General features: G+C 42.3%; 2 protein-coding genes across 2 annotated transcripts; both read left to right on the top strand.

The window, feature by feature from the left end:
- The first annotated feature begins 54,380 nt into the window (after nucleotides 1-54,380).
- On the top strand, nucleotides 54,381-117,402 carry LOC147604192 (phragmoplastin interacting protein 1-like). Its single transcript, XM_086795157.1, has 4 exons — nucleotides 54,381-54,811; nucleotides 87,976-88,147; nucleotides 116,618-116,664; nucleotides 116,758-117,402. Exons 1-4 carry the CDS (start codon nucleotides 54,426-54,428, stop codon nucleotides 117,104-117,106), a joined length of 954 nt encoding a protein of 317 aa, XP_086651283.1. The 5' UTR covers nucleotides 54,381-54,425; the 3' UTR covers nucleotides 117,107-117,402.
- A 14,114-nt stretch (nucleotides 117,403-131,516) lies between these two features.
- LOC147604191 (xyloglucan 6-xylosyltransferase 2-like) lies at nucleotides 131,517-133,327 on the top strand. Its single transcript, XM_086795195.1, has one exon. The coding sequence runs from the start codon at nucleotides 131,737-131,739 to the stop codon at nucleotides 133,063-133,065; it is 1,329 nt and encodes a 442-aa protein (XP_086651321.1). The 5' UTR covers nucleotides 131,517-131,736; the 3' UTR covers nucleotides 133,066-133,327.
- The last annotated feature ends 10,852 nt before the right edge of the window (nucleotides 133,328-144,179 follow it).

Below are 144,179 nucleotides of genomic sequence, written 5' to 3'. Positions count from 1 at the left end.
GGGCCTTACCGAGGAAGAAGCTTGCTTCCTGTAGATTTCTGTAGTAGTCATGTTTATGTATTGGATTGTGTTTCTTGCTTGTACTGGATTGGATTTATGGCTTTTGGATTAGCGTGTATATACACAATTACATCTTGTCTTGCTTTTTAATCTTTATAAATACACACGACTCCTTTCCTCATGCTAATTGGTAATTTCATCTGTCGTTAAATTTAATTTCTTTTTCTGCTATCTTGGGTGCTTATTTGTAATTATTCATTTAATTTGTTTTTAAATAAATGACCTTAGTAACAACCTTAATAGCGTTACCTTATTTTTAAATGAATAACCTTAGTAGCAACCTTCATAGCCTTAGCTTAACTAAGGTTTTATTATTCAAAAATATGAATAAGCACCCTCAAAAAAATTAATTAATATGCTAAAGTAAATAAGCACCCTCAAAAATAAAGAACCCAAAATGTTGTGGGTGCTTATTTTATTAACGTGGTGTTTACTTTGTTATTCTAAATGTTTTTAATTATTATTATCCATGCTCTTGCTTATTGTCGATGCTTCATGGTGCTTTTATTAAAGTACTCATGATGTATGCGTAAAGAAGAAAGTGAAAAATAAATATTGTCATCGATATGTAAAGAATTTAATACATGCAATAACAGTACAAATGCTGAGAAAATAAATTGTGCTTATTAAGAAACCTCACAGCTGTAAACGGTTTGACCTTTTTACTATGAGCACTAAGGGGGGGAAAAAACCTCAATATAAATGTTGTACATATGCGACTGTACTTCTCAATACAGAACCAAGAAGTAAACACACATAACGTTTTGTGTTGTTTATTTAATACTCAGTATCACACTATAAATGCAGATAAAAGAAATTAACAAACCTCATAAACACAGTGACATTTTTAGTATGAATTATGAGAAATAAAAAAAAACTCGCAATAAACGGTCTGAGGTTTTTATTAAAAAGTAATATGAGCCATGCAGCTCTTTCGATAAGCACCTACAAGAATAATAAAAAATTGACATAGCCATGGGGCTAACGGTCTGAGGTTTTTATTAAAGAGTAATATGAGCCATGCAGCTCTTTCAATAAGCACCTACAAGAATAATAAAAATTAACGTAGCCATGGGGCTCTTGTACAATACAGACAAGAGGGAAAGAAACAAAAAATGGAGATTCACATGTTCATTTTGCATGAAGTTAGCAAACGCTTTACACACAAAATATAAAGATGAATACCACGCCTTCCGAAGGTGTGACAATTTGAGGACAGGGATAGCATTCAGCCCTAGGCACAGTTGATGTAGAAGGTTGGGCTTCATCACAAAGCAATGCTGAAGAAGACGGACCAGGATGTCCATCACAGCCAAGAAATAATGACAAAGATGGGCGGTAATCCAACTTCATGATGTTACTGATATCATGAAGAGGCTTCCTCTTTAGTGGCATGACGAGCAGAGGAAAGTAACAGTTAACGAGATTGAATACAAATGAAGACAAGGACTGCTGCTCATTAAATATTCAACAACCATAATCATGCTCTTAACCCATTCCTAGGGTTAACAAGATCTACCACCATTATCTTACATCAAGGAGTCACGATAGATACACCAAAGGGTCATACATTCAAGATATGAAGCAATAGTGTCCAAAGCTATACAACTTGGACGGGCACCCGTAATGGTGTGACGGAGTATTTATGGCGATTCTCGCTTCAAGAGCGTGTGGTAGCAAGTTAGGATGAAGTCCTAAGTGATGTACTTCATGGATATATTATGAGAGTAGTCATTGTAATAGCATTAGGCCTCTTATGAGCCTAAAGTGCCCGGTCGACCACAGTTTAAGTTAGTGTGAACACTTATGGCAATGTATATAAGTGAATTTCTCTCATAATACAATATACTCTCCTATTGTGCGATTGCATTTCATGACATAAAAGTGGTAGTAGGCATGGAATGGTTAATTTGTAAATTGGTAACCCATGAAATGGTCAGTTCGTGAAATGTTAACCCGTGAAAGGTTAAGTTATGAAATGTTAAGTCGTGAAATGTTAACCCATGAAATATCAGATTCATAAAACAGCTATTCCATGAAATAGCTATTCCGTGAAATAGCTATTCCATGAAATAGCTATTCAGTGAAATAGCAATTTCGTGAACTAGCAGGGTTTATTTCACGACTGAAAGTTTGTGACGTGTGTTAGTGATTTGCACTATTGCATGAGCGATTTATCATTAGTAGGTGGATGTAGGACATTTTTGGCGAGCAATTTCCAACGAGCGAATCTTCCTTTTTGGCGAGCGCTCTTTTCCTCTCTCTCTCTCTCTCTCTCTCTCTCTCTCTCCTCTCTCTCTCTCTCTCTCTACTCTCTTCGTAGTATGTATCTCTCTCACATTCTCTCCTCTCCATACCCAATCCCTACACTCCCTCTCTCTTTATTGTCCCACTCTCTCTCTCTCACTCCCTAATTTACGCTCTCCCTCTCCCCATCTCTCCAACATCTCTCTATACACCACCTCTCTCTCCCCCTCACTTATTCTTCCACACCCTTAGAACAAAATGTTAGTACAATATCCTTGCAAACAAAAAAGTGAACAAATGGACAAATAAATTAGTGAAGAAAGTGTAGCATTCTATTCCATCCATTAATCACACATAATGTTTAAAGTGAATCCCTTTGCATCCATATTGCTCACAAGCTAAGTTCAATATTTTATTGTGGATATTTTTGGTAGAATGGATTCCCTAAATTTCTATAAATTTTAGGAATTTTTTCCTAATTTTTTCAAAATTTTTAATGCATTTTTATGGTTAAAAATATATTTTTAATACATTTTTGCGGGGTTTTCCATGGATATGCGATCAAATTTCTGCTAATTTTCTGCTGAAATGTAGTAGTAGGGGGTAGCATGTTGATGCATGAAATTCTCTCCCATGTGCGTGGGACCCTCTTCGTCTCTCAATTTCGAATTTTCCTTCTATTTTCCTCTCGCGTGTATAAACACCTCTTAAAATAGCACATTTTTTATTAATATTAATCATAATTAGGATTAATTATGATTAAAAGATTAATTAAAAGTTAATCCTTCTCTCTGATTGAGAGAGAAGAGAAGATGGTGAGTTGAGAGGATTGTTGAATGGAGTACAAGGAGAGGAGAGAGGTGTGAGGAGAGAGGACCTCTCCCTCACCTCGTTCGAAACGCGCACGCGGGAGGGGGGGTTGCGCTGCAGCCCGCCGGGCGAAAATCGCCCCCCCACCTCCAAAAAAAAAATTCATAAGCTTTTGAATAAAGCTTATTAAGGTTTTTTTTAATGAGTTTTTTTAATTTACAAAAAAGCTTTTTCAAAAAAGCTTGGAGAAAAAGCCTAAAAAAAGGGAGAAATTTTGAAATCTGAGAAAAGAAAATTCTCTGAAAATTTCTGGAAATTTTTTCTTGGTGCCTTTTGGCCTTTCATCTTCCGGGAAACCTTTTGGCTTTCCGCTTTCCCGAAACCTTTTGGCTTTCCGAATTCCGGAAAATCTTTTGACCTTTCGGATTTCGGAAACTTTTGACCTTTCACATTTTGATTTTTTTTATCTTTTCATTTTTCGGAAACTGTTGGCGTTCCGTATTCCAGAAAAAACATTGGAATTCTGAAATTTTTTGACCGTTCGTATTCAAATGCGTTCGGGGTAAATTAAAAATTTCAAGAAATTCTTGAAAATTAGTGGAAAATTAGACAAAGGTTATTTTAAATTTTTGGAAAATGTGGAGTTGGTTGGCATGTGGTGTGTCCATTCGGGCGCCCATGACCATTCAAATTTCTTTAAAAATATATTTTTTAACCTAGAAAATTAAAAAATCCATTAAAATTGTAAATTTTCATTGGATTTGAGAATTGTTGGGCGGAATTGGAAATTCCGTGAACGATGGGATTCTAAGAAAAAATTAGGAATATTCTAGAAATTATTTTTAGAAATCCTAGAAATTGGTATTTTTTAAAATATCAATCGTATTTTGGCAAATTTAATTGCTAAAAATTTTCTGGAAAAATATAGGTTTGGAATGCCATAAGATAGGTTTGGTGGAATTCAAAATTATCATATTTTGAGGCCCTATAAAATTAAAAAAATTTTGGAAAAAATCATGAGAATTTTTTTTCGCGAGAATTTATTATTTTCGAGGGTTATTTAATGTTGAAGTACGTTTTCTTATGCTGACATTAGATAGATGCGGGTTATTCGCATATTATTAATACGATTGTACCTTGTATTAGTAGATATTTTTGTTTGGATTAATTCTAAACGATGTTTGTATAATTTTTAACCATTGTTTAGCCATTCTTTTTGGACATGTTCCTTAATTTCTTTTGATGGCTATAATTTGCGTTCAAAGTATGTTTCACCTTTGACACTTTTCCATGATAATTTATTTTACACTTGTTTAAGTGTGGTTTATGCTTAATTTTTTAAGCCTAAGACAAATTCTATCATGGGTTAGTTGATCGGTTTGTTTTGGTGGATTTTATTGGATGTTTTCCAAGTTTTATTTGGACTCATCAGGTTCTACCTAGATCACTTGTGTTTAGGGGTTTTTTAATGAGTGTTACACACATGTGTTTCACTTGCTTACTTTGGAGTTTTGCTTGAACGACACCACGTTCATATACTCCAGATTGATGAGTTGGCCACCAATTTTAATGCTTCTTTTGGGCTATGGTTTTCATGGATTCGAGGAGCTTCTATTCTTTTATCCATGGTTTTATAAGGATCTTTTGATCTTTTGAATAATTTCATGTGCTATGAGGGTAGCATTTGCCTTCATTTTTTGCACATAATTTTGGAGTATATTGCTTGTACTCTTGTACATATTCCAACTCGGATACCTAGTTGCTTATATATCTAGGTGAGTTATTTTTCTACCCTAACTTTATTGTGTTTTGGGTAGTTATCATTAGAAAGGCGCCAATAATTCAATTTCTTTTCTAATGATGTACTCGAAAAGAGTTATTCCTTGATGTAGTCTCAGGTATATAGAGACAGGTTTTAGTATGTAAAAGTCTAGGATAAGGCCATCTTATTCCTTTTATACAGGATTTTATTCATATTTCCTAGACGTCATACTAGGGAGTTTCAAAGATAAGGTATGTATGGGTGGTATCATGGTGGTATGGGACGCTAGAGATCCCTCACATATAAAATCCTGTATATAGAGACAGGTTTTAGTATGTAAAAGTCTAGGATAAGGCCATCTTATTCCTTTTATACAAGATTTTATTCATATTTCCTAGACGTCATACTAGGGAGTTTCAAAGATAAGGTATGTATGGGTGGTATCATGGTGGTATGGGACGCTAGAGATCCCTCACATATATTATCTTATGGGATAATTTGGGCTCAAGATTGTTGCTTTGCTTACATCACTTAGCATGTTGACCTCAACATTCAAAGATAATCTCATTTTCTAAATTCACTAAAAGTTATAGTGTGGGCATTCTCTAGATAAACTTCTTTTATCTATAGCCTGCATGTATTGATGATGAGTGTAATCTTGTCGGTATTTTCATTTGTTGAAATCTCTTTCTTTAGAGTTCAATAAGTTTATCTTGTTGTGTTCGGATTAAGGAAATTTGGATTTTTCCTTTGTTGGTATTTATTTCTCTAGTTCCGTACTTTAGGTGATTTATACAGTCAACCTGATGGTTTACGGCTGGACATATATGACTCATCGAGACACTGATGACTCTCTATGTTGATATGGGTAGCTCGGGACGTCAATTATTCCATGTGCAGATGTGGGTATGTCGGGGCGCCGATGAATCCCTGGTTCCTACTGCTATAATGCCATGTTTTCCTACTTTATTCCGAATGGTTTACAACGACGAAATTACTTTGAGTATGAATTCCTTTGATCATCCGCCGCAATCTGATGGGCAAATAGAGCGTATGAATCATATTGTAGAGGATATGCTTCGTGTATATGTCTCTGGAAAAGAATCAAATTGGGAAAAATATCTTCCAATGATGAAATTTGCCTATAACAGTTTTAAACATACAGCTATTGGTTTTAGTCCGTTCATGCTTATGTATGGGTATCAACCCAAGGCACCTATTGATGTCGGTCTCTTAAGGACATCGATCTTAATGCATCGAGGGATTTCTTGCGTGATATGCAAAAAATGCTGACCGAAGCTCGAGATTCTATCAAGAGTGCTCAGGATAGGGCACGGTTCTATGCTGATAGAGGATGCTCAATTTGGTCTTTTGAGCCAGGAGCATTGGTTTATTTAAAAGTTCCTAAAGATTTTCAGACTTTGTCAAAAGGAAAATGCTCAAATTTATCTCCTAGATATTGTGGTCCATTTCGATTTATACATCGGATTGGCACGGTTGCGTATGAACTTAAACTACCTCCACATGTTAGAGTTCATCCAGTCTTTTATATCAATAGATTGAAAGGGAAACTAGGAGGTGAGGATAACACAGTTACTCCTCAAGAACTCGTTAAGTCGAAGATTTATCCTATGTTCCACACATGAACCTGATAAGGTACTTGAATTCAGGCTTTGTCAAAGTGTTGTCCCTCTTCATTGTAAGCAAGAAATCCATTGTACTCTTACTATTGTGACGAGACAGTGATTCTATCTGAGGAACCTCTGTCTGTAAGGGAACTGCATCAACAAACTGTGAGGGACTTTCAAGATCCACAAACACTCGACTACACATGGGTGTATGACATTCTGAAGTGAATGTCACCTCATACAAGAGAGAAAGTGACCCCTCAAGGATATAAAGGTCATTACCCTCCATATCTTGATGTGGAATAAGGCTCACATGCTTTTCCTCATCTTCTCTATGAATAATGTCATCTAAGGACTTGAACTCCTTGGGATAAGATTTTTTAATCAAAAAGTCCTTGCTAACAATACCTTTTCCATTGCATACTGGAACACACATGTCAGCATCAATAAGCTGGGGGAATAGTAGCTTGGCCTCCATGAAGAGAGAGAGAGAGAGAGAGAGAGAGAGGATGGGAGGGCAAGGGAGAGATAATCCAAGAAACTTAAATATTTAAGTTAAAAAATTTAGGGTTAGGTTTAGGTTTAGGTTTAGGGCTATGTTTAGGGTTATGATTAGGGAGTAAAATGTGCTTAAATATATAATTAATAAATTAATTATTAGGTGGCACTAAAAATAATTGCATCATTATATATTTATATAACCTACAATTCTCATCTCATGGCACATCACTTCAATGAAGTATGAATGTAGACACCCATATGTCTTTGTGAGGAAACACATACAAATTAGGAAGGCCTTATTGAACAACAATGGGAAAATTAGGATATTGGTCATCTCTCAGAGTTCTTCCAGTAGATCCATTAGGTGAAACACTCTAGGCCTTTACCTTTGTCTTGAGACATAGCTCCTTCTCCTCTTAAGTGTTTAGCTAGATTGGTCCATTCAAATCTATGTGGACCAATGCTTACACCATCTCTAACATGATCCATTTATTTCTTTCTGTTTATAGATGACTATACAAAGTAACCCAGCCACTTAGGTTATCATTAGAACATACTCCAAGGTTGGATATTGTCTAGCCTTGAATGCATTTGTGAAGCCTTAGGATGATGCTATTTCTTATTTGAAGTTGGAGATGTATATATTGGTATTGTGTACTTTTAACCTAGGGATATTATTCTCTCTAAAAAGATGTATATTCAATGAAAATTTTTATAAATGAAAAAACTTGAAATTGAAAATTCATGGGTTTCAAGAAAGGAGAACTAGTGCTATTGCATAGTGCCAAATATAGGGTCCTTCAACTATTGAAAATCATTTAGATAACTTGATAAGGTTTTATCAATATCAATAATTTCAAAGAGTTCAGGTTCGAAAGCAAATGGATCCTCTTGCCAACTCAGGGCTGCCTCCCAAGCCGCAGAAAAATGGGAAAAATAAGGGAAAAATGCGGGGAATGAGGAAAAATGATAAAACACCTCATAAGCGCGGGCACACCCACAACAAAGGCCCTGGTGTATAAATATAGATAGGAGATGACTTCTAACACCCCCTCTCAGCTCCTGGCTGTGAAACCATCAACAAGGAGCTGGGGTGCCGCCTGAGCAAATCCTGAGAGAGCGACTTCGTGAAGAGGTCCACCGTACTGTCCTCCGTCGAACAGAACTCTAGCAAGATGTCATTAGCAACGATCTGTTCATGAACAAAGTGCCTCTGGATGACCATGGGTTCCTCCAGTGGAAGCCCAAACCTGCAATGCAACCTCTGCATCCTCACCACCTCACAAGCAGCATCACAAATAGCCCGGTACTCTGCCTCTGTTCTCGACAAGGCAAAAGATGACTGTCTCCAACTGCTCCGTAAAACTGCTCCTGGGCTTGAAGTAGATCCCCTCGTGTCTGGATCTCCTCCCCAAACCGAGTCACTCCAACCGTGGAGTCGGACTCCATCCAACAATCCCCCTCCTGTGTACAAGAGTCCCTGATCCTTCGCATGTCGCAGAAACCACAGGAAACGCAATCCTGCCTCCCAAATAGTCATCCGCAACCATGAGCTCAACTGCCTCATCAGGAAGCTCCCGTCCAATCTGGTGTCCATCAACCAAATCAATGAACCATTTCTGAGTCACAGAGACATCACACTGCTCTCATCACAAGGATCAACACCTATTATGGTGCACATACCAGTCCTAGAAACCTGATGAAACCTGTCAACCACCCCCTCTGAATCCGGAACCACAAAGCTTGGAGAAACCACCTCCTTCTGCAAGTAATCACTTGCCACTTGCCTGGCTTTCCGAAAGGTCCCCGTGGAAAGAACATCCTCATCTACTGGAGGTTCTTTGTCCCCGAACACGACGAGACATCAGAGAATAAGTGACTTGTTCAGTTTCCTCTGACTCACGAACACAAGAACTACCAACATCAGTACTGGAAAGTTCCTGCCAACTGTTGCCAACTACTAGCAAGCTATCCACCACCTGGTCTCGGAAAGCCCGCACCTGCAGCGTATCCACACTTAAGTGGCCATTACCAAACTGCCACTCATCACAAACCTGAGGACCTGGGAGAGAGAGTGATGAAAGCTTGTAAACTCCATTCTCCACTCCGCCTTGCAAACCTGATGCACTAACAACAGATGAAAACCAAGTGCCGGAACATACAACACCTGGGAGGAATGCTTCCCCCCTCTGCCATCGGGAACTATCTCCATCCTGCCCTCACTGTGAATTGGGATAGTGGACGTATCCCCAGTAAGAATATGACCAGAAAGCCTGCATAGATCCTATAAACCGGAACGAGAAGGAGTCATGTGCCTGGAAGCACCACTATCGAGAATCCACTCCCGAGTATCCGTGTTGCGGAGAGTCCTCCAATCTCCTCCTTGCCTGAAGAAAATAAAACATCGATATTCATCACCTCCAGGTGCACAAAAGCCGGAGTCTTCATGATTGCTACTACGAATCTTCACCCTTCTCGGTCTTCCGCTTGGGACACTGCCTCCAATAGTGGCCTTTCTCGCCACAATCATTACAGGTCCTCTCTGCCTTCAGTTTCTCGAAGTCAGCGTCAGACTTCTTCTCAGAAAACTTCTCCGATGAAGCCTTCCCTTTGCCCGAGTTACGGCCTTTCGACCGTTGGCCAGTTAAGGCCTCCGAACCTCCACCCTGAGGAGGGTTCGTGAATTGTTCCTCCTCGTCCTCCAGGACCATGGGCACAAGCTCCTCCCACGTGATGGTGCTGAGCCTGCCCATTGGTAATCAAAGAAGAGTAAAATGCTGAGTACGAAGAGGGCAACTGTGACAGCAACGTGATGGCCATGTCCTCTGACGATATCTCCTTCCCAGCCTGAAGAACTTCCTGCTGAAGAGCCTGCAGCTTGTTAATATGCTCCCGCATCGTCGCCAACTTTGCAGGGCTCATAACCCGCATTTGTACTTCCAAGGAAATCCTCTTCATGGGCGATACCCTATTGTAAAGTGAGGCCAAATGCTGCCATATACCTCTGGCCAGCGTCATGTGCTTTACATGATTGATTACCTGTGGTGTGCAGTTGAGAAAGATAAACGAATGGACCCTGGCATTGACACGATCCCACATGTGTGTCTGAGCCTCTCGGTCCTTTCGGGTCGACGGTAACTCCCCTTCCTCAACTTTCGGTCGTGGAACACCAACAATGACAAAATCAGCAAGGTCGTAGGACTCCAAAACAGATTCCATCATAACCTTCCATATGCCGTAGTTGCTCCCGTCCAACTGACGGTCCACCGGGAACGTGGGGAGTGTCGGGATCTTCACATGTCTCTCGGCCATCTCAAACAGATCTGCCATTGCGGGGATATACTCTGAAAAGTGTGGGTCGGTGGGAACAAAGAAGAACTAAAACCTGCAACAAGTGGCTGTCCAGCAAATCAGCCCGCCTTCCTCTTGCTTCTCCTCTTCCCGAACAGTCCAAAACAGTCCACCAATCAGCCACAAAACAGTCCCCCTCTTGCTCACACAAATCCCAAGACCTATCTAGAGCCTAGGGCTCTGATACCATCGTGTCAGAATACGCAGCGGAGATGATGACCAGATCTGGGAACACAATAGCAAAAAACGCAGGCAGAAAATTGAAAAGATGCAGGGGGGAAGAGAGGTTGAGCTCTTGCAAGCACACACACACACTCACAAAACCCTAATAGAGAACACACAAGGTGAGAGGCTGCAAATCTTCTTCTTCTCTAGTCAACACTCAACACCCATATACAAGAATAAGAGTACTCATAATATGAAAGGTACTCAACCAATACATACACGGGTTCTCTATAGTGTGAACCCGACTAAATGAGCTGGCGCTATAACTATGCCAGTCTCTAGAATGGCTGTCACACAGCCTGTCATCCCACTGGCCGCATATCACCCAAGATCTCACCAACCATGCCAGTGGTGTAAGTGTGGGGCCTATCCCCCAGGCGGGTCATCAGTGTCCACCGCCTCACTAGACGAGCTCGATATCTCAACACTCCCCCTCGAGCTCAACTCCATCTCATGTACACCAAAGCGAAGCCCTGAATCTGCGGAGCTTCTTTGTACCCAATGCTTTGGTGAATATGTCAGCTACCTTATCCTCTGTGCTGACATAAACAAGGTCAAGGTCTCCTGCCAAGACCTTCTCTCTGACGAAGTGGTAGTGGACCTCTATGTGCTTCGTACGAGCATGAAAGACTGGGTTCCTGGCCAACTGTATACTGCTAATGTTGTCACAGAAAATGACAACTTGTCTATCCACTGATAGACCCAAAACTGCAAGTAGCTTCCTCAACCAAGCTACCTCACATGCTGCCATAGCAGCTCCTCTGTACTCGGCCTCTGTACTGGATAGAGCAACCGTAGGCTGCTTCTTGCTGCTCCAAGTCACAGCAGCACTCCCCAAAGAAAACATGAAGCCACTGGTAGATCTTCTATCTGAGATACTACCAGCCCAGTCAGCATCTATGTACCCATGTACACATATCTCTGTCCCAGTCTCATAGAATAGTCCACAATGCAAAGTAGACCTCACATACCTCACTATGCGTCTCACTACATCCAAATGCGGTTTCCGTGGAACCTGCATAAACTGACTCACCAACCCAACAGCATAGCTCAAATCTGGTCTGGTGATCGTCATGTAGATCAAACTTCCTACTATGCGCCTATACATAGTAGGATCCTCCAAGATCTCTCCTGAATCTGCACTCAACTTGCCATTCTGATCCAATGGCACAGAAATAGGCTTACAGCCTGTCATACCATACTTGGACAACATGTCCAAGCCATACTGTCTCTGCAGTAATCCAATACCATATGGTGACCTAATCACCTCAATGCCCAAGAAATATCTGAGCTCCCCCAGATCCTTCATCTCGAACTTCTGTCTAAGCAAGATCTTTACATCAAAGATCTCTGCATCATGGTCCCCCGTAATGATCAAGTCATCTACATAGATGACAACAAGCACAACCCCTCTATCACCACGTCGCACATACAGCGACAAATCTGCATTGGCTACATGAAAGCTAATAGTGACAAGATATTCAGAAATCTTGTCAAACCATGCTCTTGGTGCTTGCTTTAAGCCATACAAGGCTTTCTTCAACCTGCAAACATGCTCGGGGTGACCCACATCCTCATAACCAAGTGGCTGCAACATATACACCTCTTCTTGCAAATCCCCATGCAAGAATGCATTCTTTACATCCATCTGATGTAAAGACCATTGCTTTGACGCAGCCAACTGCTATCACAACTCTCACTGTTGCCATCTTGGCAACTGGGCTGAAAGTTTCCTCATAATCAATCCCATATGTCTGCGCATATCCTTTGGCTACCAATCTAGCCTTTTACCTGTTTATGCTTCCATCACTGTTATGTTTAACTTTGTACACCCACTTGCATCCAATGGCTTTCTTGCCTTCAGGCAATTGCACTAAATCCCAAGTCTCATTTCCATATAGTGCATCCATCTCCTCATCCATAGATTTCTCCCAACACACATTTCCAACAGTCTCATCAATGCATGTGGGCTCTACAACCTGCACAACCTTTGCCATATATGCAGAGTGATGTGCCACATACCCATCATATGTAAATCTCTGCACAGGGTTCTTCACTCTCCCTGATCTTCGTAGCTCTTCATTCATGGCTTCCATAGCCTTCTTTACACCAGGTGTTCTCATAGCTGGGATCCCAAGCTCCTCATCAAGGCTCATACCTGAGCCACTAGACTCTCAATCAACATGAGAATGCCCTGCAGAAATGTCAGGCATACCAAGGGGCTCAATCACTTTCTCTTTTCCTTTACGTGATGTACTAATCACATTTGCAGGACTAGTATTATGATGCAGCCTGCCACTCCATGGTCTATCAACAGACCCACTAGATGAGGACTCTCCTGGTCCACTCAAAGACTGTGATTGCTGACCTGCATTCTGTGCAACCACACTTCCACTCACATCAGCCCCCGACAGCTTCTTTTTCAGCAGCATACCAGTTGCTCATCTCATCAAAGACAACATCCCTGCTTACCCTCAACTCACGTGTAGCAGGGTTATAACACCTGTATCCCTTTTGCTCAAGGGAGTATCCAATAAACACACATTTTTCAGCTTTTGGATCCAGCTTAGTTCTCAGCTCATCTGGCACATGCACATATGCAATGCATCCAAAAACTTTCAGATGAGACAAATCTGGTTTTCTGCCAGTAAACCTCTCCTCTGGGGTTACATCATGTATGGCTGTAGTTGGAGTCCTGTTCATGATGTATACTGTTGTAGAAACAACCTCAGCCCAATAGCTATGCGGCATATTTTTTTTCTTCCATCAATGCTCGTGCAATCTCAGCAATGTGCCTGTTTTTCCGCTCAGCAACTCCATTTTGCTGCGGAGTGTATCTGCATGTGAACTGTCTCCGAATACCATTCTTCTTCAAAAATTCAGAGAACTCATTGGAGAAGTACTCTCCCCCTCCATCGGACCTTAGGCACTTTACATATTTCCCTATTTGCTTTTCAACCAAAACTCTGAAATTCTGAAAGTGAGTGAACACCTCACTCTTCTCCTTCATGAAATATACCCACACTTTCCTTGTGTCGTCATCAATGAAAGTCATATAATACCTACAGCCTCCCATAGATATGGTCTTCGTAGGACCCCATACATCTGAATGCACAACATCTAGTGCATTTCTGCTCACATATCTGTTACGTGGAAACACATGCTTTGTTTGCTTCCCAAATTGGCATGCTTCACATATTTTCTGCATACCTTCCACTTTAAATTTTGGCAGCCCTGTCACAATTCCTTTTGTCTGCATAGACTTCAATCTCTGCACATTTACATGTCCAATTCTTTTATGCCATATGTCTGTGTCTGCAACAACTCCTGAACCATTTGCAAACATCGCAGCACTCATTTCAGGCATGTCTACATTCAATGTAAACATTCTGCCCACTCTGTTGCCTTTTGCAACCAACCTGCACTTGTCTTTAAAATCTTCAACATAACACCCATCAGGGTTAAACCGAACGTGCAAACCCTGCTCAATCATCTGGCCAACTGAAACTAGATTCTTTGTTATGTTCGGTACATGAAGTACATCTGCAAGGTACTTCACTTTGCCATCCTGCATAGACAATGGCACATCTCCAACATGGGCAATTGGATGAGCAGTGTCATCCCCTGTTTCCACAAAACCTGGTCTTTCCGGGTTTTTCATCTCCTTGAACCACTCCCCATGACTCGTCATGTGGTTCGAAGCACCTGAATCCACATACCAAACATTATCTTTTTGTGCTGCATCAACATTTTCAGACATAGCATTCATGACATGCTGCATAACAAACAACCTTTCATTATCCTCATTATTTCTGCTTGAGGATGCATAGTTGTTTTGCTGCACTTTCCCATTTTGCATGTCAGCCTGCTTCTTATAACATTCTGCCTGCACATGTCCAGGCTTACCACAATAATAGCATTCACGTGCATCATTATATTGCCTTCGCCAATTTTCACGGTCTCTTTGACTCCCCCTGCCTCTGAATTTGCCTCTTCCACCTGCGTGTTGTTGTTGTTGTTGTTGATTCTGGGACTGTTGTTGTTGCTGCTGCTGCTGGCCATAATTTTGATTACCTGTTCGACCACCTCCTTGACTGCGTCCACGGCCTCCTCTACCTCGTCCTCTTCCTGAACTCGTGTAGAAGGCCTGTTGCTCTGAACTGTTTTTGCTTTGTGAAGACTGTTGGTCTTCACCCAAGCTCTTCTCTTCGATAATCAGCATAGACACCAAATCTGTAAAGTTGGGAATGTTTTCTCGAGTTTGAATAGACGTCTTGAACGCCTTGTATTGTGGCCCGAGACCATGTAGACAGACCTCCACCTTATCATCATCATCTACTGACACACCAATAGATGCAAGGGATTCCACAATACCCTTTATCTTCAGCGCATAGTCATTCACAAACATTCTCTTTTTCTCCACAGTATGAAGTTCATTCTTCAACTGTATCTTGCGTGCCTTGGTATTTGTTTCATAAAGCTTTACCAAGGTGTCCCACGCCTCCTTGGGGGACTTGGCATCCTGATTAAGATTCTAGAAATGGGATTGATCATGGTGAAGGACATAGATTAAGCATAAGATTAAGGTGGATTAAACCACACTAAAAACTCCATGACTAGAGAGAGAGAGAGAGATTGCACACTCAACAATATTCCCTTGTATTGCATATCACAAATGAACCATACAATGATATAGGCTCTCTAGCCTTATCCCACTTTACATGTCATCATCCATGTGGCAACTCCTTTTTCACTCTTTTAGTCAACTCTCACACACCATGCAATATTACATGTGGCATTCCTATCTCACCATAATATCTTGCACCTCTAGGGTGCTTTCCCACATACACACAACACCGCGATTACATCTCTCAACACCCCCTCTTAATCGAGGTGTTCCACAACTCACCCATCATCCATCACCCATATCAATGTAGCATTGCACAAACGCAGTCGCTACCTCTCAACACTCCCCCTCAATGATACATTGGAGTGTCCATCAACCAAACATGTGTACCCGTGTCTACCATCTTAGACACCTAGTCCATTTTGAGCCGACTCATCGCTCACAGCGGAACCACTGAAGTCCGATTTGAACATGGAAGTTCGGGTGGGATCCAACCCATGCGCATGCACCTCACACGTGCATCGCTCTTGCACACATCACGCAACAGCCATTTCGAGCTTCTAGGTGAGCTCGGGCATGGTTACCCTCATACCATGGGTGAATACAAAATTTTTTTTCATTTTGAGCACGCATGCTCGTGGATGATTGTCCATCATCATATTTGGGTGAAAAATAAAATTACAAAGCCTTTTTGGCCAAAGCCGGGCAGCGGACCCAAGTGTGTGTGTACGTCTTCTAAAAAGGTTTTTGTTATGTGTGAATGAGGTTTAATAAGGCAATTTTTTAAAGCCTTATCTTTGAACCTTATCTTGCTCAAGGGCTCACATTTGTTTTAATTATTATTATTTAAAAAAATACTTTGAAATGTCTGCACTGCTGCGCGCTTCTGTGCGCCGATGAGCCCATTTTTGCAGTCCGTCAGATTTCTTGACACACACAAGTTCTCTTCTCCTTCCTCTCGATTGCTTCTTCACACAGTAGCTATGGTGGCGGACTCCTTTCGCTCCTGTTGCTGCGCTTCTCTTACAAGCTCTGTCTCACGACACCCTCAGCCAATGGTTGGAGCCTCCACTTTCTGTCCCTTGGCTGTACTCTCAGCACAGCTCTCTGCTCCATACACTGCATGGCTACTAACTGCATAGCTGCCTTCTCCTTGGCAACTGCAATGCCTTTTACGGTAACGCCAATCACTACCAGCTGTACCAGTCTTCTCCTCCGTGCTTTCTTCATTTCTTCAACTGTTCTAGTGCTACTGCCATTGCGTTTTTGCTGTTTTCTTGCATTCTCTCTACTCTGTCCGCCTTGTGGATGATGGTGTTGATGCAAGCGAGCGTTTCCAGCTAACGGCCAAAGGCCTCCTGCTCAGTTGCACATGGAAGTTGTCCCCTGCTACTACGATGCTTGCACTAGATGTTGCCAAAGCTTCCATAGTAGCAAGCTTCTGCGTCTTCAATTTCTTTGCTAGTTTGCTACCAAAAATTTGCTGCCTCTCTATTGTGCTACTACTTCTTGTAGCTACTTGCTTCAACAATAAACCTTCTTCCATGGGGTTCTTGTAGCCACCACTTTGGCTACTATGAGCTTCATAATGAGCTTCAAGCACGCATGCTCTCCCATTGCTACTTTGCCTCTCCAAGACCTCCAAGTTGAGGTCTTCCATGACCATTGACATAGCCTTCATGGCCTCCAAATCAGCATGCTTTTCCTTCAATGCATGCATCCATTCAAGGGTGCTTCTTCACATGGTCTCTCAAATGAAACCATAGGTGCATAAACATGTGGAAACTGCCAAGGTTTCCATCCCCTTCTTTGCTCTCCTTCATTGAGCAAACATTCACAAGTGCATCCTCTTCTTGATGCACACACATGTGAACTCCATTGAGTTCACTATCTCACTTGCCATTATCTTGACAAGCATGCACCTCCTCCACTCTTTGCTTGGAAGCAAAGAACCTTGGGATTCTTCCATCCCATCAAGCAACCCTTATACATTGAGCATTTTTCCATGCTCAAACACAAAACTTTGAGGCAAAACTTCACAAAACCAACCTTCTTGAGGCATAATCAGCAGCATATCTTCTCTTGGCAGCTTCTCCTTGATGATGATGAAGAGACTCCATAGCCTTCATAATGCTAAAATCTCCATTTTCAGCTTCCTTCATGATGAGCAAGCTCTCCATGTTGCAAAACTCCATTTGCAACTCTTTAGGGCAACTTCTTTGATTTTTGATGAAGACTCCATAGTCTTCATAATGCTGAAATCTTAATTTTCAGCTTCATAGGCAGCTTTGAACTCCTCTCTCAAATGCAAATAGAGAACAATAATAGAATGTGCATAATTTTTTTTTTAATGAACCATAATAACATGCTTAATCAAACAAACACACAAACAAGCTTATATACATAATAATCACCATAACCAAGAGCCCATTTGGCTCTGATACCATGAAAAGATGCAGGGGGGAAGAGAGCTTGAGCTCTTGCAAGCACACACACACACTCACAAAACCCTAATAGAGAACACACAAGGTGAGAGGCTGCAAATCTTCTTCTTCTCTACTCAACACTCAACACCCATATACAAGAATAAGAGTACTCATAATATGAAAGGTACTCAACCAATACATACACGGGTTCTCTATAGTGTGAACCCGACTAGATGAGCTGGCGCTATAACTATGCCAGTCTCTAGAATGGCTGTCACACAGCATGTCATCCCACTGGTCGCATATCACCCAAGATCTCACCAACCATGCCAGTGGTGTAAGTGTGGGGCCTATCCCCCAGGCGGGTAATCAGTGTCCATCGCCTCACTAGATGAGCTCGATATCTCAACAAAAATAGCACAAGAGAGAGATAGATGTAGGCATGTAACTCTGCTCTGATATACACAAGAAGATCCCGATATGATACAAGTGTGGTATGGGGACTGGGGGCCTTTTTATATGCCCCCACATGTGGAGTCGGCCTGCTGAAAAAGGCTCCATGACTACATATGCAGTCGGCCAGCAGCATGCAGCCAATCGGCCCGCTCTGAGGGTCCACGACTGCATCAGGTACAGTCGGCCAACTCCAATACACACATCTGATGTAGTCGGCTAGCAAATGGATCCTCCTAACCAACTCAGGGCTGCCTCCCAAGCCACAGAAAAATGGGAAAAATAAGGGAAAAATGCGGGGAGTGAGGAAAAATGATAAAACACCTCATAAGGGCGGGCACACCCACAACAAAGGCCTTGGTGTATAAATCTAGACAGGAGATGACTTCTAACAGTATATGCTACGTCAGATTGTCGACGGTCGGCAATCTGATGTGGCAATACAAGCTGGGATGGCAGTCTTACATGGAGAGGGCTGTGAGCACAATTGATGTGATAAAATATTCATCTTGCTTCTGCCATGTCAGATTGCCAATGCTCGACAATCTGACGTGGCAACTTATGGCCACGTCAGCATGCATAATAATAGTAATGTTAAGGGTTACACATTAAGGGCTAAAATGTGCAGCAACATGCTTTCTTGTGTAGCCAACGCTATGATATCAGCACCAATGAAATCCCCCTCAAAGCTCACCGACGAGGGGATATTAGTTCTCAATGGGTCGTCGCCTTAGGAGCAAGCCCCTCGTCACTCGCAAGAGACGGTTTGAGGATCAAGCAACTAAAGCATGCAGTTTAATATCTAATTTAAAAAAGCCATGCAATTTAACTATTAATCAAAAAGCAACTCTCTCTCTCACACACACACACCCACACATGCACGAGAGAGAGAGAGAGAGAGAGAGAGAGAGAGAGAGAGAGAGAGTATAAGTCCACAAAGCAATCGTGGAAGTGGAGTCCTCCTAATGATGCCGCCATGCGAGCCATGAGCATGAGAAGCCCGCGAGTGAGTTAGATGATTAGGGTTTTTAATCATTACTGAATTTTATTAATCCTTATTACTTTTACTAATTGAGATTATTATTCTTTATAAATATACAGCAAACCCACTACAAACTACTTCATTCCATTGTAAACTCCTTTCCAAACCCTCCCCCTTGCCAGGTCTCTCTCTCTCTCTCTCTCTCTCTCTCTCTCTCTCTCTCTCTCTCTCTCTCTCTCTCTCTCTCTCTCTCTCTCTCTTCCTTCGTATTTATTTTTTTTATCATCATGGTGTTTTGTCTTTTAAGAGCCTAACAAGTGTTGTTGTGTGTGTTGTGCCTTCAAATTAGCCTTACATAAGGGTAGAAAATGGCTCCTAAAACTCGTTCTAAAAGAAGGCTTATACACAACATGATGTGGTGGATGTCTCTCAACCAAAAGAATCCAAAAGCACCGAAGTGCCTCGTGTGAGTGAGGAAGCCTCTGTAGTAGACACACCCGCAGTGGATAGTCATGTTGGTGGCTCAATGACCCCCTCAAAGCTCTAGGAAAAGGCTAGTTCATAAAGACCCACCAACACAAGATGTGCCTTCTTGCCAGATGAGTTTGGTCGGTTGGTGACTACATAACTATTGCAAGATTGGTTGTCCAAGAATTTTGTGGACAAGGGAGAAAGGCTTCCAGGGGTACCATTGTGTAGGCTTTTGGTGAACCCAGCAATAAGGACCACGAATTGTCATCTAAGAGAGCTCGAGGAGAGTTTTGATCAACATGGGTATGTGCCTACACAGGGTGAATTTATTGTGTCAGAGAGTTTTCTAGGAGAACAACCAGTGGAATTTAATCCTTGAGAAGCAAAACGGGCTAATGGATTTTGGACAAATCAGTCCCATCGTTTCAATGTGGCAATATGCATATCTCCTTATCTTTATTTTATGGTTTTTACACGACGATTGTGTTATGTGTTTCTGTAATTTGTAGACGATTGATTCACAGAGGTGGAAACACCTTCATAACAAGAAACTTATCGTATGGGATGGAAACCACAGGGTGGTTGCATGGACTAATGCAATATTTAAAAGTAAGTAAAACTAATCTCAATGATTTACTCTTTTGTTTCCATTACCTATGCTGGTTTGATCTTGCCTTTGATTGTAGAGTGGGATAAATTCCCCGAAAGATATCCGTTAGTTCATTGTCGTGTCATTGCCTTCACCAAGGAAGAGGAGGCTGAGCTATTAATGTACCTGGAGAACCTAAATAGGTTACTTTGTGAATCCACCTAAATTTATTGCATATATTTTATAGTGTAGCATGTCTTTGACCTTGTATGAGGTACTTTAAGCAGAGTGACATGCGTGCATGTGCCTCAAACGATGGCCCATGATATATTTTTAATGCAAAGGTTTGGGCTTGCCAACCCAACCACCTTACTCGATAAGCTCATAGACGAGGAGCGAAAATGGGTTGAACTCATTACGGCACGTGATAAGCACAAGCCAAGGTCAAGATGGTACAAGGTGCCCATGAGCTTGTTGTGCCAATTTGTATTCCATGTATGCTATTTTTTTCTTGCCTATTTGTAGCAATTGATTTACTTTTAAAACTTCACATCTTAATATATGAAACTTTCATGCTTGAGTGAAATAGGTGGAGTTCAAAACAACATTAAATGTGAGGACACATCAATTACCTAGTGGAGATGATCGCATAGAAGAAGAGAAGAAGGCATACCAAACACATTTGAAGGATGTAGAAAAGGTCTTCACTAAAAGGGGGTATCTCTTGGCGGCATTTCCAATCCTACCACCAATGGAAAGGGATTCTTTGATGTGATTTTCAAATACCAAGATTGGAACGTGAAAGGCCAACAATTGACCATGGACAAGTTACAACTTTTGGGGCACTCAATCTTGCATGAGAGAAAGTAAGTGTCCAATACATAAGGTTGAAAGAACATGCATATATCTCTCTTGCACACAACCCTTATAATTTTATTTTAATTACATCAAGAAGGCAAAGATTGTACAAGCAATTGTGGGTGGAAAACAAGCAATGATAGATGTAGGTTATGGTCATAGTAGTGACCATACATTCCAATCTTGTGTAAATTTGTTTATTGATATTGCTGAAACAAAAAACATTAGAGATATTGCTTGGTATGAGTGTGAGTCTGCAAAGGTTCAAAAAGCTCATGGGGATGCAGTGGATCTTGGAGCTAAACCATTCTTGACTTACCTCAAGGAATGCAAAAATAAGCATTTTACACTTGCGTTTGGATCATGGCTTTCTATTATGAAGCCTTCTTATTTAGCAGATGCTATGCCACACATGATGTCAACCGCATGACGAGTTTTATATAGGTTTGAAACGAACATACATTAGTTTTTTGAATATGTATACATTATATTTATGCTAACATATGTTTGAATAGGTGGTGGCTAACATTTGAAAAGCAAGTTGATGTCCCTTCCCTCCACCATCCAGCCAAAGAATGGGTCACTAGTGAGGTGGAAGAGATAGGCATTTATCCTGAGATTTGGATTGAAGATCTCATAGGGACAGAGGAATGGGAATTGTGCCCATGGTGGCTGGAATATGAAAACAACACATATCCACCCAAAGAGAGATTTGTGGACAAGTATGTGAAGTAGTATTCATTTCTTTACAACAATGCATATTGACATCATATAATAATGACAAGTATTGGCGTAGGGCTTCATGGAAGTAAAATCTCCAAAGATAACTCAAAAGAAGAAGGGGAAAGGCCAATAAGGGGAGTCATGCAATCAAGAAGAGAGAGAGGAGTCTCCATCAAAATTTGGCCCATCAAGAAGGGAGATGAAGTGCACTCCGAATCTAGGCATTCGACAAAAAGATAATCGAGATCTCGAGCATCGCACTCCAATAGGGATACAGCTAGTTCTGTTGGTCCTCCACCTAGTAAGTCGTTCTATACCATTGGTGGGCCTTCCCTTATAGGGTCAGAGAAAAAGCATGTATCATGGGTACATCGTTCATCGGACCACATGTTTCACAAGTTGACTCAAAGGTCTCTATGTGCTAGATCGGGTTCCCATCTCTTGAGAACTTTTGCACAAGCTTTGAAATGATGCGTGGCTTCATCTGAGATGGTCTGGATTCAAGGGTAGTGCCTAGCTCCCTAACCATGCCTCTACCCATTTCTGCAGCCATATTTAACAGATCCACCCTTGTGACTTATGATCGCATTTAGATCTGCGTTGGGATCCACAATTGGCCTTCAAGGAGCTACCCCTCCCTACCTAGACCTCGTCCTCTTCCTACATAGGTTCTTCTATTCAATTCAGGTATATGGTTGGGTATGAGCACATCCTCATCACCTGGCTCATCATTAACGGCCTGAGCTTGCCTTTGTTGTTGTGAAGAAGTTCCATGCTCTACAAGAATGTGGGATCATTGATCATTTCATGTATATCCTCTCTCGTGTAGAGCCAATCCTCTCCTCTCCTGCAAATGCCCTAGGTAGATTGTCCACTTCTTCTTGCATTTCAAGGGCTTCCTCAGCCTTGGGTTCCCTGTTTATGGGTTTTAAGGCTAGTATTCCTCCTTCTATCATTCCCATCCACATGTTATCAGTGGCATTTCTAAATGTTTCTGGTTCCTTGCCACGTGGTCAAAACAGATTCAAATTATTAAATTCTCTCTATTCCGCCATTACTCTTTGCGTATCGAGCTCTTACCTTTTTAAGCCCAGTAATCAAAATTGGCGCTTAGCTTCTTCAGTCAGTTTCATGTCAATGTCCACTTCCTTCAATGTGGGAAAGAAGATTTGATCTGTCTTGGCAGCATTTTCCTTGTCCCTCATAACCCTAGGAGTCATTCCACTAATCCTCATTGTGTTAGCATTCCTGGGGCCAGAAGTTAAGGTTGTTTGGGTTGGTAAGTCCGATCTTAGACCTTGTCCCACGCTTGTTGATGGGCCCATACCTACAAATTGCACTTCATCTTCTGTGCCGTGCTGGAGACCAAAAAATCCCCTAGCCATATCAAAGAATCCATTGGACTTCATAGGAGAAGCTAGTTTTTCTTTTCTAAAGCCAGAGAATCTTAGCCCTTCTTTCATGGATTCTTCATTGGTTTCTATGGTAGTTAGATTTCTCCAAGCTGTAACACTCATTTGAGTTCTCGCCAAGCGTCCTGAACCAATATTTATTTGGTAGGAAGAACCTGGGTGATTTGATGCACTGTTGTCGCTCGGGACGACCAAGGTTGTTTCCAATGAGTTTCCCTAACCTCAAGTGCATGAGAATATGATTCAACGGGCTAAATCACTACTCCAACCATTACGCTTGGTTTTCTATCGAACAGACTCTTCTCGTCGTGAAATAATAGACTATGTTTCACGTTGTGAAATGGCAATCTGTATCTCATGTCGTAAACTTGTGTTTCACGCTTCAAAATTTCAGTTTAGAATTGCATTAATCCGAGTCATGGAGACTCCTATAGTGCAAATATGACCCTCTCTTAACTGTAGTCTGACAATCCTTAATCCGTGAACTAGCAAGTGTCTCCATGAGATAGTAGACTGTGTTTCACACCATGAACTATTTCACTGCTCCTTCACGAGATAAGATTTTTTGTTTGTTTGTGTCAGACGTGTCAGGATAAAACGCCCTAAATTTAGTAAGGCAATCTTGAAAGCTCTAACACTAATGGCAAATAGTGTTTCACGTCGTGACCTGTGTTTCATACCATGAAACGCATTCTTGCACTTTCACATGTTTAACAATCGAGTAAGCATAATGATGTTTTGATTGAATTAGAGTGTGATTTCTCTGCCCAATAGATCCAAAAAAGTTGTGCCTAGCAATTGGAATGCAATGCAAGTTACCAACACAACCAATGACTCCTTGTTTTTTGTCATTTTTATGATTTTTGGGGAAAAATAGAACAAAGTGTGTCACCTCTGCTAGCTCATGGTAGCAAAATTGGTGTGACAAAAATAGAAAAATTGAAAGGAAATCCCAATGTAGCTTTCCTCTAGGCAATACCAAGTACTCACCCACACTTCCAAACACACAATTTTCCTCAACTACTCTAATTTCTTCTCTTTCACACAAACCTTATCTACACAATTCTTCATAATGCACCTTTAGAATGAAAAGGCAATAGTGAATCTTGCTAATGGGAGCTGGAGCTCTAAGAAGATGGAAGAAACAATGATCATTTCCCCGATAGAGCGGCACCAAAAATGTTATGGGCTATCACACCTCCCAAGAGGAAACTCCACACATCCATAGTCAAAAGAAGCAATAGACAACAACTATTGTTGGGTACTTACCAATACTTCAAGCTCATGTCCCTTGAGGCTCCAAGCTCACAAGCTCCACTCCTCCAATCTCCACCTCGGCGCTATCACCGCCGCGAAGTCGCTAAGACCACAATGCAAGGCAATCTTCCTCTCACTCTCCCACATGCATCCATAGAAGAGAAACATGCACTAGCGTACTCTCTCTCTCTCTCTCTCTCTCTCTCTCTCTCTCTCTCTCTCTCTCGCTCTCTCTCTCTCTCTCGACAAAGTGTGTTTCCATTATGAGAAATTGCCTTATATACAACCGCCCCTTATTCATACTTGGGTACCTAAAACTTAATAACTAAAGCCTTGGCTGGCCAATATCTCATAATGTACAACCTTTATAGTGCCTTTACATAACACTTATTAATGTCCTCAAATGGAGGAGCATCTTTGTTAATCCAAACTGGGATTAACAATAAGCAATGCGTCCATACACTTTCAAGTGTGACAAATCTAGTTTTCTACCAATATACTTCTCCTCTAGAGTCACACCACCATGTATTGCTACCCGCCGTTGTGGGGTCCTATTTATAATGTAAACTACAGTCACAAAATTTCTTCAACCTAATAATAGTGAGGCATTCTCTTCTCAGCCCCATCAATGCATGAGCAACCTCTACAATGTGCCTATTCTCCCTCTCAGCAACATCATTTTGCTATGGAGTGTCCTCCATGTGAATTACCTTTGATTTTTATGCTTTCTCAAGTACTCATTGACCACATTAGAGAAGTACTATTCCCATCCATCTAACCTTAGGTACTTAACCTGCAAACCTGTTTGCTTTTCAGCCAACATTATGAAATTCTAAAAGTGAGTAAACACTTCACTTTTCTCTTTCATGAAATAGTTCCACACCTTCCTCATGTGTCATCAATGAAAGATATATAGTAATGACATCCTCCCATTGATGATGTCCTCATGACGCCTTTGTTCCCCCATACATCTGAGTGCACCACATCAAGTGCTCTTTTACTTACATTCCTGTCATGATTCACATACTTTATCCATTCCATCCACCTTTAAATTTGGCAAGTCTGTAACAATTTCCAAATTCTACATAAACTTCAATCGTCGCTGCTCATTCACATGACTAAATACATTTGTGTTAGATATCTATATCGACCACAACACCTGTACCTTATGCAAACATAGCAACTTTCACCTCAGGCATGCTTACATCCAAAGTAAACATTCTGTTCACTCTTTTTTCCTTTGTAGCCAAACGATATTTATTGTTGAAGTCTTTAACATAGAAGCCCTTAGGGTTAAAGCATACATGTAAACCCTTCTCAACCATCTACCCAACAAATAGCAAATTATTTGTTATGTTAGGCAGATGAAGTCCATCAAGCAAGTACCTCATCTTGCCATCCTACATAGTGTTAACCCATTCTTAGGGTTAACAAGAGCTACTACACTTATCTTATATCAAGGAGTCAAGGTGGTAGATACACCAAAAGGTCATACATTCAAGATATGAAGCAATGGTGTCCAAATCTACAACTTGGACGGGTAATGGTCCTATTATGGAATACTAGTGATTTCTGCTTCAAGAGCGTGTGGTAGTAAGTTAGGATGAAGCCCCAAGTGATGTACTTCATGTCTATATATTATGAAAGTAGTCATTGTAATAGCATTGGGCCTCTTATGAGCCTAAAGTGCCCGGCCAACCATAGTTTAAGTGAGTGTGAACACTTATGGCCATGTATATAAGTGAATATCTCTCATAATACAAGGACTCTCCCATTGTGCAATAGAGTCTTGCTCTTGCTAATCCTCTTGCTAATCTCTCTCTCTAATGCATGCTAGTGAGTGTGTGTGAATAATGTAAGGTGAGAGGAGGGACGAGTACACGTAGTGCAACGTGACAATGTGACCACGCTTGAAGGGGAGACATGGTGGAATTGCTTCTCAAGAAGTTGTAGAGCTTGGAGACCTCGAGGTTTACAATCTCAACCATTGGAAAGATTCTCACGATAGTTGTAGTTCACCAGGTAATCTCTCGTTGGATGTGTTTCAAGGAGGGTTAGGGTGAACCATAACACATAGCCAATGGCACATTCTCAATGTGAGCAATAGGGTGAGCTATATAATTCCCTGTCTCTACATAACCTGGTTTTTTTAAAATTTTGACATCTCTAAGCCACTCAACATAATAAGTCATGTGGTTAAACCCTCTCAAATCCACATACGATACATACTCACCATTTGTGGATACATCTACACTCAATGAATTCAACATGTGCTACACAACAAACAGCTCCTCACATCTATCTTCCTACTGCTTACTTGAAGATGCATAATTATTTTGATGCAACTTGTCATTTTTTATCATTGCCTTTGTATTTGTCGTTGTATTTTTTATCACTACCTTGTATTTGTGTAGAATATCTTCACCAAGTTTTGCCATGCAACCACTAGAGTGTTGGCATCCTGTATATATCCTATCATATTGTCTATCACACTAATTAAAATCCAATACATGACTTTCCTTGCACCTTGGTTCCATTCTTTAAACGCCTTTATCTCTACTGGTGGAGTTGCATTCTCTTCAGGTAATTCCGGAGGCTCCTCATTATCTCCTTCAACATAGTCCCAAAATCCTTTTCCCATCGTGAAATTGGTCATTCTAAACTTCCATGCATGGAAGTTATTTTTGTCAAGCTTCTCATCACTCACAATTTGGTTGATGTTATCACAGACATCTTCAGTTACAACAATTAGAAATCTACAAACAAAAAATTTCTATATACAACATGAAACATAACAGTATCTACCTATAACTCTTGTAGTAGTACTTTTGCACAATATGTATGCCACAACACATGACTAGAATACATGTATATACATCCACAATTAGCAATACATGTGCAATCATTGTATGGACACCCAAAATGCACTACTGCACTAAAATAACCAGAGTTCAGACAGAAACAATTCCAAATCGAAACTTTCTAAAAGTGCCCAAAACACCTTGCAATGGTTGAAAGGAGGTCAAAACATGGCCAAAAGCAAATCAAGCCCCAAAATGGTAGTGCAAATTACTACACACCGTACATGCACCTACAAAGACACCTCCTCAATCAGAGATGTGTAGCTCCCAGAGCTACCCAGGGGGTGTCGTACCAAAACAAGAAGGAGAAGAGATGATGATGCTCATACCCATGTATTGCTTCCTTTGCCTTCGTAGCTTTCTTTCCTTGCCGCTCATCTCCTTAGTATAAACCACACTTTATGATACCGTGAAAAGATTGGGAGAGGAGAGAGAGCTTGAGCTCTTGCAGGCACACATACACTCACACAATAATGGATAAGATACAAACAAAGATGGAAGACTAAAATCTTATTCACCTTGTTGCTCTCAAAAGAGGTCTACAAAAGATAAGTGAAAACCAACATAAGTACTGTGCAAGCAGTCCATCATGTGAGAATACACTAAATAGGTGAGTTAGCAAGATAAGTATGCCACAACTCGATTGGACTAGGTAGGTGTAGTCCAACTATAGAATCACTAAAAATGATCCATCATGTCAGCTACCAAATGTGCTAGTGGTTTTAAGGTGGAACGAACGATCACCCAACGATGTCATGAGTGCCAGTTCGTGTTGAGCTTGACATCTCAACAACATGTACCAAAGTTTAAATCAATATAGAAAGAAAATTAGACAAGATAGAATGTCACAGATGATAGAAAGAGGGATGCTTTCAAAACAATTTTCAATGACACACTGATAGAATGTCTCTCATAGTATGAAGAGGATCATTTTGAAACCTATGCCAACTTGAAAGAAGCATTCTTGAAGAGTTTTTAAAAAGTATTGTATGATAAGATGAAGAATTTACAACAAAAAAAAAGCTTCCAATGGTGAAAGACTATGATGCAAGATTTTGTACTCTCCGAATAGATGAGTGAGGATGACAAGCCTTTTCAAGTAATGATCGGTGAATGTGAGAGAAGCTAGGTTCATGAAAAGGGCTAAAATAGGAAGTTGAAACCTACAATAGTAGCAGTGAATGTGGGAGAAGATAGGTTTGATGGGATGGCGGAAGCAGCCAAAAGGGCAGAAAACACTCTTAACTCATAAAACAAGAAGAAAGTAGCCAAAAAGGTAGAAAATACTCTTAACTTAGAAAAGAAGAAGCCTAAGAAGAAGAAGAAGACAATGCATAACTCTTTTGATAGTGAGTCCGAAGGCAATGACACAAAGGAAGACAACTCAGAAAAGAGTCAGATGATGAGGAAAAGAAGCATAAGAGTGGTAAGAAATTTTGGAAAGTAGACAAGGTGGTGAGAAGGCAAAATAAAAAAGTATTGAAAGAGGATGAGCTAACAGATGTAAACCTCGAAAGTGAGGAGTCCCCCAATGTGGTGAGAGTGTAGCCAAGCTAGATAAGGAGATCAAATACATTTTCAAAGAATTTCTAAAGGCATACAAGGATGTATTTGCATGGAGCTATAAGGATACGGAGGGGATATATTTTTTACCAACAGGACAACATATCAATTTAAAGGAGGATAAAATTTTGATCCAATAGCAAAGGTATAGAATGAATCCAAACTACATGAAGCAAGTAAAAGAGAAGATAGATAAGCTATTAGCTGTTGGATTCATCTATCCGTTTGAGAAAGCCAGCTAGTTATCACCTATTGTAATTGTGCCCAAGAAGAACGAGAAGATCAAGGTATGTTTATACAATTGAAAACTAAATGCACCCATAATATCAAATTTGTTCCCATTAGCCTTCACATACAACATGCTGGATGCAGTTTACGGGACACAAAATGTACTCCTTTCTGGATACAATCAGGTCCTAATGCCATCGAAGGATAGGGAAAAACAACATTCATTACAAAATGGGGTGCTTTTGTATCCAGTGTCATGACTTTTGGCTTGGAGAATTCCCCACTACCTTCCAAACGATGTTATAAGGTCTTTTCTATGAGTATCTAAAAACTTTTAGGAGAGCATTTGTAGATGACTTCAATGAAGTTGGGAAAAAGTCAAAACAACACTTATTGTTAGGTCTCAAGAGGTGTGCAGATAGACTAGGTTGAATCTAGTTAAATGTGACTTTGCAATAACTAGCAGAATGCTACTCGGACATGTCGTGACTCAAGAAGGATTAAAAGTAGATCCAAGGAAAATCATGGTAAGGTAATTCCACCAAGAAATCTAAAGGAGCTTTGAAAATTTTAGGTCAAATAAAATGGCACAACAGATCTGTATCTAGCTCATGTGGCCATTTATATAAGGCAATTTCTCTCATAATGCAAGAACACTCTCCAAGTGTGCCCCTCTTGCTAAAGCTCTCTTTAATCTTCTCTCTAATGAATTCTATTGAGTGTGTGTGAGTGATTTGATGTGAGAGGAGAGAGTAGTGCATGTAGTGCAATGCGACTATGTGACAATGTTCACGGGAGAAGACGAATGAATGGTAAGCTACCCATGGCAGTGTTGAGCTTGGAGACCTCAAGGGTTATGAGTTTGACCACCATTAAAAATATCCCCACCATGACATGTTTAGGAGAGTAGAGGTGAAAAATAATGTGGGGTATAACACCTATGATGTAGTGAAAAATAATGTGTTTTGTTCTATTTCTGCCACAATTTGGCGGTACAAGATTGCCACGCTAATTGGGTCATATGTGGTGGGCCTATAGGGTAGCTCTTAAAACCTTATAGGTATCCCTCATGTTGGCTAAGCCCTCTTCATGGATCCATGTCTTCACATGGTCCAATATTATGGCATCATTCACATGGCAACAACAGGCTCTGCAAATTGGTCTACATTTAAAATGATCTACTCTGCATCATCCTATGACATGTTGAGGAGAGTAGAAGTGGTTCCCTCTTTGCTACCTCTCAGTCTCATAACAAGCACATACAAGTGAGCTCTAAATGCAATCTTTATACTACTATTAAGCTATAGCTAGGAGGGCTACTAAGAGCCCCAGTTGAATGAAATAAACTTATGTAAGAGTGAAAAGAACACATGCTGCAAAACTTGAGTTATCGAAATGTATACTATGCTTAGTGAACGTAGGGAATCTACTCCTCAACTTGATATGGCTACTCTTGGAACCACATCTTAGCTCATTATGATATTCTTTGCCCAAGGATCATAGACCTAATATGCCTTTGACTCGATGCTATAACACAAGAAGATGCATTTTTAGCTTTTAGCATCTAATTTTGTCATGTGAGCATCTGGAACATGTACATAACCTTCACACTAAAAAACTCTTTGTATGTAGTAGAAGGTTTTATTTAAGTAGACTTATAGTGAAGTTGTTCCTTTACACTCTTGTTGATAATGTTAACATTTGTGTCGATTGCCTCAAGCCAAAATATTTAGGAATATTTTTGTCATCAAGCATTCTCCTTGACAATAACACAATTCTTGTAGCATTCTCCTTGACAATTGTGTTGTTGTCAAGCATTCTCCTTGACAATAGCAACATTCTTATATGTGATAACACCATTTTGTTACGAAGTATTGGTGGCAATAGTGAGCTATGGCATATTGCCTTTTCCCTTGCAAAAAAAAAAAGTTGTTGTTAGACATGAATTATCCTCCTTGATATGCCTTGAGTTGCTTCAATTTTGTTGAGTTATTAGACATGAATTATCCTCCTTGATATGCCTTGAGTTGCTTCAATCTAGTTCTTAGCTTAGATTTTAACATTTGCTAGTCATTCCTTGAACTTTCTAAATGCTTGAGACTTTTCCTTAAGAAAATACACCCAAATTTTTATATTGTGTTCATCAATCATAGTGAAAAAAAAAAGAAGAACCTCCAAGTATAGTTGTAATCATCTTTCCTTAAATATCATGAGCCCTAAATTTAGCCTTTGTAAAAAGGATTTCTTCTAATGTTTTTTACCTATCATAAAATCTATACATATATCTAAATTGTTAGAAATTAGTAGAAAATACTCAATTATCTTACCTTTGTGCAAGAGTTTACATATATATATATCTCTTATGCTACAAATTATTAGAAATTGGTAGCAAATGCTAAACTAGCTTACCTTTCTGTAAGAGTCTGCATATATCTCTTATGCTAAAGTCTATTGCTACCCAAAAAGCTTGAACTATCAGTTCCATTCTTGTCAAAGTTAAACTTTAGGCCACGAGCCACGATCCATGATGGAAGAGACAAAAAGGAAGTTCCACTTCACATTTAGGACCTAAAGAAAATTTAAAAGACTTTTCACAAAACATTATTCAAAGATGTGTCTAAATACTTCATATACCTTTGATTGGGGAAGTTATGTCATTATTCATGCCATCATAATGTCATATCTTATAGGTTTAAAGTGAGAAATATCGTTCCTTGTGATTCTTGTGACTCATCATATACCTAAAAGCCCCATTGTTGATGATCCAAGCATTATCTTGTGACTCGTCTCCTAAAAGCCCCATCTTTTATGATCCAAGCATTATCATGTGTGCTATTATGTTAGATGTTTCACTATTGAGTAATGAGCTGAACTCCTCAAAGGTGGGAGGACACTCAAAGATATAACAAAAATATCATAACAATAAGGAAGATCTAGAGACAAACATTTATGTTAATTGTTTGTTGCAATTTGTTCTTAAAGATCTTTGATTCACCTCCATCGCTTGAGCTTCTCCTATTAAAGCTAATTTGAATCCTTAAGGAATGTGTGATCTTATATCAACCTAGTAGCATAGCCCACACTTTTGTAATGTGGAGACATGATAGATCATGGGTGACACATTATCTTCCCCACCAATGACAGTGGCATAAAGAGCATCTCCATCCCTTTGTTTTCAACCTTGCACAAGTTTAGCAACATAGATAGTACATGGTTTTCTTCTATGTATCCCTTGCGCAACGATTCTAGTAATTTACCAAAATAGGGTTTCATCTAAACCCATTAAAACTGGCTTCGATAGTTTCACATTATTTAGCAATGTTAGGTCAAATATGCCCATACATTTTATGGATATCATGTAAGGTCCAATCCACCTCAACTTGAGCTTCCCAGATGTGGACCCATTCTAAAATTAAATAATAAAACTAAATCGCACACATCAAAAATCTTGAACTTTGTATTTCAATCCACAAAGAGCTTCTAATGCCTCTGGATGACATCAACATTCCAGCTATCTCTGAAGTCTCTTCCCCCCCAATGCATGATGCCTAATTGATTCCTCGAGAGAAAGTATGTGAGTCACTGCTACTTGGAAACTAGGAATGATGAATTCCATCATCACAACTACTTCTAGACCATACACTTATGAAAAAGGAGTGTGAACTTTTGCCACTTTATAAGCTATTCGAAATGCCCATAGTGTTGAATATAACTTCTGATCCCAATCTGATTAACTTACTTCTTTAAGATTTTCTACAACATTTGGTTGGCCTAACCATTTTCCTATGGATAATAAACTGTGGATTTTTTGTGAATCATCATGTGATACTCTATGAGAGTCTTGATGATCTCATTCAAGAAATGTTCACCTCGATCGCTCGCTGACCAATTCAATTGGACAACCAAATTTGGTCATTATCATCTTATACAAGAATTTTGCTCTAATAATGTAGCCTTGTTATCTCTAAGAGATTTGGCTTCAACCCACTATGTGTAGTAATCAGTAGTCACTAGAATGTATTTATTGCTGGTTCTTTGAGCTGGGGGGCTTGAAAGGTCCTAAAAAGTCAATCCCCATTTTTGAAATGCTTCCAACAATAATATTAGATTATGAGACATTCTATCCCACAGCATTCAGTTGTCCTAACCACTGGCAGAAGTCACAAGCTTTGGCAAATTGGCAGGCATCTTTTAACATTGTGGGCGACCATAATCCTGCTTGAAATATCTTCCAACATGTAATTCATCCGAAAAAGTGTCATCCATTGACACCTTGATGTGCTTCTATAATCACTGTAACTTTCTCATGATCTTGAACACATCGTCTTAAAATCTGATCCACCGCCAATTTGTATAGTTGTGGCCTCAACTGTAAAAGTTCTACTATGGAGTGCCAGCCTCTTTCAATGATCTCTGGTCATTCCCTCCAAAGATGCTCCATTTGCCAATAACATCAGCATTTCATCATACCATGTGTTTGGTGGAACATCCAAAACAAATAGCTCAGCATCTGAAAATTGATATGAAATTCCATTTAGTGGTTCTCTTGACTCTATTCGGGGATTGAAAATCTGCAGCAACATCTGTATGCTCACTTCCATGCCTGTGTTATATGGTAAACTCAAAACTGATGATCAACATGGAAAACAAAACGATTGCCAAAAAGATAATGCTTGAACTTATTAACTGAATAAATTGTTCCCAAGGCTTATCTCTCTATCGTGGAGTAATTCTTTTATGGAGTAGACAACAACCAACTTGCATAATAAATTGGGTGGAACCATCCTCCTTTAAATTATTACATTAATGCACTTCTAATTGCAACATCTGATGCATCCACAAAAACATGAAATAACCTCTCCCAATTCGGAGGTTGCACACTATTGGTGTTGTTTTTGCTAACATTATTTTGAGATGCCAGATGGCTTACTCACATTTATCATTCTATATGTACTAAGCATTCTTCTTTGTGAGTATGTATAGTATGGATATGCCACATGTGCCAAATATAATGAAGGAACCTTGTGTGTGATTTGATTTGCCCAAGAAACTTACCTAATTCTTTAATGTTGCATGGAGCTTGACGCGTGACTATGACAATCACCTTTCGAGGATCCATTGTTAATCCTTCCTTTGCTTTACTACTCACTCAAAGGTACTGTGAGACCCCTGCCCCCTCCGTGCACCGGAATCGAGGGAGGTAGCAGCGGAAGTAGCAACCTCTTGCGCAGGGCAGAGCTTCTCCCACTCGGGGCCTCGCCCATGAATGTCCGGGAAAGGGACTAGTCTGACGATTCCTCCGAAACCGAGACCGGAAAAAACTTTCCTCATCCAGGAAGCACAGGCAATTCCTCCAGGAAAATATTATAACGTAGTCAAGAACCTTAACTTCCCTTTTGCATTCCGACCAAACCTGCGGATCACATGGCTGAATCAAGGGAAGAACTTGCACTTGGATCGTAGAGACCAACGCTTTTTTCCTCATCAAGAGGCACAGCCATTGATTCTTTTCCATAGAAGAAGGATTATCCACCGTGATTTACTTCAACTATCGTAACTTGAACATAATTGAATTTTAATTATCCCATGGGTAAGCCAATCGCCCAACCACTTTATTGATAGGATCCATTATGAAAATTTGGTTATGTTTTGTCCTGGGTACCAGGGAAAAGAGTTCCCAAGCCCCCTAGCCAGCTCTCATGCAAAAATTAAATAGACAAACCACTTACACACCCAATATGAAATTACCTATTCTCTGATTCAGCTATTTCCAAAACATATTTGCAATAAAACCACAGTGTTTCCTTCCTAATCCTGAATATTCCATTTCCAGATCCAATTTCTAACTTTTCCACTTTCCAACCCTAAGATCCAATTTCAATCATTCCTTCCTCAGTGTACCTATGGCATCATCGGCACGCTCACCACCTAATCACTCAGGGGCCTTTTCAATAGTTACTAGCCCATAGTACCTAGGAGTTTAATCACATAAAAACCATATGGACTCTCGGTTTGGGGATCAGCAAGATCAACCAACAAGATCCATGTAAAAGAGCCATGAACTCATCCGTTGAAGACCAGCAAGGCCAATCAACCAGATCCATGCTCGTGTTCAGAAAATAGCTCCAACTCATTTTTCTTCCTCGTCGCACGCATGGGTATCCTAGGTGACCCAGAGCCCTAGCACCGTATGGTGAGCACCCTCTAGGTTCCTTCGCAGGTCACCTAGCGCTTCACTCATAGGCCACTTCCTTGTTCCCTCATCCACTATACTGGAAGCTCACCATTTTAATCGAATTGAGGCTGGTCAAGACCTCGGCCGATCTTGCCACGTGAGACATCCTTCATTGACTCTCCGTCAGCTCTGTTACAACCTTTTCACTTAGGTCCTCCGTGCGACCTTATTTAACAAGATAGTCAAAATGCTTCCCTAGCATTCTTGACATAAAATAATCTTTAAAAATAGGTCTCAATTACAGTTTTCAACAAACTCCCATCTTTCCACATCATTACATGTCATTTCTCATCATTCCACATACTTCTACATCAATTCACATCGCATCATTCCACATCCATTTACATCGTTCTACATCCATTCACATCCATTTACATCATTCCACATTCATTCACATCATCCTACATCCATTCACATCATATCACATCCATTCACATCATCCTACATCCATTCATCCATTCACATCATCCTACATCCATTCACATCATCCTACATCCATTCACATCATTCCTATATCCATTCTCATCCATTCACATCATTCCTACATCCACTCACATCTATTCACATCATTCCTACATCCATTCACATTCATTCATATCATTCCTACATCCATTCACATTCATTTGCATCATTCCTACATCCATTCACATTCATTTGCATCATTCCTACATCCATTCACATCATTCCTACATCTATTCACATTCATTCTCGAAATTCTCAAAATAAAATATGCTCAATATTCTTCTTTTTGAATAAAAGATTCATATGATTTATAAAATCAATTATACCCATATTTACTCTTTTAGTATAAATACTAATCCATTTATCTAAATGAATTATTTCCATAATTCTCATAAATTGAATGATTCTATAATATTTGTGCATAGCCTTCTTTATTTTTCTAACTATTGAATAATGCTCAGAAGTCCACTTTTAGCATAAAATTTATTTATGCATGTACATATATAAAGATAAATATAACAAAAATTCATCTTTTCTCTATTTAAATAATTATGCATAACTACTATAAAAGTATTTTCCATAAATATGACAAAAATCATTCTTTTAGCATAAAAATATCTATGCCTAGAATATGATGGGAATTTCTCTTTTTGCTTTATTAAATTAATGCATAAAAATAAAAATCATCTTTTTTCAAGAAAATTTTGCCATAGCTTCACTGCAATTTCAGAGAATGTTCAATTTTATAATCTTAATAAATACTCATAATTGAAATGTGATAGGAACTCCTCTTTTAGACTAAAATTTTATTATGCATACATAGCGTAATTATAAACATAATTATATTTAAACCTTTTTATTATTCTTAAAATATCCATGAAAATACTTACAAAATGTTAGCAAGAATTAATCATCATTTTCAACTAGATTAAAATCATAAAAACATTTAATCTTCTTCTCTAGCTTAGCAAGCCTAGAGTTTTGATTAAGATAATGAGATTATCATTAAGATTCATCCTTATAACAAGGATCCAACCATAAAGATGATTAATCTTTCAAAAGAGAGATTTACTAATCAAAAATATTAAATTTAAGCACAAAGATTAGCATTAAACCAATTAAACATTATGAATTATTAAAAAGATTGATTTCAAGAATTAACCATTGATTAAAAAGCTTCCCAAGCATTAGAGGGGTTGGGAAGAAGATAACCATTGAGAAAGATAGAAAAACACCATGGATTAAGGCTTACCCTTGATTTTTGGCTTGATTTTGGAGAGAAGTGAAGCCCACAAGGGAGAACTTGGCCACCAAGATGGAGAGGGTAATCTCCAAGAGAGGATGCAGATTTGTGAAGCCCCAAAGCTTCCCAAAGTAGAGGCAAAATAGAAACTTTGTATCCAAAAATATCTCAATTTTGTATTACCTCTCTCTAGAACATTTTCTCTCTCTAAGCCAAAATGAGGGAAAACGATGTTTTCTTGTATTCTAAATTAGGGGATGATTATAGAAACTGAAGGGGAGATTCTTACACCTTTAGATCACAAAAGCTAGAGGGAGGAATCTTACATCCTACCCACTTTAAAAACATGAGATGTCCTCATCTCGCACAACTAGAGGATGATCTCTTAGTTCTCTTTCTTCTTCTATTACTTCCAGCGTTACTGCCATGGAAGTAGATGGCCGATTTTGGAATATCTCCCTTTGACTTTCCCTATTCTGAGGCTGAGGTCTTGCATTACTTTGCATTGAAGCTAAGGGTTGGTTAGAGAATCTTCCTCTGGGGTTTCCCTGATTTTGACGGGAAGGACCTTGATTACTCTGGAAGGAAGGAGCTGGCATCTGAAATCTTGGTCCTTGACTTCCTTGTCCTGAAAACCTCGATCCAAAAGGAGTTGGGCAATCCATAGTATGATGACCGTATCCTTGGTAGTTACAGCATTTAACTTCTTTGTTCAAGGGTGGAACTTCTGAAGTTGAATTCCAGGGGATTGTGTTCCAAAAAAAAGACCTTTCTTCCATTCTGGAACTTCCCGTATCCTGAGTTTGACCTTGTTGTCTCTTAGGAGGTGGAAAGTTGGAATTTCCGGAGCCAGGAATCTTTTGAAAGTGGGACTTTGACAACAAAGGCCTTGGTGGTGAAATCCTTCGCCATCCACACTGCTTCAGTTATAGAAACTAGCTTATCATTCTTCACCAGGGTATCCAAGGGTTCATTCATTCCCCGAATGAACCTAGCCATCAGTTGTTCTTCATCTAGTGGTGGTGAGTATTTGAGGAAGAGAGCAAACGCCTAGTGCTATTCCTCCGTGGTTCGGCTTCCCTGGGTTAGCTCCAAGAATTCATTCATCTTAGTTTCTAGGAAGTCGGGAGGATAGAATCTCTTCCTAAGGTAAGCTTTGAGATCATTCCACGTTTGGGTATTCCGATCCAAAGGGTTTGTCTCATAGTGGTTTCTCCACACTACCCTGGTTGTTTCTATGATCTTTAACCTGGCAAGAGCCACCTTACTTTTTTCATTGTAACCAGTGACATCGAAGTACTCTTCCATAGCTTCAATCCACTTCTCTATTGTTTCTCCCAAGTGCTCCCCTTCACCTTTGAAAGGTCCAAGCTGAGATCTATGAAGAGCTTTGCAAACATCTGGGTCGAGCTCTTCCTCATCATGTTGGGGGCTAACATTTCTACCACGACGACCTTGATCCATGATCCTATCAATACGAAAATTCCCTGTTAAGTCCCTTTTTCCAACATAACCAAAATGCTCAGGTGAAAAGATCACTTCAAATTTAAAAGGAGTTAAACTTTAGATCCAACTGATTCTGGGGTTCCTTAAAGTTTGGTCAACCCTCTCAGAATCTTGGGATAAAGATCTCTTCTACAAGAAACATATAGAACTAATCATCAGAAAATAGTTTATTCATATTCTTAACACAAAAATGGTCCATCAGACCAGTAATTTTCAATTATCATCTGAACATTCCCCACAGGAATTTCAGTTATATAGGTTCTTAATTTGTCATTCCACAATTGGGTCCACTGGACCAAGGTCAAGCTGTCAATAATTTGTCAGCAAAATCCACTAACCAAATAGTGATCTGCTGAAAGACTTGATCGTCTTCCCAGCTACCAACATTATTACTGGAATTCTCTCCATTCATCATTATCATGACTTATTCAGCTCATCATCCTGAATTCGAAAATCATCATCTTTCAATCAGAATCCAAATGAATTCATCAATTCTCAACCAAAATTCTAAAATCATATCAACCAGCATTCGAAATCATCATCTAGGATTGCATTTTTGCTTATAACTTCAAGGTCTTAGATTCACTCGTATATATTGTCAATAAAGAGGTGGTCACGGTCCTTGGTGCCATAAGGTAAATGACATTATATCTAGGCCTCATGCAAGTCGGAGATTCCACACAATGTGGTACTTCCATTTAAAAACACAATTCCCAATTTATGAATTTTCATTCTGAATATCGATTCGTACGAGTTTTAACACGCAATTATAATCTTTTACTAGTAATTCATAAATTTTTGACATTTCTTGCTTCTTGTTTTATCAACAAAGCCAATTCGCTCTGATACCAGCTGTGAGACCCCTGCACCCTTGCCCCCTCTGTGCACCGGAATTCCAGGAGCTAGCAACGGAAGTAGCAACCTCTTACACAGGGCAGAGCTTCCCACTCGGGCCTCGCCCATGAATGTCAGGGCAAGGGACTAGTCCAGTGGTTCCTCCGAAACCGAGACCAGAAAAAACTTTCCTCATCCAAGAGCCTTAACTTCCCTTTTGCATTCCGACCGAACCCGCGTATCACATGGCCGAATCAAGGGAGGAACTTGCACTTGGATCATAGAGACCAACACTTTTTTCCTCGTCAAGATGCACAGCCGTTGATTCTTTTTCATAGAACAAGGATTATCCGTGATTTACTTCAACTATCGTAACTTGAACATAATTGAATTTTAATTATAAGAATCCATCAGTCTAGCCTAACCCCATCTAGTCCCATGGGTTAGGCAACCGCCCAACTGTATTGATAAGATCCATTATGAAAATTTGGTTATGTTTTGTCCCAAGTACCAGGGAAAAGAGTTCCCAGGCCCCCTAGCTGACTCTCATGCAAAAATCAAATAGACAGACCACTTACACACCCAATATGAAATTGCCTTTTCTCTGATTCAACTATTTCCAAAACAAATTTGCGATAAAACCACAGTGTTTCATTTCCAAATCCAATTCACATCATCCTACATCCATTCACATCATATCAGTATTCCATTTCCAGATCCAATTTCCAACTTTTCCACTTTCCAACCCTAAGATCCAATTTAAGTCATTCCTTCCTCAGCGTACCTATGGCTCATCGGCATTAGAACGCTCACCACCTACTCACTCAAGGGCCTTTTCAATAGTTCCTTGCCCATAGTACCTAGGAGTTTAATCACATAAAAACCATATGGACTCTCACTTGGGGATTAGCAAGATCAACCAACAAGATCCATGTAAAAGAGCCATGAACTCATCTGTTTGTTCAAGACCAGCAAGGCCAATGGACCAGATCCATGCCCGTGTTCAGAAAACAGCTCCAACTCATTTTTCTTCCTTGTCGCATGCGTGGGTATCCTGGGCAACCCAGGGCCTGAGCACCGTATGGTCATCACCCTCTAGGTTCCTTCGCAGGTCACCTAGCGCTTCACTCATAGGCCGCTTCCTTAGTCCCTCATCCACCATACCAGAAGCTCACCATTTTAATCAAACCGAGGCTAGTCAAGACCTCGACCGATCTTGCCACACAAGACGTCCTTCATTGACTCTCCGTTATAGCTGCTGTTTTGCAACCTTTTCACTTAGGTCCTCACGACCTTATTTGACAAGATAGTCAAAATGCTTTTTCAACATTCTTGACATAAAACAATCTTTAAAAACAGGTCTCAAGTACAGTTTCCAACAAACTCCCATCTTTCCACATCATTCCACGTCATTTCTCATCATTCCACATTCTTCTACATCAATTCACATCACATCATTCCACATCCATTTACATCATTCTACATCCATTCATATCTATTTACATCATTCCACATCCATTCGCATCATCCTACATCCATTGACATCCTATCACATCCATTCACATCATCCTACATCCATTCACATCATTCTTACATCCATTCAAATCATTCCTACATCCATTCACATCCATTCTTACATCCATTCCTACATCCATTCACATCATTCCTACATCCATTCACATTGTTATGCCTCACCCTAACCCTCCTTAAAACACATCCAAAAAGAGATTACCTGGTGAACTACAACTATTTGCGTGAGGATCTTTCCAATGGCCAAGCTCATAACCCTTGAGGTCTTGAGCAGCAATTCCATCGTATCTCCCGCAAGTGTTGTCACACCGTCGCGTTGCACTACGGGTCCTCGTCCCTCCTCTCACCTCACTTCACTCACACACACTCACTAGCATGCATTAGGGAGAGAGATTAGCAAGAGGATTAGCAGGAGCAAGAGGATTAGCAGGAGCAAGACTCAATTGCACAATGGGAGAGTATGTTGTATTATGAGAGAAATTCACTTATATACATAGCCATAAGTGTTCACACTCACTTAAAATGTGGCCGGCCGGGCACTTTAGGCTCATAAGAGGCCCAATGCTATTATAATGACTACTCTCATAATATATCCATGAAGTACATCACTTAGGACTTCATCCTAACTTGCTACCACATGCTCTTGAAGCGGGAATCACCACACCATAAATACTCTGTCACACCATTATGGGTGCCCGTCCAAGTTGTAGCTTTGGACACTATTACTTTATATATTGAATGTATGACTCTTTGGTGTATCTACCATGTTTCCTTGATGTAAGATAATGGTGGTAGCTCTTGTTAATCCTAGAATTGGAGTAACATCCCCCCCTTCCTGATGAGGATCGCGTCCTCGTGATTGCGTTGAAGACCTTCATGTGGGGAGAATGAACAAGTTTGTCGATGGCGTTGATGTTGAATGACGTCGTTCAATGGTCTTTGTTCCTCTGGAAGGAATAAGAAAAGCTAGTTAATAAATGAAGAGGTTAGTGGTGTATTGGGAATTCCTAATGGGGTGGGGGGTTTTTGTTTTGTGAATGATTGCATTTTTATTTTTGTGTGTCCCTTTTTTTTGCTCACTTTGTTTTTGGCAATCATCGGTAAGGTTACATGTGATTTTTGTTAATGGGAGCACTAAGAGATGTTAATAATGGGAGAGAAGAGAGAGAAGGATCCGGAGGAAAATAGACTTAATCATCAGAACGAGATGGTGATTCTCAGTTCCTCATTTGATTCATTGAAGCGACATTCATCATTTGAAGTAATTGGCTTGTGAGATGATGTCCCTTTGTGTGGCAGGATTCTTATCAAATGTTGTTGAGTAGGATCTGATCCTGTCTTCTTCTGTCCATGTGCTTTTTATGTTTTTATGCATATTTAAGTGCTCTTACGAAGCAGATTTACATGAAGTACAAGAATTGAGTCATATAGACTCTTATTGAAGTGCTCTGTGTTGAAGTAGCCACTTGTTGGTGAGGATTGAAAGAATTACGTCAACTTGCGAGGCTAATATAGAGATCTTCACTAGGGATTGAATATAATTGAGTTATGAAGATTGTGGCATCGTTTGGAGAGCTTTGTAATTTGAAAGAAAATTCCAGGCGATGGGTTGTACCATTGACTAGGCTTTCACCCACCATGGCTCCCCCATCCAAAGAGAGATGTACATGGAAGTTGTTGATGGTGAGGCTTTGGTGCAAATGTTCTCCAGTGCATGAGTATGGATTCATACTCATGGAGCAGCTGCTACATTAATTTAGCCAAAAGAATAGTAAGCAATAAGCTTAACAAATATATAGTGGCTATTATGTGATATGGCTTAATCCATGATGAGGCTTAAATGTGAGTGCAGGTTCTTAAGCCGTGAGATGGAACTCCTTGAATTGTAATTCCATGATATAGAATTCCGTGAATTTGCAGGTTTTGACCTGGAGGTGTTTTTTTTTGGGTCTTCTAGGTCATGGCTTGCAAGCAACAGCTTCTTGTGCGCTCATTTCTCACTTCCAGAGGGGTGACAAGAGCATTGTTATTTTATTCTTGATGTACTCCTGAGTCTCTGTATTTGATCTTGAATTTGTTGCTAAAATGATGTCGAGGCAGTAGGGAAGATTGCTGATTGTTTTCTTAAACATACAAGCTCTTGTGTTGGTGCTGAATGCACGAGAGTGGTTGAGTGATTTGCTTGTTGTTTCTTGGGCCTCCATTCTTGTCGAACTTTAGGTGAAGTTTTTTGGGGTTGAAGTTGGTGTTGAGGTTTTCTTCACAATGTTCGATTTTGGCAACCATATGATGGAATTACCATCATAGTATCCTTGTTGATGATGTACATGCACAGGTGCCCATCTTTGACGAACACTGTAATTTGGTGGCCGTTGTGCTTGGTGTTGAGGCTTTCTTCTTTGTGTAAGCTTAGGGGACTTTGTGATGTGCTTGGGGACCCATGCTTTGGTATTATTTTTGTAGTAGCCTTATGCTGCAGCGGTGTTTTTGGTACCCACATTTGTTGCATTGGTGGCGTTCTTTGAGGAACTCGCATAGGCTTTTATGGTGGACGGTGTTGTGGAGTACTCTTCTTCTTCCTTGGCTTTCGAGTGCTTCGTTAAAGAAGAGTTTTTGACTGTCGAGGCACCCAAATTTGATTGGCACCTTCATAGTAGCCTTGAGCTACAAGTAGCTGCTTCTCCACCCACATGTTGATACTATTAAGATATCGTGATTGTGGGAATCTTAGTGGAGTTTTCTTTTGGGTTGGTGTGGAAGGTTTAGGGCCCTCCGTGACTTGGGTTGGCACTGAGGCTGTAGGTTTGAGACTCATTGGCATTGTTGATGATGAGGTTAGAGTCTCTTGTGGAGTGGCTATCAATGACAAAGCCTTTGAGCATGTGGTTGTCTCCTTTGGTGAGGTTTGTTGATGAAGATGCATAGGAGCCGGGGCCTTTCCTTTGAGTTCCCTGATAGAGTTAGATGGTTGGGGCTCTAGGAACTTCTTCAGGAATAGCTTCTTTCTGCTGATTGCGAGGTTTTGGCATCAAACTTTGTAGGTAAGGATGGGGTTGAAGGAGTAGAGGCTTTATCCGAGTCAGTCGTCATTGTTGGTGCAGATGGTAGGTCATTGTGTAGAGGGGCTTTTATGGAAGAGGCTTGTGTCCTTTTGCGTTCAGCATCATAGATATCCATTAAAGTTGGATCCTCTTCCTGGCAGTATGGTATTGTCAACTTTTTGTTGTTGACCATCATGATGACTCTATCACTAGCAAAGCACAATGGTGCTTGGGCACCAACAGTCCATTTATGCCCCAAGATTAAATATGGTTCCAATACATACTCAACCACAAAAAACTTGCAAGTGAGGCAGTTAGTTTCAATATACATTGTATGTTCAAAGTACCCCAGACATGGCATGTTCAAGTCTTGTGTAAAGGTAATCCTTTCAGGATGTGTCATGATGAGTGTTGGTTGACCTAACAAATCCCATAGCTCGAGGATCATGAGATTGTGTTCTCGTGTTGGATAAAGCTGTGCTTGAGCTGTGGTGATTTTATTTACAATTGCCAATCTAACCAAAATCTTAGGGATTTTTTCAGTAAGATATATTGGAAATTCTAACTCTTGCAAGGTTTCTTTCTCCTGTAATTGTACATTGCATGCAGAAGTGTTCAAGGTGACTGTTTGCATGGATTCATCTAGTGAATACAATGATTCACTTATGCAAGGTCTACCAAAGACGACATCATACTCAAGGGGAATCTAGGGTAACATGAAATGTAAATTCCATATCGCCATCGATTGTTTGAGTAGTGTATCTAAAGTAACCTGGAACTTCAATGTTTTGTTCATTAGCTCCTTTTGCAAGACTATTGCTTGTAGGGATGAGTTGAGGTTGTCCTAATGACACACCCAAGTGTCTATTATCATGATGTTATGACTTGCTCGAGGGATAATCAAAGCGCGTTTGTGCTGAACATCATTGCTTGTAGGGAAATCCAACCATACCATGATAGAATCTTCCAAAGGAACCATGGGTGTTTTGGTTATTATTTCAGCTTCAAATCATGTGTCTGTTTCATATTCCCATTCACTTTCATCCTCTGTTTGGGTCTCAGCTTTTTCAAGAGTACCCAATGCGTACAATGGCACACTTGGCCCTCTAACAATTCTTAATGAGGGCTGTTTGGAAACTTGCGAATCTTGACATTCCTGTTTTATGTAGTTTGTTATGTCCTTGTATAACTGAGGTTGAGCCATTAAAGGTGCAAGTGCTGATGTGATGCTGGCTTTATTATGAGAGGAGCATTACTCCCGAATGAGGTTTTGAGAGACTGTTTTAATCTTGTAAGGGAATTATCGAATTCCTTATGTGCTTTCTCAAGCCTATAATTCGTACAATCTATTTCAAATGACTCTTCTGTAGAGAGTATGTCTTCCTCTTGAAAGGGAAAGCGGTACTCCTCTAGGCTTTGTATCTTGGTTGTTCTTTTAGGATTGGCATTATGAGGCTCAATCACAACCGGTGACCCTGTATGACATTCAACCAAGCTAAGCATGCTCTCCTAAGCTTGATTTTTGCGTTCCACATATGTCATGTGATCATTATTATCCATTTGGGGTGGTTGGGTGGATTCTAGTTTCTTGATTGGTCTATGTAGTGCACTGAGCGAAGAGTAAGAACTTGTTTCATCCTCACTTAGTGATGTACTAGAACTTGTTTCATTTTTTGACTTTCTCTGGTTTGTCAATTTTTCATTATGTTTACCCATGCGACGAGATCGAATTTTCTTTTGGGTTTTTGTATCCTGTGTCGTACATATGGGTGTTGAGGTTTGTGTGGTGGTCTTTGATGTGGATGCTTATGCATCCTGTGTAGCTTTTGGCTCTTTCGTATTTATGTCCCCTTTTGGGTCTTTGTCCTCTACAGAATCCTTTTCCTGTCTATTAACTCGACCTTGGTTTCGACAATTTTTTGTTCCTTGTTTTTCTTGGGTTTAGAAGGTTTTGTTTTTTCTTTTGGGTTCTATTTTAAAGCATGTTCTTCTACCCATGTTGAGGTATTGTCTTTTTGTTTCCTTTTGAATGTTTCTCGTGTGCCTTGGCTTGTAAGCGTGTAAGCACATTCAAGGGTACTATGGATAATTGCCCGTTTTATACACTTAAGATGTTAAGAGTTGTATTTTGTGAGACAAGTTGCATTATTGAAGCAACTCGTCTTGGGCAATCTTGGAACATGTGATCAATGCCACATCGTTCACACATTGGTCGCAAGGTGTCAGTGACTATGGGCATGGAAGTACTCCAAACTGTGCAGTCTGCCATCTTGTGAGGTCCACGACAATAGAAACACTGAAGTGTCCGATTAACTGCTTCTTTAGCAGTTTCTACCCTTTGGATTGTTTTTGTTTGGTGCACGGGAGATGGAGGTTTTGAGTCCATTGTGGATGAAGTGGGACACTTTTTAGTATCATGGTCAAAGGTTTTATAATATATGCCTTATAGGAGAACAGGTTCCTTGTATGCACAATGAGGATTGGGATGGTCGTAGTGATTGCACTCAACACAAGGCATCTCACTCCTCACTTTTAAATGCATTAAGGATGTCTGGTTTTGACGGTTTTCATCCTCTCTTACAGATGTTGGACACCTCGTAGCATGATCATCTTCTAGCATGTTATTATCTAAAGGTATTGCTTCTTTACAACATTGATCGAATGTTTCCGGATTGAATACAATGATCAAGTTGTGTAAGCTGTTATTCTTCAAGCCCATCATGAAACATCTCCTCAATTGAACATTGTTTAATTTTTTCCAAGACTCACAATGTGAGTCCAAAAGTTTTATCCAAAGGATAAAGTCTCTAATGGATTCATTTGGTTGACGCTCAATTGAATAGAGTTCTATTATTGCACTCCATCAATCACCTTGTTTGGAAAAGCCATGTATAAAGGCTGATTTTAAGGTTTTGAAGTTAGTCTTGATCGCGGCATCAATGCGATGAACCATCAACTAGCTTTTCCCTCTAAGCATAAGTTCAATGCATGTACCTTAGTGGGACAGTTGGGATTTCCAAAGGCTTCACATCTCTGTTCAAACATTTGATTGAATTGAACAGGGTCTGTTGTTCCGTCATGTTTGCCCATAATTTTGAAAATTTGTACTGCCGTATTTCTGTATGAATCATTGAGAGGCCATATGTGAGTGCTCTTGTTGGAAGAGACTCAGTGAGTCCTTGGGCCACCCCCTTCCTAGACTAGTCAGTATGTCCAAGGTGTGGGCATCCAGGAAAGGGTTGGTACTTATAGGATTTGCAGGAATGTTCGGCAAGGAACCAAAGCCCGGTTGAATCGAAGTGACACGGGGTGTAAAACCCGATGACACGCTTGTTATATAGGCATGGCCAATGGCATGGGGAGGTGAATTGGTGGCATAGATCTCAATGGCTCGAAGATGTCAGCCATTGGGTTGAGTCCTTGTGTGATTCCTGGGGGTAATCCCTCTATCGTGGCCATGTAGAGTACCTAAATGCTCCTTAATGAGCAATCAAAGTTTTTTTTTTTGCTTTTTATACTTTCCCATAGCCCGTTACAGCCTTAAGAGGCTTGGTGCACTCTTCGTTGGATCAAACGGGTGTCCATTTGCCCTAATTAGCTTAGGTGCTATACGCACGTGAACTTGAGATATTTTTTCAGAAAAAGCGTATGCTAGGAACTTCCCAGATGGAAGACGAGGTCTTAAAACCTATTTTCCACATCACTATCTCAAGACAAAAAAATTCGAGAATTTTTTCCCTGGTTCGCATAACGTTTTTGAGGGTGACCCAAAAGGAATTTTAAAAAACTCTGTATGAGAGAGTTGTAGTATTTTTGGAGTACTACAACTTTGTTTCCCTGAGTCGTTCGTGATTTTGTCGTTTAGACTCTCAAAAAGTAGCCTGAATCTGGCTCGTCTCGTCATTTTTGCACTGGTTTTTACGATTTTTCGTAGTTTTTGGGCTATTTTTTGTACGATTTTCGAGTCGAATATTGAGGCTGTTGGTCAGAGGCCAGAATGATCGATTTTGACTTCGGATGACCGAGTCCAAAGTCGAAGAGCTCAATGTCAGCTTTCCGATTAGCCTTGGAGCGCCTTCATCGGATATACGATTTAGAAGATACGGGCCTCCAAAAACAAGGGTGTTTTCGAGAGTCTTTCCTCCCTCCCCCCCCCACGTGAGTTATTTCACACAGTGAGTTTTCACACCGGACTTCACGAAAAATTAAATTTCATTTTTTTACCGCATGAACTACTGTTTCACGCGTGAACCGGACTTCACGTGGAAATTAAATTTTCAATTTTAAATTTTATTTTTTATTTTTTAAACCGCCGCGGAACTGGTATTTCACATCGTGAAACGGTTTTCACACGTGAACCGGACTTCACGTGGAAATTAAATTTTGATTTTTTTAAATTTTTATCACGTGAACTAGTGTTTTTCGAGCGACGTGAACCGGACTTCATGTGGAAAATTAAATTTTGATTTTTTATTTATTTTTAGAATCTAGTGGGAAATACGAATTTCGTTTTGGGGAGGGAGGGATATTTTTCGTATTTTAAAATAAAGTGGATATGGGTCATTTTCCCAAAAAAGATAAGTGGAATAAAAAAAAGTCAACCTTTTAATGACACCCGTTACACCCTTCATAAATGACCCCCAAAATGGATAAATTGACAACTCATGAGCATCTTCTCATTGAATGCTCATTAGCCTTAATGAGTTATGTAAAAAAGTGATTAAGTATTAATCCAAGATTAATCCTTTCACTAATCTTTTTCTCTTTTACACTAATCAAGGACTCTAATTAACCATTAATCTCTAATTAATTCACACAATTAAGCATATCATTGGATATAGCAAGGAAAAACTAATCTTTGTGCATCAACCATGTGTAAATTAATCTAAATTAAGGGATTAATTAGTCTCTTAATTATAGTTTTCTCTTTAAGGCAAAATTAAGTAAAGAGAGTCAAATTTCTCCAATTAATCAAAAAATTGAGGTGATTAGGTGTTTTGATGCATCTAGATGCTCTCAAAACACTCAAAAACCTCAATTTCGACTACTAATATGATCAATTTAGACCCCAATTAATATATTTTCTAAATTTTTAGTCTCTTGAACAAGATTAATCACTCTTATGACAAAAACCAATCCATTAAGAGAAATTAGTCAAATTCAAGGGTTTTTTAATGGTTTTAAGAAATTTTTTGAAAGATTGAACTACTCCTAATGCTTGTTAACACTCTAATCCAAACAATTTCAACAAAAAACACATAATTAAACTAAAATTAATGATCTCAAATCTATGTTTAAACTAAAGAAAGCTAACATTCACTAAGAAATGCATTGTTTGATGCAAAGGATGCAAACTAAGCCTAATACAAACTATGTGCAAGCCCTAAGAACATGAAAAACCACAAAAAACAATAACAAAAATAACAAATTAATCTAAAAATTAAGCAAAAAGCATTCTTTTCAAAAACAAAAAAGAGAGCTATTCTACACCCAATCTCACACAAATCACCATCAAATCGATAGCTTTTTCATGGAAAACCACTAATCAAGATAATAGGCAATGGGTTATGCATAGATTAGAGACAAAACAATGGAAAAAGCCAAGGGATGGCTCCCCGGCAGCGGTGCCAAAAATGTTATGGCTCAACCTAACCCTCCTTGAAACACATCCAAAAAGAGATTACCTGGTGAACCGTAACTATTGTGAGGATCTTTCCAATGGCCGAGCTCGTAACCCTTGAGGTCTCCAAGCTCCACAACTCCTTGAGAAGCAATTTCGCCGCGTCTCCCACGAGCGTCGTCACATCGCCGCATTGCACTACTACGGGTCCTCGTCCCTCCTCTCACCTCACTCCTCTCACCTCACTTCACTTTCACACACACACACACTCTCGCATGCATTAGGGAGAGACATTAGCAAGAGCAAGACTCAATTATACAATGGGAGAGTATGTTGTATTATGAGAGAAATTCACTTATATACATGGCCATAAGTGTTCACACTCACTTAAACTGTGGGCCGGCCGGGCACTTTAGGCTCATAAGAGGCCTAATGCTATTACAATGACTACTCTCGTAATATATCCATGACGTACATCACTTTGGACTTCATCCTAACTTGCTACCACATGCTCTTGAAGCAGGAATCACCATAAATACTCCGTCACACCATTACGGGCGCCCGTCCAAGTTGTAGCTTTGGACACTATTGCTTTATATCTTGAATGTATAACCCTTTGGTGTATCTACCATGTTTCCTTGATGTAAGATAATGGCGGTAGCTTTTGTTAATCCTAGAATTGAATTAACACACATCCATTCACATCATTCCTACATCCATTCACATCATTCCTACATCCACTCACATCCATTCACATCATTCCCACATCCATTCACATCATTCCTACACCCATTCACATTCATTCGCATCATTCCTGCATCCATTCACATTCATTCACATCCATTCACATCATTCTTACATCCATTCACATCCATTAACATTCATTCTCAAATTTTTCAAAATAAAATATGCTCAATATTCTTCTTTTTAAATAAAAGATTCATACAAAATCAATTATACCCATATTTACTCTTTTAGTATAAACACTAATCTATTTATCTAAATGAATTATTTTCATAATTCTCATAAATTGAATGATTCTATAATATTTGTGCATAACCTTCTTTATTTTTCTAACTATTGAATAATGCTCAAAACTCCACTTTTAGCATAAAATTTATTTATGCATGTACATATATAAAGATAAATATAACAAAAATTCATCTTTTCTCTATTTAAACAATTATGCATAAATACTATAAAAGTATTTTCCATAAATATGACAAGAATCATTCTTTTAGCATAAAAATATCTATGCCTAGAATATGATGAGAATTCCTCTTCTTGCTTTATTAAATTTATGCATAAAAATAAAATTCATCTTTTTTCTAGAAAATTTTACCATAGCTTCACTGCAATTTCAGAGAATGTTCAATTTTCTAATTTTAATAAATACTCATAATTGAATGTGGTAGAAACTTCTCTTTTAAACTAAAATTTTATTATGTATACATAGCGTAATTATAAACATAATTATATTTAAACCTTTTGATTATTCTTAAAATATCCATGAAAATACTTACAAAATGTTATCATAACTCTCTTTCTATCTTAAAATGAATTAATATGATTTTTCTTCATCATAAACAAGCTTAAAAGAATTAATCATCATTTTTAACTAGATTAAAATCATAAAAATATTTAATCTTCTTTTCTACCTTATCAGGCCTAGAGTTTTGATTAAGATAATGAGATTATCATTAAGATTCATCCTCATAACAAGGATCCAACCATAAAGATGATTAATCTTTCAAAAGAGAGATTTACTAATTAAAAACATTAAATTTAAGCATAAAGATTAGCATTAAACCAATTAAACCTTATGAATCATTAAAAAGCTTGATTTCAAGAAAAAAACAATGATTAAAAAGCTTCCCAAGCATTAGAGGGGTTGGGAAGAAGAAGATAACCATCGAGAAAGATAGAAAAATACCATGGATTCAAGCTTACCCTTGATTTTTGGCTTGATTCTTTGGAGAGAAGTGAAGCCCACAAGGGAGAACTTGGCCACCAAGATGGAGAGGGTAATCTCCAAGAGAGGATGGAGATTTGTGAAGCTCCAAACCTTCCCAAAGTAGAGGCAAAATAGAGGGATAATAAAATTACACTAATTTGAAGATAATATTGGCATGTAAATACACAAAGATGAAAATACAAAGGAATGAGGGTCTATTTATAGGTGAGGGAGGCCAGTAACCAAGTCCAATTGGGATCTAGAGGCTTCCAGCTTCAGTTTGATCCATTTTGGATAAGTTTTGGACCAGTTTAGCTCACTTTTTGATCCAGTTTGTAGGAGGAGAGAGGAGAGATAAAAATATCTCATTTTTTGAATTAAAAATGCAAGGTAATGATGAAAAAAAGGCGCCTCCTTCATGAGCCCTCTTCCTCCTTATTGAGGTGTCAAAATTTATTTTTTTACTAATAAACCTTAATTTTTATATAATAAACCCAGTACTTGCTCAACTCTTCATCTTATGTGAGCATTTTCTCATTTTTGGGGTATTTTCTTTTATTCTTTTTATTTTTGTTATCCCAACACTTGGATTAATCCTATTGGTCCTTTAGAACCTTATTTGGACCTTAGTTAAAAATTTCTAAAAATGTGGACCCTTAGGCTAAGGTCTCCAATACACATATTGAGTTAATTTCTAATGCCCATTGGAAAATTCTTTTTGAACTTCTGTTTCAGGGGAATTCATCTTAGATATTATGAGAAACTTTGTATCCAAAAATATCTCAATTTTGTATTACCTCTCTCTATAACATTTTCTCTCTCTAGGATAAATCTTGTATTCTGAATTAGGGGATGATTATAGAAACTGAAGGGGAGGTTCATACACCTTTACATCACAAAAGCTAGAGGGAGGAATCTTACAGGTACATTTTGTCAGATTGAGGCTCAATTTGGTTTCTTGGCGCCTCTCTATACATAGTGTTAAATGAGGAAGATGCTTTGAATGCTTCCCAAAGACAGTGAAATCATCCACGAATACCCTCATGTATGTTATGAGATATTCATAAAAGATTTCTTGAATCATTCGTTAGAAGGTACCCGGTGCATTGTTTAATCCGAATGCCATAACATTTGAGGCAAAAACCCTCCATTTTGTGACAAAAGATGTCTTTTCTTTGTCTTAAGGTGCCATTTGCACTTGATTGTAACCACTAAATCCATCCAAAAATGAGTATATTTCATGACCACCGATAGCATCCACAAGAGAATTTGTGAAGGGTAATGGAAATGGATCTATGATTGTGTCTTCCTCTTATCCACACATACCCTCAACTTCCCATTTGACGGTGAAAATTGGAGACACCCAATTAGCTTTGTTAATGGGGTTAAATGAACCTACTTTCAGCAACTTATCAATATCTTTTCTAACTTGACATGTTTGTATAGCTCTAAGCAAACACATCTTTATATCCAGACAACAATTCTTGCAATTTATGCCTCCATTTTTTTGTGAGTTTGGTACTTACCTGAACCATTCAAGGATTATGATCATCTCCCAAGTTCATTTTGAACAGTTCATCTTCTTGCACTCGACCACTTTTGTGCATGTCCTTTTTATGCACTTCTTTCGTAGCAATTAGTGCTTTAATCTCTTCAGGAACTTCAACTTGCTCTATTTCTGGAAGAGCTTGCTTGACCCTATCCTCTGGGGATTTACCAGTATCCCTTCCTCCATTGGTGTCACCCAAGACTGGTTATACTACCATTACATTCAGCTCATATTGGGAAACAATCCGCTCCACATCCCACCTCAAACAAAAGCAAACCAAGGAAAAGTATAGATCAATCCCCTTATAGATAGGTAAACAAGTGTGGAGGAACTCCCTTTGAGTGAGGTTGGGAACAAAACATCATAACATCCCTTGCCAAAGATTTTTTTTTTCAACACGACCTTATCTTGAAAAGTGGATTCAAACAATCTCTCGAATTCTTCATTTACGGTACTCTTCCCATGAAGTAGAGAAATGCACCACATTTATATATTTAGCATACACCTTGTCCATATGCAGTTTAACATTGAACTTGAGGACTTTTTTTGGAGTCAATACTTGCATCTACAGTTTTATTCTCCTTTCTACTCTCAAGCTCGTTTAAATTAGTCTCTGAATTCAACATTGCTTTGTCAATGTAGGACCATGTTTCAACAAACCACTATGTAATTTCTATGCAGAAGGGGCAAAAACCCTTGTCCTCTCCATCTCATTTTCTTGTCCCTTTGTATTTTGCATGTCCAAGCTTATACAGGATCGTACCAACTGCAATTGTCGAGGGCACGTGTTTAAGTGCATGCCTAACTTTCCTTGTCACGTCTTCACTTCCAATTGTATGGTTCCCCTTTAGCAACATTGTTTAAATGGGTCTCTCTAAAACATGTATAGCTAAAACCTACCTTTCTACAAAGGTTGGCAAAAAAGAAAGGGTGTCCTGCCATTTTGTAGTATTATTACTATAAACAGTAACTACTCTTGCACGAAGTGACTCGCAATCATTTTCAATAGTCATTACTTCGAGAAAACAACAACAATATGCAATTAATACTAATGAAAACATATCTAAACCAAATCCCAAATTTAAAAAACCAAAAATTGGAAAAAAAACCTTTGGATGCCTTCAATCTTGACCAACATCCTTTAGGTGTCATAATGTCTCCTCCATACCAAAAAAAATCAAAACTAAAATTGGGACACCCCAAATTTTATTTTGATCTTTAAAAAGTCTCCACCTTTGGATGCCTTCAATCTTGACCAACATCCTTCAAGGTGACTCCATACCATAGGGCAAGGAAAAAAACCAAAATTAAAATTGGGACATCCCCAACTAAAAATAAAAATAAAAATAAAAATTTAACTAGAGAGAGATTCACTACAGTGACTCTTTTTAGTAGACCTGAAATTTGCAGAAGCGCGATGGCGAAAAAGAGGAATTCGGATGAAGAAGGGCTCCCGAGGAAAGCAAAGAGGAAACGTGACAGTGGGAAGCTGCAGGAAAGACAAGGAGCCTCCGAAGACAACAACGAGCAGGTGGTGGTAGAGGAAGCTTCAGACGTAAAGAGCAGCAACAAGAAGAAGCACAAAAGCAGCAATGAAAGGGACGCTCATTCTGAACAAGGCGATGCTAATGATCAAACTCAGAACACGTCAGAGAATCCCATGGTGAAAAAGGAGAAGGCAAAGAAGAAGAGTAAGAAGAAGAGGGATCGATGGGGCGAAATAGTCGATGATGCTGCCAACACACAAGATGCAGACATGGATGGTGGCAGGCAGACCCTCATAGAGCGTGATGGTGCTCAACGGTATGCCCCTCATTAGGGTTTTGAAAAGATGGCTGATGTTGGCTTTTGAGACCTAGTGCTTGCTGCATGTCATGTCATGGGTTTGAGCTGTTTAACAGATGAAGAGATGAGGGCTTTTCTCAAAGAAGTGTGAGTGTTGTAAATTTTGGTGAGTTGGGTGCCCTTGCTGGGCACATCATCCTTGAAAGAATCTGGATTTGTGGAGTAAGCTTTATAGGTTAAACTCTCATGTGCTCCATTGGTCATTCTTGTTTTGAGCCCATTGCACGGCTACATCTACAAGTACCCATGTTAAAGCTTTCAGCCTTATACCTAGTATGAGTGTGCCACTCATAACAAACTCAATGTGTAGCAGTACCCAATTATTGACTGAGTGATGCCAATCTGAGTTTCAGTAACAAATAAGGATTCTCCCAATGGTAGGTCTTGCCATAATTGCGACATTTGATGTACCTCAGCACTTCCATGCATGTCTTCCTATGACCGTCCCTAGGCTGGTTGGAGGACTTAATGAGAGCACTCGCAATGCTTATGGTCTTGTGTTAAAAAGGTAGAGGAGTTAGGTAGATGAATTGAAAAAATTGGCGAACGAAGCTGCCAAGCTGCAGCTACAACATTGGGCAGTAGAACTGACCCAGATTTTGTAGAGATGCTGCTTATGGGGCGCCTATTTAAGCATTTGGGTGCCCTCCTTTTGGGGCATGAGACTCTGAAGGAGCAGAGAGGGCTGCTGTCCCGTGCAGATGCTGAGGGTGGAGAAGGCCTGAATCCAAAGCAGATGGTAGGTTGTTGTCCCGAAGAAATGAGTAGAGTGTTGGATTATATCATCTCCAGATGGTCTACATCACCATTTTCATGCTTGTATTGGCCATTTATTTGCATTGGCATATCTTAGCAGATATTATTCAGCATTTTTCTACCATTTTAAAGATATTTTTCAGCATTTATATAGCATTTTATAAGATGTAGTAGCTGCTGTGAGATTCATGAAGTTGATAGTAGTTCTCATCGATCAACCTAAGGAAAGACATGATGGATTTGAGGTAGAGCAGTCGGCCTGCCATAGCTGGCCGACCAGCATATGGGGGAGTATATAAGGGTTGACCCCCTTTCCCCTAGTTCATCTCATTTTTCAGCATTCACTTGATGTCAGTAGCAGTTGCTACTGCCTCTTACCATTGTATAGCACCTACGAGCTTCCCTCGTGCTCAGTTTTCAGCAATAAACACCAATTTACAGCATTTACAGGTTTTGTACTTGGGCCTACATCTGTGTTTTCTATTTGCTTCACTTTCTTTCATGGTATCAGAGAAAAACGTTGACTTGTGAGCAAAAGAGAGCTGCGTTTTCTGTTTTGGAGCAGAGGCTTCGATAGTTTGCTGCGTTTTCTGCAGATTTCAGCGTAGAAGGTGCTATGATTTCTTCCGGGAGCAGAGGCTTCCTCAACATTGCTACGTTTTCTTTATCTGACACTTGGGACTGTTGTATTTCTGAATTTTCAGCAAGATTGTTGATTTTTATGTTGTCTGGATTACTGAAGCCCTCTTCTAGGTGTTGAGGACAGGGATCTACATCTTGGAGAGATCTTCTCTTTCTCTTCTTTCAGTTTCCTTCCGTCCCTCCCTCCCTTTCTTCTTGCTGTGCACAGCCTGAGAGGAGGACTTGCTGATTTTTCCAGCCCCTTTCTTCAGAGAATGTTTCTTGTCAGAGGACATGGCTTCACGAGGTTTCTCTACTGCTGCTCCTTCTCCAATTGATTCTCCAGCACCATCACAGCCTGGATCCCCTGCTCCCATTGCTCCACAGGTGGTTCTTATTCCCAATCTTTCCTATATGAGTTTCTCTCATCCAGGGTCTTGCTCCCACTCCTACCTACATACCATCCTACAATCCTCCCCAAGTCAGTGACTCCATGAAGCTTACAACAACCAACTATCATACTTGGTCTTTCTACACTCAGTTGTTGCTGGAAGGAGCCGGTGTGTGGATGGCTATTTCCACACCTCACTTGGTGGACCCTGCTTTGAGAAGCATATTGGATGCTTGGGCTCGTCTTATCATCATCCATTGCATGACTCCATCTATATAGGCACAATTTGTCTCTTCTCGGAGTAATGCTCATTAGATGTGGATAGAGATCTAGAGGAGGTATGGGAGAATTTTGATAGTGAAGATTGCCGAATTGGAGTCAGATCTAGAGAAGCTTACAATCAATGAGTTAGATAACTTGATTGAGAAGATTGGAGAGTTCATCCTTATCAAGCTATAGCTTGAGGAGTACGGGAGCACCATCAACAATCCCATCCATAAACTTCTTGGTAAGTTGCCTGCTTCCTTTGACGCTTTCAGGGATAATATTTATTTCCATGATCCTCTCCCCTCTTTTGAGGAAGTCGTGAGTTATCTCCACGACAAGTGCATGCTTCGTAGAAAAGGCAAGTCGGAGTCTGCCTTTGTTGCCTTTGACAAGGACAAAGGCAAAGGTAGAAAAGGGAACTCCAACAACAACAACAACAAAAACAATAAAAACAAAGGCAAAGGTAAGGGTAAATGGGATTCTAAGGAATCCAAGGACAAAAGCAATGAATGTGATTATTATAGCAGGTCAGGTTATACCGAGGCTTGTTGCTTTGCTCGTCGTGATGATTCTCGAGCAGTCAAAGCCAAGTATAAAGCCCAGGATGCTTCTAAAGCATTTGACAAGGACAACACCAAAGATAAAGGCAAAGTTTCAGAGGAGGGATCTGCCAAAGTTGCATACATGGCAGTCACAGATTCATCCACTTCTTCAGAGAATTCATTCCTCGTGATCACAGATATGACTTTTCCTGAAGAGGTTAGTGACACACTTGAAGCGGTGGAATGGGTTGGTGATAGTGGTGCTTCTGTCCACATGACCAATCAAGCCCATATCTTGGAGGACTACTAGACTCTCTCTTCAGTTCGTATCAGCGACAACTCTTCGCTTCTTGTCATTGGTGTTGGTAACGTTTCTTTGGGTTCTTCTGTCACCTTACATGATGTTCTACATGTACCATGGATTTCCAAAAATGTGTTTTTTGTATACAAAGCTTCTCAAAAGAGACTTGGTGTGTACTTTGATGATGAGGTCATCGAAGTAATTGACAAGAAGACTCTCTCCGTTGTTACCAATGGAGTCCATGATGGGGGTCTCTACAAAATCACCAATTTTTTTTCCTAGATCCCTCACACTGATTCCCAATCATTAGCTTTTCTCTCCCTTGATGGCTTTGGTTTCGGAGGCAGATACTTCTCTGTGGCATTCTCGCTTCGGTCATGTATCCATTGTTGCCTTACAAAAGTTCCATTCTAAGCATGTTGTCAGCGGACTACCTCAGCTCAGGTCTCTCTCACATATCTGCTCATCCTGCATGATGGGCAAGCATCATCGAGATGCATTTCCAGAGGAGGCCACTCATCGAGCAACCCGAAGACCGGAGCTTATACATGCAGATCTTGCAGGACCTATGGAGGTTGAGTCTCTTGACGGGGCTCAATATTTTCTTCTTCTTGTGGATGATTTCACTCGCAAAGTCTGGGTATGTTTTCTGGCTTGCAAGTTAGATGCTTTTGCCAGTTTCAGGACTTGGATCGTGATGGTGGAAAATCAGTCTGGGGGTAGAGTTTTATTTCTCCGGACTGATAATGGTGGCGAGTTTGTACCATTTGATGACTTCCTTGCTTCGAAGGGCATTCAACGACAGGCTACATGTCATGTGCATCATAGATGCCATGGACATTCTCAGGGCTGGATCCAGAAAAGGCAACCAGATAAAGAGTATGAACCAGGCAGAAAAACCAAGATGATGGAGCACAGAGCACAGAGCACCTTTTGCAGTGTAGACTGAAGCAAGGCTTGGAGAAGAACCAAAAGGATGCTGTCGGCTGCTCACAGAACTAGTCGGTTGAACCAAGTTGAAGGGGGCTGCAGGCGCATCATCAAAGAAAGCATTTATGACCAGTCGGCTGAGTTAAATAACCTTTAAAGAATTTATGACTGGCCGACCAGCAGTCGGCGAGCATAAAAGGGGTCCAAGACCCATATAAAAAGGCCCAAGTGCTCATAATTGAACTCATTCAAAGCCCAAGGCAAGGAACACAGATCGGGAAGAACTCCCAGGAGGTTTGTTGGTGGTGTTCCACAGGAAAGTACACAGATTCAAAGCCCAAGGCAAGGAACACAGATCGGGAAGAACTCCCATGAGGTTTGTTGGTGGTGTTCCACAGTGCCAGATGGGGATGGCAGTTCCGAGAGCTAGATAGGTTCTCAGGCAACGGTCCCAAGGGAGGTTTATCCTCCAAGGGTGATGTGAGAGTGCCAGACTCAGTTCCAGGAATGAAGACCAAGACGGTGTTCAGAGTCAGGGCAAGAAGGGATTGTGGACTAGAGGAACCAGATGCATAGATCTTCGTCTGAGACAGAGTGGTTTGGAGAACAGGTTGGGTTTTCAGAGAAAAAGGGTTGCCAGGGATGGATGATGACAGAGGGACTTCGGGACAAGATTGGGATGATGACAGTCATCCAAGAGCAGGTTGGATTCCCATCATCAAGTTTAGCAGAGGGGGATGTCATGTGCATCATAGATGCCATGGACATTCTCAGGGCTAGATCCAGAAAAGGCAACCAGATAAAGAGTATGAACCAGGCAGAAAAACCAGGATGATGGAGCACAGAGCACAGAGCACCTTTTGTAGTGTAGACTGAAGCAAGGCTTGGAGAAGAACCAAAAGGATGCTGTCGGCTGCTCACAGAACCAGTCGGCTGAACCAAGTTGAAGGGGGCTGCTCATTCATTCCACTAGGGAATGGGTCCTAGTTTAGGGCAGATTTAGGTGTTATCACCTTTTATGTAAGGCAGCCCATGGCTGCAGATTTAGGTACCTTTTTGTACCATAGAATATACTGAATTTCAAGCACTTCTCTCTCTCTCTACTCTCTCTCTATACCTGCGTTTTTGCATCAGATGGTTTCCAAGAGTGTTTAGGGCTGAAAGAAGACTCCCAGAGCTTCCGCGTGTTACACTACTGTTCCTTACACTCCTCAGCAGAATGGAGTTGTGGAACGAAAGAACCGGACTGTCAAAGAGATGGCTCATGCTTTGTTGCATCATGCAGGTCTCCCTCCTGCTTTCTGGGGTGAAGCTGTGGCTACCTCAGTTTATCTCATTAACCGCTCTCTCACAAAAGCGGTTGAGGGGATGACTTCGGAGGAGGCTTTTACAGGCCACAAGCCGTCTGTTTCTCATCTTCGTGTTTTTGGTTGTGTTGCTTATGTGCATATCCTAGATAAGAAAAGGACCACACTCGCCCCGAAGTCAAAGAGGATGATCTTCACAGGCTACAGTATGAGATCCAAAGGGTACCGCTTTTGGGATCTAGAGGTTGATGACATTATCATTTTCCGTGATGCTCGGTTTGATGAGAGCTTGTTTGGCATTGATTGCTCTCCACCTGATGCATCGTCCGACTTTCTGGATGATCCGTTCCCGGCAGATGCTAGTGATCTTTTACCTCTTCCACGTCCAGCTCCTCCTCCTCCCCCTGCTGCAACCCCGGTGCCAGCTGCTCCTTCACAGTCACCCGTTCCCGTTGCATCAGCTTTTGTAGCTCCCAGTCCCTCTATGAGTTCTGCTTTGACTCCGGGATTACCCTCACCAGTGCTTACTTCATCACCACTTCCAGCAGCATTGGATGAGTTCTCTATTGTAGCTGGATCTTCTTCTTCACGCTTTGAGAGGAAGTCTGGCCTACCTCGGTGGGTTCAGCAACTCTTTAGAGATTCTGGTCTCACTGAAGCATAGCTTCATAACCAGATCTCTACCATCACCCCTGGACCTCATTGTTCATCTCGGGCTTCCACATCTCATCACACAGTAAATTATGCTCTCATGAGTTCTCTCCAGGAGATCAATGAGCCTGAGAATCTAGAGGAGGCTCTTTCACAGCCGCAGTGGTGGCAAGCCATGGAAGCAGAGATGGCCTCTATTGAGAGGAATAACACCTGGTCTTTGGTGCCACGGCCTTTACATCGTCGTGTTATTGGTGTGAAATGGATTTTCAAAGTCAAGTTTCATGCAGATGGTACTTTGGACAAGTACAAAGTCTGCCTTGTTGCTCGAGGATATGCTTAGAAGGCAGGTGAAGACTTTGATGAGACATTTGCTCCTACAGCTAGGTATACCGCCGTCAAGATCGTTTTGGCTCTGGTTGCACACTTCAGATGGCCCGTGTTCTAGATGGATGCCAAATCCGCTTTTCTGAATGGAGATTTAGAGGAGGAAGTTTATGTTGAGCAGCCTCCTAGTTTTGTGATTTAGGGACAAGTGTGTATCTTCTGTAGAAGGCTCTTTATAGTCTCAAACAAGCACCTTGTGCCTGGTATCAGAAGATTGATGCCTTCTTGTTATCTCTTGGTTTTGAGAGGGCATATGCTGACAGCAATCTCTATGTGCTTCTTTCTGATGGAGATATTTGTGTCATTGTTTTGTATGTTGATGACCTCATTCTTTCTGGCTCAGATAGTGGATTGGTCAAATAGGTTCAGTCCAAGCTTTCAGAGGCATTTGAGATGATTGATCTTGGCCTTCTACATTATTTTCTTGGGCTGGAGGTTTGGCAGAAAGATGACTGTATCTTCATTTCTCAGCACAAGTATGTGAAGAAGCTGCTCTCACTTTATGGGTTGTTAGATTGTGCACCTCTCTCTTGTCCCATGGATCCCAATGCCAAGTTATCCAAGGAGGATGATACACCCTTGGTGGATTCCACAGAGTACCGGCAGATTGTTGGCTCATTGCTTTACCTTGCCGACACCCGTCCAGACATCTCCTATGCTATGAGTGTCCTCAGCTAGTTCTCATCAGCCTCTCAAAGGTCTCATTGGCAGGCAGCTTTGATAGTTCTTCGTTATCTTCGAGGTACTTCAGATTATGGCATCACCTACTCTTGTGGTGCTGGTTTGGTTGGCTTCACAGATTCTGATTGGGCAGGCTATATTGATACTCGGAGCTCTACATCTGGATATTGCTTCATGCTTGGTTCTAGATTGGTTTCTTGGAAGTCTCAAAAGCATATGATTGTTTCTGCTTCTTCCACTGAGGCTGAGTACAAATCCTACCTTCTCTCCTCCACTAAGGCACTTTGGATTCATCAGATTCTGGAGCATTTGTGCTATGCCAACACTTCCCCGGTTACTATTTTCTCGGATTCTTATAGTGCTATTGCTCTAGCACAGAATCCTGTGATACGGGGATGATCCAAGCATATTGAAGTGCATTATCATTTTGTACGCGATTGGATCAAATTGGGACTTCTTCGACTGGCCTACTGTTCTACCAAGGACAATGTGGCTGATCTCTTCACCAAACCACTTCTGAGAGCTACTATGGAGGTGTTACTTCAGCATGCTGGTATTGGACCGCCCCTCTGGCGCTGAAGAGGAGGTGTTGGATTATATCATCTCTAGATGGTCTACATCACCATTTTCATGCTTGTATTGGCTATTTATGAGGCCTTGCATTGGCATATCTTAGTAGATATTATTTAGCATTTTTCTACCATTTTAAGGTATTTTTTCAGCATTTATATAGCATTTTATGCTGGCCGACCAGCATATGGGGGAGTATATAAGGGTTGATGTAGATATAAAACGCTGATGTACTGTAGACGAAGTCTGCTGCAAAGGTGAAGTACAGCTCCTAAGAACACGCGGTGCTGATCCAGAGAGGGAGGCCGTCTGTAGCTGTAGGTATGGAGTAAAACGCTGCCTGTAGAGGATGGAGCACCGGAAGCAGCAGAAGGTATCAAGTGATGCGCAGCCTGCAGATGAAGAAACACCAGCAGTAGCAGATATGGAATGATGCGCTGCCTGTAGATGAACAAGCGCCGGCTGCAGCAGATATGGAGCAATGTTCTTGTGTTGTATTGCTGAATTATGATGAGTTTCTTATATATATGCTGTAGGGCTGTTGGTCGGCCAGGGAGAGCTGTCGGCCAGCAGCAAAGACAAATAAATGCCAAAAAAAGACCCTTTTGGGCTGGATAAAATAGCAAGTTGGGCATATTTTCACACACCTTCTCTCAGGCCAAAAGGGGACCATGAGAGAATGAAAAAAGGAGTTGAAGAGGAACATGAAGAGGAATGTGGCTTTGGTTTGTCGAGGGTGTAGATCATGTGCTCTTCGACATGTGTAGAATCTTTTGAGTTTGGGCAGTACTGGATCAATGCCACAATGCAAGAGGTTTTCACATGCATGAATGCCCATTTTTGGGTTTTCATTCACACGTGTCCCAAACACAAAAAACAGAATGCTATGCAAAGGGAATGCAAGATGGTAAATGCAATGCAGTGAGTTTTCACATGAGCCATGCCCTCATGGGGTTTTCACTGACTCATGTGCCTGATACAACAATGATAAAAATCTGAAAGGAGAGGATGGTCCCCCTCTCAATATGCGGAGGGTGATGGTGGAGGACTGATGCTGATTTGTTCACGAAGACGCTCGAGGCATGGGCGGTTGACGGAATTTGTAAGGATGTTAGCATGGTTGTCCGCCGTAGGAATGTACTAGAGCCTGATGGTGCTGGGCTCAACCTGATCCTTGGTAAAATGAAAATGGACACCCACATGCTTGGTACGGTTAGAAAAAATAGGATTGCCAGCAAGGGCAATCGCACTTTGACTATCGACGAAGATGGTAGAAGCGATGTCAATGGTAACGCACATCTCCGCAAGAAGCTGACGAAGATACATAGCCTCAGTGGTGGTGTCATAGAGGGCCCGGTACTCGGCCTGAGTGGAAGAACCTGCAACGGTATCCTGCTGCTTGCTAGACCAAGAGAAAGGGGCAGATCCAAGGGAGTACAAATAACCACCATGAGAATGTCGAGAATCGATATCACCGGCCCAATCGGAGTCCGTGTAACCACGCAGGGTGATCCCATGACTATAGTGAAGTCCAAACATATAGGTACCTGCTAGATAGCGAACAACCCTCATCGCTGAACTCCAATGTGGCCCCTTCGGAGCATTGAAATACTGACTTAAAATGGATGTGCAATAGGAAATGTCAGGTTGAGAATTTGTGAGCCATACGAGTTTACCAACCACTTGGTGGTAGGCTCGCTCTTCATGTGGAGGTGAGTCCTCTTCCTTTGATAGTTTGATGGCTGGATCCAATGGGATAGCCACATGGATAGCACCATCAAGAAAGTAGGAAGTAACGAGTTGAAGACAATACTTTTGTTGTGACACAAAAATACCATCAGGATGTTGGACCACCTCCATGTCAAGGAAATATGAGAGAAGACCAAGATCAGCCATCTCAAAAGTTCATCTCAGCAGCAGCTGTGCTATGATATCAGCCACTTTGGCGTGATGGGGATCACAGTGAGATGGTTGAAAACCTTGGCTGCATAAAAATTTATCAATGCAATGATACCACGCTCGAGGGGCTTGCTTAAGTCCATAAAGAGCTTTATGTAGGCGAAAGACTTTGTCCTCATACCCATCGAACGGGAAACCCGGAGGCTGGTCAACATAGACCTCTTCCTCGATAATGCCATTTAGGAAGGCACTCTTGACATCATAGTCACAGGGGACGGAAGGGACGGCTGCTTGGAACGGAGGGACGCCGAAACAGGACGGACAGGCGATGGGAACGGCAGGGGACGGACGGACGTCCCCTAAGTGGCGTTTCTCACAGGGGACGGCGACGGGGACGGCTCAGGAACGGGGACCGCCGGTGGGGGACGGTTCTGTGAGGGGACGGCAGAGAGCCGTTTGCAGCCGTTGCGCCCGCCGTTTATAACCGTTGCACCCGCCGTTTATAGCCGTTGTAGTCCGCTTGCTTGGGCCTTGGCCCTTGAGCCTTTGAGGCTTGGCCCTCTCTCTCTCTCTCTCTTGCCCTTGAGGCTTGCCTCTCTCTCTTGCCTATCTATATAAGAACAAGCCTCTACAAGGCTACAAGCGCACACAACTCTCAAGCTTTCAAGCTTCTTCTAGCTTCCAACTTCCAAGTTCCAAGCCTCTCACACAAGGCCCGCGGACCGCTACCCTACTATCTAGACTCTCTCTCTCTCTCTCTCACCTCTCTCTCAAGCCTCTTGAGTCTTGAGTCTTCCAACTTCCAAGCCTCTAGGCTCTAGGTCTCTCTCTCTCTCTCTCTCTCTCTCTCTCTCATTCCTCAAGGGCCAAGGCTCAAGAGTCAAGCCATCTTCAACCATGGCATCCTCCTCACGTGCCGGGGCTTCCCGTAGAAGGACAATGGGATGGACATGGTGGGAGGATGTTAACTACACCCCATCCGCTCATGGAGGCGGTTCTTGGCCATGGGTATGTAAGCTTTGCCCGTACCGGCGAACGGGTGGCACCGACAAAGTGCGAGCCCACCTCTTGCATGAGAGTGGGCATGAGGTGAGGTTTTGCACGAATGTCATGCCCGAGAAGAGACGGGAACTTCTTGACAAGCTTAGCGTCTATGAGGCGGTCGAAGCGACAAGAAGGACACCACGAGTGGCCGTGGATCCCGCGACGATGGGGAGAGGAACTCAAGCCTCTACAATGGAGTCATGTGGTGGAATGGGATCATGCACACCATCACCTTCACCATCAAGTCGGAATGTTACTCCACGACGCCGGCACCCCCCCATCTCCACGGCCTCTCAACCATTACGTGGCCCACGACGACAATCTACACTTGGGGAGAATTGGAACCCCAAGTTGGAGGAGGTGGATATGGCGGTGGCCCGCTTCTTCTTCCACGACCACATTGCCTTTCAAGCGGCTAGGTAAGTGCAATCGATCATTGCCAATTCATCATTCATGTTTTCATCATCCTAGTCCCCTTCTCATTAGTAAATTACTTTCTTGAATAGGTCGGAATACTTCAAGGTCATGGTTAAGAAGATTGGGGAGTATGGCTCAACCTATACGCCCCCCTCATCCGAGAGCTTGCGCACTACATTGCTCGAGAAGGAGAAGCGCATTGTAGAGCAAGCGGCTGACTAACGCAAAGCGGCAATGGGAGAGGAACGGAGTCTCCCTCATTGTGGATGGATGGAGTGACACCCACAAGAGGAGTATTCACGGCATGGTTGCATATTCCCGCGGCGAGATGTACTTCATCTCATCTCTTGATGCATCCGGCACTGGGAAGAGCGCGGATGTGCTTGCGGCGGATTGGGCTACCACCATGGAGATCGTTGGCCCCGAGCATGTAGTGGGCTTTGTTGCGGATGGGGAGCCTTCCAATAGGGTGGTGGGAGCTATTCTCCAAGGTATGTATGGACATGTCACGGTGTCCTTTTGTATGGCTCATTGCCTAAACAACCTCCTCAAGGACATCGGGGCATTACCATGGATCAGCCCGCTCATTGAGGAGGCCAACACCATGGTCTCCTTTGTCTCAACCACCAAAGACTTCGGCATGAGTTCAACAAGAGGTCCTGTCTCTCTCTCCTCAAATATTCCGACACCCGGTTTGCCTTCAACTTTCTCATGTTGGGCCGGTTGAAGGATTGTAGCGGTGCTTTGAGGGGGCTTTTCCTTAGCGACGAGTTTGTCGCCATGCAAGAGTCCCATACAAACATTGGCCAAGAGTGTAGGCTACGGGCGGATGACGCCTCTTGGTGGGAGCGTGTGAAGACCACAGATGCTATGGTGAGGCCCATAGTCCACCTATTGAGGATTGTAGACGCTATGCAACCATGCATAGGCAAGGTCTACGAGGCCATGGATCGCATGATAGAGAAGTTGAAAGACTTCGTGCCTGACGAAGACAGATACGAGGAGATCCATGCCTTGTGTCTAGGAAGGTGGAATTCCTACTACTCTCCATTGCATGCAGCAGCTTATGTGGTGGACCCAGAATTCCAAGGCAACAAGCAGGAGAGCTACCGGGAGGTGAGCGCTGGATGGAGGATCATCTTGGATCGTCTTGTGCCTGATGCATCGGTTAGGCGCAAGATCAGGGACCAGCTTTCGATGTACAGGTCATTTCATGGCTCCTATGGCTATCATGATGCACAGGTTGACCGCTCCAAAGTTGGTGCTGCTCTATGGTGGGAGGACTTTGGTTCAGATGGACTGGAGCTGCAGTAGCTTGCCATCCGCATACTTAGCGAGGCCGTCAGCTCCTCTTGCTTGGAGCAACTTTGGAGAACCTACAGCCACATTGCCTCTAGGAAGAGGAACCGACTCGGGGTAGAGCATGCCAATGACCTTGTCTTCGTCAGCGCGAACTTGCGAATGCTTTGCAAGAGCGTGACCAAGAAGGCAGATTCCTTCACCAAGTGGGAGATGAGTCAACAAGAAGAGCAACAAGAGGATGAGGTGCAGGAGCAGCATGCCAGTGAGGATGAGACTGAGGATGAGCTTGATGCTTCTTTGGCACAAGCTACCCATGACCATGAGGCGAGCACTTCACGTGGATGATCATTCATGGATCATGATTCATGGGCCTTACTACTTAGCTCTAGCCTCTAGCCTCTAGCCTCTAGTCTTGTCATTGACTCATTTGAGTCCGTCCATGTATTTTGCCTCCTTAAGGCTTAGTCCTGACTCCTGACTCTTGAGTCATGACTCATTTTGTATCTACTTAATTATTAATATGACTCAAAAGCTTACCATTTTAGTGTAAATTTGTGCTCCTTTTGATGTACTTCCAAAGTAGAATAAGTGTAGAGTAGAAAAATAAAAAAAAAGTATTTTTTGAGTGCCGTTCCCTCCCCCGTCCCTGTTCCCTACTTATGGCCGTCCCCCGTCCCGTCCCCGTCACCGTCCCCCGTCCCTTGTGATTATGCTTGACATCCATTTGATAGATTGGCCATGTGTGGAGTGCAGCCAGATTGAGTAAGAGACAGATTGTCGTCATTCGAGTGGTAGGTGCGAAGGTCTCGTTGAAGTCAAACGCCTTCTTTTTGGTGAAAACCTTGCACCACAAGCCGGGCCTTGTATTTGTCCAAGGTACCATCGGCTTTAAATTTGGTGTGAAAGATCCACTTGGTTTCAATAACCTTCTTATGACAAGGGCGATCCACAAGGGACTACGTGCCATTACGATCAATGTCATGGCCCTGTGAAAATGGAGCAGGACAAGTGTGGGCATGGTGGTTGCAGAGTCAGAATATTTTATGATTCACATGGGGGGTGCCCGGACAGTGTTTAAGATGTGTGGACATCCCTAGGTGTGAAGGGGGGAACTAGAAACATTAAGTTTTAATGTTTATTGGAGTTTGCCCCTAGGCCTTAGTGGCCCTAGGAACTTATTAAAGTTGGGGCCCTAGGGATTAAATTGGGGAGGAGTTTTCTCTCTCTTCTCTCTCTCTCTTCCCTTTTTGGGGAATCGTGTAGCAAAAGAGGAGCTTCTTTCATGCGCTTGAAAGCTAGCGTGGAAAAGCACAGGAAGAAGGAGGCGGCTGTTTTGCTGTGTGCTGTAGCTGTTTTTCTGAGTAGAATCAGCCGTACAGCATTGTCCGGCCAGAACTAGGCACACTCTCTCTCTCTCTTTCTCCTCTGTTGCTGGCGGCGCACAGGACTGTTGCTGGAAACTCTGCGCAGAAGACCTGTACAGGCTGTACAGTCTGTTTTCCAGCAAGTACAACACTGTACGGCTGCCGTACAGTGTACGGACAGCCAGGTACAGCAAGTACATCTGCTGCAGGCTGCTGCAGGTGGTGCAAACAAGTGCTGGACAGACCTGAATACTCTGATTCAGGTTGGTACAGAAGTGGACAGCAAGCTGTTTATGCAAGTACAACTCCTGGCACGTATCCCGAGGCGGTACAGACGGGTACAGTGCTGATTTTCAGATCTGTATTTTCAAGGACAGCATAGGAGTGAGCATCAGGAGGAGGATACAGGCAAGTGCAAGCACACGTGTGAAGCAGGGTTGTGGATTCAAGTGCCTGCAGGCATAGATTGGTGCTGTTGCTTCCTCCAGTGTTGTTTCACGAGCTGAACTTGGTAAGCTCTGTTTCTGTTCATCCATCTCTCTTTCTACTGCTTGATGTCTGCTGCAGGTATGTGTTATCTGGCTCCTTGTGAGAGGAGGGGTTTGGCAGATTGACAAGGGATTAAGACAGAGATTGGACAGCACATGTATGTTTGAGCTGAGAAGATGTATCATGCTCTTGAGTTATGCCAGATGTATGCCCATGGTTGGCCTGCTTAGTGATCTTGGCTGATCAGAGGGAGGCACAGTGTGTTGTTTGAAGACACAGATCTGTGTGCATAGATCCTCTGTGCTGAGAAGGATTTGTGGGCAGTCAGATTGGACTTACAGGTGTAAACTCTTGGCTGGTTTTTGTGTTGTACTCAGCCATACATATTATTTTAATTGAATAAAGAAATACCGCAAGGGGCGCCAAGCTTTGGGGCCAACAGGTGTCGCTGTGTTTTCAGATTTGGGCACTCTAGCCCCAATCTGTGTTTTGTTTTTCATCTAGACTACAAGTGGACGGGTGATTGCTCCTACCGCACTCTGGTTTTCTATCAGAGGCCGGTTTCAAGGTTCCGTTGCCGGGACCAATCATCAACTTTTTGAAGGGGGTGAGCTCGTGGTTGCTTTGAAGAAAGCCATCGCTGAAAATTCAGCAATCATGTCTGATACAGAGGAAGAGTACTTCTATCACGAAGAAGAAGAGCAAGAGACTTCTCTTGAGAGAGATGAATCTGAGGATATCTTTGCAGGAGAACAGGCTGCAGATGTTGAGCCTTATGAGGATGTAACACAGCCAGAAGATGTGCATGGTAAAGAGGATGATGATGCTCGGTTCAAAGATCGCTTGGCTAGTGTTATGGATACTTTTATGCAGCTCACACAGAGTGAGAGATTTGCTGAATTTTTGAGATCTCGCTCAGAGCCCCGCACAGAGCCCCAGAAAAAGAAGAAGAAGGTTCGTTCAAAGAATCTTTCTCAGGGTCATAGTGGTACCACTCCACAGGATCCATCTCCTGCACAGTTTCCGAATATGCAGCATGCTTTTGGTGCAAACCCACAGAGTTCCTTCTATGGACAGCCACCTATTCCTCAGCAGAACATGCATCCAGGGTACTTTGGTGGTGGCTCGGTGTTCCAATCCATGACTGGGGGTTATCCTCAGGGAGGCATGGGTATGTATGGGCCTTTTGGAGCCAATTTTCAGCCTGGCATGCAAGGGAATATGTATGGTGGTATGCAGTCCGGTATGCAAGGAAATGTGTTTGCAGGCATGCAACCTGGGATGCAAGGCAATATGTTTGGTGGCATGCAGCCAGGTATGCATAATGGAATGTATGGAAACATGGCTGGGATGTATGGTATGCCTGGTGTTGGAATGGGAAATGTTGACCCAATGATGGGTATGAATGTTGGGGGCAGCAATCTTACGAAACCACTTCCATATGATAATCTAACGCCTATGGGAAAGGCGAAGGATTACAAGGAAGGGGGAGCTGCAGTGAAGTTTGACACTTTCAGTGGGGCCAAGGATAAATTGAAGGCACTTACCTTTTTACAGCAGTTTGATGCTGCTTTTTCTGGTGGGAATTACACAGAGTCCTCAAAGGTGAGGAAAGCTGCCACTTTTCTCAAGGGCAATGCTTTGCAGTGGTGGTCTACTCTTCTTTTGCAGGGCATAGCACCCACCACATGGGTCCAATTCAAACAGGTTTTCTCTTCCGTATGGCTCACGTCTACATTTGAGGTGGATGTTATGACCGCATGGCACAAGCTGGATGCTTCAAAGTGCGATAGTTTGGAGGATTATAACAAGAAGTTTTGGGAAGCTCTACTCCCAGTGACTTCTTATCGTGCCGTGCCATTATCTGAGCAGGTAGAGAAGTATTGTTGTGGGCTGCCCAAGGAGGTACGAGATTACTGTATAAAGACAAGAGTAACGAATATGTCACAGATAATTGAAAATGCTATGACAGCTAATGCGTTACTCACAGGTGGTTCATCTGGATTTAAAGGCAGTAAGAAATTGAGCAAGAAAGCTGAAAAATTTGGGCATGCTTCTCGTGATGCTAAAGGGTCTTCAGAGACAAAGTATAAGAAGTTGCCAATGCCCAAAAGGACTTCTGAGGAAAGACAGGCTTTGAGAGATGCTCAAAAGTGTTTTTACTGTACTGAAGAGGGGCATATGTCATTCAATTGTCCCAAGAGAACGTCCAAGAAGGACCCTGACAATAAAGGAGAGCCCAAGCCAAAGAAACCAAAGCCTTCTGCAGGCTTAGTTCCTGATCTTGTGGGGGAGCAGCTAAGTGGTGAAGCATCAGAGTTGTGCAGGGCATGGGGCAAAGTGAGAGATCAGAATGCTTTGATCTTCTTTGACACAGGTGCTAGAGCCAACTTCATTTCACCAGATTTGGCTGGCCGATTGGGGATTCGCGCAGAGGAGATGGGGCCGTTACATGAGGCAAATATGGCTTGTCCAGGGTATGCAGAATCCGTTACTCCTATCATTGGGAAGCTTCGGCTTCATTTGCAGGGTTATGTGGACAGCGAGGAGTTCTTCATCATGCCTTTGGATGGCTGTGATGTTTTGTTGGGGATGCCATGGTGCCACAGGGTACATGCGGTGGTGGATACTTACAATAGGAAAATTACTCTGACTCATAGAGGAAAAGAGCATGTATTGGATGTAAAACTCAAAGGGGAATCTGTTCCTATTGTATCCGCTTCGGCGATTTCATCAATAATCAAAAAGCATCTTTCCGCGTACTTGATTTATGTAAAGGATGCACAGGATGATGAGTCTAAGTCTAATTTGTCAATGTTAGATAAGGACAGGGCTGATTTCTTAAGTGGGTTTCAAGACTGTTTTTCCGAGTCATTGCCAGGAGAATTACCTCCTGAGAGGCCAGAAGATCATGCCATAGATCTGATTCCTGGTAGTACTCCACCGAATAGACCGCCGTATCGTGTTAGTGCAGCCCAACAGGAAGAGATTATGAGTCAGGTGCAGGAGCTATTGAATAAGGGGTTGATTCAGCCTAGCTCATCACCCTTTTGCTCACCTGTGCTCTTAGTGCAGAAGGAGGATGGTTCTTGGCGCATGTGTATAGATTACAGGGCGCTGAATAAGAATACCATCAAGAATCGATTCCCCATACCGAGGATCGATGACATATTGGACCGCTTATAGGGCTCCACAGTTTTTAGTCGTATTGACTTGAAAAGCGGGTATCATCAGATACGCATTAGACCCGAGGATGTGCATAAGACAGCATTCCGAACCACGTTTGGGTTGTATGAGTTCTTGGTTATGCCCTTTGGTTTAACGAATGCGCCTGCCACATTTAACAGAATGATGGACAGGATCTTCAGACCTCATAGAGAGTTTGTGGGCACATTCTTTGATGATATGATTGTGCATTCACGAACTGAGGAAGAGCATAGAAGGCATTTGGCCATTGTGTTTGCAGAACTCAGAAACCATAGATTGGTGGTTAATGGCAAGAAGAGTGAGTTTTTCTTGCAGGAGATACATTTCTTGGGGCATATTGTGTCTGGTCATGGAGTTCGTATGGATCCAGCAAAGGTGGAAGCAATACTTAATTGGCCAGCTTTGAGGACCGTGCATGATGTACGCAGCTTTCTAGGATTGTGTTCCTATTACAGGCGTTACATACGGCACTTTGCTGAAATTGCTTCGCCTCTTCATGCTTTGACGAAGAAAGCAACTCCGTTTAGATGGGCTGATCGGGAAATTACAGCATTCAAAAAGCTCAAAGAAAAGCTTACTTCGGACCCAGTATTGGTGTTACCGGACCTCCGAAAGGCTTTTGTTGTCCAGTGTGATGCATGTGGAAGTAGCATTGGTGCAGTTCTCATGCAAGAGGGACATGTGATAGCCTATGAGAGTAGAGTTTTGCAAGATGCTGAGAAGCATTTACAGGTGTATGAGAAAGAGATGTTGGCTGTAATTCACGCTCTTTCTACATGGAAACACTACTTGCTTGGGGCTGATTTCACTGTGCAGACAGATCATCAGACTTTGCGATATTTCCTCACGCAGACTAAGCTTTCAGAGAAGCATATGCGTTGGGCAAACTTTTTGTCAATGTTTCACTTCCAGATTGTGCATGTGGAAGGCAAAAAGAATGTAGTGGCAGATGCTTTGTCACGCAAGCCACAGGTTTCTGCAGTTTCACTTGCTTATCATCATGAGCTTGATGAAATGAAAGAGCAGTATGTCCATGATGAGGATTTTGAAAGGTTGTATGATCAGATGTCTGAGGGTCAGCGGCATGAGCATTACACTCTCAGAGATGGATTTTTATTGATGCATGGCAGACTGTGTGTTACCAGGCCATTGCGACTCAAGGTCATGATTGAAAGTCATGCTCCACCGTATGCAGGTCATAGAGGGATTGACGCCACGGTCAAAGCAGTGGAGACTTTCTTTTATTGGCCAACCTTGAGAAGAGATGTTGATGCCTTTGTGAGGCAATGCATCGTATGTCAGAAGGTAAAGTTTGACCGTCAGAAGACACCAGGGTTATTACAGCCTTTACCTATTCCGGATAGACCTTGGGAGAGCATTGCCATGGATTTTGTATTTGATCTTCCACGGACACAAACGGGAAATGATGGCATCTGGACTATCATATGCAGGTTCAGTAAGCAGGCACATTTCATTCCCGTGAGGAAGACAATTAAAGTGGATCATATGGTGAAGTTGTTCATGGCGAACATCTTCAAGTATCATGGCTTGCCTACGTCTATCATTAGTGACCGTGATCCACGGATGACGAGTTTGTTTTGGAGAGGGTTGTTTGACAACATGGGTACAACTCTCAAGTTTTCATCATCATTTCATCCACAGACAGATGGTCAGTCAGAAGAGGCTAACTCTACAGTATTGGATCTTCTCAAGTGTTATGTGTCAGAGCACAAGCAACAATGGGAAAAGTATCTTCCTCTAGTGGAGTTTGCATATAACAACACTGTACATAGCTCGACAGGCAAGGCGTCTTTTGAGATTGTAGAAGGAGGGAAGAAGATACCACCCATTTTGCATACAAAGGATAAGATCTTTGAGGCTGATCAGTATGTGGAGAGCTTGGATGAAGCTTATCGGAGAGTTAAGTTGGCCCTCCAGAAAACTCAGCAGAAGCAAAAGAAAGCCGCATACCGTCACAGACGTGATTTACAGTTTGCATTGGGTGATTGGGTTCTTTTGCGTTTTGAAAAGGCTAGACTCAAGAAGATGAAGGGTAAAGAGCGCTTATTCCCTAAGTTGAGCATGCGATATTATGGGCCTTTTCAGGTTTTGGAAAAGATTGGTGAGGTAACCTATCGTTTGAAGTTACCAGATCACTGGAGGATTCACAATGCTTTTCACGTGAGTCTTCTTAGACCTTTCCGTGGGGATGTGCCTGAGGATGTATCAGATGAGGCTCAGCTGGAAGTTGAGGAACTTGATGAGGTTCTGATTCCAGAGCAGATACTGGCACATAAAGAAAGGAAGGTACGAGGTAAAGTTTCCCGTCGCTATCTTGTGAAGTTCAAGAACTATTCACCGATGGATGCGAAGTGGATGGAGGAAGGTGACTTAACAGATTCACCTCAGGTTTTGCAGCTTTATCTCGATGCCTTTGAGTTAGAGCCATAGTTACCACGGAACGGGAACGTTCCGGGAACGTCGGATGCTGGAACAGGAGCGGGAACGGGAACGGGAGCGGATCGGGAACGTCGCGGAACGCCACGTCATATGACATGTCGGCATTTAGGACTAAAATGACAAAACATTTAAAATATCCAAGATTAAACTTTAAAGTCTTAAACATTAAAAATTTGAAGAGTCCAGACTCCAAATAGAAACTGAAAAGAAAGTACATCGCATGTGGAATCTGGATATATAGAAACTGAAAAAGAAAGTACATCGCATGACAAGTACAAAACTAGCCTCAAGGGCCAAGGTAACTGGTGAGTCAAAGACTAGTCATCAGCAAGTGGGATCTCATCCTCCTGTCCAAGCTGTCCCTCAGTCTGCTCATCCTCATGCTGCTCCACATCATCCTCTCCCTCTGGCTGATCCTCACCATCATTGTCATCAAGATCAAGGCAAAATCCAATAAATGGCTCTGGAGTACACTCAGCCCTGAACTTGTTAAGCAAACGCAAGTTTGCATTAACAAATACAAGGTCATTTGCCTTCTGGACACCAAGCCTGTTCCTCTTCTTGCTTGCAATGTTTCCAAAACTGCTCCATAAGCGCTCACATGGCGAGGAGCTAGCACCCTGGCTAAGCACTCGAATGGCCAATCTTTGCAGCAATGGTGTATCTGCCCCATAATCCTCCCACCACCGTGCACTGGATATCTTGAACCTATCATTTTGTGCATCCTGCAAAGCGAAGAGGCCTCTCTTTTGTCGATAGAAGGAAAGGTCTTCACGAACCCTCCTCCTATCATCTGCACTGGGTACAAGCTTCCTCAAGATATCCTCCCAACCCTGCACAACCTCTGCATCTGTCTCTTGTCCTTTGCCTTGAAATTCTGGATCCACCACAAATGCAGCAGCCTCTAATGCAGAGTGATACTCTGTCCACCTGCTTGTCGCAAGACGAGATAGCTCCTGTCTCCTACCCCCATCCAAAGTCTGTAGAGATAGGATTCTCTCAATCATCCTGTCCATCCCCTCATACACCTTGCCAATGCAAGGCTCATCTCCATCAAGAAGCCTCAACATAAGAATGATTGGCCGCACAACCTGCAACAATACCTCAACAGTGTCCCAAAAAGTGTCATCAAGCACAATGGACCTGCATCGAATACCTGCCACTGAGGTACGCTCTCGCCATGCATCCCACTCCTCACAAACTACAAGCTGCCTCAAATGATTCTTCACTTCAAAAAGACGCTTTAGCATAAGGAAATTATATGCAAAGCGTGTATCTGAATACTTTAAGAGATCCTTTGGGGATCTCTGTCGATATACAGCCAAAATGTAGTGGTGGCGAGTGATAAATGAAACAATGTGATTGCCCATTTCAATAGAAGGCTCCACCCACTGCATCTTACCAATATCTTTGAGGAGATTGTTGAGCCCATGTGACATGCAAGGAGTGAAGCAAATATGTGGGTACCTATCCTCAATGATCCTCCCTGCTGCCCTGTTTGAGTTCTCTCCATCAGAAACAAACTGGATGACATTATTGGGACCCACGTACTCAATGGCTTCACTCCAAATATTTGCCAATCTCTCTGCAGTTTTGCCCGCCTCTGAATTGTCAATAGCTTTAATAAAAAAGCTACATCCTCTGGAGTAGGCAAGGATACCCTGAATGGAGCGGCTCCTGGTGTCACTCCAACCATCACCCATGATAGTGACGCCACATCTACGCCATACATCCTGAATGGGTCCCAAGGCATCCTCTATGGCCGTCCTCTCTGTGGCTAGAAGTGTAGTGCGCAATGCCTCGGATGAAGGTGGAGCATAGCCAGGTCCGAAAGAAGCAATCTCCTTCACCATATCTGCAAAGTATGGGTTGCGGGCCTTTACCAAAGGAACATCTGCAGCATAAAAAAACCGTGCCACTGATGCATCTACCTGTGCCCTCCTCCCAGGGTGCCATGATGCCACAAGACTAGCCTGCACTGGACCTCGTGAAGCCTGGGTCTGGGAAGCATTTGTTCCATGTGCGGATGGCTGTGGAGGAGCCCCAAATAATGGAGTAGATGCACTCGCTGAAGATGCCACGCCTGCAGGTGTAGCTGATGATGATGTACCTCGAGGATCAAGAACAGAGGGCCGACTCCCTGCTGCATCAAGTCTATCTGCAAGTGCCTGCAATCGTATGATATCTGCTCCTGACACTGTAGGGCAAACAGAAATGCCTTTGCCTCTAACCCCCAACAAATGGGCTCGCACACGATCCGTGCCTCCAGTCTTAATGGATCCACAAAAGTGGCACTTCCACTTGCGTGACCCTCCTCCTCTTGCACTATCATATCTGGACACAAGATCCACCTCACTCCACCAAGGGGATCTGTTTTCTGCATCTATGCCACGAGGAGGTGCCATTGAAATTGATAAATGGCTGAAAATTAAAAAAACATGCAAAATGCCCTTGCATGAGACATAAGTAAAGTGTCCACAAAGTGGAAAAAAATGCAGCAAACTAGAATCTCCAAAATCCAATGTTCATTGCGTAAATTTTAAATCTTACCTGCTGAGTGCTCAAGACTCGAGTCACGACTCACGAGTGCCACCCGAGCAAAAGAAGGGGCCAAGAGGAGGTAGGGAGCCTGGGAGAGTGACAAGTGTGCACTGTGCAGTCTGGGGCAGCCAACTTGCCAAGGCTCGGTAGGGAGAGTGTGGGGCAGCCTGCAGGCCCGGGCAGCCAAGAGGAAGGTAGAATGGGGAGTGTGCCCACTGCCTGTAGGCTGTGGGGCAGCCAAGGGGAGCCGGGGCAGCCAAGGTTGAAGGGGGCAGCCAACGTTGCAGGCGCAGCCAACGTTGCAGGCGCAGCCAACGAAGCAGGCGCAACCAATGAAGCAGGCGAAAAAAACGAAAAAGCGCCGTACGCTGCGAAAAAAAGGCCGCCGGCGACTAGCGATAAGGCGCTTTTTCCGGAACGCCCGGAACGTGCGTTCCGCCCTGGCGTTCCGGCGTTCCGACTCGCGTTCCGCCACGCTCCCCGGCAACTGGCCCGTTCCGGCTCCCGTTTCCACGTTCCGGGCACGCCAAGCGATTCGGAGCGGCGTTCCGGCGTTCCAGGAAGGCGGAACGCCGTTCCGCGGTAACTATGGTTAGAGCCGACTCTTATTGTGGCTCATTCAGGTTCAGCAAAGCATGGGTCTGGAGCATTACCTGATGCTCAAGAGGGGGGTAGCACCTCCACTCCCTTGGTACAGACAGGCTCAGATGACATCTAGAGGTCGCTTGGTGCAGATTTTATCTCACCCGAAGGTACTGAGGCTGACAGTACATCTGTTTATGGGACTTCTATGATATATGTGTACTAGTCACATGGAGATTTTTGTGGATATGTATGGTTCACAGTGGTATACAACTTGGACTATTACTATGCCATTGGTTTGCAGTGAATGTTGATACATGTGTATGGCTCAGAGAGATTGGGACGCTGATCTTGCCATATTGTATATTTCACTTTGGATATTTTGATGCATCACCAGAATGCAATCGAGGACGCTTGCCATCTTTCAAGAGGGGGGTATGTCATGGCCCTGTGAAAATGGAGCAGGACAAGTGTGGGCATGGTGGTTGCAGAGTCAGAATATTTTATGATTCACATGGGGGGTGCCCGGACAGTGTTTAAGATGTGTGGACATCCCTAGGTGTGAAGGGGGGAACTAGAAACATTAAGTTTTAATGTTTATTGGAGTTTGCCCCTAGGCCTTAGTGGCCCTAGGAACTTATTAAAGTTGGGGCCCTAGGGATTAAATTGGGGAGGAGTTTTCTCTCTCTTCTCTCTCTCTCTTCCCTTTTTGGGGAATCGTGTAGCAAAAGAGGAGCTTCTTTCATGCGCTTGAAAGCTAGCGTGGAAAAGCACAGGAAGAAGGAGGCGGCTGTTTTGCTGTGTGCTGTAGCTGTTTTTCTGAGTAGAATCAGCCGTACAGCATTGTCCGGCCAGAACTGGGCACACTCTCTCTCTCTCTTTCTCCTCTGTTGCTGGCGGCGCACAGGACTGTTGCTGGAAACTCTGCGCAGAAGACCTGTACAGGCTGTACAGTCTGTTTTCCAGCAAGTACAACACTGTACGGCTGCCGTACAGTGTACGGACAGCCAGGTACAGCAAGTACATCTGCTGCAGGCTGCTGCAGGTGGTGCAAACAAGTGCTGGACAGACCTGAATACTCTGATTCAGGTTGGTACAGAAGTGGACAGCAAGCTGTTTATGCAAGTACAACTCCTGGCACGTATCCCGAGGCGGTACAGACGGGTACAGTGCTGATTTTCAGATCTGTATTTTCAAGGACAGCATAGGAGTGAGCATCAGGAGGAGGATACAGGCAAGTGCAAGCACACGTGTGAAGCAGGGTTGTGGATTCAAGTGCCTGCAGGCACAGATTGGTGCTGTTGCTTCCTCCAGTGTTGTTTCACGAGCTGAACTTGGTAAGCTCTGTTTCTGTTCATCCATCTCTCTTTCTACTGCTTGATGTCTGCTGCAGGTATGTGTTATCTGGCTCCTTGTGAGAGGAGGGGTTTGGCAGATTGACAAGGGATTAAGACAGAGATTGGACAGCACATGTATGTTTGAGCTGAGAAGATGTATCATGCTCTTGAGTTATGCCAGATGTATGCCCATGGTTGGCCTGCTTAGTGATCTTGGCTGATCAGAGGGAGGCACAGTGTGTTGTTTGAAGACACAGATCTGTGTGCATAGATCCTCTGTGCTGAGAAGGATTTGTGGGCAGTCAGATTGGACTTACAGGTGTAAACTCTTGGCTGGTTTTTGTGTTGTACTCAGCCATACATATTATTTTAATTGAATAAAGAAATACCGCAAGGGGCGCCAAGCTTTGGGGCCAACAGGTGTCGTTGTGTTTTCAGATTTGGGCACTCTAGCCCCAATCTGTGTTTTGTTTTTCATCTAGACTACAAGTGGACGGGTGATTGCTCCTACCGCACTCTGGTTTTCTATCAGAGGCCGGTTTCAATCAATGCTTTCAAGTTCTTGTTTCATAGCCTATTTCCAAGCTGGCTCTTGGATAGCATCTTTCCACGATGTTGGCTCATCATGCACCACATAGTCTGCGGAGAAAACAGAGGCAAATGAGGCACGAGGAGTGAGCCTAGTGGACCAACGAGGACCGTCCAAAGGGGTATCTTGGGGAAGCATGCCAGAATCACGCATGGTTTGTTGGTACCAGCGGGGTAAAGGGTCCCTAGGTGGTTGTCGGGAGAATTTCCATCGGAGTCGGGCCAAAAATAGCAACTCTCCTAAATTTTAGGAGTGTGGTCCTTTGTATTCTAGGATAATCTCCCATTCCCAAAGCTTGTACTTTCCAAATATTTAGGCATCCTGGAGTCTACCAGACCCCTTTCATATTGGGAAATGTCTAGGCTAGTGACATGTTCCATGTTCATTTGTTCGAGGTTATTGGATGTGATGTGTTCACAGTTCTACTTTGAGTTTGGAGCCAAGCAGATTTTCTTTTGCTCTTTACAGTGGCATTATGTTTTTTGAAGACAATAAGCTGACATGTGCATTTTCCGAGGTGTACTCAGTACTGGCCATGCTGAGGTGTCCATGGTCGCACCTTCGTCATCAGTTTTCTTCTGACTTTTTTGCACACTTCAAGATGCAGAGGGGGTGTTAAAATATTGCATCTTTTCTGGTGTCGTGGAGCTGTCGGCCTGTTTTTCTACAGCCGATTGCTTCCTTCACTAGTATATAAGAGTTGCTCCCTTATTCATTCCAACATATCATTTCTGCCTTATTTGCTGGCTCTTGTACTCTGTAACCTCAAGCTAATAAAGCTCAGTTCTTGCTTGCAATCTTTCTCTCTCTCTCTCTCTCTCTCTCTCTCTCTCTCTCTCTCTCTCAGAGCAGACAGTGTGAGGTGTATGACTATGATGACATGGAGATCCTCCACCCTGTGGATCCAGAGGAGATAGGGGCTAGTCGGGCATCAGAGGACACTGGACCAGACAGAGGGCATTATGGGGACCACTTACTAGAGTTGGGAGCCAGGCATCGTCTCGTTATTTATAACGGGATGCTACAGTGGCCGGGGTCAGGAGGGCTGACATGCTTCCCACATGGGGGTCATACACGGACCGGAGGCACGGTGGTAGACTACATTATGGGGTCTTTGGAGGCATCACAGCTTGTCACCTCATTCTCCATTCCACCTCGTCCTATTGGAGCAGATCATACATACTTGGCATTTTCACTAGCCGGATCACCAGTATCACCAGCCCCCCACATACCGACGCCACACACTACCATCTACTTCACACATGACATGGCAGACATATACACTGGCAGAGTAGAGGATGGACTCCTACTCATGGATCCCCTGGCATCTATGGATACCATTACAGCCCAGCTCGCATCACTCCTACACACGGCTGCATTACAGAGCTTCCCACATCGTGTACACTCAGGAGAGCCTGCGAGACCTGGGACTATGCCCCAGAACAGATGGTATGATGACGAGTGCAGAGCCCTATACTCACGACTCCGCATACAGAGAGCCTTGGGAGCCATCACAGAGCAGGAGTCGAGGAGAGAGATGAGGAGACTTACTCGCCGCAAAAGGCGGGCCTTCGCAGAGATACAGGAGCTAGAGATCTTTCATTTCTTCATGAGTAGAGATAGCCCTGTCTCATGGCGGCACTTCAGAGAGCCCCGGACCCCGACGCCTATTGCAGACCCACAGACATGGCACACATATGCAGAGGGTCTATACCATGCCCCACAGCAGCCACCTATACCTCAGCCACAGGAGCCTCGACCTACCACAGCTAGCTTCTTTACCCACTCGATGGTACAGGAAGCTATCCGCCGCCTACAGCATGGACGGGCCGCCGACCATATGGGCCTGCAGGGTGAGCATCTCATATATGCAGTAGATTCTTTAGCTCCTTTTCTTGCACACCTGTTTAACAGGGCACTAGCAGAGGGTTTGCCTGCGGAGTGGACGATGCACACCATTGTGCCGATTCACAAAACAGGGGATATGCTCGATCCGAGCAACTACAGGACGGTTATGGTTGGCCACGTGCTAGCCAAACTCTATGGTGCAGTGCTGGAGCAGGAGCTTAGCTTATATGCTGAGCGAGCAGGCTTACGCTCATCAGGGCAGGCAGGCTTCAGGAGAGCTTTCTCTACCACTGACCATGTATTCACTTTGAGATGTATGATTGATCAGGCCAGAGTGAGGAAGAGAAAGCTCTATTGCTGCTTTGTGGATTTCCGCAAGGCATTTGACACAGTACCACGAGAGAGGCTCTTTCAGCGCCTGCAGTCTCTTGGCATACCAGCAGATATGACATGGGGCATCTATGCATTATATGAGCAGGTTTTTGGGCGAGTCAGATGTCCAGGAGGTATGTCCGAGACTATTGCTAGCACCATTGGTGTGAAGCAAGGATGCCCACTTTCCCCCACGCTATTTGGGTTATACATTGATGAGGTGGCTGACTTCATTACACGGGGAGGCGGAGATGGAGTGGATTTAGCAGGTACCTCAGTACATATTATGCTCTATGCTGATGATATTGTATTAGTGTCTGAGTCCCCAGGTGGTCTACAGCAGCATCTACATGCACTCCATGATTTCTGCACGCAGAGGGGTCTTACTGTGAACCTTGGGAAAACCAAGGTTATGGTCTTTCATACATCGAGACAGGGCAGGAGTCAGCTGACATTCACTCTCGCAGGATGCCAGGTGGAGGTGGTGACATCATACGTGTACCTAGGGGTTACCTTCTCTGCAGCAGCCACACGCTTTACCATGGGTTCAGCAGCCAGAGCTAGATTGACACGGGGATATGCAGCATTGGCTATGCTAGAGAGACAGTGCCACCAGGCACATTTTCAGGAGCCCCGGACGAAGGGGTGGCTATTTGACACATTAGTCACACCGGCATTGATGTATGGAGCAGCAGTATGGGCGCCAGGCCTTGCTACTCATTGGTGGACACAGATAGAGAGACCACAGGCCCTCATGATGGCACGCATGATACGCAGCAAACCGTCAGTACCTCATGACATTATCCGAGCAGAGTTTGCTGCGCCTCCTATGATGGTAGAGGCCATATTCCAGACTATATGCCTGCTAGACAGATTCAGAGAGATGCCACATGACAGATTATCATACAGAGCTTTTCAGGCATCTAGACAGTTGGCTGAGGCAGGAGACAGAGGATCATGGTATGCACAGGTCACACATTGGTTCTCACAGCATGGCCTAGACATGGATCATCTACCACCATTCCAGTATGACAGGGATGCACCACATATCCGTCTCTCTCATAGTGAGAGGAACAGAGTATTGAGACAGGATCTATGGCAGCTCTATACACGAGAGACATGGATATCGCCTACACAGCCTCTTCCACCGAAGATGCTATACTACAGAGATCACTTCATGAGTATCACTGATGATGGATTTATAGAGAGGCCTAGATACATGGAGGGCTTTTTACCACACGGCTCCCGAGTGGCTATTGGTCAGCTCAGAGTTTCATCACACCGATTGGAGATTGAGACTGGCAGAGCAGCACGGATTCCCCGAGAGGAGAGGGTATGCAGATTGTGCAGAGAGGAGGTGGAGAGTGAGGAGCATTATGTATGCAGATGCAGAGCATATACAGCCATCAGAGAGAGATATCCCATTTTATTCAGAGAGCCACATTCCCTACGCCAGATCTTTGAGACAGCAGACCAGCGCATACTAGGGAGATACATTCTAGACATACAGCGCCACAGAGAGACATTATTACAGGCTCAGACAGCTCCAGAGGGGGGGCGACAGACACAGATTACTACATTTTTCCAGAGATCCATACCCCTCCCAGCCCCTACACGGCAGGGGATTACTCTCCAGAGAGCAGAGACACTTAGAGCCCGCAGGAGACAGAGGACACCTGGCTTTCGGACACCACGCCTATACCAGAGAGAGATGACAGAGATCAGAGCTCAGTTTCACAGAGAGGGTGCGGAGCGACTGGCTCGCTTCAGAGCACACCCAGGCATGTTCTTCAGGGAGCTGTGGACACCCCCTTCACTGATGTATACCATTTTATACCCCCAGTATGGTACAGGATGGAGCTAGCTAGGTTGCATATCATGATTGTATACTCCATGCATATAGCTTTGCATTCTCCTAGTAATAGAGCTCCATCCCCTGCACACCCAGATTCAGCTTTTTTATTCAGTACTTTTTCATTTTGTTGGGATGACAGAGGATACCCCATACAGGTACTCCGATTTGTCTCATAGGCCGAGTTCGGTCTTTTGGAAGACGTTAATAAAATCTTTCTTTCTTTCTTTCTTTCTCTCTCTCTCATGTTCATTGCTTCCGCTTGTGCATATTCTTTCACTTTTGACAGGTGATACATGCACGTACATGTGTCTCTATGTCCTTCCGCATACCTGGCTAAAAGAAATACCGCTCAATCATGTGCGTAGTAGGCATTATGCCTCTATGACCAGCATATGGAGGAGCATGGCACTCATCCAAAACCTTTTGCCTCATGTCAGACACCACACATAGGCAATTTGCCTGTGCATCATTTAGAACATCCCAGAAGCCTTAGGGAATTTACTAGGATTTATCTGGTATTTTTTTCATATTTTATAGTATTTATTTAGCATTTATTGTCATTTATAAATATAAACCTTATTAAATGACCAGCCAACTTGACCAACCTCTAGTTAGTATAAATAGGCTTGCATAGGGCTTTGTTTCTCATTCAGTCTTCAGTGTGCTAAGAGCTTTCCTCCTCAGCCCTAGGAGTTCCCTTGCCTTCAGCACTAGACTAGTCTCATCCAGCCCTTGGAGAGCTTGAGTTTGCTTCAGCCAATCTTGGTTCTCCAACGCATGCATCTTCAGCAGTCCCTACAGCCATAAGCGCATCAGATCAGCCCCCAAGTCAACATAAACACCTGCGTTTTCTGCATGTGAATCAGCCGCCTACAGTCCAGTCCCTGGCAGCCTGCGTTTATAGATTCTGCAGCACCTCCAGTTTAGCGTTTCTGTCCAGCAGCAGTCCTGTAGCAAGCGTTTCAGTCCAGCCTCAGTTCTACGTTAGAAAGCAGCCATTCAGCCCTGCGTTTGCAGATTTCCAGCAGCCCCCTTTCATGCGTTTTCAGTCCCACAGCAGTTTACATCAGTATTCAGCATCATCCAGTGGTGAAGGTAACACAGCATTCATAAGCATTTACAACATTCTAACATAGCTTAGAACAGTCCACCATCTCCTTTTCTCAGCCTCAGGTGTGCAGCCCTTCCTCATGCCCTTGGGAAGAGTGCATAGGCTCGAGATCAGTTCATCGAGGTGTTTCTACAGCCGTGTACAATTCAGCCAAGCTTCCGATCCTCCGAGATCTTGCGTTTGGCTTATCTACAGTCCACAGTCATTCTCTCTAAAGAAATAAAGCAAATACTATCTCGTTATCGGGATAGGGGGCCCTTCAGTGGGTAATTCGGGACCCAATCTGGTGTACCGTTCTCATATCCCTCTCTCTCTCTCATATCTCTTTAAAGTTTGAAGTATTAAAGTGGATTGCTAAACTCACGAAACTCAGGATACAGAAGACGGTGTTAGCATTTGTGTGACAGGGTCTTCCAATACAAAGACTTCCGCTGCATATCACAGTTGGGTGGGCTTCGACGATGGGCACAGAAAGATCATCAGGTAACTGACAAATCTCAATGAGGGCGGATGCTTCCACATGTTGATTGCCTCGTCTAGGCCATTGTTTCTTCTTCCTTCCGGAAGAGTGGCCAAAATCAAACTCAAATGTGATTTGAGCGACATTGGCCGAGGGGTCGGGATGTGGTGTAAGAGATGACCAATCAGACATCTCTTCCGGGGTGGCAAAGGAAACTGACTGGGTGGAGGGGGCCTTGAGCGACTTGACCATATTCGTACCATTGCCTTGTTGCTGGTTCCTTGGTGGGGAACCCTGCAGAGTAAGTGCTGGATTATTACCTCCTCTTGACTGCCAATCAGGGGCATTGTTGCCACCTTGGTTGTTTTGGCAATTCGAGCTAGTGGGGTTGTTACCTCTATTTTCCTTGGCTTTAATGCCACACTCATCATCAACATGTCTAGGCATTTGGCAATGAGTACAGAATCTATTCCCTTTGGGAATATTCTGCCAGTAGGGAGTGGGTGTTGAGGCAGGGTTTTTGGGATCAATATTGTTGCCTTGAGGTTTGCCTTGATTACTTGAGTTGCTGTTTCCCTTCCCTTGCTGCCCTTTTTGAGTAGAGGTGGTATTGGACACAAGGGCCCCTCTTGAGTAGAGGAGGGGAGGAGGAAGATTTCTTGGGATGAAACTGGGCATGCAACTGAGCGAAGCGTAGGAGTTGGCACTCACACTCATATAGGTTAGGCATAGGTTCTAGACTTATGGTCTGTGTGACAAAAGTAAAGAAACTAGGAGGCAACTTCTTCAGTAAAGTGATAACCTGGTCTTCCTGAGACTTGGCGGAGCCAGTGGTGGTGCACTCCGCGTTAAGGAGTCGGTATTCAGCAACCTTGACGGTCAGGTCATCACTCTCTTTTATAGAGAAAATTGATGCTTGAGATCAATGCGACGCTTGCGATCACGTGCTGCATATCTCTTTGCAAGGTGTGTCCATCTGTCAAAGATATAGGGGAACTGTTTGAGTTGTGAATGAAACTCTGGCAGAAGACCTTGCATGAGCTACATTATGGCAGTGGCATTCCTAGCCTCACAATAGCGGATAACTTCAGGAGGTGCTAGTGAGGGGTGGGGTTTTGGTTCAATTCCCTTCACCAGGTTCCCGGAACCTTGGGAAGCGAAAACTTGTTCCATAAGATTAGCCTAGGTGGTGTAATTAAACCCATTGAAACGAGTCTTTTCTGTGAAAGCATTTCTGGACATAGAGATGTGAAAGGAAGGAGGTGGGGGGGTTCATGATGGCTGGTATCCATATCCGGAGTGTAAAGAGTGAGGAGGAACTCTAGAAAATCCACTAATACTAGGTAGTAGGCACATGTGTAGGACCTGGCGAGGGTACTCTATAAGATGGAATATAAGGTTGGGCACTCAGCATAGGTGGAATACCTAGTTGAGGCACAAATCCTTGAGTGGGCACATAAGCAAGAAGAGAAAACAGTGTTTCCTCTTTGAACACTAGTAATCTAGGAGCTAATTGTACTCCTAGACACTCCTCTATTTGGGTTCACATAATTCCAGGGATCGAGGGTAGTTGATGGTACCATATGTTGAACCTTTGCTATAGAAGAAGACACCCAGGTAGAATTAGGAACATAAGTACTCAAAGGTACATACGAACCTGATGCGGTCTCTGGCAGAGTTGATGACAATGGATCTCTGAACGACCGAGGAGGTACCTGTCCTTCCTGAGAAAAAGACCCATACCGAAGTCTAGGCTGTTGGCTAGACTGAGCAGCAGGGCTCTCCAGATGAGGCTGGATACCTTGGGTCCAGTATTGGCGCACTGGCTGTAGGCATGTATCCTCCTCTGGAAGTGAAGTCTGATAAGCTTGGAGAAGAAAGACGAGATGCCAAGGGTGTAGAGGATGAGTAGGTGTAAATGGGTTGGTCGTCTCCCAATGCAAGACCTCGAATGGGGCTCTCCAGTGAATAAGAAGTCCCATCCTCCGTGTGATCTATATCTAAATAAGGATAATCAACATCTGGTAAGAAAGGCTGGTCCTCCGGAATTGTGGGTAGACGATCCATGCTGTGTGCTCTCAAGGTCTTCAATCCCTTGCTCATGATAGCTCTGATATCATGTAAGGGAAAAAGGATGAAAGGACCAAATGTATGAGAGATCAGAGCAAGTCAACATAGGTGAAGTACAGCTCTGGAGAACAAGCGCTGCTGATCCAGAGAGGGAGGCCGACAGTAGCTGTAGGTATGGAGTAAAACGCAACCTGTAGAGGATGGAGCACTGGCAGCAGCAGAAGGTATTAAGTGATGCGCAGCTTGCAGATGAAGAAACACCAGCAGCAGCAGATATGGAATGATGCACTGCCTGTAGATGAACAAGCTCCGGCTGCAGCAGATATGGAGCAATGATGTTCTTGTGTTGTGTTGCTGAATTATGATGAGTTTCTTATATATATGCTGTAGGGCTGCTGGTCGGCCAGGGAGAGCTGTCGGCCAGCAGCAAAGACAAATAAATGCCAAAAAAAGACCCTTTTGGGCTGGATAAAATAGCAAGTTGGGAATATTTTCACACAAGCTCAACGCAATGATTCTCATTATTCCAAACCCTCACATTTTTTTCTTTCCACGCTTTTTAGCAAAGCAGGGAAAGTGAGTTTTGTATTGACTTGTTTACAAGCAAGGGTTTTAAAATAATAAAGTAACATTTTTTTCTTTCCACACTTTTATCACCTCTTATACTCTTTAAGTAAGCCGAGTGCATCCATGTGATGAGAATAGTAGGCAGGTTCTTCTTGATGATTGCAATGTAATGGGGTTGACACCATGTTTTCTAATCTTAACCAGTCACGAAGAGGAGTATGACAGCAAAACTGTTTGTGTGGGAGGAATGCCATATGACACAACAAAGGAGGACATTTTGAAATTTTTTGCTGAATGTGGAACTATAGCTCATGTCCTTTGCATGAGGTTCGCTGATACTCAGAGGTTCAAAGGGCTTGCTTTTATCACATTCGAGGTAAGTAGCCTTTACTCACCAGTTCTATCCTTTATCTAGATTTTCTTTTACATTTGTGCCAATGAGATGCAATCTGTTTTATGCTTGCATTTAGCCATATCTAGTTCATGCCAGCAAGCTTTTCTTTTTAGGCAGGTGTCATGTGCAAGACATGCACTGACCGACCTCAGAGCTAATCCTGAGGAGAGCAACTAGATAAAGAAAAATCAGAACAAAAGATTAGGAGCATGTGTTGCTAGTTTTGGCAGGTGATGGACTGTTGCTTGACATATAGGGCTGTCGGCCAGTATACCCAGGGGGAAAATCCAGTCAGCTGCAGCAAATAGTGTGATATTTGTCCAGTTAGCTGGCTGACCAGCAGTCGGCCAGTTTATTGTGTCCTTTTCCAGCTTATAAATAGCATTGATGCTCAATGTTTTGACTCATTCAGCCCTAACTTGGGGTTGGGTCTAGACATAGGCTTAGACTAGGGTTTACACCTTTTCATTGAAGGCAGCCTATGGCTGCAAGAACAGTTGTATCTTTTTGTACATACATGAATATATTGAATACTCTGCTATCTCTCTCTCTCTTCTCTCTCTTCTCTCTCTTCTGCATGCGTTTTGTATCAGCATGTTCCCAGATGGTGTTTAGGGCTGATAGAAGACTCCCTAAGCTTCTGCATGTAACATTGGTATCAGCCCTTTAATCTCAGCAAGGCTAAATACTGATTCAGTCCCAGATGACGGTGCACATGTCCAACGCATAGGAAAGTGCACAAGTACGAGGCCCAAGGCAAGGAACACAAGACATGGAAGAATTCCCAGGAGGTTTGGTGGTGTTCCACAAAGCCCAAGGGTATGGTAGTCCTATGAGTCGAGTGCCGCCAGGGGAGGTTTATCCTCGAAGGGGTGGAGTGAGAGTGCCAAACTCATTTCTCAGGAAAGAAGACCAAAGACAGTGTTCAGGGATAGGGCAGGAACGGAATGAGGACTGGATGGAATAGATCCATAGATCTTCATAGAGTTAAGAGTGGATTTGGAGGCCGGGCTGGGTGTTCAATGAAAAGGTGGCCAAAGTAGGCAGGATGAAAGAGGGGACTCCGGGAATAGAATGGGATGATGACAGTCACCCAAGAAACAGATTGGAATCCCGTCATCAAGTTTAGTAGAGGGGGATGTCGTGTGCAAGACATGCACTGACCGACCTCAGAGCTAATCATGAGGAGAGCAACCAGATAAAGTAAGATCAGAACAAAAGATTAGGAGCATGTGTTGCTAGTTTTGGCAGGTGATGGATTGTTGCTGGACATAGAGGGCTATCGGCCAATATACCCAAGGGGGAAATCCAGTTGGCTGCAGCAAATAGTGTGATATTTGTCTAGTTAGCTGGCCGACCAGCAGTCGGCCAGTTTATTGTGTCTTTTTCTAGCTTATAAATAGCATTGATGCTCAACGTTTTGACTCATTCCGCCCTAGCTTGGGGCTGGGTCTAGACATAGGCTTAGACTAGGGTTTACACCTTTTCATTGAAGGCAGCCTATGGCTGCAAGAACAGTTGTACCTTTTTGTACATATATGAATATACTGAGTACTTTGCTCTCTCTCTCTCTCTCTTCTCTCTTTTCTGCATGCGTTTTGCATCAGCATGTTCCGAGATGGTGTTTAGGGCTGAAAGTAGATTCCCAGAGCTTCCGCATGTAACAGTGGGGGAAGCGCAAGGAAGAGATCTCTCAGAAATAATTGGAAAATTGAATCGTAGGAACCGATGCAACTTCTAATGACATGGAGATTGGATAACCAATTCTTATTAGCAAAAGGCAAGATGGGTATAGAAAGTAGTAATGATCGTCGTTATCATAATTTTTAAGTACACAAAGTAGCGTGAGTCTTCCTTTAGGCTTCGCTTCATTGAGTGTGGAACCAAAAGGATGGTGCTGACTATCTTTTGGAGGTTGAAGAAAGGGAAGATTGTGGTATTTACAATATTTACAGGTTGACCACTTGGGATGTTGTTTGAATGAGCAGCGGCCATGTAGTTAAGCAAAGCGGCCTGACCATATTAATTAAGTGGGTGGAGTAGTACATGCAAAGAGAAAGAGACTGAACATTTGGATGGTATTGCAAATTACAAGGAGTGAGAGCCAGACGGCACGGCTTTGTGACTGGCTAGATATATGCTACATGCATTAGTCCTTAGTGATGCATGTGTCATGGCAATGTGAGGATATGTATAGGGTAAACATAGGAAGAGTGCAAGAGGATATAATGTGCAGTGCAACACTTACAAGTAGAAGGGTCTTTCACAAGAAAAGTTTATAGGTAGAGTCTCCCTCTGCTTGCAAGGCTTTAAGAGCTGGTTTGGATGGGGAGTAGTTATAGTCCACCCGGAAACGGGAGTGCTCCAGGTGGATCATCTACCACCATTCCAGTATGACAGGGATGCACCACATATCCGTCTCTCTCATAGTGAGAGGGATGCATGCCTCCACATCGGTGCTGGCCTTGAGCGAGCGCATGGTGATCATCCTCACAATGTAGGTACCTAAAAATCCATGTAGCATGTGGCAGACTCGTAGATGTATCATTAACTTGATTAGAGCAGAAATTTAGCACTTAACTTGATGATTTTGTATGCTCAAATGAAAGAGAGAGAAGCCAAAGAGAGTACATCATATTGGGTCCCAAATAATCCTCTGAAGAGACCCCACCATGAAGGTGTATTTGCTTATATTGCTGAATGAGTAACAGATTGACTGTTGGCTGCAAATTAACACCAAGACCAGCAATGTTGGATCTCTGCAGAGTACCCATGAAGGAGGGAAAACAGGCCACCTTCTGCTGTACAACTGGGACAGCACCTTGTACTTGTGTCAGTCCCTGAAAGATCTCTATTGGTTTCGTTTTCTTGTCCATAGCAAATTGCCTTCAATTCAACACTGTTCTCCTTGCGTTTCCTTGTCTCACAAGCAAGGGCTAGATGGCAAAGATCTGGGATATGAAACACAAGGAGCTTCCTTTTATAGGGAATATGGGCATTTCTCTCCACTGGCCAATTAGGCATGTGGGCTGGCCGACTTGTAGGACAAATATTCAAATATATGATGCGTTTCACATGTGTGGCCTCTTCTCGCATAGGCGGTTATTGAAAGAGTGCACAGAGCGGAAGCAAAAGAGCACTAGAGTGTGCTGAATAGAGAGTGCAAGAGAGAGAGATATGGAGTAACTATGCTGAATATACTGAAGTGGTACAGTCCCAAGCAAGAGACACAAGCAGTCTCATAAGTGAGGGAGCAAAAGATAGACTAGGCAAGATACAAAAGTGAGCGGCCAGTCCACCTATATAGGTGGGGAGAGCTGGCCGACTGGAGCTACATATGCTGGCCGACTGGACAACAGTAGTTGGCTGACTAGGAAAAAACCATACAGGCTGGGAAAAATCCCAGAAAAATATGTAAAATAGGGGTGGCCAGCCCACAATCAAGGGCCATGCAAAAGGGACCAAAAGGGACACCAGAAATGGACAGAAACTAGGGATGAATGTGCTAACACCCCCTCTCAACACTAGATGCTGAACATACTCTTAGAAGCCGAAGAAGTCGTCCTCTGTCAAAGACAAGAATGCAGTAGCAGCAAGTACTAGGAAAGCTCCACAACAACTCAGCTAAAAAAGCAACAGAACAAGTTGCCAGGTACACTACTCCTCTAGAAGAAAACAACCATGTAGGTTGCGTCGTGTTGCTCCAAATATCAGTGCCTAACCCAAATGTAAACACAGTGCCACATAAATCCCTAGAAGCCTGTAGCTCCAAGAAGATAATACCCTCAAAAGAAATAGAGGCCATCTGCTCCAACTCTGTACCAAGAGTAGCCAAATGCTGTACAATAGCACCCTCCTCGAAGGTCGGCATCGCCAGATGTAAGAACTCAACTGCCCCCTCTGAAAATTGATGTCGGGACTCCACAGGCCCAAACCTAATCCAAACCCCAATCCTTCAAGCCCTGGAAGTACCACTTTGTCCTAGGCACGTTCATGGACTCACCTGACCACAATCCAGAATCCTCACACAGAGTAAGGGAAATAGGAACATTCACAGTAGTGGTAACTGAAGTAGTAGTAGTAGCCTCCTCAATAGCATCACACAACGTAGAAGCAGGCTCCTCCATAGAAGGCAAAGGGACCAGCAACACATCTTGGTCACTGGTTGACGAAGAAAGAGTTGGAGGCGAAGCAATAGGAGACAAATTCCCCTCAGAAGTTGTGAGCAAAGATAGCCCACTGTCTTCCTCAAGAACATTACTAGAGATATCATCCTGGCAAGGGGAAGTATGCACAGAAATTGAAGGCAAGGCAACAGGAGAAACAAACTCCTCCGATGCAATGAGCAAAACTGGCCCAATATCCTTTGCTGCAGGAATATCTCCAAAAGAAGTATCCACAAGATCACTGGCTGCATAGCACCCAGAAGTCGAAACCATCTGCCGTTTTACTGGCATCACCATACAGGTCACAAAGCAACTGCCACACATAGAAAGTAGAAGCATCATCAGGAGCATAGATGAAGTGTTGAAGAACCGAATCCTGACAATTCAGGAGGAGAAAGCCATAGATCTGTCCATCAGTCTTCCTTCACCGACACACATCCTCCGCAGAGGCAAGGTCCGGCAAGCACCGATTCTTGTATTGAAAGAATGGCTGTAAGACAGAAAAACAGCAAATAGATCTTGCAAAGAAGCACATGTGCAAAAGAACTGAAGTAGAAAACTTGGTATCTGCTGAAGTAGAGCACAAGGGCTGCCCGTAGGTGCATACAACCAACAGCAATGGCTGAATAATGAAGTGCTAATGATGCAAACCCAAGCCACCTATATATAGGTTGGACAAGAGCTGGTTGGCCAGTATAAAAACAGTGGGCTGGCCAACTATGCAAAAAATACTAAAATAATGTCTAAAAAATAGACAAAAATAGCAGAAAAATATCTAAAATAATGCCACACACTTGCTCCTTCAAGAAGCATTTGCGTATAAAACGACCAAGTATGGTAGTTGGTAGCAGTCAGCTTCATGGAATCACTCACTTGAGGGGGTGAATAGGATGGCACATGGGAAGGGGTTGGGATGAGGGTTTGAGGGAGGGGAGAAACAAGAGAAGTGGTGGTGGTGGGGAATATGGAAGGAAAAGAAGCAGGAATCTGGGAATAAGGTAGAGAAACAGGAAGCTGGGAAGAAGCCGCCTGTGAATTTGGGGCTTGGGAGCGGGGAGAAGAAAAGAGAATCCCCGAGTGAGAAGAATGACTATGACCAGAAGCCATATCTCTGATAACGCAGCAAAATCCTCCTCTTCAACAAAGCTGATCAGAAAATCAGCAAACTACTCCTGTAAAACTGAGTGCAGCCAAGAGAAAAGAAAGGAGAAGAAGGGATGGGAGGGTGGGAAACCAAAAGAAGACGTAAGAAATGACTCCCCTGGGTTAAAACCCTGTTGTAGCACCGAAATACGGGGCTGAGATCTGAAAACGCAGATCTCAGGCTGAAAACGCAGCTCCTCAATGGAAAACGCAGGTCCACAGCAGAAAACGCAGCTCCTCTGTAGATGTAGATGCGGTGGATCTTTGCCTACAGTAGCAGATGTAGAAAACGCAGGTCCCTTTGCAACACTGGGCTCAGATACCATGAAAGAATGGCTGTAAAACAAAAAAACAGCAAATAGATCTTGCAAAGAAGCACATGTGCAAAAGAACTGAAGAGAAAACTTGTTATCTGTTGAAGTAGAGCACGAGGGCTGCCCGTAGGTGCATACAACCAACAGCAATGGCTGAATAATGAAGTGCTAATGATGCAAACCCAAGCCACCTATATATAGGTTGGACAAGAGCTGGTCGGCCAGTATAAAAAGAGTGGGCTGGGCCGACTATGCAAAAAATACTAAAATAATGTCAAAAAATAGACAAAAATAGCAAAAAAATATCTAAAATAAGATGAATGCATGGCCTCATAAATCTGGCCAGATACAGCATGAAATATGCTAATGCCAACATGTATGAGAGAAACTCCATCAAACCATACTCCCTGAGAATAGAAGTAACCTGCAACTTCCATGACTGAAAGTTACCACCATCCAACTTGTCTGCCTCATCTAGGAAATAACAAGAAAGTGGTACGGGAGCCAAATCTGAAGCTGTCATCATTGATCCAACCAATAGAACCAACCCTCATAAGATAAAACTGTCCAAATCAGAAAACGCTGATATAGGGCCCTTCCTCCCACCAAAACGCAGCCCTAAGAGACTGGATAGCACCCGAAAATCCTTCTGTAGCAAAAAACGCAGAAGCTTCTGTGGATTGTACCTCCAACCTTGAGGTCACCAGAAGAGGGGAGCAAAAAATGCAGATTTGATATAGAGAGGAAAGGCAGCCACACAGGGCCTGGGAATATGCTGTAAGAGGGTGCAAGAGGGAAGGCATCAACGAGGACAGTAGCTTGGGCTCTTCTCAAAAAAACGCACAATCTCAGAAGAAGAAATGTCCTCCACAGGTACCAAGTGTGCCATCAAAGCCCGAAACACCACAAACCCCCCTCTGCAAAAGGTTATGACCACCGGAGAGGAAAACCCAGCCAAAAGAGGGCTACTGTCCTGAAAAAACAAGCTGCCAATGTCCAAACTCCACGTGGAGAGAAACGCTGATCAGACAATTACCTGATGGCTGTAAGCGATGAAGCCAATCTGAAGAGAAAGTGATCAGCAGGTGCTGTCCAGAGAACGCAGCAACAAAGAGGCTGCAAATCTGAGAAAAACGCAGAGGAGAGGGTGCTGAAAATAGGGCTGAATCTGGGGCAGCAGAGGAGTCGCTGAACCGGGAGCGATGATACCATGAAAGAGTGCACAGAGCGGAAGCAAAAGAGCTCTAGAGCGTGTTGAATAGAGAGTGCAAGAGAGAGAGAGATATGGAGTAACTATGCTGAATATACTGAAGTGGTACACTCCCAAGCAAGATACACAAGCAGTCTCATAAGTGAGGGAGCAAAAGATAGACTAGGCAAGATACAAAAGTGAGAGGCTAGCCCACCTATTTATAGGTGGGGAGAACTGGCCGACTGGATAGCAGTAGCTGGTGGACTGGGAAAAAACCATACAGGTTGGGAAAATCCTAGAAAAATATGTAAAATAGGGGTGGCTAGCTTACAATCAAGGGCCATGCAAAAGGGACCAAAAGGGACACTAGAAATGGGTAGAAACTGGGGATGAATGTGCTAACAGTTATGCTTGGGCACCTCCCGTATGGCTTTCCATCTGCCCTTTGACATGGCCAATGGGCTGTCTACAGCGCATGGCCCCAAACAACCACCATAAACCTGAAGTATGTTGCCAGTTTCCATGCATATGATGGGCTCACACACATACAGGCTCCTCTACCTAGACCTAGGACACTGATTGATGTCCGTACACCCGGCTACAAGCCTAATAAGCGTGGAACATCAATACATCAAAGGATTACATGGTGTGTGGGACAAGTGTAACATGCGGAAGCTTACAGATAGGATTATACTTTAGATAACGAATATTTAGCACCTTGGTTCTTGATGATTGCACAATGTAGCGGAGATGAGAGTGCAAGAGAGAGAGAGAGAGAGAGAGAGAGAGAGAGAGAGAGAGAGAGAGAAGAAGGATTACATGGTGTGTGGGACAAGTGTAACATGCGGAAGCTTACAGATAGGATTATACTTTAGATAACGAATATTTAGCACCTTGGTTCTTGATGATTGCACAATGTAGCGGAGATGAGAGTGCAAGAGAGAGAGAGAGAGAGAGAGAGAGAGAGAGAGAGAGAGAGAGAAGAAGCACAATAAAGACAGTACACCCGATTGGGTCCCAAATACCCTCTGCAGGGCCTTTAAGTTCACCTTTGCGTTAGAGATTCCCTTGGCTGTCGTGGCCCTTGAATACCTTCAAAACTTCTATGAATATGAGATGATTAAAAGACTAACTAGCCCATGCTTTTATAGTCCTAAGGGATGCTGATCGGTGGGTTAATAAGGTAGTCGGCCTATTTTAATGTTGCTCCACGACATGTTTTCCATGCTATTAATTGGGCGCTTTTTCCATATAGACTGGCCACCTTGCTGCTGCTGTCCAGGCTGCCTAGCTATGCTGGCCGCTTGCAGGATGGTTGCCGAGGGCCTGGCCGATTGTTGTGCAGGCCCTTCTAAGGGCTTGCCGATTGGGCTACAGCCCTTGGAGGCTAGCCGCCTAGCTGCCTAGGCTCTCCAAGCTTAGCCGACAGCATACCTAGCCCTTCATGGCTTGGCAATGGGCCTCCTTGGTGCCTAGGGTGGCCCACAAGGGTACCCCCTTTGTAGGCAAGGGCCTTAAACCCTTTTTGGGGTGGCCCACACTATAAAGAGAGCTAACATTCACTAAAAATTATATTCTATTGCATTGTTTGATGCAATGGATGCAAACTAAGCCTAATACAAACTACATACCTTGAACTAGGTATGCTTCAATTTTCAAACCTAAACCTACAACTGGTGTCCCAGGCAGAGCTCGGTACACCTTTACATCATTCCAAAGGGTGACTCACAGTACGGACTGGCATTGCGTCATGTGCGGGACTTGCACACTTGACCAAGACCATGTGTGGGACTTGTACACCTGACCTTGGACGCTTAGAGTGGCTGACTCGTCCCGGATTGGGGTTCACAAGGGACCAGTTTCCACTCCAGGTCCTGCACCTGCTGTATATGTCATCATTTTGGGCATCTCCAAAATTCATGTGTGTGGATGGGCTTTGGATGCCCAAAAGATCAAGAATGTACAAGCTTTGGGAATGGGGGATTATCCAGTACAGAGGACCAAGTGTTCGTAGCATGGTCCAGGCACTTGAGACGGTTTCTTGGACACAAAAATGGGTTTTGGAGCTCATGTGTCAAGTGGAAAGTATGTATAGCGAACTCTTGAGGATTTGGGGGAGATCGAGCAATGAAACAGGTTTCTACATGGTGCTTACATGTATTTCTCATGTGGTGGAACACAAAGAGATCATCTCCTAAATTTTAGGGAAAGTTGCTATTTTTGGCAATCTCCGATGGAATTTCCGTTTGCGTAATTACCTCCGAAATTCGACAGAGATCGAGTACTGCCAAAGTGCCGATGTGAAATTAGCTATCATCTGGAATTTTTTTAGAGCTAAAGATTGTGGAATTTTCGGCCTTTGGATTTCGGACATGTGGCAAATAAGAGGATAAAAGTGAGACAAGTGTCCTCACACTTGTCAATTCAGCTCTACACATAACATTGTAGCATTTTCTTGCTTATTTGAACATGAGAGAGTTATCTCTTGGGCGAGTTGTGTAACATGACTACTATGCGGAAGTGTGCTTAATGATGATTAACGCAAAGCAATAAAGATTAACGCTAATCACATGCTCATGACATAGAGGAGTAGAGAGAAGGAGAAGAGAGACTCTTTACCTAACCTACTCTTACTATATATTACTGAATGAATGAGTAATTACAATGGTTGTCATAGATCCAATGTAGATCTAGACTACGAATGCTATGAATGAACTTATGCTTACTGTTCTCCACTATGCGTTAATGGAAAACGCTGATTTGGAGATGTACTTGGCTGATCTAAACTGTTAGACTGCATGTCCTTGGTCTTGGCTGTGCAATCTTTGTCTTTGAATGATTATGAATGATCCATGACTTGCCTTTATATAGGAAAGTGATAGCAAGTCGTAATCAGGTCGGTTTTCACTTTTCAGGCCATAAAAAGTCATCAAAAATGTCATAAAACGTGTTCATATTGTGCGCATAATATGTCCCAATCATTGGTGCATGTCTTGGGTACCTCCGGGCACCTATAGGGCCACCAAATTGGCTCCAAACTGCCCATATACGACCTCTAACTTTGCCCTTAAGGTAGCTGTAAGGAATAATCATGTCTATGTGGCACTAGATTAACGTTTGCACGTGATATTCCCTCTTGCTAAACTTGTGCGGGGGTGCACATGATGCGCCTTTGCTCCATGCTGTCGATCTGACTGCGGATTGGATCTCCCATAGGGTGTCTCCACCCCTATCTCCTCGAGAACTGTGGGCAATGGAAGTTTGTCACATGCACTCTGCACTTAGTGCATGGTGACAAGATGGCTCATCATCAGAAGTGCAACATTTGTACAGTTTTAGAACCCAGTAGGATGATATTTGTCGTACGCCGTGACCCCATTGTACATCCTCAGTCCAGGATAAGTCAGGCACGAGCTACGTAGGTCATTCCTCAGCCTTAGTGGGTGAGTCAGTCAGTCAAGTCCCTTAACCCACTTGGAGAGAATCATTCATGCATGTAGAGTCAGTAGAAGCCTTAGGGTTTGCATCAGAAAGCACTCTGCATCTTGCATAATATGCATACATATGCCTGTGCATCATTTAGAACATCCCCAAAGCCTTAGGGAATTTACTGGGATTTATCTGGTATTTTCCCATATTTATTAGTATTTATTTATCATTATTTGCATTATTGGGCATTTATAAATATTAACTTTATTAAATGACCAACCCCCAGTTAGTATAAATAGGCTTGCCTAGAGCCTCTTTTGCTCATTCAGTCTTCATTGTGCTAAGAGCTCTCCTCTCTCTTGCTTTCAGCCCAAGACTAATCCAGCCCTAGTGCCCATAAGCTTTCTTCTCCAGCCCTTGAGATCCATAGCTTCAGCCCAGCCCTAGGTGCCTGTCCTCAGCCTCTTTCAGCCCTGAATTCAGCATCAGTTCATGCCCTAGATTCAGCATACTCTTCAGCTCAGTTCCACGCCTGAAAACCAGCAGTTGACAGCCTTCATACCTGCGTTTTGGTGCAGCCGTACAGCAGTTCATCTGCGTTTTGCTCCAGCCATACAGCAGCAGACCTACAGTCCTCTGTAGCTCATGCGTTTCAGTCCACAGCCCTCTCTAGACACATGCGTTTCTGTCCACAGCAGAATCCAGCCCTGAAGCAACAGTCTACAGCAGTTTCCAGCCTTGAAACAGTTGTTTGCATCAGTGTCCAGCATTCTGTGCATCATCAACACATTCAGCAGTCATCTGGTGAAGGTAACACAGCATTCATATGTGTTTTCAGCATTCTAACAGTGTGTAGAACAGTCCACCTTCTTCTTCTTTGAGCCTCAGGTGTGCAGCCCTTCCTCATGCCCTTGGGAGGAGTGCATAGGCTCGAGATCAAGTCATCGAGGTGTTTCTACAGCAGTGTAGAGATCAGCCATACTCCGATCCTCCGAGATCTTGCATTTGGCTTATCTACAGTCCAAAGTCATTCTCTCTAAAGTAATAAAGCAAATACTATCTCGTTATCGGGATAGGGGGCCCTTCAGTGGGTAATTCGGGACCCAATCTGGTGTACAGTGTTCATATCTCTCTCTCATCTCTTTAAAGTTTGAAGTAAATGAAATGGATTGCTAAACTCACGAAACTCAGGATACAGAAGACGGTGTGAGCATATTGTGTGACAGGATCAACCAATACAAAGACTTCCGTTGCATATCAGATTGGTATCAGATTCAGATAGTCCACACACACCGTATCCTAGCGTGGGGGCATCCTCGGATGGTTAGATTGCGTTCCGGCACGACCACCGACTTCAGCATCATGTCTACAGGAGAGAGTACTCATCAGCCGGAAGACGTCTCCCCCGAAGGAGACCTTGCTCTTCCGCCTACAGCAGACACCATAGCTCTTCTAAGAGCTCAGAACCAGCTACTCATGGAGCGTCTCCAACTCTTGGAGGCAGCAGCAACACGTCCTTCTACACCTCCAGCAGCACCCGACTACATCTCCCTCTTCTTTCAGATGGAACAACAAAGGAGAGAGGACGAGGCCCGAAGGAGAAGAGAAAAAGAAGAAAGACGGGACTATGAGGAAGCCCAACGCAGGATCGACGAAGACCGGCGTCAGGTTGAACTCGCCGCTCGGGAACACCAACGTGAGCTTGATCGAGAACGTATGTTACTCGAACACCAACGGGAAAAGGAGGCCATACACTTGAGGTATCAGCAGCTCTCCTCAGTCTCCCCAGTCATAGGTGTCACCAGCCAGCATCCCGCAGCAGCTTCAACCACCATCATTCGCAGTCAACCGAATTTCAGCAAGTATGATGGTAAGTGTGATCATTCTTCAGTTAATCAATTTGTTCATCAATTTAATGCTCATTTTCCATTAGCTAGGATCACAGTTCCACTAGACAAAGTCCACTTAGCGGCTCCCCATCTCACTGGTGAGGCAGTCACTTGGTGGCAGCATTGGTCTAGTATTCATACTGACCAGGCCACAGGTGTCACAGCCTTTGACTGGGACATCTTTGTCCATGACCTGAAGACCAGATTTCTCTCGCCCCAGTACATGACCGGTTTGAAAGACGAGTTCTATGGACTCAGACAGAACGGTTCCCCAGTGCTTCAGTTTTCCGGTAAGGTTATTACTTTAGCACAGCAGTTAGGGTTATCTGAGCAGGCCAAGATGGAGCAATTCATTCGTGGATTGGACAACATTCGGTTCACAGTTCGTAACTTTGAACCAAGTACATATGACCGGGCTCTGACTCTCGCTCAGAACGAAGAAATGAAGCTCAACGGGGGCAAGCCCAAGCAGGCATCTCAGTCCAGTACCAAACCCCAGCAGCAGCAATCAGCTGCACAGTCAGGGAAAGGTAACGCATCTTCTAAAGATGCTAAGAAGGACAGCAGTAATAGCTCTAGTTCAGGGGGTAAGAAGGATAAAGAACCTAAGAAAACCCCTGATGAAAAGGCTACAGCAGGCATTACTGGAGGTTATCTTCCTCCAGAGGAGCAAAAGAAGTATCAGTCAGAAAATAGATGTTTTTTTTGTCATATTGTAGGGCATGGTAAGAAGGATTGCCACAAATGGCAAGCGGCACAAGCTGCCAAAGCTCCTTCTGCCACAGTTGCCACAGCTTCCCCAGCTCCTCCAGCCCCGCCTACTACCTCAAATGCAATTCAACTTTTACCTTCCATGCATCCTATACCATCCGTGGTATTTGATGCTAAGCAGGAGGGTGAGAGCGATGCTGCTCAGAAGAGCCTTATCCGAGCTTATGGCTCTGCCCAGGGCCGACAGTTTGTAGTCCTTTTCGATATGGGTAGTTCTGAAGACGCCATCTCTCCCCAGTTGGCTAATAAATTGAACTGCACTTTAGTCCCATATCATCTGGATGTGGACGGGTTTACACCTGGTCTTCGCACCCACATTTCCCAGAAGGCACAGCAGTTTGCCTTTGAAGTTCAAAAGGCCTCATTTCAACGAGATTTCATCGTCTCCCCTCTGTTAGGGTGTGACATGATTTTAGGAATTCAGTGGTTCCGTCAGTATGAGCCTATTCCCGATTGGGGGCAGGACACTTTTACTATTTGTAAAGGATTTCCTGAGCCTGTCATGATTCGTGGGGATAGAAGCATTCTTGGCATCCCATTGATTTCGCATCTCCAGGCCCGACGAGCTATCCGCAAGGGAGTAGAAGGAGCACTTCTTTATGTTCGTGCTCAAACAGCCCCTCCCTCATTAGTAGCATCCCTTACATCTTCAGTCCCTCAGTTAGCAGACCTCCTATCCAGACACCAGGACATTATGCTTAGGGACGATCTCCCACCCAGTCTCCCACCCTCTCGCCTTGAGGACCATCACATTGATTTGGTCCCTGGATCAGACCCTCCTAACAGGTTTCCCTATCGTCTTTCCAAGACTTTAGAGGGCGAGTTGGAAAAGCAGTTATCTGAGCTTCTCCGAGCCGGATTCATTCGGCCTTCTTCCTCCCCATTTGCTGCACGTATCCTATTTGTCCAAAAGAAGGACAAGTCTGCACGCCTTTGTGTAGACTACAGGGCATTAAACAAACTCACTATCAAGAATAAGTTTCCTATGCCCAGGATAGAGTACATTTTGGAGCGTTTAGACGGTGCTAAGTTTTTCACTAAGATCGACCTCAAGAGTGGTTACCATCAGGTCCGCATTTTTGAAGCTGACATTCCGAAAACAGCTTTCAGGACAGAGCGTGGTCACTACGAGTTCGTAGTCATGCCTTTTGGGCTTACAAATGCACCCGCAACGTTCAATAAGATGATGTCTCGGATTTTCGCAGTCCACATTGGGAAGTGTGTCTTCATATTCCTTGATGACATACTAGTCTTCTCAGCCACTGCGGAGCAGCATGAGAAAGATGTGGAGAAAGTCTTGCAACTTTTGCGAGATAATCAGCTCTACATAAACGCCAAGAAGTCTATCTTTGGTGTTAAGGAAGTTCAGTATTTGGGCTACATCATCGGTTCCGATGGGATTAGACTGGACCCATCAAAGGTTCAGGAGATCTTAGATTGGGATATTCCTAAGACCGCCCAAGAAATCCGTTCATTCGTAGGTCTTTGTCAGGCCTATAGCACACATGTTCATCAGTTTTCCAACCTTGCAGCACCTCTGACCGACTTGCTCAAGGGGGTGAAGACTCGCAAGCAGAAAGTCTCAGTTACAGGTAGGGCACTTGATGCATTCCGTGCACTCCAGAAAGCTGCCTCAGAAGCACGTGTATTAAAGTTAGCACCATGGGACGAACCTTTCGAGGTCATCACCGATGCCAGCAATGTAGCCATAGGTGCAGTCCTCCAGTAGGACAATAGACCCGTGGCATATTACAGCAGAAAGTTGGATGTCGCTGAAAAGAATTATTCGGTATACACAAAGAGCTTTTGGGTGTGATCACAGCGCTCAAACATTGGAAGCCTTTTCTTTACGGACAGGCTTTCACAGTGAAAACAGACCACCAAGCACTTAAGTGGCTTCAGACTATGCCAAGTGCCCAGTGGAGTGATCGACAGGCCAGGTGGAGTCAAATCTTCCAACAGTGGTATGATTGAATACATCCCTGGTAAGCATAACCCAGTAGCAGATGCTCTCAGTCGAAAGTCCAGCATCCAGGCAGTCCAAGAAGCTACCATTCTCGAAATCACGGGGAAGGACTTGGATAGTATGAAAGACCAATATGTTGACTCCCCTGAGTTTGGTACTCAGTATAGTTTGGCCCTCACTTCTGAGCCTGGCCACTATTCAGTACAGAATGGTTGGTTGCTCTACAAGAACCGTCTCTGTGTTACTCGAGAAAAGCGTTCCGCTCTTCTCCATGATGCCCATGACTTCTTAGTTGGAGGACATAGGGGTATCAACAGTACCCTCGAGAAATTAGAACGGTCCTTTTATTGGCCAAAGATGAGGCGTGATGTCTATGCACATGTACAAGCCTGTAAGATTTGTCAAAAAGTCAAGGTTCCCCATTCAAAGAAGGCAGGTTTACTTCAACCTATCGACATATCTATGGACTTTGTAGGGCCTCTACCAGCATCCACTGGATCCTGTAACACTCAGTGTTTTACCATTGTGGATCGCTTTAGTAAGTTCTGCATGCTCATCCCATGCAAGCATACGGCCACAGCCGAGGACGTAGCCCGTCTGTTTCTCAAGCATTGGTATCCAATTTGTGGTTTGCCTAGCACCATAACATCAGACAGAGATTCCAAGTTTACCTCGCATTTCTGGAGGGCATTATTTGAAAACTTTGGAACTAAGTTGCAGTTGTCTAGTGCATTCCATCCCCAGACAGATGGCCAGACAGAAATTTATAATCAGTTGGCCTTCGATGTCCTCAAGTCATACTGTCATGACCAGCAGTCCAAATGGGAGCACTATCTTCCGTTGGTCCAAGCTATCTTGAACGACACGCATTCATCCAGTGTCGGACGGACTCCATATGAAGCAGCCTTTGGTCGCCGTTTTTCTTCTCTTTTGACGAGAATGGTGTCTCCATCTTTAGAGGCTAATAAAACCACGGAAGCATTTTCCGAGATCATTGAGTCAGTCAAAGACCGCTTGACCAAAGCTCAGGAAGCATATAACAGACAGGCAAATAAATCTAGACGAGATGTCCACTTCAAGGAAGGGGATTGGGTCTATTTGCGTATCATGAAGCAGAGATTGAAACAAGTGGGCAAACGTTGTCCCAAGCTTTCTTTCCGTAGTTTTGGCCCTTTTCCAATAGTTAAGAAGATAAGTGATGTCTCAATGAAGTTAAAGTTGCCTGCCAGTTGGACAATGCATGATGTTTTCCATGTTTCTTGGCTAAAACCATATGTTGGTCCAGAAGTGTTTGATGTTTCAGATGAACAGCAGCCAGACGTGGTAGACGAGGCAGAAGTTTTTGAGCCTGAGCAGATCCTTCTTCATCGATGGAAGCATGGTTCCGGTCGACGGATTTTTCTGTTCTATACGAAGTTCCGAGATCGAGGCACCCACGAAGCCGTATGGCTCGACGAGGAGTTCTTCCAGGAGTATCCCCAGTTATTGGCGGACTACTTGGAAGCCATGAACCTGCCGCCAAGCTAATCAGGAGGGAATGTCACATGCACTCTGCACTTAGTGCGTGGTGACAAGATGGCTCATCATCAGAAGTGCAACATTTGTACAGTTTTAGAACCCAGTAGGATGATATTTGTCGTACGCTGTGACCCCATTGTACATCCTCAGTCCAGGATAAGTCAGGCACGAGCTACGTAGGTCATTCCTCAGCCTTAGTGGGTGAGTCAGTCAGTCAAGTCCCTTAACCCACTTGGAGAGAATCATTCATGCATGTAGAGTCAGTAGAAGCCTTAGGGTTTGCATCAGAAAGCACTCTGCATCTTGCATAATATGCATACATATGCCTGTGCATCATTTAGAACATCCCCAAAGCCTTAGGGAATTTACTGGGATTTATCTGGTATTTTTCCATATTTATTAGTATTTATTTATCATTATTTGCATTATTGGGCATTTATAAATATTAACTTTATTAAATGACCAACCCCCAGTTAGTATAAATAGGCTTGCCTAGAGCCTCTTTTGCTCATTCAGTCTTTATTGTGCTAAGAGCTCTCCTCTCTCTTGCTTTCAGCCCAAGACTAATCCAGCCCTAGTGCCCATAAGCTTTCTTCTCCAGCCCTTGAGATCCATAGCTTCAGCCCAGCCCTAGGTGCCTGTCCTCAGCCTCTTTCAGCCCTGAATTCAGCATCAGTTCATGCCCTAGATTCAGCATACTCTTCAGCTCAGTTCCACGCCTGAAAACCAGCAGTTGACAGCCTTCATACCTGCGTTTTGGTGCAGCCGTACAGCAGTTCATCTGCGTTTTGCTCCAGCCATACAGCAGCAGACCTACAGTCCTCTGTAGCTCATGCGTTTCAGTCCATAGCCCTCTCTAGACACCTGCGTTTCTGTCCACAGCAGAATCCAGCCCTGAAGCAACAGTCTACAGCAGTTTCCAGCCTTGAAACAGTTGTTTGCATCAGTGTCCAGCATTCTGTGCATCATCAACACATTCAGCAGTCATCTGGTGAAGGTAACACAGCATTCATATGTGTTTTCAGCATTCTAACAGTGTGTAGAACAGTCCACCTTCTTCTTCTTTGAGCCTCAGGTGTGCAGCCCTTCCTCATGTCCTTGGGAGGAGTGCATAGGCTCGAGATCAAGTCATCGAGGTGTTTCTACAGCAGTGTACAGATCAGCCATACTCCGATCCTCCGAGATCTTGCGTTTGGCTTATCTACAGTCCAAAGTCATTCTCTCTAAAGTAATAAAGCAAATACTATCTCGTTATCGGGATAGGGGGCCCTTCAGTGGGTAATTCGGGACCCAATCTGGTGTACAGTGTTCATCTCTCTCTCTCTCATCTCTTTAAAGTTTGAAGTAAATGAAATGGATTGCTAAACTCACGAAACTCAGGATACAGAAGACGGTGTGAGCATATTGTGTGACAGGATTAACCAATACAAAGACTTCCGCTGCATATCACAAAGTTGCCCCTTTGAGATCCAGTAAAACAGATTACAATAATCATTTCGTCCATCATACATATCTTCCACGACATATGCATGGGTATCATAGGCACCGCGAGCCCGTGCATCTCGTGGTTAGAATTCTCCAGCATCCTCCTTAGGTGTCCTGGCACTTCACTCAAGGACCGCTTCGTCGGCCCTGACCCATCGTACACCGGAAGCGCACCATTTTTCAACCATACCGAGGCTGGTCAAGAGCTAGGTAGGCTTTACCATGTGAGCCGTCCTTTGAACACTCCTCGCCAGCTGTTGCAACCGAACTTCCCTTAGAAAAATATATACCAAATGCTCCCTCCAGCATTCTGGCGTAAGAGAGTCCTTTAAGAAAACAACATCCACTTGGTCCGTACCGTGCTTTCTTCTTCTGATCTTCCTCCCTCTTTCTAGGGAGAACCTGTGAGCTCTTCTGTTTACATCATCAACCGTTCTCCTACAAAGGCGGTTTCTCATATGACTCCAGAGAAGGACTAGATAGAAACCTTCCGTCTCTCATTTCAGGGTTTTTGGTTGTGATGCCTATGTTGATATCCCTGATTCTAACAGATCCAAATTTGATCTCAAGTCCAGGAAGTGCAAATTCCTTGGATATAGCTCTCATTCCAAAGCTTACATATTATGGGATCCGGTGTTGTGATCCTTGGTGATTTCTCGCGATGTTCGCTTTGTTGAACCCTCATCAGATGATTCTCGCTCTCATCTTGAGTTTACCATCAAGGTCCCTCCTCCTTCCTTGGCCACCCCAACTCCACCACTAGATTCTCCACCATCAACTTTTTTACCCCTTGCCTCTCCACCCCCTTCTTCCACGGCTTCTCCTCCTCCTCTTGCTCCTGTGCAACAGAGGATTGCCCCCAAGATTCCACGATGGTTGGAAACCACTGTTCGTGATTCTTATCTCTCCAATATGGAACTTCATCACCTTGCTGATTCTTCAGCAAAATCTTTGACACGGGCACGGAGATTACAACAGCTTCGTCATTCTTGTAACCTCGCCTTGAAGAGTACAATGATACAGTCATATGAGCCTACTATAGTTAAAGAGGCTCTTTCTCTTCCTAAGTGGTGGGCAGCCATGGAGGCCGAGATTGATGATAGAATGTACAACGGAAGAAGGGAAAGTGGAAACACAAGAGAGAGAGTGAGAGAGAGAGATGGAGAGGAAACACAAGTGAGAACCTTCTCTCAATATCATCATCCAAAGGAATACATGTCCCGAGTAAGAGGGGAGAAAACCTTGTATGTGAGGGACTGCAACAAACAATGCTAAGCAAGCAATGAAGAATGAGGGAGACAAGCCAGCTATTTTTATGCCCACATGAAGGCAGCTGACTAGGGAAAAGATCCTCCCACGACTAGGGAAAAAATCCCAAGACTCCATAAAATGAGAAATAATATGGGAAAACATAGGTGGCCAGTCTCTATAGCTAACATGGTCAGCCCTAGAGGCTAAAATAGGACACCAAACAAGAAGTCAACAACAAGGAGATGATGTCTAACACCCCCTCTCAGCACCGGATGCTGAGTGAACTCCAAGAAGCCAAAGATGCCGTCCTCGATCAAAGATGAAAGACTGCAGAAACAGGTACCAAGAAAGCTCCACAAGCAATCTCCTCAGCAACTCAGCTACAAAAGCAACAAAACAAGCTGCCAGGTACACCGCTCCTCTGGAAGAAAACAACCATGCAGGCTGCGACGTGTTGCTCCAAATAATGGTTCCAAACCCAAGTGTAAGAACACTCCCCGAAGTCGTATGTCGTGTTTCCAACCTGGAGAATGTTGGGTTTTATGCTGTGTATGCACCCAGGGGAGTGCTAGTGATCATCAGTAGGTTACTGGGGCACTTTTTACTTCAGTTAGTGGAGGTTTTTTCCCCAGTTTTAGCTTAGTTTCACTTATAAAGGTTTATAAGTGATTTGGTCCACCTGGCACTATTTATGGCCGGACCATGTGAACACACTATTAGGTCACATCCTTTTATGTGGCTATTGTACTTCATTTTATCACAATCAATATATGAGCAGTCGTGTTCCTCTCTCTGACTCTCACGCCTCCTGTTGAAGTGCCTTCCAAACCCTAACCCTAACAGCTCAAACCCTTCATTTGGTATTAGAGCAGGTTCGCCTAGCTGTCCGTACAGGCCATAGCCATCAGTTCGCCTGCTTTCAGTTCAGCTGCAGCCACTCAGTCACTCGCCATCAGTGCATGTACAAACAGTCGCCTTTAGCTGCACAGACAGCTGTTCCGTACACTGCTCCGTACAGGTTCGCCTGCCTTGCCCGTACAGTTCCACGCCACCAGCTCTCCGTACACAGCAGCCCAGTACTCGCAGCTCCGTACAGTACTTGCAGGCGACCAGCAGCACCTGTTGCGTATACCTGCAGTAGACCAGCACCTGTCTGTCCATACAGGCGACAGCTGTTTCCGTACAGTACCTGCCGACTGTTTCCGTACAGCAGTCGATTAGTACCTGCAGCCTTGTACAGTCGCTTCTCCTCTGTACAGTACTTTGCTTTGGACAGCCTGCTCCGTACAGTCACCGTACAGTACGTGCAGCTCCATACAGTCGCCGTTTTGCTCTAGACAGTCTGCTTCGTACAGTCGACCAGTACACTGCTACTGTTCCGTACAGCCTACAGCCGAGTGTACCTGCAAAATCACATTTTGGTAAGCTTTACATGTTTTGAAATTTGGGCATTTTCTCTGTGAAAGTTTTTTGGCAGATACAGGGAGGTTTTCTTGCAAAGAAATCTCTACAGGCTTTTGCAAGGCTTTGGGTGCAGAAATTTTGGGCATTTTGGCACTGTGTGAGCCACTTTTGTTGCTCTACTCAGTCAGTGGTGCATTGTGTTGCACATTCAGAGGATTGAGAGTGCAGGCATATTTGGGTCAACTGTATTCAGTGGAGTACAATTGCTTTCAGGGTTGTTGTTTTTGGGTTTTTTGATACACAGGTACAACATTGTGCACTGGCATAATGGCAAATCAACAGCAGAGTGATGTGTTCACGTGCTTGTCTAAGGAAGACAAGTTGGATGGCATGAATTACTCCTTGTGGAGTTTTATGCTGAGAAATGTGCTTGTGGCAAAAGGTCTTTGGGATTTTGTTAGTGGTGATGAACCACGTCCAGGTCCATTGGCTCCAGAGATTCCTCCCCAAGGGGGTGCTCGTGGAAGAGGACAACAGGTGTACAGGCACCAAGTTAGCCACTGCCTGTTCAAAGAACAAATGCTCAGAAGACATGGGATGCCAAAGATGCACAAGCCTTATCACTTATTGCATTGTCAGTACAAAGGTCCATTATACCTCATATTTGTTCAGCTGGCTCTTCACGGAATGCATGGGTGACTTTGGAGCAAATGTATGCTGCTCGTAATGAGGCACGGATCTCATTTTTGAAAAGAGAGCTGGAAAATCAGAAGATGCATGAAGGAGATGATATGTCTAGCCACTTGAACAAGCTGCAGGATTTGAGAGAGCAACTCATCAATGTGGATGAGATTATTCTTGAGAGACAACTTGTATCCACCATCTTAAACTCTTTGCCAAGATCCTACTTGGCTTTTCATACCTCTTTGAACCTTAGCATGAGGAATGCTGTTGAGCCCCTAAAGTATCAGGAACTTGTTGCTCTGTTGTTACAGGAAGAGCAAATCAGGAAGAACATGAACATGAACACAAGTGCTGAACAAGCATTTGTGACAGGTCAAAAAGGGAAAGGAAAATCTCAGCCAAAGAGTTCAAATCAGAATTCAGGTGATGGTGGTTCATCTCAGGATACCAAGAAAGGTGATGGACAGCCCAGGAAGAAGGGCAAATGCCATTACTGTAAGAAGCCAGGTCACTACATCACAGAGTGTAGGAAGAGGATTGCCAGAGAGTAGGCAAAGGAATCTGGGATGTCTGTAAACGATGCCTCTAAAGCTCCTCCAGAGACTGCTTCATTTGTTGAAGACAGGGATTACTGTTTCTACACATGCAGTTATGATGCCTCTTGGTCTTCACAGGCACTCAGTGTGACTGAGCATGCATGTACTTGGTATTTTGATAGTGGTGCTTCAAAGCATATCACATCTCGCAGGGATTTGTTTTGTAATGTATGCCCTGCCCCATGTTGGCAAAACTGTTCAGTGTGCCAATAATGCTTCATATCGTGGCATTGGGGAGATTCAGCTCACAGCCATTGATGGCTCTATTCTTCGCCTTACAGATGCCTTGTATGTGCCAGGGATAAAGAAGAATTTGTTGTCCATTTCTTCTTTAGCACAGTGTGGTATGCAAGTCAACTTTGATGATGACAAATGCATGGTCAGAGACAAAGCTAATGCTTTGATCTTGATGCTTACTGGTACATTATGTCATGGACTCTATCAGTTGGATGCATTTCAGCCAGTGGATCAGTCTGCTTATAATGCATTCACTCTTACTCCAGCTATGGTTGATGCGGAGTTATGGCATGCTCGCATGGGGCATGTAAATTTTGGTAGTCTTATGCTTATGCAGCGACATAACATGTTGACAGACCTACCTCTTATGGAGAGGCCTCCAGATCACATATGTGAAGGATGTATTTTGGAAAAATGCATCGGTTTTCCTTGCCACGTGATCAGGCTCTACAAGCAACTGCAAAGTTGCAGCTTATACACAGTGATCTTTGTGGTCCCATGCAGACGAAGTCATTAGGAGGTTGCTTCTATTTTGCTACATTTATTGATGACTTATCTCGTATATGCTGGGTCTATCCGTTGACACAGAAATCACAGGTATATGATGCATTTTTGGCCTTTGTAGCACTTGCTGAAACAGAGTCAGGATGCAAGGTTAAGACACTCCGTTCTGACCGAGGGGGGGAATATGTCACACATGTTGAATTCCTTTCTTGAGAGTAGAGGTATCAAGCATCAATATACTACTCCTTATACTCCAGAGCAAAATGGGGTTGCAGAAAGGAAGAATCGGTCACTCATGGAGATGGCCAGATGTATGTTAAAGGCAAAGAAGCTACCACATGTCTTTTAGGTGGAAGCTGTTATGTGTGCTTGTCATATTTTGAATCGATGTCCCACAAAGGCATTGGTTTCCATTACTCCTTTTGAGGCTTGGCATGGCCGCAAGCCTTCGGTATCACATTTTCGTACTTTTGGGTGTCTTGCATATGCACACATACCCAAAGAGTTGAGGAGGAAGTCGGATGATAAAGCCACAAAATGTATTTTTGTTGGGTATAGCTGTGAGAGCAAGGGCTACCGGTTATATGACCCAGTGTCCAAGAAGATATTTACTAGTCGGGATGTGATTTTTGATGAAAAATCAGAAATATCCATGGCTGGTTATGATGCAAATCAAGCTAAAAATGATGTGTTTGAAGGTCTACTACCTATGGAGTTTCATTCCACAGTTGGTGATCCAACCCATGAGGGTGCAGGACAGCCAGCTAATCATGAAGATGGTGCAGAAATTCAGCAGGAGATTGAGCCAGAAGTTGAGCCAAATATGGGGCAACAGGCTCCACAGGTCAGACATATACCTAGATGGTATTTGAGGACATTACAGGACAGCCATCTAGAGGCTCCTCTTGCTGGCCGTACTCGTAGGGAGACACGGACCAATGAGCATGTACACATCATGGATTTAAATATGGTTATGGCAGCCAGTTTACAGGATGATGATGAGCCTGATTCATTTGTGGGTGCACGAGACAATGTGCATTGGAACAAAGCCATGCAGGATGAACTTGATTCTATTAAAAAGAATCAAACATGGGATTTGGTTGATCTGCCCAAAGGCAAGAAAGCCATTGGTACTAAGTGGGTCTATAAGTTGAAAAGACATGCAGATGGATCCATTGACAGGTACAAAGCCCGTCTAGTTGCAAAGGACTATGCACAGAAGAAGGGCATTGATTATGAGGAGACATTTGCTCCTACATCCCGTATGTCGACACTTAGGTGTGTCATTGCATTGGCTGCACATCGTGGTTGGGTTGTTCATCAGTTGGACATCAAGACTGCTTTCCTACATGGGGACCTCGAGGAGGAAGTTTATGTACATCAGCCCATAGGTTTTGCAGAACATGGTCATGAAGGGAAAGTATGTAGGCTGAAAAAGGCCTTGTATGGTTTGAAACAAGCTCCACGAGCTTGGTATGCAAAGATAAATGCTTTCTTGCTCACTCAAGGCTTTGTGAACAGTCCATCAGAAGCCACTTTGTATGTAAAGAAAGAAGAGAAAGATCTGCTGGTCATCAGTCTTTATGTAGATGATCTTTTGCTCATGGGATCAAATGATGACAAAATTGCAGCTTTTAAAGAGATACTGCAACAGACATTTGACATGTCTGATTTGGGGCTCGTACACTACTATTTGGGCATACAGTTTGTGCAGGATAAAAGAGGCATTGGGTTGTTGCAATCTCGGTATGTTCCTAAACTTCTGGAGAAGTTTAAATTTCAGGATTGCAAGCCTATCAGTACTCCTATGGAGCCTGGGATGAAACTGTCACTACAAGATGACAATACTTAATTTGATGCCACTACATATGCTCAGGCTATTGGGTGCCTTATTTACTTGTGTACTACACGGCCAGATATTCAGTATGCCGTATCTCAGTTGAGCAGATTCATGCACAGCCCGCGATTGTCACATTGGCAAGCTGTGAAGCGTGTATTTCGGTATTTGCAGGGTACCTTGTCTCTTGGATTGCTTTATCCTGAGGGGGGTGACATGCAGCTATATGCTTACAGCGATTCAGATTGGGTTGGTGATTTTGATACCAGACATTCCACTAGTGGAAATTGTTTCTTTCTTGGCTCTTCATGTATTTCTTGGCTAAGTAAGAAACAGACCACAGTGGCCACTTCGTCTTGTGAGGCAGAGTACAGAGCAGCTTACACTACTACCGTTGAGTGCCTATGGCTGCGTCGTCTTATGACTGATATGGATATTTCAGTGGAGGAGCCTACACCTATCTATACTGATAGTCAGAGTGCCATTGCCGTGGCCAGGAATCCTGTGTTTCATGCTCGCACGAAACACATTGAGATTCACTATCACTTTGTTCGGGAGAGACTACAGGCAGGTGATATCAGTCTGATTTACTGCCCTACAGATCAGAATGTGGCTGACATCTTCACCAAGGCACTACCATGTCTGAAATTCGAAGCATTCCGCACGGCTTTGAATTTGTTTTCTTTTGGTGGATGATGTACAGTGATCACATATCACTCCAGGGGGGTTTGTTGGGTTTTATGCTGTGTATGCACCCAGACGAGTGCTAGTGATCATCAGTAGGTTACTGGGGCACTTTTTACTTCAGTTAGTGGAGGTTTTTTCTCCCAGTTTTAGCTTAGTTTCACTTATAAAGGTTTATAAGTGATTTGGTCCACCTGGCACTATTTATGGCCGGACCATGTGAACACACTATTAGGTCACATCCTTTTATGTGGCTATTGTACTTCATTTTATCACAATCAATATATGAGCAGTCGTGTTCCTCTCTCTGACTCTCACGCCTCCTGTTGAAGTGCCTTCCAAACCCTAACCCTAACAGCTCAAACCCTTCAGAGAAGATATGAAAAACCTCAAAACCAAGCAAGATCAGATCCTGTAGATAATCAATCCTAGGAGAAGCAAGCTGCTTCTCACTGGAACTGTCAAAAGAAATAGAGTCAATCGGCTCCAACTCTGTACCAAGAGTAGCCAAATGCTATACAAAAGTATCCTCTAAAAAGATCGGCATCGCAAGATGTAAAGACTCTGTAGAAAAGATGGGATCCATCTGCTCAAACTCCGTACCATGAGTTGCCCAATGCTGAATATAAGCACACTCCACTAAGGTGGGCATCGCCAGATAAAAGGACTCCACATCCCTTTCTGAAAAAAGATGTCGTCTGACTAGTACAAGCCCAACTTGATTCTGATCCAAATCCAAAAAACTCTGGAAGTACCACTACGCCCCAGGCACGATTAGCAACCACAGATCCAAAGCATCCCACCGGGTCCAAAAGTCCATCCTCCAAAACAACAAACCTGCACACCGTAGCAAACCAAATGCAGAACGGGCAGGGGGAGGGGCATCCTCAGAAGCATCACAAAGAGAGGCAGAGGTAGACTCCTCACAATGAGGTAGGAAAGCAGGAATACAAATTGCAATGGTAACAAAGTTCTCAAGAGTATCACTAAGAGCAGAAGACTGTTCCATAAGTAGAATCAGATTCCAAGAATCAGCAACAAATAAGTGATCCATGTGAAGGGATAAAACACCTCACAGGCAAAACACCCTCCTTGTTCTGCAAACACTGCAAAGAACACAAGCTCGGACAAAATAAACTTTGCTTAGGATCTCTGAAAAGATCATTGCTCTCCTCCAAAATCTGTAAACTCTTGTCACAAAAGAAAGTCTCCACAGAAACAAAACAGCTCCTGAAACTGATCCTCAAGTGAAGTAGCTGGAGATGGGCCCCCTCTGAGTGTAGAAAACTCCTTTGGGAAGAAAAACGTAGGCAAAACACTGCTGTCCAGCAAAAAAAAGCACTCCACTGCTAAGAGAAGAAGGCAAGGAACATGAAGAAACCAGGTAACTATGAAGGCCAGGAACAAAACACAGGTATAGATGCTCCAAAATCAGCAAAACGCTGATTGAAATCAGAAATTCAGTATCCTCCTCAAGTACCAAACTGCCTCCAAAGCCACAATCCAAACAAAACCCCCTCTGCAAGTGATCTATGTCCACTGGAGAAGAAAACGCAGCACCAACAGAGGGCTGCAAACCTGAAAATTCCGGCCAACCAGTGTCCACACCTCCTATGAGGAAAAACGCTGAAGAGAAGGTACCTTCGGTCCAACGGAAGGAGCCCAGGTGAAGGTAGAACTACCAGCAGGATCGATTCAGAAAAACGCAGCAACTATTTGTGCAAATCTGAAAATGCAGAATTATTTGGGGCAGTAGATAGGGCTGAATCTGGAAAAGCAAAAGATATATGGTACACCCAAGCCTCAGAGCAGCAAACAGAACCAGCAAACCCGTAGGAGAAAAAAACGCAGCAAAGATGCTGCTGCTGTCCTGTACAAAACAGGCAGCCAGCACTACAGGGGGGTATGAACACTGAGAACTGCTGCAATCTGCTGATGACAACCACCTGTAGAAAAACGCAGCAAACTAGGTGCTGCTGCCCTGAAAACAGTGTAGCCAATAGGTGAAGGGGGTTCTCAGAAGGTCAAAACCTGATATGGATGACCATGGGCTGGAGAGAGAAAACGCCTGGAAGAAGCCAGCCTACTAGCAACAACCTGAGAGAAAAAAACGCAGATCTGTCCATCTGCAGAACAATGCAGCGAGGAGGGAGAGGAGGGGAGCATCCAACACTGCAGATCATCGGCGCTCTGATACCATGATAGAATGTACAGCGGAAGAAGGGAAAGTGGAAACACGAGAGAGAGTGAGAGAGAGAGAGAGAGATGGAGAGGAAACACAGGTGAGAACCTACTCTTGATATCATCATCCAACCCGAGCAAGAGGGGAGAAAACCTCGTATTTGAGGGACTGAAGCAAACAATGCTAAGCAAGCAGTGAAGAATGAGGGAGGCAAGCCAGCTATATATATGCCCACATGAAGGCAGCCGACTAGGGAAAAGATCCTCCACGACTAGGGAAAAAAGCCCAAGACTCCAAGCCCTTAGTGTGGCTTTTCCCTTCCCCTTATAGTCTCCCTCCGAAAGTGGCCAGCTGTAGAGGGAGCCCATTCTCTTGTTGTTCTTTGGTTTTATCACCTCGCATGAGGGCTTTTTTAACCTAGCTCCTCTCTTGAGGGTTGTAATCTGCGCTGAGCAGACACTTTTTTTTTTGACTAATAGAAGGATTTTTTCTTCAGAAACAACCCAATCTTAATGAAGTGGCCGCTTGAAAGATGGAAAATGCAGATGTCACTTGGAGGCAAGTGCCACCACTTCTTCCTACTGCTTGTGCATTGTGCCATTTGGTGAGAGTGTCCATGAGGGTTTACTTCAGTATTTGCACCAGGTGCTCAGTTGAGGTGGCTACAACAGCTTCCCCATACTGAGCAAACAATGGTTTACACCTTGCTTAGGGAGCTACTTATTTCTCAGGCAGCATTGTGGCCCTGCAACATGTTTAGGTAACTTATGGTGTTTTGTGCATTTCAGTGTTTTGACTGAAACATTTTTGCTGAAACTCATGTCATGCATGCTACTAGACTGTAAGAATCAACTCATAATAGATCTCAATTGCTGTTTAAATATTTTTCACTCACGAAGTGAGTCTTTTAAGGCCTACTTACAGAGTGGACACACAGGACTTGGAGAGAGGAGGAATTTCATGAGAGTTTAGGAGATTGAGAGAGAAAATTCTTTAATGAGGGGAAAGGATCCCTTCTAAGGATGAGCAAAATGGATATGAGCTTTAGCTGTTTTATTCTGAAGACTTACTAGCTTTAGCCTTCTGTTGCATGACAAATTAAGTGTGCTGTCTACAATGTGAAACTGTGTTGAAATATAAGCCCTAAATTTTACACCTCCGTTTCAAGGTTAGTAATGCTGTCTATGGCTGTGAATGCAGACGGAGGCTGCTGCATCAAAAGCACTTGCTTTGGACGGTGCTCACATGTAAGAGCGTACTTTTCCTTTAGGGGAAATTTTGTGGCTGAATTGGTGTTTATGATTTCTTAAAGTTTGTGTTTCTACCTGAATGTGTGACAGGGGTGAGCGTTGCATCAAAGTCGACCAAGCTAAGAAAGGAGGGAAAGTCCTCCGGGATCCACCAAAGAGGGAAGCAGGTTCCTTGTCAGTTTATATTGGAAATCTTAGTTGGGATGTCCAGAAGATCGACATAATGAGGTTTTTCAAGGGATGTGACATAGACAATGTCCGCTTGGCAGTTGATAGAGCTGCTGGTGAATTCCGTGGATATGGGCATGTTGATTTTTCTGATGATATGTCACTTGAGAAAGCTATCAAAATGGATCAGAAACAGCTGTTTGGAAGACCTGTAAAAGTTTCATATGCCGTCCCCAAAGGATTCAAGAGCAAATTGGGTCAACTTCAGTAGAAGACATGCTTATTTTGTGGCATGGCATGACATTCTGTGTCCAGAATTCCAGTCAGAGGCAAAACAGCAATATGTAAGTGCATGTAAGTCGATGTCATGTGATATCAAGAGTTAATTAGCCTGGTGAGCATAACATTCCTAAGTGCATCCCAAATACGGAAATTTTGGTCAATTTGTGAAATTGGCTGTCACTACTTGAGTAAGCTGATCTCTCATTCTCTTGCATGCATCCTTTTTGTTCCTTGTGACACTTAAAATGCAGAAATGTTAATGAGGTACCTACATTTAAGTTCTGAGGAAAGTTTTCAACAGGAAGCTCATCATACTTGAGGTTAACCTAGAGGCAAAAGTAGCTATTTTAACCATGAGCAAAAGGTTCAGCACCACTTACTTTTTGAATAAGGTAAGCACTCAATTAAACCAAATAAAACCTTCACCACTTTCAACCTTCTAGGGAAAATTACACGCAATATTTTACGGCTTGTTGCTCATTATTCTTGCGGCTATAGATCACACTGATATCGTGGAGAGCTCAAGGGGGTGAGTTCTTCATATTGTATTATTGTTTGAGAGTATGTTTACTCTATGTATTGGTGTGACTTCAACTTGTAATTGAATATTATGACAATTTAGAATCCATAATCAAGGCTATACCTTCAAGTGACTTAGTATAATGAACATCCCATCATGCATAGTACTTCAATGAAAGATATTCTTTTAAACCTATTACCTTTGGCACATAATCTGTTTCCAGACAATTAAAAATGTTGGTAACAGTAGAGGTGAATTGTAAGAAAACTGACAAGTGCTGAAATTCAATTGTGGCATGAATGTCTACGGACATGAGGAAGCTGCTAATGTAATTCAAATTTTGAATGTAGGCCTGTAGTACCCATAAACTGAAGGCTCGAGAGTTTCACGGATCAACGATGAAACTAAAGAATTAAGGGCAATGAGAGTAAGCTTAAGATGCCGAAAGTTGTGGAAAATTATTCATGGAAATCGGTTTGAAAGTTGTAGCAAAGATCCAAATGATGATTTACTTGTCACTGTAAGAGCCTTATTAGAAGCTTGTGTATTTCTTTATGGGAAGAATCCCATGAGTTTATTTTGGATTGTGATATACTTATGAGGAATCTTAGAGCTATGACAAATCTGTGTGCATAACAAGATGAGTTCCAACAATTGGTTGAGCCAACGATGGAGCCACTCGAACATATGTAAACACTAGTAAAACAACGATAATGACTGTTGAAGGGTGTGCTCAAGGTTTCTGCCTTTGACCTTCCTGGCATCCTCCTCAAACATGTTTCTTGCACATACATGCATGTTGAGTAAAAAGCCTTGGGCATTCCAAACATAATTGACATTCCTTTGTGTATGCTTCTTTCTTGCATGCACATGCAACTAGAGTAAAAAGGTATATAAACTAGGCCAATTATAATCTTTTGTTTTGGTTGTAGTTTAATAATATTGTACTTCTGTTTTTGTGCTGTTTTAATTGTGTGTGTGTGTGTTTGTGTTTTGACAGGGGGGCAATGTGTTTTATTTGCTAGTATTGGTAATAAGAAAACGTTTAAAAAGCATAATCTCTCTCTCTCTCTCTCTCTCTCTCTCACACACACACACACACACACACACACACACATGCACACATTTGGGTGTACACTCCCTCACCAAGAAAACATTCCACTCTTCTTATATATATATATATAGAGAGAGAGAGAGAGAGAGAGAGAGAGAGAGAGAACTATTGAAGCTATTCAATGACCACCTTTTTTTTAAAAAAAATACCATGATTTATATGACCAAGATAGAGTAATTCATATTTAAAGAACTCGAAGTCACCCAAGTTGACATAGAGCATCAATGCATGCTCAAGTAATTAGCATACTAAAATGGAGTCTTACAATAAAAAAGGACCAAGGCCTGCTCAAGTAATCAGCATACTAAAATGGAGTCTTACAACCAAAAGCTATTCAATGATCACCTTTTTGAAAAAAATACCATGATTTATATGACCAAGATAGAGAAATTATATTTAAAGAACTCACGCTCACCCAAGTTTTGACGAAGAACTCAAAGTCACTCAAGTTGACATAGAGCATCAAGGCTTGCTCAAGTAATTAGCATACTGAAATAGCATCTTACAATAAAAAAGGACACAATCTAAAAAATCATGATGAACTTTTCTATGTATGGACCATCAATTGTTGATAATTAGCTAGCAAATTGGTGGTTTTTAATAGCAACACATCGCTAGAGAATATCCTCTTTAGTTAATAAAATATGGTGGTAATTAAGAAGAATGTGGGGGAGAGGGTGAGGGTGAGCTTGAGCTTCTTGTTGTAAGCAATCTTCTTCACACACACGCACAAGAGAAAGATGGATGGTTGAATTTTCTACTTTCTTCTTCACTTCTTTCTACCATAACATAAAGATAAGAGTATATCTATAAGGGAAAGTATTTTACTACTACTAAAACATACATGGTCTATAATAGTATGAACCAACTATAAGACTTGGCACTATAACTACGCTTATAACTGTAGTAAACCAAAGTGGTTGTCATACAACCTATAAACCACAAGTGACATAACAACCATAATCTCACCAACCATGCCAATGGCTTAAGTGCGGAGGTGTCATCTGGCATGTCATCCATATTTGCACTAGTTATGCTCGATATTATCTCAACACTCCCTCTCGAGCTCAACTCCATACCTTGCACTGGTTTTGTTCAATATCTCAACACTTACTCTCGAGCTCAACTCCATACCCTACACTCCTAGCAAGCTTCTAAACCTATGGCGCTTCCCTATGGAGTGCCTTCATGAATATGTTAGTTACTTAATTCTCAGTGTTAACATAAATTAGCTGCTTAAAACCTTCTCCCTCACAAATTGATAACGCACCTCAATGTGCTTCATCCTGCCATGATACACTAGGTTACTAGCCAATTTTATGCTGCTCATGTTTTCACAATACACAACAACTACCTTATCAATTAGCCCACCCATATCTGCAAATAGCATTTGTAACAAAGCTACTTCACATGTCACCATAGAGTAGCGCCCTGTACACAACCTCTTTACTCGTCAACAAAGCAACTTTCGATTGCTTCTTACTGCTCTCCAACTAGCAACAACACTCCAAAAGAGAACATTAAGCTACTAGTAATACTACTATTCCAATCTACATTTGTGTATCCATGTACTTGTACCTATATCCCTATGTCATTCATAATATAATGTGGACTTTATGTATCTCCTATATCCACATATAAACTGACTCACCAATCCAACCGAGTAGCTCAAATTTATCCTGGAAATAGTTATCTAAATCAAACTACCTACTATACACATGTACATAGTAGGGTCCCCCAAGACCTCAATGTTGTGCTCTCTAATGGCACTGAGATTGGCTTACACGATGTCATCCCATATTTGGACAATATATCCAAAGCATACTACTTTGCAAACCATTACATGATCTAATCACCTGATACCCAAGAAGTATTGCAGTTAACCCAAATGTTTCATTTCAAATTTCTTCTTAAAAAGCATATTTACCTCATGAATTTCAGCCATTTATACGGTATCAATGTGTGGCGGTATGCTTATAATGGGCCGGGGTACTTTTTCCCTCCTCAGGATGTTTTTTCTCTGTAGTGTGTGTACACACTCTTATGAGTGTGTGTAAGTGACCTTATCATGTCACTTCACTTGTACTTCACTCATTCTCATCAATCTACTTTGAATGTTATGCTTCTCTCTATCTCTCCTTTCTTGTTGCATCTATGTGTGTGTTCGTACCAACGCCTTCACTCTAATAATTGGCATTAAAGCAAGTCTCTTGACCCTCACCCCCTTGTCATCTTCTCTCAAGCTACTCTTTTAATTGTCTCAGATTGAGCTATCCTCTTAGGTGGAGAAGATATATCCTACAATGTGTTGTTAAATAAGTTAACAAATTTCTTTGCATATTTTGGGTCATTTCATGCATGTTTTAGGGCTCATTTGCACATGTAGGTTTTTTTTTTTTTGGCAAATGTTGTTATTAGCATTGAGGAACGCCCTGTCTCACCAACATAGGATTGTACAAGCACTTTGGATGGTGACACTAGTTTAGATGTAACTATGATATCTACCTCCGCACCTTCTACCCACCAACAAAACAAGCCAAGTGGGATGACAGGGATGCAAAGGCACATGCATTGGTGACACTTTCCATGTAAAACTGCCAAGCAAGCTAGGGATGCATTGGCACTTTACCAAGTGTGTAATGAGGATAAGGCAGTTAGAGTCTAAGCATATGAATAAGGGAGATTTAATGGATGAGTTCCTCACAAGGATCAAAGAACTCAAGGAGAAGCTTACATGTATTGATGAGGCCCATATGGATAGTTCAATAATGTCTACTGTTCTCATAGCTTTATTGGATTCATACCAAAGTTTTCCATCCATAATTTGACTAATGATAAAGGGTAACCTCAATGCCCTTACGTTTGATGCGCTGGTTGCAATGCTCTTACAAGAAGAGCAATCTAGGCAAAATTGCAAAATTGAATTACTATGTATCTGGGAGATTAGGCATTCGCTGCCAATCAAAAAGGTAAAGGCAAATAGAAAAAGATTAGAGAAGGAGAAGAAGAAAGAGTTAGGCATGGCTGTGGCTCATTCTATCCATGATGTATGCATGTCAATGTGACAGATCAGCATGTCTGGTATTTTGATACTGGTGCTAATAAGCACATTACTTCTTAGCGTGATTTGTTTTCCTCCCTTGAGACTGCTCCTCAAGGAGGCACAATCACATGTGTAGACATCTCCCTATATATAATAAAGGAGATCGTAAGGTTGTTCTCATTGTTGTTAATGGTGGCACAATCACTCTCTTTCTTGTTTATGCCAAGCATTAAAAAGAACTCTTGTTGTCAACCTCTACCATTGCTAGGGTAGGCCTAGTGGGCAGATTTATTGATGGACAAGTGTACAATTTATGACCGGATGAAGGGAGACATCATTGTGGTATATTCGCTACTAAGCCATGGGCTTTACAGGTTGGAATGGTACAAGAGTCTGGCACATGATGCTTATTCAGTTACTGCCACACGCATACTATGAGTGGCGCGCAGAGCTATGGCATGCCCACTTTGGTCACTTGAATTTTGGCAGTTTTGCACCTTAAAAGGTAAGAGATGGTGTCAAAGTTGCCACCAAAGCTTAAGGCCCCTTTGTCAAAAATATATGTGAGGAGTGCATTTTAGGCAAAATTCAATGAACATCATTCCCAAAAGATGGATCAATAAGGACTATTCAAAAATTACAGCTTGTACATAGTGATGTATGTGGTCCTATGAGGACCATCGATCAAGGAATAATTCTACTTTATGACTTTTATTGATGACTACTCTAGGCACACTTGGGTGTATCTGTTAAAAGCAAAGTTAGAGGTTTTAACATGACTTAGAAACTTTGTTTCTGACTGAAAATGTGTTTGCATGTAAAGGTGGCACCCTTTGTATTGATGACTACTCTAGGCACACTTGGGTGTATCTATTGAAAGCAAAGTTAGAGGTTTTAACATGATTTAGAAACTTTGTTTCTATGGCTGAAAATGTGTTTGCATGTAAACTTGGCATCCTTTGTATAGATTATCAAGGTGAGTATATGTCAAAGGAGTTAGAGTTTCATGCATATATGGCTGAAAGAGGCATAAAACATCAATGCACAGTGCCTTACACACCTCAACAAAATGGTGTGCCTAATAATAAGAACATACCTCTCATGGAGATGGCATACATGCCCCATGCTTTGCAGATAATAAGCTTGGAATGGTAAGAATCCCTTTGTGGCTCATTTGCGTGTTTTTGGTTGTCTTGCTTATGCTCTTGTGCATGAGCAACAATGGAATAAGCTGGATAATAAGACAATAAAATGTATTTTTAAGGGATACAGCTTAGAAAAAGGGTATAGACTATACCATTTGGCCACAAGGTGGATTTTGGTGAGTATAGGTATTGTCTTTGTTGAGCACTCAACCCAGCCCATGCTTTTATGTAAAAAACAACAAAATAATGGGTAGCCATATGTGGAGAAAATGAATTCTCAACAAGGTGCTGCAAATCAGCCCATACTAGCTGAAAATCAGCTTAAATTTTAGCCCACAGATCAACCTATTAATGAGGCAATTATGGATAATACAATGGGGACGAGGAAAGATATTGAGCTCAACTAGTGCTATGGACATTGATTGTGGACATTGATGATGCCACACCGGTTGGATTGGTGAGATTATGAGCGATATGTCGCCAATAGTTTACAGGCTGTGTGCAGTCACTTTGGTGTATTAGAGTTATGACATAGTTATAGTACTAGATCCATGTAGTCGGGTTCACACTATGGACTAACCTTTGCATGTTATAGTAGGAGAGTACTTTTCTTTATAGTATGTACTCTTATCTCTTTAGTTTATGGTTGTAGAGAGTAGAAGAAAATTCAACCATCCATCTCTCTTATGTGCTTTTCTACTAATGTGTGTGTATTTTCTTGCAAGGAGTTTCTTGCAAGGAGCTCTCCCTCTCCCCCCTGCATTCTTCTCATGGTATCAAAGCACTAGTTTGTGTGAAGAGATCAAGAGGCAGGAAAAGGAAGCGGTACATGGGTAAGGGTAATTACATCTCTTTCCTTGTTTGATTTTGGAGCAACACCTTTGGATAGCTGTGAGAGCTAAAGGCAGATAGGGAAGTCTCACTATCTCAAATTGAGGTATCCTCCTGGATAAAGAAAGAAGCCCTATTGTGTGAAGTTAACTTTGTCAACTCAAATTTTAAGCATTTTAAGTGTTTCGGGCCCTCTTTTTTGACTCAGCAACGTTTTCACATGCACTCTGTGAAAATGTCAACCATAATTGTGTATGCCCAATTTCTAGTTTGGTGCAAAGTTGCAGGCCAAAAATTTGGTTGCAAGATAGTCTATATAAAGACTATGAGATTTGTAGGTTGTTAGTGACCCCAACGCATCTTACCGTTAGAACACCAAAAACATCGAAGGCAAGGGATTTTTTAATCAGAACTATACATTTGGTGCTCTGTGCCATAGAGGCTACATAGAGCACCTTAGAGAGGGCTTTCAAAAAGAAGAGAGTGAAGGCAATTTGAAGTCCTTGTGGATAATGGCGATGCCATCCACCACAGGAAGTCGACCAAGATAGTGCACCAGCATCATGTCCATGGACCTTGTCTCTGTTGTTGCCGCCGCCTCTCCCAGCAAATGCTTCAATTTCAACCACCCTCTGCAATCAAAGGAAAAATCAAAATATTTTCCTATACATAATTACAAATGTTTCTAGGTTGTAAAAGGTCGATTATTACCTCTTGCTCAATGTCTTCTTTTGCCAAAGTGCTGGTGGGGGCGGAGAGGTCAATCGAGGACTTAGCCTCATTCTTTTTTGGTGCTTTGGTCTCCTCCATTACTCCATAGCAAGGGTATCCTTTTCAGCCTCTAGCTTGTCTTGTAAGGTTGTGAATTCCTTCTCTAGAACTAGGGCTTGCTCTGCGGTCTCAACCACAGTTTCCTTGACCAAAGCAACTGTGTCTGCGAGACGATAGATTCTCCAAGGGGTAATATAGCACTATCTAGGTGAGGACCGAGGTTGGATGTATCAAGGTCCACCTCACATTGCGTGCATATAATGCCCAAGCATTCATCCATTCTCAAGCCAGCTGCCTTTTCAAGGTCATGAAGAAATAAGTATTCTTCACCTTCCACCACAATGGTGCTCAAGAGATTGATCTCAAGCTCTGGCAGCACCTTGCTCTCCTTGTGTGGGGAAGATGGCCCCGCATCTTCTACTACAGTGGGCTGTTCAGCTGCTGTAGATGCACCCTCTGAAAAGTGCTCTGATGCAAGCTGCTCTTCTACACCAGCACTCGTTCCTAGTGCCTTCACTTCCTTGTCATCCCTTAAATACCTTGCCAAATGCAATGCAGGCATCTCTACCTCCTCATTCGAATCCTCATCGCGCTGATGAGGAACGCAAAAGTGGCAAGCCATGAGAGGAACCTAGTTCTTAAATTTTCCTTCCCCAACCTCCACCTCCTACTTATTGAAGGTACAGTAAGCTCCTGCTGTGCGGGGATGCAGATCTCGATGAAGCATTCAAGGCACTGTGGATGTAGGGGTGGGCATATTGTTGAATGTACTTAAGCAGCTCAACAGGCACCCATCGATCATTGGGGCAATGGGGAAAGGAGATGGAGTGGGGAGCCAAGTATTGCTCCATGTATGCAATCTGCGTCTCATAATGTTGGGACGCAAGGACGAGCAACTTTTCAAAGTCGACTTCACGAGAGAACATGACAAAGAGCTCTCTCTTGCCCGCCCATGGGATGGTGGAGAGGAACTCATAGAAGTTGTCAAAGTGGGTAGCCATGTGAATGCAAAGAGATAGTGTGAGCTCGTGCTTGGTTTCTATCGCGTGAAAATGAGAAAGAAGGCACCTTCGGCTATTTATAGTTAAAATTTAAAGTTTGGCCTTTTCACACTAGACCGCTAGACAAATAAATTACAGTTTAGCAAAAATATTAAGATTTCAATTAAATAAATATTGGTTAAAAAAGAGCCTACTACAAAAAGAGCCTACTACAAAATTACAAGCATGTCATCTAATCTAAAATTGTTATAATGTCTTCATTTTTTGCCCCTCTTGTGACATTTTGCAAAAATATTAAGATTTCAATTAAATAAATATTGGTTAAAAAAGAGCCTACTACAAAATTACAAGCATGTCATCTAATCTAAAATTGTTATAATGTCTTCATTTTTTGTCCCTCTTGTGACATTTGCTTCATGTTGATCTCCATCTCCTTGTTGACTTGAAAGCTTGTCATTGCCTTCACCTTGATCTTGAAACTCTTACCCATCACGTGCATCAAAACAGAGGCTATTTTCCCATATACTCAGTTCATCTTCAAGCTCTTCCACATGCCTACTATGTGTTGGTAGGGCTATGCACCTTGCTCTGCTGAAAATTCAAGGTCCCCCATTTGCCATGATTCTGAGACCATGGTTGTCCCCTCCTTACGCTTCCCAATTTGTAAAAATATAGAAAGTGGCACAATAACCAGAAAGTGTAAGGGTTAATTCCAGACATGTAGTGGAATCAGATATACCTTTCTTCTCATCAACTTGAAACTTGACTCTTCCACATTGTCATGCTAAAGTGTTGACGCAGGTCTGCTAAGCTCCAATGCTTTCTTGCCTTCCACTCGCTCAATCCATCCATTTTGCATCATCACAGCTACCTCAATAGGCATAATTTCTTTTTCTTCTGAGGATTGAAGTGGGATCCATGTCCCGTGCTTTTGCATCCATCTTTGGTAGTGCAGACGCATGTACAAAATAGAGCGAGCCTTCAAGAACTTGAAAGACACTGTAGAATCTACTACATTGCACTTGTACACATCACCTTGATGTGACCCCTCATTAACCTCCCAGCCCTCTCCTAGTAATCCTTGAATGAGGTCAGACCGTACCTCCTTACAAATATACATTGTTTTTGTTTGGTGCATTGGCATGGAATTGAACATGTGCTCAAAAACATGTAAAGGACAAAACCAATTTAGCCCTACTGACCTAGATGATATCACTTACCATCTTAAACTTTAAGCATAAGATGGTCCAAGCATCAGGTTTGGGCCATTCGGGATTGTTAAGAGGGGGGTTGGGGATCTCTTCTAGCTTGCCAAATAAACCTGGTTTTTTATCTACAAAATATGAGTGAGAAAAGAAAAAGATATTGTTCTGTACAAGATCACATACAAACATTGCCTCTCCAATGGATGCATGCATAGCATAGAAAACTCCAGTGAGGCTTTGGAGTGGTTGTTCCTCAACATAATTAGAGGGGAAAATATCTGTAGAGAGACATAAGAAAATGGAGAATCATAAGAAAATTTGGGGAAAAAAAAAATCCAATATTAGCATGTTGTTAAAGCTGTGTTTATGTTACACTGACAATTTGAAGGAAACCTTGGTCATTGGCCTTGAATGCACAGGTCTCCAAGGGTATACACATGTTGCACTATGGCAACAGTCCTTCCTTCTTAGTATGCTTGAAGCCTTGTAGCCGCCCCTTCCAATGATGTAGCATATTCCCCAGTTGTTGACGCACTCGATGTGGTCCCTTAGAGCTTGGCTGCATGTAGACCCAAGCCCTAACCCTGAATCTTGTTGGAGCCTAAACTCCATTCTCATCTCTTGTGTTATGCAGCACAAGCTCTTCCAGCTTCTCCCTAGGTCTTCTCACATTACTGGAAGAGTCCATGGTGGTAAGAAAAGAGAAGGGAAAAGAAAAGCTTGTTTTACAACAAAGGAGTGGAGAGGAGAGAAAGTTCAGGGTTTTCAGTGCAGCAATGGAAAGCTTAAAAGAGGGTTAGAGTTTGAGAATAGGCTTCCTGAACCTAGAGTAGACTAAAGAGGGATAGGCTTCCTGAACTAGAGTTTGAGAATAGGCTTCCTGAACCTAGAGTAGACTAAAGAGGGATAGAGTTTTTGCAGCAATGGAGAGGGAGGGAGCTTGAGAGAGAGAGAGAGAGAGAGGGAGATTGAGAGGGAGGGAGCTTGAGAAGGAGGGAGAGCTTGAGAGGGATGGAGTTTCTACAGCAATGGAGAGCTTAGAAAAGGAAGAAAGAGGGAGAGGGAGCTTGAGACTGAGGTAGCTTGACAAGGAGGGAGAGCTTGAGAGGTATGGAGTTTCTGCGACAATGGAGAGCTTAGAAGAGGAAGAAAGAGGTTTAAAATGAGCTTTCCAAACCTAGAGTATGTTGGGGGAAAGTTTTAGAGGGAAAACACACTTTTGGGAAAAAATTAAGAATTTTCAATTTTTAGGGTTTTTAATCTGCGCGATTCTAGGTGGGGCGACCTCTAAGTTTGGGCCCAAGCGGTAGGGGGACAAGAGTAGTAATTAGGTCCCATTAGCAAACCAAAACCTAGGCCCCCTAGGGTCAAAGAAGTCAAAAATGTGCACCCAGCCCTTTTCCTGTTGGTCCATTCCTAATCAAAAGTTAATCCAAGAGGCCCTCTTCGGGTCCAAAAAATTCCTAATGATGTATATTTATGTGACTATTCTATATATAGTTATAGTATAAACAATTGCAATATATAATAGGTGTATAGTACCACTCTATTAGATTTGTAAGTTTGTTGTATGGAAGTATTTACAAGTACTATTTAGTACTTAACAGCCTATCTTAGATTGTGAGTAAGAAGGTAGAAAAAAATAACCTCCAAGCATGGAAGTTCAGGATGACCGATTGCAAGTTCAGCATCATCATAGGTGATAAAAAAGAGCCAAAGATTGCTAAAGAAAATATTACCCCCCATAGCAACAAGTGCAGGCATATAAAGTATGGCATGAAAGAGCCAAAAAGATGTTGTACTAGTTATCTATGAGTGTGATAGTCTCTATGATTGTGCATATATTGGATGTACAAATGACTAAGGAGGGTTAGAACACCTTGGTGATGTATAGTATAAGCACTTATTAAAGATCAAAAGACACAACTAAAGCAGGAGCTATAGAGGAAAGTTGAGTATAAATGATAAGTTGGTGAAGGTTAAAGGGCTTGTAATTGGCCTTGTTTCTATTGGATCACCAGTATATGATGATGATATGGTGTTGGTGACCTTGAATGGTCTTGGATGGAATATAGTAAGTTTCATACCTCCATTGGAGTTCGAGAGAACTTTTCTAATTTTCAAGAACTCCTCATCCATGAGGGGATGAATCTTGGGGGAGTTTCATGTTAGATTGGAGATAAAACCAACCTTCTACCTTAGATACACTATTCCTTGTTGAAAATACAAGTGAATAGGGTGTGTGTGTTAACAAGCTCTTGGATAGAGGCTGTAAAAGAGGAGATGCAATTGTGAAAGAACCTGTGAAAAGGTGAGAAGAATCTACTGGGAGAGAATAAAGGGTAGCATGAGAGAATTTAGGAGTGTGGAGTTATTCTTGGAGATATTCAGGGAAAAGAGAAGAGGTGGAGAGAATCAGGTAAAAGGTGGAGATATTCTGGGAGTGAATCATGGAGAAATCAGTGGGATTTGATGCTTGATATAAACTCTATAAATTGAGGCATAGCCCTAATGAGAATTTGCTGGTTTTTGAGTATCCATGCCTACATTAATCTGTTTGCTAATTATTCACTAATTACGTCTTAATCATTTGCTAATCACTTTGTTAATGATGTTGATTCTAGTGTATGATCCACCATAGCTCATCATTATGCTCAAATTTCAACATGGTATCAGAGCCATACCTAGAATTAATTAGGTTTATGAGCCCATTAGTTAATTAATTAGGATTAGTAGAAAATTAGTGTGATTCTTCTCGGTATTTCTACAAAATGGTTACATTTGAAAAACAACTAAAGAATACTACATACTGAAGGTTGAGTTTTCACTTCTCCCCTTCACCCCTAGCCAGTGGAGGATCTCTAGCACCTTGCACACATCAAATTAGGGCAAGACCTTCTAGCATATGGTAGCCACCTCAAAGCTCTTCAATCCTATCCAAACAAAAGCGCAAACCGTCAAGAGATGAGGGAGAAATCACAGATTTGCTGGGCACCGTTTTTCTGAGCTATTTTTGACATTGCTACTTTATCAAATCACATTGCTTCAATTCCTCTTAGCCCCGGGGGTTTTCAAGCATGCTCTACAAGTTGGTGCAGACAGAATTGAGTTTCATCAAGTCTACAGTCAAGTATGTCTCTACTTTAGGTATACTACGTGCTTTTCGAAGACTAGCCGAGACGGATATGCCAGTGTTGGGGCATTCTATCATGGAAATTTTGTGCATATCAAGATATGTACAAATAAAAAACTAGAGTTATAGATTGCATGGTGCAACCTCAAGAAGAGCTCTTTGTTTTTTTATTATATGCAGGAGTGTGGCTACAGTCATAGAGCTATACACGCAGTCACATACATAGCCATATGCACAACCAGTAATGTAGCCATATACAACATGACACATGGCCATACAATAGGGTGTAGGACATTGGGGATCAACCATGAAGATAGATTCGTAAAGTGAACTCCACTATAAAACGCCTATCTTTTATCTAAATTTTGTGGCTAAATTTCTCGTGTGTCTCTTATATGTAGGAGAAAATTGTGGGTCATCCGAGACCACGTAAAGCATGGTTAATTACTGTCTTGCAGAAACCATTTGTGATATAGATGCTTAGAATCATTTTTAGGATCTCAGGGTCATCACACAAGATATCAGGGTCATCACACACTGGACTCAAGAAATAGGAGCCTTTGCCAATGAAGAAATGAGTAATCAAATTATATTTACATTGATGTAGGATGTGTATTCATTTATGATGCGGGGATGATGAGCAGGGCCTAGCCTTTTTGTACTGAATAGTTTCATAAATACATATGATTTGTTTCAAGTATCTTGTTTATTTGCAAGTATGTCTCTACTTGGCACTCTTCATGGAAATTTTATGATTAGGCTTCCATAACTTGAAATTAATATTAAATGCTTCAAAACAATCTCTAAGCTAAAAAAGACCTAGTATCTTTTCCCAAACTTTGGCTAGGCTTACATGGTTTTGTAGGGAGGGTTTAGGCTCATATGTTTTCCTAGCGAGGGTAAGCTTAGTGTGAAAATTTGAAGAGCACAATGAAATTAAGGGCTTTTTGAAATCTCAAAAATTAGGAGCTCATTGAAAGTCTTTTACTATTATATTTGTTTTCCTTCAATTTGTAGCTACTCAAACAGTGACTATTTAAGTGAGTAATAATCATGTGGCAAGTGGGCGATGAGAAAAACACTAATGCTTTTAAGAAAATATGTAGTCTAATGTATTTTCAATTCAACACTAATAGTTTTGATGGAAAAAAAAATAGATAACTAGAATTTCCAAGCAAGGCCATCAAGTGAGATTTGCAAAGATGCCCACATGCTTCTTGGGATCCATGTAACCTTATGATGCAAAAGGAAAGCATTTTGACTTTAAAACCCAAGCAAAACCCTACGGTATGCTTTATGGTAGTGAGTGACATTGTGGTGCATCATGTGGTGAAATGAGATGCATAATGGAAGGGTGATCATGAGAGCAACTGAAGTCTAGTCTGTGTGCTCAAGATCCCATAAGGACCAGAGGCAATGAGGAGAAATTCATACTAGGAGTTTTTAATAGGAGGACCCAAGCCTGCTAATCTTGGAGCTAATCTCCAAATTAGCAATAAAACACCCTAATTAATATAATTAGTAGAGCAAAACCTTTCTGAGAACCCCACTCGCAGCCTCGCCATCTTCTACCCACTCCTCGTCTTCATCATAACCATCATGAGCGCCCGCCTTTAACCTAAATGATCAGCTTTTCTCCATCACATTCTTGTACCCTGTTGTCTGTTAAGCCACCTGCAACGCACCATGAAAACAAACGGGCTGATCATGAAGCTTGTATAAGGGCTTCTCTCGCTCGCATACCTCTGATGCTATCAATTGTTCATTTTATTCTGATTCCTGCAGTGAGAATACTATCCTTTCTGCATTTACTTAACCTTGATTTATCCTTTTCTTAATTACTGATAATCTCCGCCATGCAAAACCCTTCTCCTCCTGGCTGGAAGCTCTTATACTACGCTGTGCCCAAAACGCGCCAGCTCAAGAAGGCCTTGCACAACTTTCTGTTGACGGTGGTTTGTGGGTTCACAACAATTCTGGTTCTCAAGGGCACCACTGGGTTTGAGAATGCAGCCCATTCCAAACAGCTGCGCCAAGTCCTGCAGCAAAACCCACCTCTGCAAAGATCGGAACTGCAGCATGCTCGCCTGTTGGCTGAAGTGCAGAACCTTATGCAGATCAAAGAAATCCAGGCACCCTTACCACATCATCTTATGAATACTGAAAACCCAGATAGTAGCAAACCTTACCCTAACGATGCTGCAGTGAACCGAAACCCTAGTAAACCTTACTCTCTATTTCCCCAAATGAGCGGCTGGGATGAACAAAGGAGCCTTCGGTTGCAAGAGAACCATGCTTCCAATACCAATTCTAATAGCAATAAGCCTTCACTCCTCCTTGTCACAGGTTCTCAACCCTCTCCATGTGACAACCCATTAGGTGATCACTACCTAATGAAGTCCCTTAAGAACAAGATGGATTATTGCAGGCTTCATGACCTCCAGATTTTCTACAACATGGCTAATTTAGACCCAGAAATGGGTGGGTTTTGGGCCAAGCTTCCTCTATTACACAGCCTCATGCTAGCTCACCCAGAGAAAGAATGGCTGTGGTGGATGGATAGTGATGCCATGTTCACAGACATGGCCTTTGAATTGCCCCTGGAGAGGTACAAGGACCACAACCTTGTGCTGCATGGTTGGGAGAAGCTTGTGTTTGATCAGAAAAACTGGATTGGTCTCAACACAGGAAGCTTCTTGATCAGAAACTGCCAATGGTCATTGGATCTTTTGGATGCATGGGCTCCCATGGGTCCTAAGGGAAAAATAAGAGAAGAGGCAGGGATTTTCCTGACTAAGGCTCTTGTTGGGAGGCCTGATTTTGAGGCTGATGATCAATCAGCTTTAATTTACTTGCTTAATAAGGAAAGATCAAGGTGGGCTAACAAAGTTTATCTAGAGAGTGCATACTATTTGCATGGATATTGGTTGATAATTGTAGATAAATATGAGGAGATGATGGAGAAGTATCACCCTGGACTAGGAGATGAAAGGTGGCCTTTTGTGACTCACTTTGTGGGATGCAAGCCTTGCAGCAGCACCAAGCTCACAGATGATCATGGAGTAGGGAAGTGTGTGAAGCATATGGAACGAGCTTACAACTTTGCAGATAACCAAATACTGCAGTATTATGGGTTTCAGCATGAGGCTTTGGATACATATAAGCTGAAGAGTATTAGCCATTGATATAACAATCACACCACTCATGATTTGGCGAGAAATTAATTACCACCATACTGTGCTTTGTGCCAATTTTCTGGTTTTGGAAAGAGCTGTTGTGTGGTGGCCATGCAAACACATGCAAAACCACAAGTCAAGTTTCCTTTTTCTTTGATCTCTCATGCATTTGCTGTCGTTTATTAACTCGGAAAAACTCAATGCTCTTATAACTAGCCTTATTAAAACTTTGGGCACAAAGGCATTTGCAAATTGAGGTGAATGAAGCCAAGTCCCCATAGTGGGTGCATAAGAAACGAGATATTGAGAATAACATCTTTGCAATCACAATCATCACTTGTAGAATTAGGGTGTTTATGATGCATATGCCAAAGTGGATTCCATAAAGTTTCCCCTTAGAGATGTTTGTGTTTCCTTTTTAAGTTCGGGTGTCTCACAGCCCCTCATAGGGCACCAAAATACTAGTTTGTGGGTTCAATTTATGATTTTCGGCTTCTAGACAACAATATACTGTAGCTTGCAACCTTTCCATTAAGGCTTCGAACCCTACCTTGTACGCATGGCATCTAGGCCAATGAAGTTTGCTACCTTGACCTCGAGAAGTCAAGGAAGTAAACCCTACCTTGTATGCATGGCATCTAGGCCAACGAAGTTTACTTCCTTCACCTCGACAGTCATAAGAGGCATCTCCACTAGAGATTGTGAGGGATTTTGTAACATGAGGTGATGAAATACCAACGCTCTTAAATTATATTGGCCTTTCAAGCCCTTGGAATCAACATATATTGTGCTAAGGTGTATTGCACTTTTATGAGGTAATGAAATACAAACACTCTTAACTTATATTGGCCTTTCGAGCCCTTGGAATCAACATAAGGTGTATTGCACTTTCATGAACACAAAATGTAATCACCACCACCAACAAACCTGTATCTTGCTCATTATGTGCACATGATGAAAGAGTCACTTTTGCAGCTAAAAAACCTAAAAACCTAAAAACCTTTAGTTCATATATCTAAATAGAAAGTTAGTATTTTAAAATTAAAGAACACACAAAATAGTATCCTTTCACCAAAAGTTTCCTTCAAAAAAGATTTGGAAGGGCTTAAACCAATTAGATGAAAATTGGAACATTAACACATAGCAAACTTTTTTTTACTTGTGCTATAATGTTGTCAGAGTGATATTTGGTCTTTAATTACTCTCAGTTGACCAACGTCAAAGAAAGATTTGATTAGCTAAGATTTAAGTTCATACATTTCTTTTCTCATATCAAGCCTTGGCTAGAGGAGACCTCTCTAACACCTCCAAATCACTCCTCAAAGTTGCCTATGATACAGAGAGGCAATTTACAACTAATAGTTGGCTATGTAAACCCTTATCTAGAGACTTCATAATTTCTTGTACACAATATAAAATCTAGAGTTGCTTTGACACTACAACAAAACAGGATTTAGCAATGCTTATATGATCGCTTTTATGAACAAAACTGGTTGATGTGTAAGATTCCTCCCCCCAACCCCCTTTTTTGATGTCTAGTATCTTCCCCTGTAATCAATCACTCTTCAGAAATATAAAGACCTTGTTTCTAACTGTTTTAACCTAGAGAGAGAAAATATTCTAGAGAGAGAATATTTAGATTTTGAATATTTTTGGATAGAAAAATATCTCATATAATTAAGATGAATTCCCCTGAAACAGAAATTCAAAAAGAATTTTCAAATGTGCAATTAGAATTAATTGGAAATAGGTATAAAGAACCTTAGTCTAAGGGTCTAGATTTTCAGAAATCTTTAGACTATGGTCCAATTAAGGTTCCTATGGGCCAATAGCATCAATACATGTGTAGGGAGGAGATAAATCCAATTTGTAAAACGAAGATACCCAAAAATGAGTAAATGCTCACATAAGGTGAAGAGTTGAAAATGTACAAGGTTTATTAGTAAAAAACTATGAGCAATATTAAAAATATGAGATATTTTGAGTATCCAAAAATGAGTAAATGCTCACATAAGATGAAGAGTTAAAAATGTACAAGGTTTATTAGTAAAAAAAAACTATGACACATATGTAAGGAAGAGGAGTTCTTTAAAGGAGGTGCATATTTCACATAAGATGAAGAGTTGAAAATGTACAAGGTTTATTAGTAAAAAACTATGAGCAATATTAAAAATATGAGATATTTTGGGTATCCAAAAAGGAGTAAATGCTCACATAAGATGAAGAGTTGAAAATGTACAAGGTTTATTAGTTTAAAAAACACATATATAAGGAAGGGGAGTTCTTTAAAGGAGGTGCATATTTCACATAAGATGAAGAGTTGAAAATGTACAAGGTTTATTAATAAAAAAAACTATGACACATATGTAAGGAAGGAGAGTTCTTTAAAGGAGGTGCATATTTCACATGCTTGAACGAGTTTTAAACTCATAAAAATTGAGATATTTCATCTCTCCTCTCTCCTCATTCAAGTCTAGTTCCAAAAAGTTAGCTTAACTGACCTAAAAATGGTCAAAAAGTGACCAAACTGACTTGGAAAATTCTAGAATCAGTTTGTTTGGTTAGGAGCTCAAATTTTCCTATAAATAGAAGCCTCCCCTTGTTGAAAAAAATATAGTGTCTTATGCTTTGTTACTCTACTCCACCTAAGCCAAAATATATAGTGTCTTATGCTTTGTTACTCTACTCCACCTAAGCCAAAATATATAGTGTCTTATGCTTTGTTACTCTACTCCACTTAAGCCAAAATATAGAGTGTCTTATGCATTGTTACTCTATTCTACCTAAGCCAAGAACTGTGAATTCTTTAATAATTCACTAGTTTTTGATACTTCTCTCTTTCTTCAATCCCCATTGGTGGCTCCATCAACATACTAAACCAATTGATTGGTTGGGGGCCTCTACCGTGAATAAAGAATCAAGCAAATTATAAGGTAAGTATATTGAATTTTGATCTTTTCTATAATTTCTCAATGATTCTCTCTTCTCAACCCCTCTCAAGCCTGAGAAGCTTAATTGGTATGGTTTTTTAAATGCTATTGAAGTTAATTGGTGAATAGTAGTGAAGAGTTACATAATTTAATAAATGCTATTGAAGTTAATTTCCATTTATGTTTAAATTCTAATGGTTTTTATGTAATTTCTCTCTCTCACTCAAGAAATGGTCATACTCATGACCCATTCTCAATCCAAATGAAGCTTTTCATAAAGCTTTTCCTTAATCCAAGATTAAGCTATGCTTGAGGCCAAATTAATGGCTTTTTTCTATGCTTTTAGTTTATGCATATTGATGATTCAATCCATTATGGATTGATGATCCAATTAGAGACCATTCTAATTATTTCCTTAATGATAAGCTTTATCCCTTAGAAAAAATTGAGATTTATCAGTCATAGTAGCGGAGCTATGGTAAATTTTTTATAGAAATTACGCATAAGATAATTTCATTCAAAGCATAAAAAGAGGACTTCCTACCATATTCTAGGAACTATCATCCTAGATTAATTAAAAGAATTTTATTATGCATGGAGATGTGGATGTATGCATGTAGATGTAGATGTATGGATGTGAGTGTGAATGTGGAGGTGGATGTATGCATGGAGATGTGGATGTATGCATGTAGAAGTAGATGTATAGATGAGGATGTGGATGTATGCATGTAGATGTAGATGTATAGATGTGGATGTAGATGTGAATGGAGATGTGGATGTATGCATGTAGATGTAGATATATGGATGTAGATGTGGATGTGAATGGAAATGTGGATGTATGCATGTAGATGTAGATGTATAGATGTGGATGTGGATGTATGCATGTAGATGTAGATGTATGGAGGAGAATGTGAATGTGGATGTGGATGTATACATAGAGATGTGGATGTATGCATGTAGATGTAGATGTATAGATGTAGATGTGAATGTGGAGGTGGATGTATGCATGTAGATGTAGATGTATGGAGGAGAATGTGAATGTGGATGTGGATGTATACATAGAGATGTGGATGTATGCATGTAAATGTGAATGTATGCATATAGATGTGGATGTATGGATGTGAATGTGCATGTAGATGTAGATGTATGGATGTGGATGCATGAATGTACATGTAGATGTGGATGTGAAAATAGATGTATGGATGTAGATGTGGATGTATGGATGTGAATGTGGATGTGGATATATGTATGAATGTGGATGTGGATGTGGATGTGGATGTATGGATGTGAATATATGATATGTGATGTGAAGGAATCTGAAGTGATGAGATGGAAAATGATGTGATGGGATGAGTACACATATAACTGGAATGTGGGATAAGCAATGCGGATTGATGAGGGATAATGTGGAAAAATGAGAGTTAATATAGAAACCATATTTTGTGACTGTTTGTAAATGCTGTTTGTAAATGACTGTTTTATGTCAAGATTGCTGGGAAAGCATTGTGACCATCTTGTGATTAAGGTCGTGAAGACCTAACTGATAAAGTTGCAACTGCTGACAGAGAGTCAATGAAGGACGTCTCGCGTAGCAAGGTCGGCCGAGGTCTTGACCAGCCTCGGTGCGATTAAAATGGTGAGCTTCCGGTACGGTGGATGAGGGGCCAAGGAAGCGGCCTATGAGTGAAGCGCTAGGTCACCTGGATCCTAGAGGGTGCTGACCATACGGTGCTCGGGCTCTGGGTCGCCCAGGATACCCACGCGTGCGTCGAGAAAGATATTGGAACAGAGTTGGAGTTGTTTTCTGAATCGGGCATGGATCTGGTTGATTGACCTTGCTGGTCTTCAATGGATGAGTCCATGGCTCTTTATATGGATCTGTTGGTTGATCTTGCTGATCTTCAACGAGAGTCCATCTTGATAAGTGATTATATTGCCGAGTATTATGGGCTAGGGATTAGGAAACGGCCCCTGTGTGGACAGGTGGTGAGCGTCCTAGTTGCCAATGATGCCATAGATACTCTGATGAAGGAATGATGGAAAAATTAAGAATCAATTGGATAAATTGGAAGATTGTGATCAGTGATACTATGGTTTTATTAAAGGATTGTTTTAAACTGGTTGAATCTGTGAAAAGGCAATTTCATATTGGGTGTGTGAGTGGTGTGACTAGTTTTATTTTTGCATGAACATCCGGCTAGGGGACCTTGGAACTCTTTTCCTTGGTACCCGGGACAAAACCTAACCAAATTCTTAATTGGATCCCATCACTACAGTGGTTGGGCGGTTGGCTAACCCATGGGACTGGATGGGGTTAGGCTGGACTGATGGATCCGTAAATCGAGACTCAAACTTTTGTTTTTACGATAGATAAAATAAATCCCGGACAGTAACTGTTCTATGGATAGGAATCAACGGCTGTGCCTCTTGAATGGGAAAAAAAGCGTTGATCCCAATGATCCAAGTGCAAGTTTCTTCCTTGATCTGACCAAGTATCTTATAGATGTAATTGGATCAGCTCGATCAGAAATGATCTTGACTACGTTAGAGTAAAAAGTTATCTTGGTGGAATCACCCGTGCTTTCCGGTAAAGGAAGTTTTTTCGGGTTCGGTTTTGGGACAACCGACGGATTAGTCTCTTATCCGGATATCCGTGGTGAGGCCCCGAATGTGGGACCCCTGTCCCGCGCGAGAAGTGCTACTTCCGCTGCTAATATCCCGAATCTGTTGCTCGGTGGGAACATGGATCTTACAGTTGGTATCAGAGCATTTGGTTAATAAAGATCAACTGAGAAGACAAATATGTCAAAAATTTATCAAGAAACACAAAAAGGTTATAATTGTGTGATATAATTCATACAATTTGATATTCAAAATGAAAGTCGTAATTTGGTAATTGGGTCTTCAAATGGAAGTTTCGCAATTATATTGAACCCTGACTTGCTTGAGGCCTAGACATGATGGTATTTACCTTATAATTCCAAGGGCCGTGACTACCCGTATATACCGAGAGTATACTGCAGCTCTTTACTGACAGTATATACGAGTAAATCTAAGACTTGAAATTATAAGCGTTAATGCTATCTAGATGATGATTTCGAATGTGATTGATATGATTTTTAATTCTATTTGAGAATGGATGAATTGATTTGGATTCTGATTGAAAATTCTGATTGAAAAATGATGATTTTTAAAAATTAGTTGAAATATAATGAAACCACAATGAGGGGGAATGGGACGAGTCCCTGTGATGATATTCATAACTAGAATGATGATAATGAATTCAGCAAATCACTATGAGATTAGTGGTTTGTGCTGTCAGATTGCTACTGTTAATACTTGATCGGTAGATCAAGTTAAGGGATGTCAAATTGAGGACTAGCTTAACTGAAATTCTCGTGAAGGAATGTTCAGAAGAAAATTTTTCGATCTAATGGACCATTATCATGTTAAAGATATGAATGATAAGATCTGAATGAATTGTTATTTAATTATGAGTTCTATATAAGGGATATTTATCCCAGTATTCTGTTGGGTTGACCAGAATATAAGGAACCCCAGAATAAAATTGGATCTTAAGAAAAAGAGTTGTCCTCTACCTTGCGAGATGAGGACATCTCGCACTTTTTAAGTGGGGTAGGATGCAAGATTCCTCCCCAGCCTTCGAGGTATACAGGAGTAAGAATCTCCCTTTCTGATCTTATAATTATTCCCTCTCTAAAATAAAAGAAAGTTTCTGTTTAAAAAAGGAAGACCCTTTTCTTAGAATACTTCTCAGGAGTCACGCCTATTTTAAGGATTCAGAACAATGAGCTCAGAAGTGAAAATCGGTGTTTTGGATTCCAAGGTTTTGGTTTTCATTCGAGTACGGCCCAAAAGAAGTTCTTTATCTCTTGGGGAGTATAAGAAGTTATCCCCCAGATATTGTGATCCTTATATCTGAATTCAATGAAAGTAGGTGACTTAGCCTACAAGTTTCTTTTATCTCCTCATCTCAAAATTCTTAATGCCTTCTATAGAAAAATGTGTCAAACTCAAATCATGGAAAGACGGTAAAACTTCAGTGGCAAGTTACCGTTGGCTTCTAGGTTACGCTAGCTCCTTCCTTTATATAAGTCGTAACTTTTACTTGTCCCTCACAGTAATCTTACTCCCATCAATCTCCTTTCTTTCTTAATCTCCTTCATGGCTTGGTAACAGGAATTAGTTTTATCCCTGATGATTTCTCACCTTCAAGACGCAAGAGAGTCTGTGAAGAAAGACTTTATAGAACAGTATGAGCGCTCACTTTTTCCTCACCTAGGAACTTCTGTAGCTTAGACCAAATGGCGGACCTATCAAAACATAACTAGGGTAACACCCTGGGGTCAGCAGCACTTTCGTAACAATGTCCGCTTGGCCATGGTTATTGAAGCTTTGGGTTTGGGTCCCCGATACTATTGCGTCATGAGATCCAGGCATCTTGGGTTTTCTGAGCGGGTCTTCTTACTGGCGTGTTTTCTTCCTCATGAGAAGATATGCCTTTACCCCGTTTTTGGCTTGCCTCTCAGAGGTCCTTTTGTTGGATCACCTCATACCACTGAGATAGGTGCGGCAATAACCAGCAGAATCATTCCCATAGATGAGTTACCCTATACTTGTGCAGCTTGTGAGGACTGCTTTTGTGACCATATGATGGACGGGCTTATGGAAGTGTAAAGAGTTCTTCTATCTTTACTGTATAAGTTCCGAGAATGAATAAAGTTTATTCTTATCTTGCCCTCTTTAAGACTTTTCTTGGTGGTTAATCTTGATTAAAATTTTTCTCTAAGTCTCATATTCGTGCATCTTGCGAAATTATCCCAAGTTGCGAGATGAGGACATCTCGCGTTTTTTAAGTGGGGTAGAATGTAAGATTCCTCCCCCCAACCCCCCTTTTTGATGTCTAGTATCTTCCCCTGTAATCAATCACTCTTCAGAAATATAAAGACCTTGTTTCTAACTGTTTTAACCTAGAGAGAGAAAATATTCTAGAGAGAGAATATTCAGATTTTGAATATTTTTGGATAGAAAAATATCTCATATAATTAAGATGAATTCCCCTGAAACAGAAATTCAAAAAGAATTTTCAAATGTGCAATTGGAATTAATTGGAAATAGGTATAAAGAACCTTAGTCTAAGGGTCTAGATTTTCAGAAATCTTTAGACTATGGTCCAATTAAGGTTCCTATGGGCCAATAGCATCAATACATGTGTAGGGAGGAGATAAATCCAATTTGTAAAAAGAAGATACCCAAAAATGAGTAAATGCTCACATAAGGTGAAGAGTTGAAAATGTACAAGGTTTATTAGTAAAAAACTATGAGCAATATTAAAAATATGAGATATTTTGAGTATCCAAAAATGAGTAAATGCTCACATAAGATGAAGAGTTGAAAATGTACAAGGTTTATTAGTAAAAAAAAAACTATGACACATATGTAAGGAAGAGGAGTTCTTTAAAGGAGGTGCATATTTCACATAAGATGAAGAGTTGAAAATGTACAAGGTTTATTAGTAAAAAACTATGAGCAATATTAAAAATATGAGATATTTTGGGTATCCAAAAAGGAGTAAATGCTCACATAAGATGAAGAGTTGAAAATGTACAAGGTTTATTAGTTTAAAAAACACATATGTAAGGAAGGGGAGTTCTTTAAAGGAGGTGCATATTTCACATAAGATGAAGAGTTGAAAATGTACAAGGTTTATTAATAAAAAAAACTATGACACATATGTAAGGAAGGAGAGTTCTTTAAAGGAGGTGCATATTTCACATGCTTGAACGAGTTTTAAACTCATAAAAATTAAGATATTTCATCTCTCCTCTCTCCTCATTCAAGTCTAGTTCCAAAAAGTTAGCTTAACTGACCTAAAAATGGTCAAAAAGTGACCAAACTGACTTGGAAAATTCTAGAATCAGTTTGTTTGGTTAGGAGCTCAAATTTTCCTATAAATAGAAGCCTCCCCTTGTTGAAAAAAATATAGTGTCTTATGCTTTGTTACTCTACTCCACCTAAGCCAAAATATATAGTGTCTTATGCTTTGTTACTCTACTCCACTTAAGCCAAAATATAGAGTGTCTTATGCATTGTTACTCTATTCTACCTAAGCCAAGAACTGTGAATTCTTTAATAATTCACTAGTTTTTGATACTTCTCTCTTTCTTCAATCCCCATTGGTGGCTCTATCAACATACTAAACCAATTGATTGGTTGGGGGCCTCTACCGTGAATAAAGAATCAAGCAAATTATAAGGTAAGTATATTGAATTTTGATCTTTTCTATAATTTCTCAATGATTCTCTCTTCTCAACCCCAGTAGTGAAGAGTTACATAATTTAATAAATGCTATTGAAGTTAATTTCCATTTATGTTTAAATTCTAATGGTTTTTATGTAATTTCTCTCTCTCACTCAAGAAATGGTCATACTCATGACCCATTCTCAATCCAAATGAAGCTTTTCATAAAGCTTTTCCTTAATCCAAGATTAAGCTATGCTTGAGGCCAAATTAATGGCTTTTTTCTATGCTTTTAGTTTATGCATATTGATGATTCAATCCATTATGGATTGATGATCCAATTAGAGACCATTCTAATTATTTCCTTAATGATAAGCTTTATCCCTTAGAAAAAATTGAGATTTATCAGTCATAGTAGCGGAGCTATGGTAAATTTTTTATAGAAATTACGCATAAGATAATTTCATTCAAAGCATAAAAGAGGACTTCCTACCATATTCTAGGAACTATCATCCTAGATTAATTAAAAGAATTTTATTATGCATGGAGATGTGGATGTATGCATGTAGATGTAGATGTATGGATCTGAGTGTGAATGTGGAGGTGGATGTATGCATGGAGATGTGGATGTATGCATGTAGAAGTAGATGTATAGATGAGGATGTGGATGTATGCATGTAGATGTAGATGTATAGATGTGGATGTGGATGTGAATGGAGATGTGGATGTATGCATGTAGATGTAGATATATAGATGTAGATGTGGATGTGAATGGAAATGTGGATGTATGCATGTAGATGTAGATATATAGATGTGGATGTGGATGTATGCATGTAGATGTAGATGTATGGAGGAGAATGTGAATGTGGATGTGGATGTATACATAGAGATGTGGATGTATGCATGTAGATGTTGATGTGAATGTGGAGGTGGATGTATGCATGTAGATGTAGATGTATGGAGGAGAATGTGAATGTGGATGTGGATGTATACATAGAGATGTGGATGTATGCATGTAAATGTGAATGTATGCATATAGATGTGGATGTATGGATGTGAATGTGCATGTAGATGTAGATGTATGGATGTGGATGCATGAATGTACATGTAGATGTGGATGTGAAAATAGATGTATGGATGTAGATGTGGATGTATGGATGTGAATGTGGATGTGGATGTGGATGTGGATATATGTATGAATGTGGATGTGGATGTGGATGTGGATGTATGGATGTGAATATATGATATGTGATGTGAAGGAATCTGAAGTGATGAGATGGAAAATGATGTGATGGGATGAGTACACATATAACTGGAATGTGGGATAAGCAATGCGGATTGATGAGGGATAATGTGGAAAAATGAGAGTTAATATAGAAACCATATTTTGTGACTGTTTGTAAATGCTGTTTGTAAATGACTGTTTTATGTCAAGATTGCTGGGAAAGCATTGTGACCATCTTGTGATTAAGGTCGTGAAGACCTAACTGATAAAGTTGCAACTGCTGACAGAGAGTCAATGAAGGACGTCTCGCGTAGCAAGGTCGGCCGAGGTCTTGACCAGCCTCGGTGCGATTAAAATGGTGAGCTTCCGGTACGGTGGATGAGGGGCCAAGGAAGCGGCCTATGAGTGAAGCGCTAGGTCACCTGGATCCTAGAGGGTGCTGACCATACGGTGCTCGGGCTCTGGGTCGCCCAGGATACCCACGCGTGCGTCGAGGAAGATATTGGAACAGAGTTGGAGTTGTTTTCTGAATCGGGCATGGATCTGGTTGATTGACCTTGCTGGTCTTCAATGGATGAGTCCATGGCTCTTTATATGGATCTGTTGGTTGATCTTGCTGATCTTCAATGAGAGTCCATCTTGATAAGTGATTATATTGCCGAGTATTATGGGCTAGGGATTAGGAAACGGCCCCTGTGTGGACAGGT

This window comes from Cibotium barometz, chromosome 62 (genome assembly GCF_041138505.1).
Source record: "Cibotium barometz isolate CiBa-2024 chromosome 62, ASM4113850v1, whole genome shotgun sequence".
Classification (NCBI taxonomy): Eukaryota; Viridiplantae; Streptophyta; class Polypodiopsida; order Cyatheales; family Cibotiaceae; genus Cibotium; species Cibotium barometz.
The sequence above is the reverse complement of the archived record's forward strand: the minus strand, read 5'-3'. Positions and strand labels throughout refer to the sequence as shown.

What these genes read in the sequence shown, in the direction of transcription:
- LOC147604192 (XM_086795157.1), top strand. Translation starts at nt 54,426, where the DNA reads ATGGCGAAAAAGAGGAATTCGGATGAAGAAGGGCTCCCGAGGAAAGCA. An exon ending in GAGCGTGATGGTGCTCAACG is followed by an intron (nt 54,812 to 87,975) that starts GTATGCCCCTCA and finishes AATCTTAACCAG; the next exon opens with TCACGAAGAGGAGTATGACA. An exon ending in TTGCTTTTATCACATTCGAG is followed by an intron (nt 88,148 to 116,617) that starts GTAAGTAGCCTT and finishes CTGTGAATGCAG; the next exon opens with ACGGAGGCTGCTGCATCAAA.
- LOC147604191 (XM_086795195.1), top strand. Translation starts at nt 131,737, where the DNA reads ATGCAAAACCCTTCTCCTCCTGGCTGGAAGCTCTTATACTACGCTGTG.